At 38.1% G+C, this 144,179-nt stretch overlaps 1 protein-coding gene across 1 annotated transcript; it reads right to left on the reverse strand.

Annotated features, from left to right (window-relative positions):
* Nucleotides 1-5,646: 5,646 nt before the first annotated feature.
* LOC139116706 (short transient receptor potential channel 5-like) lies at nt 5,647-108,294 on the reverse strand. Its single transcript, XM_070679304.1, has 17 exons — nt 108,197-108,294; nt 70,604-71,000; nt 68,581-68,687; nt 67,775-67,872; nt 66,901-66,976; nt 66,429-66,591; nt 64,732-64,898; nt 63,737-63,922; nt 35,320-36,026; nt 34,060-34,309; nt 28,298-28,429; nt 27,879-27,935; nt 17,678-17,734; nt 11,736-11,792; nt 10,002-10,058; nt 9,164-9,205; nt 5,647-8,189 (listed from the first exon to the last, which is right to left on the reverse strand). Exons 2-17 carry the CDS (start codon nt 70,983-70,985, stop codon nt 8,109-8,111), a joined length of 2,619 nt encoding a protein of 872 aa, XP_070535405.1. The 5' UTR covers nt 70,986-71,000; nt 108,197-108,294; the 3' UTR covers nt 5,647-8,108.
* Between the last annotated feature and the right edge of the window lie 35,885 nt (nt 108,295-144,179).

A 144,179-nucleotide genomic window follows, 5' to 3' on the forward strand; every position in this document is an offset into this window, starting at 1 on the left:
TACATTAAACATACAGGGGAGAAATATATGTGCAAAAGGCCAGCTGCAAAAACTCTCCGTGGTGTAACGAAAGTTGTTTTATTACAAAATAAAACATCGTGGAATATCGGAAATTAGACGATTTAACTCAGGTAATAATTATTCCTACATGTGAATGTGGAAGTCGATGGTTCAATATTCATCTTTCAGGCAGCACGGAGTTTCAAGTCAGTTTTGGGTTGAAAGAAAAACGAACGATTCTCAAGTTTCGCCACTAGAGGCGATGCCTTGGACTCTCATGATGACCAAAAGAAAGCTATTATACTGCATGCATGTTAATGGAAATACTGGTTAGACTACATCATAAATTATCAATTTTCCTTGACTAAAATTGATTCTTATGAGCCAAGATAGATGCCTTTTTAAGACTTTAACGTTCTTGTGTGTGTGATGCAGCCAAAGGGCTGGAAAACCCAAACATGCTCTATCTTATCCAAATGAAAATTCGGGAAAACACTGCCATAGGTGCGATATACACACTATACCGAGGTTATGACCCCCTACCCCTCCCTGTTCGCCTGGTACACACTTTCGATAAAGAAAATTGATAGAAGTATAGATCGTGCCCCCCGCACGAATTTTGCCCGTTCTATTAGAAACTATCGGATTCTAGCAATGTTTTGGGGACAAATGTAATAAAATATAGAGGGTTAATCCAAATCTAAGTAAAATTACATCCTATTCGACCCTACATCACATGCCCTCACAAGTCATGAAATGCAAAGAACGATGATAGCTTGGGCTCGATATAACAGAGCGAAGCTCAAAACTCCCGGACATAACTATTTCGCGAAATATGCAATTGTCACATCATCAGCGGTGCATGTGCTACTGACAAAATATCCTTCGCCAACATTATTCGACAGTTAAGAATGGGAGAAAATCAGAGAAAACCAAAATCAGTCGATACGCTTATAATACTTTGTGATATACTTAGATCACCACATCTACATTTTGATAATGACCTTTGTGCAGACGCAGGACCTCAAGAATAATATTCAACATGGAGGAAAATTCCCTAACTCACGATTGTGACTTTTAATAGGGTGATACAGTCTTTATCAATAAATATCTGCAAAGACATACTGAAATTCACAAAACAATACCCATTATGAGTGTATTTATCTTGAATATGATAAGAAATAAAAGAGCTAGCTTGTAAAATTGACCAATTTTCCTGGTTAAGTGCTTTCATGTGATATCATAGTAGGTTGTGTGGCTCCTTCAAAACATTTCATCAATTTGTGTCTTTTGCCAAGGATATTTCTAATACTGTTGAGCGGACGTCCACGGAATACAGGTCCTATGTCTCGAAGTCAGCTGTAGATTTATACCTGGTCAAGTGAGTGCCTCGTTACTCTTTGATATTTAGTGTTATGACGAATTTACATAAAGTGATACGAACAAGAATTTTAAATACGAAACCAACAGGGGATCAATGTAGATAACAAATCTCGTTACGGAAATGTGTCATCAAACAGCAAGTTCAAAGCTCTTTGCAAGATCATCACAGTTCCTTTTCAATGATTGGCACCAAGTGATCTGTCAGAAATGCAGTTGAAAATCAATGAAATGATTCAATGATTTATTTTCTTTGTGTAACAAAACAATTTTACATATACTGTCTTTGAGTTTTATAACTCTGTCAGTGTAGGAGAAACTGAATATTCTGTTTAATCTGTTCTGTCCACTTATGTTACAAACAATTCACAAAACTAAAGAAACTCTTTTTTATTTTAAGTTAAAGTGTTAAAATCAAACATTTTTAAATAATGACTTTGCCCTTTCACCAATTTTCATATGCAACATCCATACTCACTATCAAGCGTAACGTGATTGGGCAAAATCATGGTGGTGAAAGAAGTAGTGGTTCCAGATATTATGTTCCTTGGTTTCAACAGGTGATTTCTAAGCAAGAAGCGCCCTCTACAGACATGATACTATAACTTTTGATTTGAAATCGATATCACTATACAATGTATACTGCTATTATACATTGTGATGCCTCGCTTACATGTTCTTACAAAGGACATTTTTTAGCTTCCTTGGTAGATTTTGATAAAAATATAAGCAGGATATGTTTAGAATAAAGGTCCTGAAACATGCTTAAGGTGAAGGGCGACGAATTCGGACGCGCACGCGGTTTAGAACGTTTCTGCGCAGATTTAACTCCAGCCTGCCGCAAATGGGTATTTTGTTGCGCATGTGTTTAACATCACCTGTCATTGTTGAAATTGCACTTTTACCTAATTTTTTGACCCAGTGTCTTAGAAATACATGTGACCTATAACCTTGTCATATTTTGACCCCTAGGAAGCTGGTTTTTATTCAATATGAAAAATTAACATTTCTCTCCCATTTACATGGCGCATATTACCCATTCACGTGGAGATATTGTAAAAAGTAGCGTGGTGACACCCTTTTATTAAAAGTTTAAACTAAATGGTATTATGTCAGGATTTTATTCGCCAAGTTTGGTCAAAATGACACCATTCAAAGCGACAGGAAGAAAGTTCGAAAATTATGTAGTGATTTAATTTCGATATCGTCATTTTGTAATCGATACTTATGTTAAAATTTCTTTACAAACATCATGAAAATTATACATTCGATAGATATGGATCTTAAGTCTAGGTATTTACTAAAATTAACTCATTTAATAAGCGTTTTATAATTGCTTTCTTTAGTTTAAGTGAATTATATCATTTTTATTTATTTCTAACAACGCCATTTTAACGTCCGTTTCCATGGAAACGAGCTTGGTGACCCCCATTTTTTATTTCATTTTTGTACTTGCCAAACTTCCATGAATATTTGTGCAAAGTTTCAAGAAAATGACACCACAACCTAATTTTGACGTAATTCGTAGTACTTCACCTTAGTAAGAAAAGAAATACGAACAGCTGTGCACAAAAATATTGATTCCAACGTTGTGAGTCTTCTCTAAAAAAGAAATGTCTGCAATAAGCCATGATGTCGACGAAAATTGTCAAGATGTTCAATCATAGTGCGTAGAATAGCCGATAACAGATTACACCGCAGATGACATACATTTGAGAAGAGTTACGAATGACTTGCAGTTAAGCCATCTCAGCAGTTTGACCCACGACATCTTTTATGTCTGTTTTGATGTGCTCTTATCGCCCTTTTCAGCTTCCACGTTCGAAATTCGCAAACACCATCTTGTATCACACCAAACTTATGTTAAAGTAACCTTCCTAATATAAATTGTTTGCACAGTTACCCTAAATGATATTTACTCTGTCTATCTTTTCGCGTTTTTATCTCCACGAATTATTACTTTGCTCTTTATAGCCTTTGAATTACCCTTCAGAAAATCCTCTCAAAATGAAAGTCACTGATGGTATTTCCATCGCAAATGTGAACAGTAATGCAGAAACAACCAATGATTTTTAGTGACTTTCGAGATATTTGCCATATTTCTTTGAATATGAAATACATTCTATTTGAACTTTTTGGATAACTCTACCTACATTTAACAAACTTGGGAAAGTAGTCTATATTTTGCCTTTTAGAAAAAGTTTCGTACAGAATGCATCATTTCCGTCAATAAATCACGATTTCATTTTTATTGGAAATATTATTTTTTAAATGTTAAATTTTTTTTCATGTGAAGTATGTATATTTAATTGGTATCCTTGATTGAATCCATTCTAAGCTTTATGACACGGTATCATTGTGAGGCGTTTCAAACATTCAAAAATACTGACTTGCACTGGATCAAATCTTCTGCCTTATACGATATGCGGACCACAGCTATAGAGGATAAATAGACGTTGTAGGAAGGACTCTAGGAATAGTTTATTGTTACTTTAATTAACGGCAACTGCTACGAGGAAAATGATATTTCAGTCTAAACGACTTTTTTGAGCATTATTTTGAAATACTTATTGCAAAGCAAAGAGATAGTCGTTGATACACCAACTCCTCGATCTTACATGAGGAGTTTTAGTTTTCATGTCTCTATCAGTCTTGACGTCGATAACCGAACTCAAAACTAATTAATGAATGATATTGTTTTGAAGAGACGAAAGCCCTTCAATGTTTAACGGGGCATGAACTAGGGATTCGGAGTTACTGTAATAGTAGACGAAAACATTGATCGCTTCTGCAGAATATCAGACGCTTCGAATCCATTAGTGTGTTACAATTTTACTCAAATCTGTAAATAGTAAACCAAAGACACCTCATGTTAGCTGTACATGGCAAAATACATTACATAACGCATCAGAGATATAGACGACAAACATCTCGATATCTCGATCCTTACGTTGCGTTGGAAGTCTTATTTGCAATTTGTAAATCACAAAAAGGTGAGGATGTTGTCGATGGTTTCTGACGTTATTATCCCATTCATCTTTATTTATTGTGTGCTGTAAATCGAAGGTTAAGTTGTTATGAAAGGGATCAGCCGTGGGAGGTCTTTCAGACATGGTATGGAATTTCACATTGAAACCCATGGGTTCCAAGTTATGATGAACCCTTTTCGTCGGTTTCAATTCACACTTCAAGATTTACGATAGGGTTCATATTCTTTAAACAGGCATTTGGAACGAAATTCCCTCAACGTATTTACGAGTAAGTAGACACCAAACAGGCAACACGCGGGCACAAGCTCCAGAAAATGCCATTTTATACTTTTTTTCCGCCCGTAAAAACGCAGACAGACTGCCAAGCGGCCAGCGCGAAGTTGCCGCCGATCGAACTCTGTGGTTATATTCACGAGTCATGTATGGGTCTACGCCAACTCTGTGGTTATATAAGACGATTTTTTAGGAAATTAGAGCGTTGGTTGTTGGCGATTTGAACCGACCGTAAATCAAACGCTTGTATAAACTATGTTTGCAGAATTAGCAAGAGGTGACAAAAGGTTGAGATCAGTTTTTGTAACTAATGTTATAAAAATCAAATATCATAATTGCCAGGTGTTTGACCGGGAGGAGAACTCCACTAATTCAAAAAACTGGGATTGAAAATTGGGGCTTTAAACTTCATTTTCCTGTCCGAGAAGCCTATTGTGTCCGGTACGTAAGGACTGTGCATCATTTCTTGAGTTCCCGGTGAGTATTACCTACCCATCGGCTTCAGCTAGCGCTTTCGTTTGGAGTTAGCGTAGACCCATACACGACTTAATTTTTTAGTCTAACGATTTTGTCTAGAGGAGAAATTCTTAGAAATACTAAATACACATTTTCCGTTAACGTTTGTGTAGCATGAACGTCGATATTTAATGTTTTGGCTAATGATACTAATAATCATGCGAAACTACACTTCTTTGCACTGAACGTGATTATTACCAAAATAATTTATATTTATAGCGCATCACTTCGCTCAAGTATATAGCTCGTGTCAACTTTGCCGATGTTAACTCGCCATGTATGCAACCCCGAAATTTCGGGGTTGGTTTATATGCTAAGCCGGTCGGAAGGTGTGAATCACGTACACATCGATAATACCAAAATCAAACTACTCGAACAGCGTTTGCATGCAAGGCAGTGTGTGGAAACAGCGACTATTTCCCCTGTAAAGTTTGATTGAATATTAGTTTCGTCACAGTCCCAGTGAACACAGTGAACTCAGCAGTTTCCTTTGAAACGAAATTTATCATAAAAATAAAACTTATCACTAAGTCAAGGGATAGAATACAAACTGTAAAAGTGTACAGGCTACTTATCTCAGTTGGGACGGCACTAAGACTCCAGTCAGACAATGAGAGAGACCGATGCACTCCTTGGATTGCAGGCTTGAGGTTGCACAAAGTCCACAGAATAAATCTAGCATTGCTGTGAAGGTTTTGAAAAGTTTTGAAATTAATACTGCTGGAATTTCCAAAGTCTTGAAGTAACACGTCTGAGACACGATCCCAAATGTCTGACTGCAAGCCTGCTGTCCGAGTATTTTCACTCATGTGGTTATATAAGAGAATATAAGAAAAATCTAGAACTTCTTTTGATATGCTAATTGCTGTGCCAAAATATCTCCGCTCACAGTAAACACATGACTAATGGAATCTCCAGAACATTTCAAACACGACTAATTGAATTCAACGTCATAAATGACAGTGACATTGAGAATGTTCTAGACTAATTAATCTCAGGTCATGAGTGTGGGGGAAAATGACCTACATAACAGCCACCATTGTTTACATAACTATCACGTGAAAGATAATTTGCATAACATTTCAAAAATAGGTTTTCCCTATGTTTTGTCTCAATACTTCAAAATATCTGACTCAAACTTTCTGGAATGCAAGCTGTCACAACGTTCTTCCGAAGCGTGTCTCAGATTTATATATCTTTCCCGGTTTTTTTAGAGCACAATTTTAAAGAAATCAACTAGGGTTAAATTCACCGCATAAAATTATTTAAGAAGGTTAAAAAAATTCTGAGACACTCTTAGGAAGATCCTCAGGACAGCTTGCACTCACACAAATTTCAGCCACATATATATCTTAAAGCATCGAAGCGAAACATAGGGAAACCCGATTTTTGAAAGGTTATGCAAATAACCTGTCACTTGATATTATATAAACAATGATAACACTATGGTAACCAAAAACTCCCCTTTATCTGATAGTAATATAAACAATGATAACACTATGGTAACCAAAACACTCCCCTATATCTAGGCTTATCGAAAATGTATATGTACAGGGATTTTGAGCTTATTGACCACTAGAGAATTAATAGCTTAAGAAGGTCAAAATTATTATCATTTAATTTACCAATACATTCATCTGACTCTTCTGTTTAAAAAATGTTTACCTATATCTCTGCAAGTCTTCCAATGATAAAATTAACACAAATACGAAAGCAATTACGTAAATTTCGTAGAAGGCAAAGTGATATGAAAGTACATGTCATTGAAAACTACAAATACTGTAAAGACAAAATGTCTGAAAAACGACTGAATGTAATTTGCAATGACGATTCTTGTAATTGCAACTACAGGAAATTATTTAAACAGATTGTCTTAAACGTCGGTAAAATATTTATTTATGTCGTCATCTGATCTTCTATCGCCGAATATCACCTGTATACATGCGAGTGTGTTACGGACAAATTCACCATTCATATTTACATAATTAATAGTGTAGACAAAACAATAATGACATTCATCACGGTAACTTTTCCAATGATAAACTGAAAATATGAAATCTAAAATCTGAAAAACTACCAAAAGCATGGGTCACTTACAGCAGGAGGGGATTCTAGGGTACATATCTCACTCCTTTTTACTCCTAGATTATTTGTACATCGATATATTGATTTCTATATTTTGGACTATAATGGGAAGAATAATGTAGATTTTCACCACTCTGACTCGCCGGATTTTTCTTCAGGCCTTTCTAGAAATCATGGTAAGAAACTTTAAATCTGTATGAAAAGAGCTTTCAAAAATGTTTCGTGGCTGTAAAGAATATGGTTACCTGTTAGTTGTTATGGAAATTACGAAAATGATGATTGCCAAGCCACATAATTTTAAGCATATTTTAAAGTAAAAATAACCCTCGCCTTATCTACATCACAGCGCTTATTCAATTTCTCTTTTCGTTACATACTAAAATAAAACTACATTTTTAGAATTCCAAGAAATAGAGTCAGTCCAATTGTGTCAAAGATATGACATTGGTGACATTATTTTTTCATTCAACTAACAAAAAAGTCAGTGTGAGTGATTGCGTTCATAGCGTTGCAAATGGAAAGTTCACGCCTACCCGTTTCCACTGTAAGTCAAAAATACCCATAATTTTAATGAGGCTATACAAAGTGTGAGATCCAATTGTAAAGTCACATCAACTCATGGCGTTTCCCTTACTTGCCTATAGTAAGCTTATTAGATATTCCCTCCGTCTAATGATTTTTCAACTTTTTGATTCATGATTTTAAATCTAAATCCAAAATATAAAACTGTTAGGAGTTTAATCACTTTACATTTAAATTTGCATAACTATTAACTCATTTCAATCCACCCGTCAATGGTACGAAGTCTTAATAATGGTTTATTTCATCATTACATTTCTTCGTATTTATACATTACAGTCCTGTTTAACCTTCACCTGGACCGTGTATTTTGCAGTCGTTGCAACCATAAGCTTTGTAGTACCGAGCCTTGAGAACAGTCATCAACTATTTGATGGAAAAAAGAAATAACATTCATTCTACAAGATAAAATTTTAAGCAATGGTTCTTGCAATGCTGTAACGTAGGGAATTGCAGAAATGTCCGTCCTTAGGGGTAGGGGCGGGTTAGGGTGTTGTGATCTCACCACAGGGTTCTTCCTGCTATGGTTTATTTTATTTTAATACGCTTGACTATGACATATATTGTCGATACATAATACTGCCAACCTTTGGTGTATTATGTTATTACTGTTTTTTTAACAATTTCTTTTTCTCCTTCGCTTTTTCACGTGTTTGCCCTTTGACATTCCATGGACGTAAAAAGATACGCGAAGTTTTTCTACTGTATTGCGTCTATTATCTAATGCGTTTGATTGCCTAATGCGCAAAAGCACGCAAGGGTAAATTACTAATCTATGGACGCTGTCACCAGATTATCAATACTTCGACAAAGTCAACAACGAACGCACCAGTAAGGTATAACAGAAGAAAGGGCACAGACTCTCAAAAGCTGTGTCCATAGAAACCTACTTTATGATAAAACTGTGAAGACACATTGGAAGCACGGCCATATATACCCAACGAAGTCGATCTGTGAGATGTTATGGAAATTATAAAATCGATGATTTACAGACTTTTTTAAAATAAGGCCGGAAATTAAAAGATTGTTCTGTTATTCGGCAAATCGCACAGTGACGTAGTCTTTTTGAATTATACTTCTTTTCACTACCTACAGCGGTTCCTAATACAATTCGTCGAAACACCTATCGCAAAATGCAAGTTAACAGTTGAGCGTCTACTGTAAGTTGCAAACAGCAAACGATCGGTAAAATGAATTTTGTCGATCCATTCGTCGGTTACCGTTGGGTAATTCTGTTGCTGGCTAGAGCCAGCTCGGTCTTCAAAGCGTTGAGTGGCACTTAAACGACAGAAGATTATGGACTACTTTACGATTATTAGTATAAAAGTTGTATTACTAACCTGCTCGTAAGACAGTGGGCAATTTTCTTGTCTGCCATTTTTCTGTAGTGAATCGAAAAAAGGTCACAAACAAACGAATGTCAAATTACGGTGAAATTTACACTAATGTACCATAGAAGCACCGGCATGAAAAACATGGAAGATGGACCGCGCCACTTTCTAATTTGCAAATGCAGCATAATGAATGCCAATCCACAGTATCACATTTCTACAGATGCAAAATGATGTTCTTCATTCAAGACTTGTCTGTGACTTTTCTATGACTTTTTCCCAAGGTGTAAGCAATTTTTTTAGGTTTCAGAAACAAAGAGACTCGCAGGCGACGTCATTATCGGCCTCGTATCGCCTTTGAATTTCAAATTGCCCAAGATTGCAGACAATTTGTTAGACGCACATCTTACTGTCAAAGTATAAACGTCTGAGAATCGTTGGAACTGTAGCACATTCGCAGTGTGGCAGATTCAAGTTCAGCTCTTCGTGTCACCGCAAAGAATATCTCTCTATGACAATAGATGGGAGGACACTTGTAAATTGATAGCTCAGTCTTTTTGACCTTCTTTTATTTTGCATTGAAAATGATATTCCAAGTTAGAAGAATTTTTCATAATGGCAACGCAAAGGGCAATTACTGCCGTTCACAAATAAATGTGGATTATTTTGCAAGCCACAATTGCATAACATAATGATTCCATATCATCAAAAATTTACATATTTTGGATGCAAATATATAAACAGTGCTCGTCTTCAGTAAAGATAAAACCCTTGGGTTTTCTGTGAGATTATAATATAAATCTCACATATGGTACTGTTTCCAATGTCATTTAAGCAGAGTACACACCTGACAACTTCCAACGTCATCGGCTTGGGTGTTCCTTTCCTCCATAGAATAACTATCCTGCAATATAAAGTCACATACTTTATATCAAGACTTAGCAGCAATATAGAAGTGTGACATTGCTTAAAGAGAAAAGGTTATAACATATTGATGTTCAGTTTCGGCTACGATGACTTTTGGATGACTTTTGTTGTATACAGTGCGTGATTTCAAGTAATTACTCTTCGCAAAAATGGCAGTAAATTCATTTGCACCAAAGAGTTGTGCATTCCAATTAGGATAACAGTTCATCCGACTAACTCGGGATCACCAATCAAGTCATAAGTAAAATTGAATCACTGTGCGAAAATGCTTAGTCGTCGCCAGATATTGCAAAAACATGTACAATGTTGATGGGTATCAACTGCATAATGTTGTAATAACATTTACTAATTATGTTCGATAAAATGATGAACACGTTAAGTCAGGTCATTCGTTGAAACACTTGTTGTTAAGGGAATTTTACGGAAGAACGCCTTCTCTAAATTAAAAAATGATCGGTGAAATGGATTTTTTCGATCTATTTGTACGTTAACTTGGTAAAGTTCTTTTTTCAGGCAAAAGCCTGCTAACTCCTTCAAAGCGTTGACTCGTCATTAAACTGCACAGTATGAACTACTTGATAAATCTATCAATTTTAATGTGTATCAACACTGTACTACCAAGTTGATCATGAGATAATTGGCGATTTTTTGTCTAGAATTTTACTGCAGTAAATCGAAAAAGAACAAAAAGTGTCAAATTACTGTGACAGTTTGTGCTAATGTACCCAAGACACTTAAGCAGCAGCGCGCAAAATAGTGGATAGCAGTCACATAATGTATACCACTCCAGGTTCACAGCATCACCTTCCTACCGAATCTGATGTTAAATGATTTTGGTCGTTAAATATTTGTCTATATTTTTTTTTCAAGATGTAATAATTTTGTTGGGTTTAGAAACAAAGAGACTCGTCCTTGCCGGCCTCGTATCACCATCAGATTTCAAATTGTGAAAGATTATAGAGACAAAGAGCACAAATCTGAGAATCGTCAGAACTACAGCGCAAGAGCAGTGCAGTAGATTCAAGAATGTCTTCTCGAATCATCGCAAATAATTTCTAGGAATTACAATAAATGAGGGGACACTTGAATATTAAATGATCAGTCTTTTTGACCTGCTTTTTTGCATTAAAGATGATATTCCAGTTTACAAGAATTCTATAGAACGGCAACGCAAAGGAAAATTATTGCTGGTCACCAACATGTGTACATTCTGTCACAATGGCATGACATAATTATGATAATAAATCATAATTTCAATAATAAAACTGCTGAGACAGGGTTTTGGTGAAAAGTGCGGAGCATTCATCTAAAAAGTGCAAACTTTCCCAACGAACCTCCGGGAGGATGTTAGAAAAAAGACAACACTACGCAAATTGTCAAATTGTCAATTGTGATTAACGGGCCCATGTAGCAGGGCAGACCCAGATGTATTGCAGAGAGCACTCATGCAACTTTCAAATCGTACATAATTTACAGTTTTTAACAGGGATCAAAACAGTAACATTTCCATATTAGCAAAACTTGTATATTATAGATGCAAATATGTAACAGGTGCTCTTCAGTTACGATAAAACCCTTGGTTTTCTGTGAGATTATAATATAAATCTAACAGATGATACTATTTCAACTTCTTTGGTTAAAGTAGAGTACACACCTGACAACGTTCAACGTCATCGGCCTGGTTGTTCCTTTCCTCAGCAGAACAACTATCCTGCAATATAAAGTCATGCATTTTAGATCAAGATTTGTTAGCGATACAGAAGTGTGACATTGCAAAAAGAGAAAAGGTCATACACATGGATGTTCTGTTTCGGCTACGATGACTTTTTGATGACTTTTGTTGCATACAGTGCATGGGTTTCCATCATGACCACATAATCCTCAGTTTCCTTGAAAATACAATTTACTGTATATTTATTGCATATGTAAGTTACAGGTTGCCTTTAAATTCATCTGCACCAAAGAGTCGTTTAATGCAAATTTGGATAAAAGTTCATGCTACTAGCTTGGATTATCCATCAAGCCATTGGTACAATTAAAGATCTCACGAAAGTAATGTTTAGTCATCTTATAATATTTCTAGTACAGTGTTGATGTGTGTCAATAGCGATTGTAATAGCAAATACTAATTATGTTCGATAGAACTCATGAACAATTGCAGCTAGCTCCTTCGTCAAGATACTTGTGAAAGGGAATTTTACGGGGACAGTGTCTGATCGAAGCAGCAATCGACGAACGATCGTTAAAATGGCTATTATCGATATATTTGTAGGTACACTTGGTAAAGTTCAATTTTCTTCAAAGTTCTTTAAAGCATTGACTTGCAATTTTACTGTACAGTATGATCTACTTGATGATTCTATTATTTTAATGAGTATTAAAGTAGTACGCTTATCACTAGATAGTTTGTGATTTTTTTGTCTGGCATTATTTCTGCAGCAAATCGAAAAAGGACACTAACAAAATTATGTCAATTTACAGTGAAATGTTGTACTAATGTACCCAGGACAGTTAAGCACGGGCGCGCCAAAGTATGGATAGTTATCCACCCCAAAGTATGTAGCCAAAGCAATTTGCAACATGATGTACCTCTCAACAGCATCACCTTTCTACCAATGCATGAAGATGTTCTTCGCTCAGTACTTGGCTGTGACCATTTTTTCAAGGTTGAAGCAATTTGTAAGGTTTGAGAAATAATGAGACTCGGCCTTATCGACCTCGTATCTTCTGAGAATTTCAAAGAATTCAGAGATTTGTAAAACACTCCTCTTACTATAAAGTCTGAGAATCGTCCTGCAAACGCACAGTGCTGCAGATTGGAGTTTGCCTAGTCGCCGTTAAGAATATATTGGAATGACTGTGAATGAGAAGATACTTGCAAAATACTTGATCAGTCTTTTTGAACTATTTTATTTTGCTGTAAGGTTCAAAATTAGAAGATTTTTAAAAACGGTAACGCAAAGGCCAATAATAACGGGTGTTCACCATTATATGTTGATTATTATATCAGTCACAATTGCATGAGGTAATTAGGACAATAAGTCATGTTTTGTTTAATATAAAAAAAAAGTATAGTTTGGATGCAAATATGCAAAAATTGCTCTTTTACCGTAAAAACGATAACAGCCTGTTTTCTGTAAGAATTGTGATATTTTTTTCTGTATGTGAGCGCCATGAATATAACTCTCTTATGAGTGAATCGGTCGCTCTGAAAATGTGTTAATAAATAAAATTAATAAATCAATATAAAGTTCACGGATTATACTGTTTTAAAATCCTTGTTAACCACTCTACACACCTCTCGACGCCCTAAAAAATCCCACAATATAATTTAGTAACTCAGTTCAGATCCAGATTTCTTAGTGATACAGATGTGTGACATTGCTCAAAGAGAAAAGGTCATAACATTTAGATTTTTATTTCGGCTACGATGACATGGATGGCATTGGTTGCATGCAGTGCATAATTTCAGACATGGTTGGATAATCTACAGTTTCCATATTGATGCAATTTACTGTTCGCATATGTAAATGGCAGGTTGCCTTTAAATTCATCTGCAACCAAAGCGTCATCCATTGCAAATTTGGATAAAAGTTCATTTGGCTAACTGGGATCATCTATTCAGCTATTGGTAAAATTAAAGTTCCCATGAGAGTAATGTCAAGTCGTCGCAAGATATTAAAAGTGCAGCGTTGATGTGTATCAAATGCGGTTGTAATAGCATATACTAATTATATTCAATAGAAATTATGTACAACTTCAGTTAGCTCGTTCGTCGAAACACATTTCGTGAAAGGGAATAGTAAGGGAATAGTGTCTACGCTAAGTTGCAATTGACGAACGATCGGTTAAATGGTTATTGTCGATACATTTGTATGTTAATTTGGTAAAGTTCTGTATTCTGGCAAGAGCTTGCTATAGTACAGTATGAACTACTTAATGATTCTATTATTTTTAATGAGTGTAAAAATTCTAAAATTTAGCTGATCATGAGGTAGTAAACGATTTTTTCTGCAGAGAATCGAAAGAGGACATAAACAAAAGAATATCAAATTACAGTGATATTGTGTACTAATGAGCCCCAGACAGTCATATGTGTATATTCACTTTGTTTTGATATACTGTCAAAATAAAGCCAAGTGTGGCGTACTTGATTGCTTGCCATGGAAGGATATGCCTGTGTAAAGCGAACTTATTTGTAGCAAACTTTTCGCGATCACAGTTGATGAAAAAATAATGCATTAGGAATGTCGACTTTAGATCTATTTATGCAAGGGGGGCTTTTCTACTGTAGTCGTGTTTGGGTTACATGGGATTTAGCGATATAGTGGTACTATTTTATTTAGTTTGGAAGAACACACTAGAGTAAACGCACGATCAGCATGGTGACCCGGTGGCGGCTAGATAGCTGGCTGTACGATGACTCCCTATGAGAATTATTGGTTGAATAGTTTCGGCTTTTTTATAATCTCTTTATTGATTTCACTTATTTTCATATTTCTTAAATTAATAATATCTCAGAAAAACTGTCATAGATAAAAACTACATATGCACTGTAAAATTAAATTTTAAGCTGATGAGTGCTACCGTTTCAGGGAAAACAGGCAGCAGATGACGGACGTTGAACAGCTAGTACGAACCCTTGTACCTTCTTCTGCAATATTTGTACCTGGCAAGTTAACGCGGCAAACAAGTATTTTCGATGTAGTTTTAGATAAAACCATTAGCTGATGTAAACGTAAGCTTGCAAGATACTAATTTAAGACTTTTTCCAACAAGCCCAGGTACGGCAGCAATTTTCAACTGTTAACAGACAGACAAATAAGCCTGCAAGACACGTTCCTCAAATGTAATACAACTGCATGTCAAGACAATAAAGCTTGCAAATATAGCAATACTGGTTCTTTTTTTGAAATTTGCACAAATGTAATCAATGACAGAATGTAAGACAAAAACGATGAGTTACATGCAGCATCCTTACATTTATCATATTTGATTGCCCAAGACTATGAATTTAATGGACGTTTGTACGACTGTAAACATGATTAAGATTGATTATTATTTTGTTTGTAAAGATGTATACAAAGACGTGACTATTTGATGCATACGTATGTGAATAAATACGAGTACTTATAATTTTATGGAGATGTTTCATCTTTTGGCATATTGCACGTTTTCGTTGTTTTACTGCAAAACAGGTGTATATGTATTTTCCCAATTTGTTTAACATCTGCCTGTCCGTCATTGGTGGTGCATTCTCGTTATCAGTGTATGAGTAAATTGCAAATGAAATGTGTTGAAGAGCAGATTCCTGATGTTTGTGATGTATTAAATAAATTTGTATCATTTTCCCTTGCTGGTCATGACAAAGATGTCATTTTTTAATACGCAGTTTATTTTGATGATTTCATCCTCTTTAATCACTGCCATGGTGCAAAAATACAATAATATCACTTTCAAAAGCTACGCTCATTTTTGTCATCACAAACCTTGATGAAACTATTAGTGTTTTCCGATAAATGTATGTTTCATTGAAAATGGCCTACCTGAAAATAATAGGGCATCGATACCGGATACCTTATTTATGTATTTGCTGTCGGAAGGCTATCTGTTTAATGAAGTCTTAATTGCTGTGATAATATTTGCGAGCGACGTTAGTGTGCAAGTGAGTATGCGGCCATTTTGTTATGTTTTTTGACATGTACGGAGCCATATCTCAAGCACATCTCAACCGATTTTACTTTAAGTTGGTACAAGGACATCAACCTTTGTCATACATATGCACGTCGATTTGTTTCACGATATGATTCAATATGGCTGCGTTGCGGCCATTTTGTTACGATTTTTCATATACGGAGCCATAACTCTGGCACATCTCAACCTATTTTATTGTAAGTTGGTACAAGGACATTATATTACGAGTTTTACGAGTTTTGCATGTCTGCAGCCATAATGCAGACATGTATCAACCGATCGTATTCAAAGTTGATACAATGACATTGATGTATTGTCATATTATGTAATAGATTATGCATTTCAATTGGTTTCACAATCCGATGCAATATGGCTGCCTGGTGGCCATGTATTTACGTTGTTTTATGTACAGAGCCATAACTCAGACATATTCGCACTAATATTATTCAAATTTGGTACAAGGACATAAATACATATGCACATCAATTTGTTTCACGATATGAAGCAGTATCATGTCAATGATTGAATTTTCGTAATTAGACTGATGTGTCAAGAAATACTGCATGAAATTTGACGAAATTTGGTACAGATGTTGATCTTATTGTGTTGTAAATACAATCCAATGACACTTAGAAATGTGTTTAAATTATTCCTAAGTTGCATTTACATGATGAATTTGTTGTTTTTAGGGTGAATGTCCTGAAGCACTGCATCACACTTTATAAAATATGGTACCGGCGATAATCTATCAGTGTTATGATAGGATGCGAAAATGTTTGGCAACATCCTGTACATTATTTACTAATTGACTCATTGAATAACATTTGTAATTAGGATGGCCTCCTAAATTGGTTTTATATTTTCACCACCATGGAAATTATTCTCAGCCATTAAGCCTCAGCTGTATCGCAGTATTTAAAATCACACACCTAATGAATGAAGAGGACCCTATCCTCTCTGAGGACTTATAATTAAAGAACACATTAACAAGTTGGGACTGTGTCATCAACGCTGATTTGTTCTTCAAAGCATTATCTACTTATTAAACTGTACAGTATGAACTACTTGATAAATTTGACATTTTATTGGGTGCAAAAATCGTACGACTAAGCTGATCATGAGACGGAGATTTTCTTGTCTAGCATTTTTTCAGCAGTGAATTGAAGGAGGATCCGAACAAAAAATGGCAAATTGCAGTAAAAGTTTGTTCTAAATGTTCGCCAAACATTTAAGAGGTGGCGCGCCAAACAGTAAATAGTTTCAGTATAATGTATACCACTCCACAGCATCACTTTTCAACCTATGTAAAATGATTTTCTTCCTTCAATATTTATCTGTGGCTTTTCTTTCAAGGTGTAACCGATTTCGTTTGGTTTTAGAAACAAAGCGATTCGTCATTGATGGCCTCGTTACGCCATTGGATTTCAAATTGAGAAAGATTGCAGTGACGCAAATCTTACTATCAAACTAAAAAAGTCTGCGAATCGTCGGAACTATAGCCATGCGCAGTGCAACAGATTCAAGTTCGCCTCTTCGAGACACCGAAAAGAATATCATGGCATGACAGTGAATAAGAGGACATTTGCTAATTAATAGATCAGTCTTTTTCATCAACGTTTATTTTGCTTGAAATATGATATTCCAAGTAAGAATTCCTTTGAACGGCAACACAAAGGCCAATTACTGCTGCTCTCTAATATATGAAGATTATTTTGCCAGCCACAATGGCGTGACATCATTATGATCTTGATTTCCATATCACCAAGACTTGCATAGTTTAGATGCAAATATGTAAAAAGTGCTCTTTTCAGTAACTATAAAACGCTTGGTTTTCTGTGAGATTGTAATATAATCATACGGATGATACTGTTTCAAGGTTTTTGGTTTAAGCAGAGTACACACCTGACAACTTTCCAAGTCATAGGCCTTGTTGTTCCTTTCCTCCACAGTACAACTATCCTGCAATATAAAGTCACGCATTTTAGATCAAGATTACTTAGCCATACAGGAGTGTGACATTGAACAAAGAGAAAAGGCTATAACATAGTTTATTACACCTCACTCATTCAGCGTGCACTGCCATTGGTTAAACGCGACTCACGTGACATGTAAAAGAACGTGATGATACCCTCTGCGAACGTGATGATGCCCTCTGCATTTGATATTACATGGAGGACGTCATTTTACTTACTGTGCGTGCTTAGCTGCGCTTAACAAATTGTCGTTCGCTTGTACTTACAGTCGGCAACTATGGCTGCAAAACGTAATGCAGAGCTGTCTATACAATGCAAGATCCGAGGTACATGAATATTCCACATTAAGGGTCATTAGCATAGAATTTTAATACCGAAAAAAATGCTCATTAATGTAATCTGCATATTTTATATCATTATACCTAGCATCTTGCACTAATAGGAGCTGTTACCGGCACAGTTAGACGATATTTTGATGCAAGTAAACAGCAAACGAATGAAAATAACAACAAAGAATGCAATTTCTGTGTTCATCGACTATGCAAGCAACAAATTTAGATACGCCACCGAGGAGATCGGCAAACTTTCAGCGGCAACGCTAGACTCGGCACTGACAACATTTTACTCTGAGGTCCGGACTCAGAGAGGCGAATCTCTTCGCTATGGCACCCAGCGGTATTTCAACGAGCCACCGAGGCGCCGTGAATATGATCTTCTTACCGGCGAAGAATTTGCTAGTAGTCGTCACATGTTCGCTGCCGTATGTAAAAAAACCCAAACAACGGAAAAGGAAACGTTGTTCACAAGCCAGCGATTCTACCTGGGGACCTCGATAAGTTTTCGACGTGCTTCCAGGGAGCGTACAAAAATCCTACAGTGCTGTTGCACCGAGTATGGTTCGCAGTGATGCTATAGTTTTGTTGCCGTGGAGGAGAAAGGCAACGAGAGCTGCAAGTTGACAATTTCTAAGTAAAGATAAATGACCGTGGCTTGAAATACGTAGTCCAAGTCGGTAGCGATGTGACAAAGAATCACCAAGTTGACGACGACGGCGTGACAGGTGGGATAATGTACGCGAATGACTCTAACCCATTCGAGTGTCCCGTGCGGGCTTTTGAGCTTTACGCATCTAAAACCCACAAAGGGTGTAACGCACTATTTGAAAGGCCTCGTAATAACTGTGTTAACAGTGACAATTGCTCGTGTGAGAAAAAGCCACTGGGGAAAACACCTTATCTGAAATGATGTCGACAATTTCCAAAGCCGCAGAACTAAGTCAACGGTATACAAACCACAGCATTCACGCAACATCAATCACTATCTTGAGTGAAGCGGGCTTCAACAATCGACATATTATGAGTGTCAGTCGCCACAAAAATGAAGGTAGTTTGAGCAGCTATGTCAGAGACACTTTAATAACGCAGAAAAAGGAAATGGCAGAGACCTTGGCTTCTGCAGCTGCGATCACAACTTCAAATACACGCACTCCGCTGTCACCCGTAGTATGTCATCGGCAGTTGAATATTGTTGTTAGTACCAGTGCTAGTTCGGGCTGTGTGTTACCTAATGAAACCCCTCGACCACAAATGTCAATGTTGAAATGACTAAATCAGCTGCAGCTTCACTGTTCTCGAATGCCACTACCTCAGGAGGAACTTTTAATATCATTTTTGGACAGAAACAGTATAACTATTAATACATTATACACATATTGACTGGCCATGAGGGCAACAGTATACGTCTGTACCCCGAGGGACTGTGAGTCACCCCAAAAAACAGACTGTTTCCCGAGGCTGTAGGCCGAGGGAAACAGTCTGTTTTTGGGGGTGACTCACAGGCCCGAGGGGTTAGAGACGTATGTTGTCGCCCGCATGGCCAGTCATTATGTGTTTTATAACACACCTCATCCGTAGCCATGCATAAGAACGTACTATACACAAAACTTGTCGCATGAATGATGTAATATGTTGAAGTGGTTCGGCAAAAAAAGTTTTTCCCGACAGGGTCGCAATAGCCAATACTTCTGCAAAAACGTTCAATGCACCTTTGATTATAGTTTTCGTTCGTTTCGAGTCCTTGTTGGAAATCAGAGTATTCAGTTATTCTTCAGAAAGTAGGATAAACCGAGAAATTTCTCGACTATCGCTTCGCTCGGCCGCAGACGACATCTTTGTTTACATTCCAGTTCGCGCATGCGCCAATCTTTTTTGACGTCAGTGGGCATCATTTTTCGGAACTGATGCCTGGCAGGCAACAGTTCCGACAAATAATGCCTGATGACGTCGTTTACGTGGATCAGCACAAAAAGAACGCATCCCACGTGACTATCAATTGGCGAATCAGAACACAGACTGCGGATGAGGAGTGTTATAATAGTCCGTGGGCTAGAGGGGGTCTACGTGCACCCCCGCCACAGGATAACAAACCTGTATTTTTCAGAACCCTTGGGATCCCTAGAATACGAAATGGAATTTTAACAGAAAAAATATAGGGATGGAATAGCTGTTATGGTCATGTTTTGAAGGGTACCGCAAAATCACGATTTTTCAAGCCAAATGCATTTTCGTCAAATCTGTCTTCTTGTAAGTCATGTGCTGAGCTCATTTTTTAACATAACATCACTTGTTTGGTATCATTAGAAAGGGAATTTATTCTTCTTTAAGATGACATATTGCACTATGCAATATCTTCTACAGTTTTTGTCAAATATAACCAAAACTTACCCCTTACCCCAAAATTGAACATTGCAAATTACAGTAAATCTCAAATTCTACCAATATTTAGCTAGGCATAATAAAAAATGCAATGTTTTGTCTGAAATCTGTTTTATTTGATACAAGAACATGTCAGAAATATGAAATAGACTTTTAACAGAAAAAATATTGGGAATCTACAGCTGTAACAGTCATATTTTGAAGGGTACTATAAAATAACAGTGTTGCAGATTTGCATGCATTTTTGTTAAAACTGTCTTCTTATAAGTTATCTGCTGAGCTTGTTTTTGAATATAACCTGGTTGTTAGGTATCATTAGAAAGATAATTCACTAATCTTGAGAATGATATATTGTAACATGCAATATCTTCTATAGTTTTCATGATATATAACCAAAACTTACCCCTTACCCCAAAGTTTACATTGAAAATTTCAGTCATAGCTAAAACCAAATTCTACAATCTGTTTAGCTTGACACAAATATCTGGCCGTTTTGCTATTAACTCTGTTTTATTTGGTACAGGGACATATCAGAAATATCAAATAGACTTTTAACAGAAAAAATATTAGGAATCTACAGCTGTAACAGTCATATTTTGAAGGGTACCGCAAAATAACAGTGTTGCAGATTTGCATGCATTTTTGTTAAAACTCTTCCTGTAAGTCATCTGTTGAGTCTGTTTTTGAATATAACCTGGCTTGTTAGGTATCATTAGAAAGATAATGTACTAGTCTTCAGAATGACATATTGTAACATGCAATATCTTCTATAGTTTTCATGATATATAACCAAAACCTACCCCTTCCCCAAAGTTTACATTGAAAATTTCAGTCATAGCTAAAACCAAATTCTACAATTTTTTTAGCTAGAAACAAAAACTCTGGCCGTTTTTGCTATTAACTCTGTTTTATTTGGTACAGGGACATGTGAGAAATATGAAATAGACTTTTAACGGAAAAAATATTAGGACTCTACAACTGTAGCGGTCATATTTTGAAGGGTACCGCAAAATAACAGTGTTGCAGATTTGCATGCATTTTTGTTAAAACTCTTCCTGTAAGTCATCTGTTGAGTCTGTTTTTGAATATAACCTGGTTTGTTAGGTATCATTAGAAAGATAATTAACTAATCTTTAAAATGACATATTGTAACATGTAGTATCTTGCATAGTTTTCATGAAATATGACCAAAACTTACCCCATACCCCAAAATTTACATTGAAAATTGCAGTCATAGCTAAAATCAAATTCTACCATTTTCTTTACCTAGACATATAAAATTAGGCATTTATTTGTATGAAATCTATTTCATTCGGTAATGGGTCATGTCAAAAATATAAAATAGACTTTTAACAGAAAAAAGATTGGAATTCTGTAGTTGTAACAGTCAGATTTTGAAGGGTACAGCAAAATCTCAGTATTCCTGACTTGCGTGCATTTTTGTTGAATCTATCGTCTTGTAAGTCATCTGCTGAGCTTCTTATAGAATATAATTTAAGTTGTTAGGTATCATTAGTAAGATTATTTACTAGTCTTTAAAATGACATATTGTAACATGCAATATCTTGTACAGATTTTTATGAAATATGACCAAAACTTACCCCATACCCCAAAATTTACATCGAAAACTACTGTCATAGCTAATGTCAAATTCAAGCAATTTTTTACGCAGACATAAAAAATTAGGCAATTTTTTGTATGAAATCTGTTTTATTTTGTACTTGGCCATATCAGAAATATGAAATGAACTTTTAACAGAAAAAATATTGGGATTCTATAGCTGTAACAGCTGTATTTTAAGGGTACTGCAAAATCTAAGTATTCCTGATTTGCATGCGTTTTTGTTAAATCTGTCATCTTATAAGTCATCCACTGAGCTCGTTGTTGATTATAACCGGGTTTGTTTAGTATCATCGGAAAGGTAATTAACTGGTATTTACAATGAAATATTGTAACAGGCAATATCTTGTATAGTTTTCATGGAATATGACCAAAACGTACCCCATACCCCAAGGTTTATATTGAAAGTACTGTCATAGATAACGTGATAAATTTCCGTGAATTTTTAGCTAGACATGATAAAAATAGCTCTGTTTCGGTATTAAATCTGTTGTATATGGTACTGGGTCATGTAAGAAATGTGAAATAGACTTTTAACAGAAAAAATATTTGGACTGTATAGTTGTAACAGCCATATTTTGAAGGGAAATGCAAAATCGCAGTACCGCAAACTGGCACCTTTTTTGTTAAATTCTTCTTCTTGTAAGTCATCTGCTGAACTTATTTTGTGACACAACCTGGCTTGTGAGGTATCATTAGTAGGGCAATTTATTCTTCTTTAAGATGACATATTGTAATATACAATGTCATTCATAGTTTTCCTGGAATATGGTCAAACTTTACCCCATACCCAAAAAGTTCAAATCGCAAATTACGGCTCATCTTAAATTCTACCATTTTTTGCTGCACATAATACAAAAGGCAATTCTTATAAAATCTGACTTATTTTTTACAAAAGTATGTCACAAGTATAAAATTAACTTTTAACGGGAAGATAATACAATTTAGTAGCCACTTGGATCATTTTTGGAGGGGGAACCCATATATTGCAAATGTATGTGTTTCGGCAAATTTGCCCTGATACCTGGGTACCCTTCCAAATATGATCCAAAAGGCTACAAAATCATATTATGTTCCTGTTAAAAGTTAATTTCATATGTGTAACATACTTTTTTAACAAAAACACAGATTTCATAGATTGCATACCAGCATTGCCTTTGGTATGTAAAGTTAACAAATTGTAAAAAAGGGTAGAGTTTCAGATTTGCAGTAATTTGCTGTGTAAACCTTGGGGTATGGGGTAAGCTTTGGTCCTATTTCATGAAACCTAAACAAAACATTCCATATTACAATATGTCATTTTAAAGACTAGTAAATTACCTTTCTATTGATACCTAACAAGCCAGGTTATGTCAAAAATCAAGCTCAGCAGATGACTTATAAGAAGACAGATTTAACAAAAAAGCAAGCGAGTTTTCAATACTGTGATTTTGCGAGACCCTTCAAAATATGACTGTTACAGCTGTAGAGTCCCAATATATTTTCTGTTAAAAGTCTATTTCATATTTTTGACATTCCCCAGTACCAAATAAAAAGATTTTATATAAAGCATTGGCTTATTTGTTATGTCTAGCTAGAAAATTGGTAGAAGTTGACGATAGCTACGAAAGTAATTTTCGATACAAACTTTGTGGTATGGGTAAGTTTTCGTCATATTCCATGAAAACTATATAAGATATGGCATATAACAATATGTCATTTTAAAAAGTAGTAAATTAGCTTTTCAATGGTACCAAATAAACATGGTTATGTTATAAAATAAGCGCAGCAGATGACCTACAATGGGACAAAGTTAACAAAAACACATATGAGTCTGCACTGCTGTGATTTTGCAGTACTCCACAGAATATGCCTGTTACAGCCATAGAATCCCAATATTCTTTCTGTTAAAAGTCTATTTCATATTTCTGACATGTTCCTGTACCAAATAAAACAGATTTAATAGCAAAAACGGGCAGATTTTATATGTCTACGTAAAAAAATGGTAGAATTTGGTTTTAGCTATGACTGAAATTTTTAATGTAAACTTTGGGGTATGGGGTAAGTTTGGTTATATTTGACAAAAACTGTAGAAGATATTGCATAGTGCAATATGTCATTTTAAAGATTAGTTAATTATCTTTCTAATGATACCTAACAAGCCAGGTTATATTCAAAAACAAGCTCAGCAGATAACTTATAAGAAGACAAATTAACAAAAATGCATGCAAATCTGCAATACTGTTATTTTGCGGTACCCTTCAAAATATGACTGTTACAGCTGTAGATTCCCAATATTTTTCTGTTAAAAGTCTATTTCATATTTCTGACATGTCCCTGTACCAAATAAAACAGAGTTAATAGCAAAAACGGCCAGATTTTTTGTGTCAAGTTAAAAAAATTGTAGAATTTGGTTTTAGCTTTGACTGCAATTTTCAATGTAAACTTTGGGGTATGGGGTAAGTTTTGGTTATATATCATGAAAACTATAGAAGATATTGCATGTTACAATATGTCATTCTAAAGATTAGTGAATTATCTTTCTAATGATACCTAACAAGCCAGGTTATATTCAAAAACAAGCTCAGCAGATAACTTATAGGAAGACAGTTTTAACAAAAATGCATGCAAATCTGCAACACTGTTATTTTGCGGTACCCTTCAAAATATGACTGTTACAACTGTAGATTCCCAATATTTTTTCTGTTAAAAGTCTATTTCATATTTCTGACATGTTCTTGTACCAAATAAAATAGATTTAATAGCAAAAACGGCCAGATTTTTGTGTCAAGTTAAAAAAATTATAGAATTTGGTTTTAGCTTTGACTGCAATTTTCAATGTAAACTTTGGGGTATGGGGTAAGTTTTGGTTATATATCATGAAAACTATAGAAGATATTGCATGTTACAATATGTCATTCTAAAGATTAGTAAATTATCTTTCTAATGATACCTAACAAGCCAGGTTATATTCAAAAACAAGCTCAGCAGATAACTTATAGGAAGACAGTTTTAACAAAAATGCATGCAAATCTGCAACACTGTGATTTTGCGGTACCCTTCAAAATATGACTGTTATAGCTGTAGATTCCCAATATTTTTTCTGTTAAAAGTCTATTTCATATTTCTGACATGTTCTTGTATCAAATAAAACAGATTTCAGACAAAACATTGCATTTTTTATTATGCCTAGCTAAAAAATTGGTAGAATTTGAGACTTACTATAATTTGCAATGTTCAATTTTGGGGTAAGGGGTAAGTTTTGGTTATATTTGACAAAAACTGTAGAAGATATTGCATAGTGCAATATGTCATCTTAAAGAAGAATAAATTCCCTTTCTAATGATACCAAACAAGTGATGTTATGTTAAAAAATGAGCTCAGCACATGACTTACAAGAAGACAGATTTGACGAAAATGCATTTGGCTTGAAAAATCATGATTTGCGGTACCCTCAAAACATGACCATAACAGCTATTCCATCCCTATATTTTTTCTGTTAAAATTCCATTTCGTATTCTAGGGATCCCAAGGGTTCTGAAAAATACAGGTTTGTTATCCTGTGGCGGGGTGCACGTAGACCCCCTCTAGCCCACGGCCTATAATGTATTATGATGCATTTTTAGCTTCGACTTCTGTGAAGACCTAGACTTGTACCAATTTCAAGAAGTTGTGAGTTACACATTGAATGTATATACCAGGAACAAATTGTGATTTTGTGTCTTTGCATGTTTGCTTGTTCAGTGTAATAAAAATAATAACACATGAGAGTGAGGGCAGTATCACGATTTTTGCATTCCCTCAGGCTGGTGGTCATGATCGAAATACTGATGATGCCCTCGACTACGGCTCGGGCATCATCAATATTTCGATCATGACCACCATCCCTTGAGCAGGCAATAAATAGTGATATTGCCCTTGCTCTCATGTGTTATTATTTAAATGTTCTATTTTGGCTACGGTGGCATTTTGGATGACTATGGTTGCATACAATGCGAGGTTTTAAATATGATGGGATAATCATCAGTTTTTTTGTTAATATAAAAATAATGGGCGACGCGCTGACCAGTAACGTTTATTTATGGGCAAGGTTGCGAGGAAAGCCAAAACTTGACTTTCCTCGAGCCCGCGCCCATAAATAAGCGTTAATGGTCAGCGCGTCGCCCGTTATTTCCATTGTATTATCAACGAATCCAAGAAAACCGTCAAAATTTGCGAAAATTTTCCAAGCGAACGACAACTGGTCCCAAGAACTGAGCAATACGCGACGCACTTACACGCGCACTGTAAAAATCTTAATATTCATATTCACGGTCATATAAACAAACCATTACTGTGTATTTGTGGTCAGTCACGTGGTTCAGCTCGACCAATCAAAATGCAACAGGCAGGTAATATAATGCAATATACTCTTCGCATATGTAAATGATAGGTAGCCTTTAAATTCTTCTGTACCGAAGAGTCGTCCATTGGAAATTTGAATAAAAGTTCATCTGACTAACTTGGGTCATGCATCAAGCCATTAGTGCAATTAAAGTCTCCACGAAAGTAATGTTTAGCCGTCGCAAGATATTACTAGTACAGCGTTGATGTGTATCAACTGCGTTTGTAATTGCATTTACTATGTATGTTCGATATAAATTAGGTATAACTTAAGATAGCTCCTTCGTCAACACACTTGTCGTGTAAGGGAATTTTACGGGGATAGTGTCTGTTTGAAGTTGCAATGACGGACGATCGGTAAAATGGTTATTTTCTATCCATGTTCCATTTGTAGTTGAACTTAGTAAGTTTCTGTTTTCTGGCAAGAGCCTCCTACGTTTTTCAAAGCGTGGAGTCGTCATTCAACCGTACAGTATGATCTACTTGATGAAGCTAACATTGTTATACTAAACTGATCATAATATAATTGGGGATTTTCTTGTCTATCATTTTTTCTGCAGTGAATCAAAAGGGACACAAACAAAATTAAATAATGTCAAATTAAAGTAAAAGTTTATGCTTATGTACGCACAGGTGCACCCAAGCATGCATAGTTAACAACCTCACTGTCTGTGGCTAAAGCAATGTGTGACATAATGCATCCGTGACACCATAGCATCACCTTTTTACGATACATAATGATTCTTCGTTCAATATTTGTCTGTTACTTTTTCTTTCAAGGTTAAAGCAATTTTGTTAAAGCAATTTTGTTAGGTTTTAGAAACAAAGAAACTCCTCGCATCTGCTTTGAGTTTCAAATTGTTAAAGATTACAGAAAATTTGTAAACTTGTCATCTGACTTTGAAAGTACACAAGTCTGAGAATCGTCGATACTACTGCTCACGCGCAGTGCAGTAGATTCAAGTTTGCCTTTTCGAGTGGCAGTTAAGAAAACTCCGGAATGACAGTTAACGAGAGGACATTTGGAAGTTAATTGATTAGTCCTTTCACATTCCACGTTAAAAGGTTTTTGAAAAGTAACACAAAGGCCCATAATAACTTGTGTTCACCAGCATATCTTGATTATCATACCAGTCACAAGTGCATGATGTTATCATGACAATTAGTCATGTTTTACATGTTTTTAAAATTACTATAATTTGGATACAAATAATATGCAAACGCTGTTTATTGTCCAGTAACGATAAAACCCTCGTTTTACCATGACAATAGTGATATTTTTTCTGTATGTTAGCGCCGTGAATATAAATTAACTTGTTAGTAAGGTGGTCACTGCCGAAAGTGTGAATAAGTAAATAAATAAATAAATAAATAGAAATAAAGTTCACCGATAACAATGTTTCATAATCATTGTTAAACCACTACTGTACTCACCTGACAATTTTCAGCGTCTTCTGCCTGTTTGTTTCTTTTCTTCGCAGAACAGTAATCCTAGAATATGTAGTTATGCATTGTAGTCACGATTTCGCAACGATACAAAAGTTTGACAATGCTCAAAGAGAAAATGTCATAACACATGGTTGTTCAATTTTGGCTATGGTGACTTATTTATTCGATGAGTTTATTAACAATTTTAGAAGACTCAGTGCTGCATCGAGTGTGCAACATTTAATGTTCAATCTTTATATATAATTTTGGCAATATATTTTAACTTTTGTTTGAATGTTCGTCAATGATACACGGTAAAAGCAACTCGGGTTTGCAGATTTGAATATCAGAATTTTACATTACCGGGACATATAGCATACTGACAACAAATCTTCCAAACAAAAAACACAAAATAAGCCATTTACCTGTTTGGCGTCTATAAGTTTTCTGACGAAAATTTCTAACAGGTTGTACGGCGGTGGAAATATTATCTTCTGTCTGATATAATACAGGCAGATTTCAGATTGCTTCACATACCATACCTTTAGAATGTTTTCCTGTGAGTTATTAAAATAAAACTTATAAAGCGATCATAGGTGGGGAAGCATACATGTAAAATAAACCGGAATAAATATTTTCTACAAATCATGGAATTCAATTAGAATGAGCAGTTCTTCGAGTTTTTGAGGGAAATGGTTATGCTGCTTTATCAGCTGCCAATGCAACTAATTGAAAGTTGCCAGCTTTTGACTCCTGTCAAACATTCCGCTTTCATTCTTCTATATGTTTTGAATGACCTTTCAACAAATATTGCCAGTGCTCTTCAGGAAACGGTCGTTTTTTCTAGCAGAAACGAAGGATCTCAGTGCATCCCCAGAATGTGATTGGTTCATAAATACGGTAATTGTGCATCCGTTTGTCTTTTTTAAAATATGCCTTTACGTGGATGACCGCATGAAATGCTAAATGAGGTGAACGCGATAACTCCACTCAACCACTTTCAAAGGTAGTTATATTCTCAGTTTTGCATCAAGTCTACCAAAGGCTATATAGTTCTAACATACGTTATTATTATCCTCAAAGTGTTCATTGACGAACATTTTATGTTCCAGTTCTGGAATATTGAGCCATAGGGTCGATTTTGCGATCCCCTTGATGGCTATGTCGAGTTAATTCCCCATGAAGACCAATAATGGGCTTTCAGCTAGATATCGTACAGAGACAAGTGACGCAATAAAGGTAAAATCAAGTGGTGTCCGACAGTTTGACTTTTCCTGTCATGATCACACCAGTACTATCCCGAGGATCACATCTAATATATTGCCCCTTGTTTGTCTGCATTTTGCATCAGATATCTAGCTTTCATAAATTTTAGTCTTCCCCTTTTATAAAACCTGATCTGAAGTAATCTTGAATGGGTAAAAATATCGACCATTGTACAGCACGTCTAGTTTTTTTTTTCAACAGTGATCGAGGCATCGAATATAACATAGACATGGCACATTAGGTAGATCATGTTATTGATTTATATAATTTGAATATTTCCAATTTACTTCCACGTTTTATGTTAACGACCTCATAATATTTGGTATACAAATCGATTACGAAAGTAGATGAATGGTAAAAAAAATTAGTAATAATTCTCCAAAAAGACGCTCTCATCAATGAAGGGCTTGCAGTTTTCCTTCCTTCCATACAAATTGACAATACTGGGAGGTTAAAATATTCCTTAAATAAACCTTTTCATCTCTAAAAGTTTGAGTGTAATAATGGCAAATCTGTAGAAAATAAATAATTTCATTCAGACACACATTTTTTGTTTAAATTGAAGTCTTTACTGTTCAAAGTTTTACTTCTGTGTTATTTTACGATGAAAATGTAAATTAGAAAACGGAGCATGGTGACTCATTTTCCTTTAATATTTGATTATTCTCATATGCCAGAATTCAAAAATCGTTGATAACTTTCAAGTTTCCTGGTCTTCAATATCATGTGTTGCTTTCTGGGCTGATTGTATGATATTTCGCTGTCATGAGCATCATTTGAACGAATCTCTTCTTCAACTACATCAGAGTTAGAACAATCTCTGTTACTGCCGATATGCAGTGAAAGTGACATGCGGTAGCAAGGCAGAAGCTGTTACAGGTATTAATTTTGATTATTTTGACAATATTTTTTCTATTCTTGTTTTACTCCTTTCAGCATGTTAAAATTTCCAGTATTCAGCTTGCCAACACAGCCTGTGTATGTGTACTGAGGATTTGTAAAATTGACAAATGACTTTCAGTCTTGACTCTAACAGGTTTTGACGAAAAACGGAATATTGAGTGTTTCAGCACGCTGTAGGAAGACAGTAAGTAACTGTATTTGATATATTTCATGGAAATAATTGAAAAAATATCAAGAGTTGCAGCTTCTACCCCTTTACCTGGCCAACTTGTTTGGCTTTCCTTCGAAAAACATTTATATTGTCGAATTGCTACTACTAAACTGTATATATTCAATATTACACAGAAAACAAACATCAACTAGAAACTGAAAAAAAGATTCACAACAAAAGAGTGAATGTATCACAAATGTTTTCATACCATAAATGACACATGACAGCTTTTCCCCACACAGATTTAGACGTGGTGGATATAGCCTATTTGGGACAAATCGGCCATACCCACCACGTCTATTAAAATTAATGAGTTTACTTTTCTTGTTAAGCGCACACTTATATCTATTGGAAATCAGACACTTATATCTATTGGAAATCTGGGAATGGCTATTGCATCAGGTTGACAATCCCCGCATGTGGGCAATGAATCAAGATTACTATTTGTCAGACAGTTAAATGTGTTTCGTTCACAAATTTCCCTTCAAGTACAACACTAATGTTCATCAAACAAGGAAAACTATGCAGACCTAGCATAACCGTTTCAAGCGAAATTCAAAACAAAGAGAGCATGTAATGGTCAAGGTATTCCACAATGCTTGCCGTATAACATGTAGGTGGCTAACCATGGAGGTAGAAGAGAACTCCATGGACTAACGTTTGCGTGGGCGTAAAATAAAACCGCGGAGGTTACTATTCGTATTTACCTAAAGCAATTTTCTGTAAGGGTACCGATGCACGCTGGTAAGCTATTAGCCCTACGGCTGGTATGAGTCAAAAGTACTCGGCTATGACTTCACCGTAGCCACATTACAGCCCAACCACACACAGTGGACTATCCTGCGTGCAGAGGCCAGATTACCCATAGAGGACTTTCTTTTATTGACCTCTGTTTCCCTCCATTGTGGTGGAGGGTAACGTAGTGAACGGAACATTTACACGGAGGTCCACTCAACATCGTACCTATGGTGCATTAGCTACGTTTACAGTAGCTAATGGTAACTGAAAAAGACCATGGGTGGCCCAGCCTGAACTGTCTTACGTAACCTTTTCTTCTTTTTCTGAAGTGTACTGGAGCGAAAATCTTCTTTAAGAAAATATATTCTTACTCACTCATTCTACAAATGTACGTGCATGAGGAGCTCATACCAAGATATCCGGCCTAAGATATCCCATGAAATACTGAAACTAATCTTTCCGAAACAAATGACAATCGCATACAAACGAAACAAACACATGAAAGACACATTAGTGAAGGCAAGACTAAAAACAAACAAACGAAAGCAAAGACGTGCATGGTAACAGCGTCTTCAACAAAGTTTCAACAAATCAAAACATATATTCTAACAACACTGTTTGTAGAGCAAAGATCGATCTAGAACCAAAAAAAACCCATAAATTTTAGCGAATGATAAAGTGAACTACTCTTGGGTTCCAAAACGAAAGCGTCAAAAGGATCATAGTGTCTCAGATATAACCGATAGGGCTTCGTTTCGCCATGGCTAATTTCTAACACCAAAAAGCTGACCCATAACACAGTTTATAGCATCAATATACTTACAGAAAATGATATACTACACTTAAAATGTGACTGCTAATGTGACTTTTAATTACTATGTTTCTTTACAAGTCACCAACCCTACCAATTTTAAGAGGTTGTAAAGACGGCCAGAACAGCCAATTTTGACCAATCAACTTCAAGAATGTGGGAAAGGTGCTAAAAAAGTATGCGATGAATATATTGACGAGGTAAACATCGAGAACAGAAGGATGACAGTGAATGGCTTTGAAGCATTGGCATTAGACGAGCTAGACATATTGTCTAAATCGAGGTGTTGCCAACACTGTCAGCTGCAGGTGAAATTAACTGCTAAGCGGTAATATGAGACGATCATAAAGAAATCAACTCTGCAAATGTTGAAACATTGTCTAGTGGTAGGCCGGACGTAGTTAAAACAACACCAAACATATCAACGTACTGCACACCCCGCGAACTACTCAGGACGTATGCTGTCAGCTGTATAACGCCTTTCGCATTTACAAATTTTTAAATGGATGTGTATGGATCGTGTGTCGGTTAAAATTTGTAATGCTGTAATGTAATTGTAATTCGTCGAAGAATTATATTTTGTTGAACTAGGCAACATCAAGTGACTGTGTTCTAAGCAGACGTGATGTGTGGATTGGGTGTTGTTGCTTTGACTATGTCTGACCTCCCGCTAGAAAATGTTTCAACTTTTGAAGATTTGATTTCTTTGTGATCGACTAATATTATCGCTTAGCTGTTAATCGCATACACCTGACAGTGATTGCAACAACTCGATTTAGACAATATGTCCAGTAAGTATAATGCCAATGCTTCAAAGAAATTCACTGTAAGAGAGGTGTGACTGGTCCAACCTGTTCAGTTTCTGTGTTGGGAAAAGTTGGAATGTGTGGCTGTGATCACTAGGGATTCCCTATACATAAGCAAAAGTCCATTAAATACGTGTAGATCTTTGAGGAATAGTCACGAAAATCACGCAACTAAAATTATAATAAAAGATGTGGGACCTCTTTTAATATCAAATAACATTTCCCCTGATTACTTCAGGATTCTTAAATTTCCTACTTCATTAGAATATTTGTAAATGGGAAGACGGCCACTTTACGGTAATTTTGATTATAAAGTATGACTTATTTCGCGTTTTCACAGATTTTATACATTAAATTTGCGCTTACTATTTTCGAAACACCTGACATAACTTCTTGGCCTTTTGGCCAGAGGTCCATATTATCTTTCTTTCATGGATTTGACTTTGTTTGTATATTGTCTATTTACTGTCTGTTCTGTGCTGTTTTGTGTCTATGTTAACAACTATTGTCTTACGAAATCTGACCTAGTGTTATTGGATTATGGACTGGTATGGTTGCGATTACTTTGTTTTAATTCTTCATATTAAAGTCACGACGAAAAATTGAGCCACTAGTGCTTAAGACATACTAATTATTGTTTTTCATAAATATCCCAGAGGGCCGCCAAGGTTGGTAATACTCACTGACTTTCATCAAAAGTCAATGACGAGCTACGGAGAAAAATCCCAATCACAGGGGCAAATTATTTCTCTCTATTAGTAGATAACTTATCTACGATATTTTAAATGTACAGTATGGTGCTTTTGTGCTTCTTTTACGCAATAAGCTTGTTTTTATAACCAAAACAACCATCAGAATGAATTTTTAAACCCACGTTATGCAATGATAATGGGTTTCTACTCTGTACGACGTCAACAGCATAAGATATGCCAAATTTAGTTTTACACGAGATTGACTTAACACAGGATAATACTTCGCGATCGAAACATAAGAACACTCTGAGGATAACTAACATGTAAGTTAAAAATGCCATCGGGTACGCCATTGAGTGCGCGGGGACCCTGTGTTATAACTAATTTGCGCTAACAGCTGCCATAGTGGTCATCATAACTGTAAACAAAAAAACCCGAATATAACCATGTTTACATTTAAGGTTTTCTTCGTTTTAAGTATTGATTGAATGCATTTTTGAATTTGCTATCTGTATGATAATGTGACTGTTTAATTTTGGTCATGGTATAAAATAAAACCTCAGATTTGTCGTAAGGTATTGCCGATCATGATTGTCATGGGGCGTGTACGCTAGCAAAACACCCCGATCGTGTCAGTTGAACACCCCGTAGTTTCGATTTTAGCAAATTCTTAACCAATCTCTCACAGTTTGTCGAGGCATTTGAACGCTATTGTAACACAATAAAACGACTGTTATAAGTTATAATTGATTCAACAAACCTCCAATTTTCGATACTTATTTGTCATCATTGCTACACACAATGTTAGCAGGATAAGATAAGACATCGTCAAGAATATTATGTACAACGCGAACCCAAAGAAGTCATAGATACCACTGGCGTCGATTGTAGAAGTTCCGTTGCGCTTTGCACCACCTAGGGTGTTGTTCTGAGTCATCAGTGGCATGTAGTCTATTTTCCTTGTTTCGGAAAACACTTTCATCAGTAGATGTAGCAAGGTAAGTTCAAACCTGTGTAGAATAAGGGAAAAAATCTACTTTGTAATAAGACTTACGACGATTGTACCTCACAACTTGGTAATAAATCGACAGGAGGTGGCACATTAATTAAGGGCATAACAACATCGACTTACGTTTCTGCTGTATTTGAGACTATAGTTCTTCTCCAAAAATATGTGTCGCTGCTTATTAGGAGTTGTTAAATTTATTTGCTCTTCAGTTGTATGAAGTAGATAAAACTTGAACGTTTGAACACATAATTTAAAATGACCTTGTTACTGTACAAAATTTCCTACGGTGAAAGCGCCTCGAGGACGATATGTACGGGTTTTCAATGTTTTGTAATATTATGATCAACCACTTGTTAAAGCTGGTCAAGAAATTCATTAAAAACTGTTCCACAAATCCTGGTCATTCAATTATCACTGATAAAGTTAATACGGGGATGGCGGCTGTTCAAAATATAAAGAGTCGGTAAACATCGGGTAATTTGTTTCTGTAATTTAACATTTTGCAGGTTGACTCGGATTTTTATACTTGCTTTCAAATGGGAATGACGTAAAATTCCCATACAAACTTTTGTAGCTAAAGTTTAAATCTTTCAAATTCGAGGCATTATGACTTAACCTTGTTATATAATACAATATCTGATATTTTACCCTGTAACTATTCGTAGATATCGCGAGAAACTATGTAAAACCGATTTTGTCAAAGAAGGATGCATTTTGGCCTAATGATTTGATGAGATCCCAAGATCAATTTTACTTGCTTCCTGTATCAATCAGCTGGTTGTATTACACTTCCAAATTGGAAACAGCTGTGAGACTTTAGGCTCAGTCTCGCGTTCCCAAACCATCTTTTTTCTCAATTTCTCGTAACCATAAAATGTTACAAAATAGGCAATTTACCTGTGTTCCTTTCTGTATGTGGCTAGTTTATAATTGCAATACCATAGTCAAATATTATTTCACCCAGATCTGTCGCTTGTTAGGCGATATGAAAAGTTATTAAGTTTTACTTACGTTGAAAATGGTGTGAAGATCCCGTTGTTCACATCGTAGTAGAGCAAATAAAATGAACAAGCAAACGCGAGTACCACAAATGCGAAAATGGCAAGAAATCGAAAAACCTCAGTCTTAATTTCTACGAATATCAGGAACATTTTACCGAGTAATTCTGACAGATAAAGATTGTTCATTCCGCGAAGCATGACACAGACCAAAGTTATTGCCGGCAATTTTTGAAGATATAGGAAGGAACTCCCTAGCATGAAATAGTCCCTCACTAGAACACCAGCAGCAAATGTAATTATAACCAGCACATCTAAAATATTCCATACATCACTGAAGTAAAACACGGGACCCGTGTTTATGATTTGTATTGTTTCACAAACAAGAGATCCAACAATCCAACAGACCAGAAAACTGAATACGATGGGATGACGGTAATCAAAAATCTCATAGGCGAAAAGTGCGATGGCAAAAAGCAGGGCGGAAGCTTGTTCAGCAAGGAGTTTGCCCTTAGGACAAGATATTAATTTGCGTAAATATGGACAGGGAATCACATAGACCAAAGGGAGGACCGGGTGTAATAGTCCGTAGAACACAAAGCAACAAAAACAATAGAAAAAAAGCCAGAGCCAACTATTTCCCCTTTTTCTACACCACTGAGGCTCTCCGTAAAGCCATTGCCGCCGTAGTTCGAGTTGAGTCTTGCGATGTGCAACAAGCTGTCAAAGATAAGGAAACGAGAAAGTTAAATGATTTCAGACATATAAACAGGTAGACAGACACATACACGCAAACTGATAGACAGACAGAGAGACTAAAAGACAGGCAGCCAGCCAGACAGACAGACAGACAGAGCAAAGACAGGGAAAGTTGCATACGTTTTGTAGAATAGACCATGTGAAAGGCATCCATATGTATGTATGTATGAGCAGCAGGCAGGAGGTGATCGGACCACTTGTATAGGCAAATGAAGGCTCCCAGCCCCCTACCCCCTCAAAAATGCGTCCCACCTTGAGCGTGTTGTTTTAACGCGTTTTGAAGCCCCCATGGCCCGCATGCATAAGGAGAGCCCTAAGGACGGTCCACCAGCCTCACCAGCCTTGGTTTTCCTAATGCGTGCAGCCCACACATTCATATTAGACATTTACCCTCAGGGCCATATCTGGTAAGATGTGTGAGAATAATGGGGTGGGAGCTCTGCCACTGGTACAAGGACTTCCATGATCACACTCCCTATACCTGCCGCAGCTTGTTGGCCTGCAAGTACAAAATGAACGAACGCATGTGACATTTGATGTAGATTCCCGAGCTCTGCCTGCGCAGTAGTTACAGATGGCCCTGTTTGGGTACGTGCGATATAATTGAGCCGGCTATTGAACCACTCTTTTTTGGGAGTGGAGATTTAGCCGAGCGGCTCTCTCTGTGGCCTCTCCACTAGGCGACTGATGCCGTATGTTGTGGGTTCGAACCCGATTGAAAACTAGCCGTATTGAACCACCTCGGCCAAGAGGACATTATTGGCCTATAGTAACATTCTTCGATGTTGATTGCTGCATTGGCCGCATGGTAATAAGAGGTACCGGGATTATCACAAAGCCTTGTCAGAAAGTTCATCGCCGTGGTTAAGAAGGATGTTTTTCAATGCACTATTTTTCAAGTTTGATAAAGCCGTAAATAGGTAAGGACAACTTCAGTTGCGTACCTTGCACTGAGACAGCAAGTTCTGGCAAAGAAACAACTCGTATATAAACCCCCTACCACCATTAAGCCCCTGATTCCTGATCTCTCTCTCTCACGCCACAGTCCTGAATGTCTCCTGAATGTTGCAGTCATACTTGTGGCATCAGCTTGGTTTTTTTTTCAAGAAGAGGCACTGCAGTATTATTTTTATCATCCGCAGTATCAACAGTCATAAAAGCGACCGCATCATCCCCAGTTGCTCTCATCGTGGCTCGTCTTTTGATCGTCTTTGATGTCAGAGAGAGAAAAATCCAATGTTGTCTCCATGCCAGCTCCTAAGTGTGAAGGCAGAAAACAGAAACAGAACAGAAAACGCGACAACCACTGACGCAAAGGGAGGGAAGGGCAATATCCCCTCTTTTAGAGACTTGTCACAAGGCCACATCCCATATTAGAGTTGCTTTTACCGGGATGGTTGGTCAATGAGTCATGGTAGTTTTCGAGCATGTTTTGTACGAAATTAAGTCTAAGAGGGATGTCCAGCAGGACTCGTTCACAATTGCGGTTATTTTTGATCTGCATGGCTAAAATGATGTCATCATCCTTCTGCCCGAGGGATGCTGAAATAGCCTTGAAATGACTTATTAGGCATGCGCCGATGGTTGGAGAGCTACAAGGTCGAGGCGTGGGCTATAAACTTATACTAATTTGCAGGGAACTCGCATCAACGTAGAAAACAAAATAGACTTCGTCATACGTTGTTTTCCCTGTAGTCATTCAGAACCTTCAAATCAAGGAACGGTTTGTTAACCTCTACTGTTATGCCTTCAGGGACAAGGATATCCCAATATCCCTTACAAAAGTTTTAGGCTTAAAGCGCATAGGTTTGGTAATGTCTCTGCAATTGCCTACTATGTTTACTGCAATAAGTTGTGGTATATTTACGCACAGTACATATTTTTACATGTTAATGACCTTTTCGGTGCACCTATTATGGTATAGTCAACACGACACTCAGGCACGTTGTATTATCTTTTGTCAAAATAGTTTAGGCTTTCAAGTAAATTTTTGTGGTGTACTTGCCACCAATAGAGGTCTCTTGGTATATATACTGATACTGAATCATACCTAACGACCGCCCCTTCCCCAGCAGCATACACTGGGCAACATGATTGATATACAACATTGTCATATACGCATGCCCATATTGCTACATCCTAGTGACGTTCAACCTAAAATATCAGCCGTGATATTTCACGGTAAACGTCGAGATATGGACGATGAACGTCATCAGTTTTAGAGTTTTCCCGAACTACATTAGCAGTTTGTTGGTAAACAACGTAAACAACAAAATGGCTGCCGCTCCCCGCCTGCGAAGCGATGTCGCCGACGTAAAAACTTGAAGGGCTTCGAGGAACACGGGTATTTCTGGTTGCAAAATACGGAAATATCACGTTGAGTCTTGAAATGTTTTCCCATGGTATTTTTTTGGTCAAGTTCTAGCAAACATTCTGACGTTCGCACGGCGCCGGCACTGTGCACGGTCTCCACCAAACAGGTAGTGAGCGCGTGGCGTGACAGCGATGTCGCGCACGCGACGACTGTTGACATGGCAACTCTAAAGGTAAACTAACAAAATGGTGTCCCCTCTCCGCGCGAGCTCCGTGCCGTACGACGATCGAAATCAGGATAGATTTAAATATTAATTGTTAGTGATCGGTTACAGTTGTAATAGCATATTGCACCTTAAAATGTTCCTTCTGTATGACGATTTTTGTATCCCGGTGTCTTTCTTCTTGGGTTTCATTGAGATATAGACGACTTGCAGCGATGTCACGCGTGATGTTGACATCTTCGTCGTATACTTTATGAATGAAGCCTGTTCACATAAACATTCTGATATTTATGCGCAAGGCATAAGAAAGTAAAGCCTCAAAATTAAAGGTTTTTCGTTCTATTAGTAAAAATTCCCTAAAATTATGGGGCATGGGTATATGATAAATCGGTTATTACCCCATATCGCCCATTCCTCGTGTCGTATCAGCATTCGCGTCATTTGTGTTGCATCAGACACTCGACTTCATCTCGTGTCTGACGCAGCACAAATGACACTCATGGTGATACGACACAGGAACAGGTGATATTGGGTAATAACCTCGAACTACATATACTGATTTTGTACATATGTCAAATACGTTTAGTATACATGTACGTATACTTTTAAAATGTATAAGTACAGTGTACACTTGTTGTGCAAAGATCTGCATTATGTATAATATTGCTTTGCGTAGATATGCGCTAAGATATTAACGTATTGAAATGTTCCATATACAAAGATATGCGAATACAATTAATATTGTGTTCCATATACGTCAATATACGTAAATATACAGAACGTATGTCAAGCATTTTGTCTAGTGATACCCCTATACCCCAGGGCATTAACACTCACTCACCAGCACCGCACTGGAGATGGAAGACGTAGGGAATATTGGTGAGTGGCCTGTTCCGCTTTGCCATGGACGTGTGTACATGTGCCTGAGAAGACATGTGTGCACACGTCTATGGGGCGCATAGACATGGAGCAGAGTAGACCTCATGTGACTGTATTGTGTAAAAATCAGCAAGATCCTAGGGCGTATAACAAATCGATAAGAAACTGCACAACATTCCAGCAACAGTAAATGTTGTGAACAACGTACATAACAGGATACAGTATAGGCCAAACAAGTATCACAATACCAAATAGTCTAGTCGAAAGGTAGGGTTCCCATGCACCCCATGGATGTATTTTTTTAATCTACATTTTTGTAATCCTTAGGGTCTATATTTAATGAATTGTGATATTCCCAAAATCAAATAGTGTCCCATGGGGTTCATTCGGCACCATCTTTGCCACAATCTTGGATTTCAACAATGGGGTAGGGGTCACGGATTTACCGCTCGACGGAAACAGAAACAATAAAATACCATAACCGTTACATTTTTTGAAAGCCAAGATCATGGCCTTTTCATTGATATATAACTTAATAGGGATAAATTAATATTCGAACGTCGATTAGACTTTATATCGGCCATTGACCGTAAATCGTAAAATTTGCTAAATTTCACACCCAATAATTAAGTTCCCGTTCCTCCAAACAATTTTTCATAAAGTATTTATATACTTTTTGAGGAAACTCAGTGCAATTAACAAGAAAAACAACATTAAAAGTATGTGTCTTGAGATTTAGTGGGTGGATGAGCTTGTTTTCTTATTACGCGGTATGCCATATATCCGTGTGTAACATAAAGGGTAGGGGTAATGTTTCCCTTTCTGTTTCGAATCTTGAATGATGAAACCATAAAACTGTTACATTTTTTGAAAGTGCTGCATCAGAACTTTCTAAAAATATATAGATTTAAGGGGAAAAATTGCATATTTAAAAGTTACAAAGCTTAAACCGTTCAGTTTGTGTCGATTTTAAGTATATTTTTAAGAACGAAATTAAAATATAAGGGGTAGGGGCAATGTTTCCCGTTCTGCCTTGAACCAATAATTATGAAACAATATAAATGTTATACTGTTTGAAAGCTCTGAAATAGACGTTTCCAAACATGTATAGTTTAAATGGGAAAAATTGCATATTTGAAATTTACAAAGCTTAAGCCTTTCAGTTTGTGTCAATTTTAAGTGATTTTTTTTGAACAATATGCACAAAAGTTAATCCGTTGGCCAGGTATCGAAATCATCCCCTCTAAGGCATTTTACCAACTATGATTTTCTGTTAGCTAGAATTCTCAGCTGTCATAATCTGCTTATTTTCCATTTAACTGTTATTTTGTAGGGGGCTGTCACGCCCTCACTAGTAAAATAGGAATTGGTAAGGGGTAACATATTTACCGCTAGTCGGAAACAAAAACAACAAAGTACCATAAACAATACATTCTTAGAAAGCCGAGATAATCCCTTTACCATTGGTATACAACTAAATAGGGATAAATCGATATTCAAACATCGATTAGATTTTATATCGTCCATGAAATGTAAATTGTAAAATTTGCTTAATTTCAAACCCAATAATTTAGTTCTTGTTCCTCCAAACAATTTTTACAAGGTATTTATATATTATTTGAAAGAACTTAATGCAAAAGAGAAGTAAAAAAACACATTAAAAGTGTGTATCTTGAGATTTATGGGGTGCTTCGATTGTTTTCCTAATATATGGTATGCCGTACATCCCTCTATAGTATACATTTAAGGGATAGGGGTATGGGTAATGTTTCCTTTCCTACGAAACGCAGCGAATAAGGAAGCCACATAAATATCATATCTCTGAAACACTAACGCAGTTGTTTTTCCAACAAGATATAGCTTGATGGGGTAAACTCAAAAATTATGCAGTGACAATGCCTAAACTCAAAAGTTTGTGTTACGTTACTGACATTTACTTGTTAAAATGAACATAGAAAAATACTCTATAGGGCATTAAATAGCACTAAAAAGTTAAAATGGTGGTAAATAAAAGACGTTTTACTCATTTCAATAACTCAAACTATGGAAAGAAAGTTAACAGCTATAAGTTATCAAAAATTATATATTTCAAACCCACAAACACTAAATTGGATGTCATAGTCGCCATGCTAAGTTGATATGACAGCAGCAACAATCACTCCCTTTTCTTTAATTGTATCGCCAGAGATACATTATAAGCATTAAAGCACCACTTGGAAAGGATATCACACGGTTTCGACCGGTAAACAACATATACGCACGAACTTCACTCGTGTGTATAAGGAGTGAAATGGTCAAAACCGAGCTCGAGTGGTGTACCCAACTTATAGGGGTTGTTTATCGCTATATTATATCAGTATATTGAAACTTGTGATGAAAATAAAAATAATGTGAAAGAAACCAATTTTGGAGATAGGAATGGCCAACTTTACAGTATATCGTAAATATATGCTCAGTCACGTGCCCGTCTGGGCAAATCAGAGCTCACTATTAATAGTGTTACTTTTAATACTACACGGGAACACGAGAGAATCTTTTATCGCTCAAAACCAATCACCATTAATCCAAAATATAGCTTCTCCATACTTATATGAGATGGATCGACAACACTTTACCTTCCTTACCAGAAAACAAGAGATCATAACCAATTTTTCGAAATTATTTTACAACGCAGAACACTATATACTCCCAATAAGGATTACATTTTCGACTGGACACTAAAATTCAATAGCAAAATAATTCTGGAACTAAAACCCGAAAAGTCAAATGTCACAGAACGCATTCAAATTACGCAACTAAATAGTAAACAGAAGGCGAACAAACACTCTCTACACCAAGAAATAAGAAGGCGAGACAAACCTCAGAAAATGACTAAAAAGGCTTATGTTCCCATTGACACCTCAATGTTTAAAATGCCTTGTTAGTGAATTAATCTATCATTTGTTTCTTATCATGAATGACATTTAACCAATGTTAGACCCTGACGTCTTTGAAGCAAATACCCTAAAAACGGATGTTTTAGGGTCAATGCTTGAAGATACCATTTCCACCAGCATGATCGAATCAGAGAGACTAGATTGATCTTACTTTCGAGTTAGATCAGCCACCAACAGCTTAGAAAAAAATAAGTCAACATAATCATCAGAGTCAAGCGAGCTAGACAACGGCTTCACACATTATACTCCACAGAGAGGACATTCTTACACAATTCACAAAAAGCGTTCAAAAGCTTCGTTAAAGGCATTGTTCGCGATCCCAGGGACGGGCATGGCTGGTTGCGTGGCAAATGCAAAATATTAGTCGTGCTGAATCAAGGTGTAATCAAGTAATAGCTTATTTATAGATTGGGAAAATCCTAATCCTGATAGTAATGATGGAATATAATATTTGTGAAAAATTGAGAAAATTTGCCACTTCTTTGATTTGTATTATTTACATTCCATGCTGTACAGTACTACCAGTACTATACATGAACAGTTCATACCTTGGGCAAGTATTCTGTGCTGTTCTTTCATAGTTAGGTCCCCGCAGTCAGAGAAAAGTCTTTCTATAGTGTCAACCATTCTCTTCGATTACTGTAATCTACTCCAATAAATTCCCATTTAACTCATTTGTATGATTACAGGGAAGCCTAAGCCTATCTCTTACAATCTAAGATTTGAGATATTTGACAATAACATGTATGCAATTTTCATATTTTTCATAGGCCTAAATAACACACAGAAGAAAGTCATACTCAATGTTTTGTCCAATTGGAAGTTAAATTTTCACCGAAACAAGTAAAGGTGGCCATCTGTAAGCCAAACGAGAATTAATATTAGCAAAGATGGATATAAATTAAGCATTTTTCATTTTCGATCCCAGTTACTACGGGGTATAAGCGAAAGCCAAGAGTATCGAATGTATTGAAGCCTAAGTGGCCCCTATTCAGTTCCACGTAGCCTACAGGTACACCTTAAAGAATACTTACCAGGCCAAAATACCGAGTGTTGAATTCCTTCAAAAGTGGCAACACCTGGAAAGACACTGCGGCAACCAATTTATCACCCTGATCTCTAACTATTTACCTCTACACCAAATAAAGCTCCGGGACTCAAGACAGTTGTACAACACAAACTTAAGAGAGCGATCGAAGACACTCGCTACACAGAACGCAGGATGGAAGGCTGCAAAGACGAATCTTCAAATAGGCAAAAAAGAGGCTAGAAACAACACAAACATTACCAGCAACGACGATAGGTCGGGTTTTCTTCCTATACTACGGTACAAAACCAAACCAAAGGGTCTTTCAAAGGCCACCGCACTTCCCTTAAAGCCCGGCTCGAAATGGACTGGGATCATGATTAGTGCCAAGTTTGGTTGGGCGTTTTGGGGCATGGCTCTGCATAATAAGTCTGTTGGTAACGGTTGCGATCGTTCGCATTATCTGCGGATCTGTTTGCTCTCAGATCACGCTCAGGCTCGGATTAATATAGAATAGTACAGCCTTCGTTTCGTGGTTCGTTCCAGTTATGCCATGGCAAATACTCGAAATAAGAAAGAAAGGAAAACTATCAACTTCAAACAAGAGTTTGCTTGAATGAATTTACCGAAGTTTCAGGCCACATCAACATTCATTTTATGTGAATGATTCGGCTACTGACCGCCATGTACATACGGAATATTGGCGCCGTCTAAAGTCTAATAATTATCAAAGAAGTAAAACACTTATAGAAAAATTACAAATAACCCGAAATTGGCAATTTTGTATGGTAAATTACCGATGAATGTTGACTAAACTGTATCCACCTGAGCATGGAAGGAGGAGCATGTCAGGAAAATGGTAGGAAATAAGTAGATGGCGACGTCATGACCGATCGCCATTAAAATCAGAAAATAAAGGAAGTTCACAACATTACGTACGGGTCGATACTTCCTTGAATCTCTTGTACCACGATACCTGCAATAGCGATAACGGTCGGCTGTTTGGTTGCTTGGCGGGTGACATCGACAACTCATCACGAGTTATGTTTATTTTCGTAGCAATTTGTATTTAAAACCTTGCCAGCTTTCCGGACATGACATGTCACTTCCACGTGTAAACACGACCGTTTTCACTGCCAGCATATACATCCAAACCAACTGTTCGGTTCCGTCAATTTCGACTGTAGATTTGAAAGTTGTTAAATACGTGGATCTCTTCGACTGACTACAATTAAATTGATCATGGAGGCTACCATCATGATTTGAAGGTTGTTTTTGATGTAGCTCTCGGTACAAACTACAGACGCTGCCTACAGTTTTGTTTTAAAAAGTTCAATAGAAAACATGCCGCCAGGAATTGTCTGGTTTCGCAGGCTCGTTATGTATTCAACTATATTGCATAAAATCAGCATAATGAGGCGTTAGCTGATGACGTAGGACTTGCAAGTATGGTTTCCCTAGATTAGTCGGAGGAGAACTTCGATGAGGTGCTAAATGGCCCTCGTTAATTGGGATTAGCTAATGAACAAAAGCGGGCTCCAGATCCATGACGTTTTTTTGTACTCTTTGTATAAACACCAACTGCTACTTCAGTCGACCGAACGACGGTAAAATTGTAGTTCTTATTCCATTATTCTCTGTGACAGCGAATTCTCGAGTTCAAAGTTTATGCTGTATAAGAATAAACAAAAATCGTAAACACAACAAAAAAGAAATACAACATTAAAAACCAAAAACTAAATGATAAAACACCGTAACAGACAAAATGGCCGTGGAAATAAATCAGCCATCTTCCAAAGAAAAGCCGACAACAACATAAAATTCATCAAGAACCTTCCATCTCTCAAACTAACAAACACCGAAATAATAGCACTAGGCAAAGGCCTAAAATTCATTCCGACACCAACAAAACCAAGCAGAATAAAACTGCTTCAGGATTTCAGAAAATATGGTCACAAAGTGAGACTGCGCTACATCATGAGACATAAACAATCGCAACAACACCCATTCAAGGAACAATCAAGCTACACTCCCCGAACAACAAAAAAACACAGAACTTGAAAGCTATCTGAAGCTGCTGAACTTGCACTTCTAGAGATATCCTTTCAAACAAGGAAACAAGAAACGTCGCGTGCCCAAAGAATCGCGATAAACCAGCTTGCAAACAATAGACAAATTACCATAAAAACCCTTCGACAAGGGTCGAGATATCGTCATTGTCAACACAAAGGATTACGTACACGAATGCGAAAAGCAATTACGCAACACTCAGTATTACACTCAACTAGATAGTGACGACACAGAACAAACAGAACAAACAAAGTACACAAACTGTTTAACAAAATGTACGACAAGAAACACATCAACCGTGGTACTTATAAGTATCTTGATCAAAAAAAACATAAAAATCCGTACCCTGCAGTGGTACTTATTGCCTAAAAGTTCACAAACTGCCGCAAAAAATCTAAAAGACACACTAGTCTAAACAAAATTTACAAATGCAAAGAAACATAGAACAAACAAACCGATCCGACAAAAGGACTCACAACGAGACCCAAACAGTAATATACTTGCCTCGCTACTCGAAGAGCAAGACCACTAAAATGCATTAAAATACATTTTCACAAACAAAAACTAAGGAAAGAATCTACACTGCGACTGATGAGAAACCACACTCGGGTTTCGAAATGCAAGCGTCAAAGGGCCACTCTATCAACATTGTAACACCATAGGCCCGGCTGCGTCTCGCCATAAGCTTTCCCAACACAAACAAAACATTACCGTACACACTTATCCAAGCTTCCCTACAAATATCCAAAGCGAAACAAAGATTTCATTAACACACACAATCGGATAAGAATGTTGGAACACATTTTCGAAACGAATCAAACACAAACTCGACACAAAAAACATTTTGGATAGTTAGGTTGGGAGCCTCTTTCACATTTTTACATACGAAAGATTTGGATTTTTTGTTTCACTCAAGGATTGACACTGATACTTGACTTCTTTCTCACCAAAGTAAACAATCACTGTCTTGAGTGACATCTTACGCTCTGCATATATGCATAGAAAATGAACACGTCATGCTTAATCCATGCATAAATGCATGTCAAGTAATTGGTTTTCCCGTGATTTTCACGGCTTGAAGCGGTTTGAAACCGGACACTTCCTGGCGGCAGTACTTGGCATGTTTACGCGCTTTTTGCAAGAACACATCGTACAACCAGTATAGTCCTCTTGCTAAGTCACGTCTGAAAATAGTTCACTTTTGTGGTGCCATTCACCATAAATGCTAGCAAAGGAGTTTATGACAATTTACACAAAGTTTTCGTCCTTTGCCCGCTGATATAACTCTAAGCATACTTATGGTTTGTTTACATCGTAATAGTTCTCGTATGCCATGCACAGCAAATGTTTGACCAGTTTACACCTCTGCGCGTCACCGAATGATTGACAGTTGTTTGAATCATGGAACAACTGCCTTTTGAGGGCCATCCCTTTGTTCAGAAGCGATTTCTCCCCAAGTCGTCGTAGTTTTAAAAAACTTTGTGAAACTGTGCGGATACCTGTATGGCCTAGGTGTTTGCTAATAATTTTTGTTTGAGAATCGTTTAGGCTGATTTAAAGGGAGCGGTTTACCTAGCTATTGCCAGTGTCACTCAAGCGTCATTATGAATTTCAATGAGTTGGGGCCTTTTATATCCCATACACCGGTTTAAATAGCACTACCGAAACACAATGGAAAACATGATCACACACGTAATTGTGTTTAAATCTCAGAAACAGAAAGCGTAATAAAACTAAAAAAGCAAAAATAAATGCACAAAATGACAAACAAAATATCTCAAACACACATTAGAACATACCAAACATAAACGAAACACAATGACAAACAAAAAAAAAAATATAAATAAGAATCTTTTTTCACAGAAATCAAACAATAATAGAAATGAACGCTCTTTGCAAAGGCTTGAAATTAATTCCAACATCAAAAGGTCCAAAAAGAGTCAATCTCCAAGAAGACACGAATAAAATCAGACTGAGAATGAGACTCCGATACATAATACGACGAAAAAACTCAGAAAAATAAATTCAAACACAAGTCCACAGAGATCTCCACAAACAATCACAAGATACAAAAATTAGTTAGAAGCTACGGTTTACTCTTGTTAGGATTCTCGTCCTCAACGCATAGCAAACCATAAGTCTATTACAGAGATGTATGTGACATACTACATATTCTGCATGCTCCTAAATCAAGGATACACACTTTCAACATTGTTTTTCTTCTTTATTGCATTAAAGTTTTTTAAAACAATATATAAATACCTTGTAAAATTGTTTGGAGGAACAAGAACTTAATTATTGGGTTTGAAATTAAGCAAATTTTACAATTTACATTTCATGGACGATAAAAAACCTAATCGATGTTTGAATATTGATTTATCCCCATTAAGTTGTATACCAATGGTAAGGGGATTATCTCGGCTTTCTAAGAATGTATTGTTTATGGTACTTTGTTGTTTTTGTTTCCGACTAGCGGTAAATATGTTACCCCTAACCCATTCCTATTTTACTAGTGAGGGCGTGACAGCCTTCTACAAAATAAGTCGTTACACTCTTACACACCATCAGTTAAATGGAAACAAGCAGATTATGACAGCTGAGAATACTAGCTAACAGAAAATCATAGTTGGTAAAATGCCTTGGAGGGGATGATTTCGATACCTGGCCTACGGAAACATTACCCCTACCCCTTATGTTACACACGGATATATGGCATACCGCGTAATAAGAAAACAAGCTTATCAACCACACACTTTTAATGTTGTTTTTCTTGTTTATTGCACTGAGTTCTTCTAAAATATATAAATACCTTATGAAACATTGTTTGGAGGAACGGGAACTTAATTATTGGGTGTGAAATTTTGCAAATTTTACGATTTACAGTTAATGGCCAATATAAAGTCTAATCGACGTTCGAATATTAATTTATCCCTCGTAAGTTATATATCAATGAATAGGCCATGATCTTGGCTTTCTAAAAATGTAACGTTTATAGTATGTTTGTTATTGTTTCTGTTTCCGTCGAGCGGTAAATACGTGACCCCTAACCCATCGTTGAAATCCAAGATGGCAGCAAAGATGGCGCCAAATGAACCCCATGGGACACTATTTGATTTTGGGAACATCAAAATTCATTAAATATAGACCCTAAGGATTACAAAAATGTAGGTTAAAAAATACATCCATGGTGTGCATGGAAACCCTACCTTTCCACCCTACTAAAACGGCCTTTTTAACGTCGGTCAACACATACTCAAAAGGGAGAGTTGCCGTCTCAACACTCCATGCCTCAACATCAAAAATGTACGCTAAAATTACACATAAAATTATAAAATAATTACCGGAGGTAACATCATAAGGTGGCACAGAAACAGAGAACAAAATATGAATATAACTTCAACAAATATGTCGAATCACACAAGCACAAACAAAAATGAACATCGATACACATAGCAGCCTCGAATTCATCTGAACTTCCTCTTCCAAAACATAGAATACATCTCATGTCAAAGACATGTCATAAAGAACACTATCAGAAAACGGCGAGATACCAATCAAACCGATACATAAAGGAAGCAAAATGATGTTTTATACAATAAGGAAGCGTCAAAAATAACTCGCCGACCAATGGTTTCAAACAAAATTTACAACTGACAAGTTACAACACAAGAAAACTACAACACTTTGACAGAAACGCAAAACATTAAACGTGTTGACGACCTCATCTATCTATCTATCTATCTATCTATCTATCTATCTATCTATCTATCTTCTATCTCACAATCTAGTAAACACAATACGAACACTACCTTGAACACAACTAAACAAATTTCGACATCCTAGCTTCCAGAATGAAAGAATAAACGTCCAATGGGACAATATAGGAATACATACAATCTTCCAATATACCACACATTTTATCCAATGAAGATGAACTTGAGGTGACTGATGAAGAAAATCAGGCAAACTTTCGAAACATAGCGTTCAAGGATCGCAGTTGCGTACGCAGTCTGTCCACTCTGGAGCACAGACTGCACTGGCATGCAGATTACAGCTGTGTCTCGCCGTGCCTAATCGGTTCTTTACACAAGACAGTGAAACAAAAAATACACACTATACTATACATTAAACACAAATCACTAATGTATGAACGATGTGTGGAGTTGCTTTCTCTTTACTAACCTGTTATAATACATTATTGTGCTCATATAATTTTTCAGAATGTAGCAATAGGTAGGACCTCTCTTACATATCCATATACAAATTGTGTATGTGTACATAAAACTAGTTCACTGATAATATATCTGTGAATAAGAACTACTGCAGCCGACATAGCATACTTTGCTCAAAAATCAAATTTTTGCACATATTCATCAAATTTTCATTAATTTGTTAAAAATCAAAGCTTAAAATATGGGTTGGGTTCACCTTTTATTTTGTCAAGTAGTCGTAAGTTGCATGAGAAAGAAGTGTTGATTAATGCAAATGTCTACCAATCAGCCAATTTCCCGGATTTTTTCTCTCCCTATTTCAAGATTTCAAAAGAATTTGACTCAAAAATGGCTTGGTCAAAGTTTCTGAAATTTTCACTTTATTTTCTGTAAATGCTTTGTCTGGCAATAAAGTTCTCACATTTTGAATAACCGGCAATTTTCATTTTGTTAATCATGTTTTAATCACTTTTTGAGCGTCAGTCTTTCAACCCATACTTTTTAGAAGGAGGATAGATAATGCAAATTAAAATACCCTGTTTTTTTCTACATATACTCTCCTGTCGAGTGAAATATTATATTTTAGAAAATAGTGTCAAGTTCTTGACTTAAATTAATTTTTATCATAAATGTCAAAGTGGAATTTTTATCAAAAATATACACCTCTTCATTTTTCGAGTAAACTATGGCTACCATACTGAACTTTAGATTCTCTGCTATTTAAGAATATATAGTATGAGGGGGTTTCCTTGACATCGTAGAAGAGATTAATTCCTTTGCAATAAAACTGTGTTGGTAACGCGCTGCTCAACCTGAAGTAAAGCTTCGTCAAAATGAGAGTGAACAATCATCGATAATTAACTCAGAAACTCAAAGGGTCGAAACTGCCCTAATGTCAACAGATTTGCAGCTCTCAGATTTGGCCTATGACATTTTACCAATCTAGCCGATCATAACGAAGTCTTCATATGGTCTATGGCGTCACAAGGACTAGTACTACTTCCTGTATAAAGACCTCACGACTACGATCGTCGTACATGGCTTGAATAAAGCAGAATTAAAAGCTTTTAAAAATTGAAGGTATAGAGAATTCATCAAAAAACCCTACGTTTTATTTCTTTGTATGAAATAAGACAGCAGTCAGACCCAGTTTGAACTTTTCACGGTTGCATTTATTTTATAAAAAGTGGAGCAATCCCGAGCCTGAGTGTTTTGATTCAATGCATTGCATGTTGTAGCTGCAGTACAGTTTTTTTTGGATGACCTCAGTTTTGGGACATCCAATCACATGCTGTTCGTCGGACTCACTTCGCTCCATAATGATGGCATTTTACAAGTTGTCTGGCCTCATAATAAGTGATCGAAGTGATATTGCTGTCCCGTCTTGGACAGTTTGTAAAGTAGAAGCTATTTCAGTCTATACAAATTTGGCAAAGTTAGCCAGACCATATGATACACGATAAAAGGTGCTGAAAGCAAAACACAGAGACAGACCATATGTCCGTTAGGTAAGCGCCAAACACGTCAAAATATGGTTATGTCGTCTATTAAACGTAAATAATTATCACAAAACATTTATATTCAGTTTTTTAAACACATCGAAAATGATAATCGGGGTTTGCAGTTTCAAAGTATCAACATTTAGCCCCTAATCACTTTCCAAATACGAAGTTCGATTACTGCGAGCACTCAACACGGGGTCAAAAATTTTGCAAATTAACCCCTGAAATACCACTTCTGTCGTGTTAACAGTTTGAGGATAAACACAAAAAAAGTTTCAAGGTATGGTAATAAGAATTCGTAGTGCTCGACATTTATGAAACGGCTTTTGGCGAAATTCACTACCCTTTCCGACAACTATCACTCTGAGCGTAGCTGTGTTGGACGTCGACCTTTGACAAAACTATCATTTCCTTGGAGCACAAGACAACAGGTGCAGTCGACCCATGTTTCAGGGAATTTTTTCAGAGCAAACGAATCCTGCAAAAAGTGATGTGTTAGGCCTATATTGTACATGTTTTGATGAAGAAAATCAAAGAAAGCTTGTTGCCGCATTGTCGGGTTGCCATTTTGAATCGCCGTCTTTACCATTAACAATTGTGTAGAGACGGGAAGCTTCCTGCTGCACAAATGTTTCCCGATGAATGAGAATGAGACATCGACTGTCATCCTTCTTGCAATGTTTATTTCCCGTATTTGGCACAAAAGCATAGTACATCTAATCAGATAACCTGACAAGTCATTTTAATTTCAGTCATTTTAATTTACTCGATCGGCGAGGCGATCGGCCTTATGTGACATGTAATCGTTGGTGATCTCCAGAAAAGACCATGTCACTGTAGCAAACTAAAAACTAAGCTTACAATGTTCTCTCATAGACAGTAGAGGGTCTTCCCCCTTACATCTATGGCTCTCTCCTGCGTTGCGCGCTGGCTGTACGTTCTGGGCAAAGGAAGCCCTTGCCTCACACCCTTACGGACATGAGATTGTGGAGGTGTGAAAGACTGTTTGCCCGTATGAAGATAAGTCGTCGGCTCAACTTTGAGAAGCCGAAAAAAATCGAACGAGCTGAGCTAGGGGTACACGCCCACCTATAACTTTTACTTTTTCTGGACAAGGGGGGCGATACGCAATGCAAGACAGTGACGTTAGCTAACTTCAAGACCAAAAGAGTGATTTTACGTTCGGTTGCAATGGGTAAGTCATAGGCCCTTTAATAGATTTCGTACCATTTATCAGCTTAATATATATTGCTTTTCTGGATTAAATACACCATTATTTATTCATCAATAATTAGATGTGCAGTGCCATCACAATCTACCAACAACATATCTTTTTTCATCTCAATCATATGTCCAGTTTATTCATTAGCATGGAATGTTCGTCGGTTGACCCTGTTACTTGGTTAACTGAGGCTCTGCTTCTACTGTTTCTATCTTTTTCCCTTTTACGACACGTCTTGACAGTGTGGGAAGAGTTTCGGCAAAAACTTCATCGCTTACTAAATTTCTTTTCACTTTTCCGAGCCATATGGCCCTGTTGACCACATCGAAAACATGTTATATCTTTTGTAAGATGGCGTTTGATATGCAGACTTGTTAGACGCTTTCATGATTGTATCATTAAGTGCAGCGGAAGATCTTGGACGTTCAGTATCCTCAAAACTTCTCAAAGTATCTTATTAGTCCTGAGAATGTCTGAGCCTTTTTCACTTTGGGTGACAACATCCAAAGGCTTGCAGCTGTCTGGCAACCCTTTCAATATTACAGCAATCAGCAGGCTGTCTGTAACAGTTTCTCCCCATCTCTGAGTGCTGCTGCAGAAGTCTCAGCTCGAATGACATAATCTGTGGCTTTTCGTTTGCTTGCATGACCAAAGATATCAGTTTTGCATACAGTAAATGATTCAAGGCTTGCCTACCCAGCATTATGTTCTTTCAGTATCTTAAACGCTTTACGGGTGTCATTCCTACATATCTCACGACTAAAGGCAGACTTTCATCATCAACGAACTTAATTAATTCTGCATAAACTTCTTCATTTTTATGCATCTACCTCCGTTCATCGGTTTCCTCTAAAATCATGACAATGTCCTTGAGTTTCTGTTGTTTGAAATACCCTAGAAACTTTAACTTCCATCGCTCAAATTTTCACTCATCTCCATCGAAAATTATCTCCCATATCGTCCATAATCAGCTTTACTGGGCCCATAACCTCTTTGGTTGGCGGCATCACTCACGATATAGGAATAAAATGACGGATTGAGAAACACAGAACACCAGAATAGCCTTCACACCTAAACCAGGGGGCAGAATGATATCCGAGTAATTTATTTACAAAACTGCACATCATGAGGACATTATACTCATACATTGGTACCATAAGTTTCTTATAGTTGCTGGGATGAAATTACAAGGAATGGATATTATAACATGCTACCAGAAGCCTTCCCCTCTGACAGGGGAAGGAGGACCCAACAAAAAAATTAGATGTCACCTGCTGTGAGTGCACGTTGTTTGCCAGAGTAATGGTTTCCTTGGCAAGCCTTTTACCCTAGAGACCATCAAAAAATGAAACCAGAACTAATCTAATCAGCAGGGGCCCTCCTCATAATCCCTCTGTACCTGATCCACAGCATTCTCTTTTACAAAGTGGGATTACTTATGGCTACCATTCCACCTTTTAATTTTCATATTTACATATTATGACACGATGGACACCAAGACCCTCATCACCATTCTTTGCGACAGGTTTGGTGGCATGGCTGACTATTTTCTACTCAATGGGCATGGAAATAATACTAAAGAGAAAGAGTTGAGACTCAGGTAAACCCAAGGATGCTCATATCCACATACATGAGGTGGCTGAGGATGAGCCGCCACTTGTGGAGCTGAACTGTTGCAAGGTCATTATTGAATATGTTTGCCCTTGTGAAATCAGCACTTGCCAGCAGACGCCAAAGCTTGACCTCCTCATGAGCATGCACAATCCGAATGTTAACCCAATTACAGAGGTTCTCCATGGTCGTCCCAAAGGCGGAATTGTTCATCAGCTTGTAGATGTCCTTTTAAAATGCAGTAGTTAAAAGCTCCCAGTGCTCTGTGTTGATCCAGATGTAGGGCTCGATCCAGGGGGACTGTGCAAACTGCAGGGCACAATTGATTGTCAGCTGCAGCCCCTGGGAGAGGTACAGCTGCAGGGTTTGGTAGTGGAGGATGTAGCACTCCTTGCCACAAAGGCCAGGACTAGCCTTTAAACCTCAGAGGGGGGCTCCTTCCACCAAAAATTACTGGTTGGTGCAGCAACAGCCGATCTCCCTGAATCACCCTGCACTCTGGGCCAAAAGGGTAATCATTATGAGCCTAGTGTTGCTCGACAGGATAGTCGAGGTCCACCTTGAGGGTGTAGCCATCAGGCTTGCCCTCCGGGAGGGTGGCAATGTTCGCCTCGAGCTTTCCAAAATCCATCAACCCATTGGAAGTCCCGGTGGGCGGTAAAAAGCTCATCACCCAGCCGTAGACGTTGTTTGCATCCAACTAGAGGATGTAGCTATTTAGCATAGATGGATCATAGCCATCCACTATTGGGCTGTTGGCCTTTGCCTATCTTTTAATCACCATTGAGATCCCTCCTTGCAGCCCTTTCTTGATGGAGAGGTGCATGTTGTAGTTGGTTAGCAGATCTAGTACGACCAAAGTCCTGGTGCTATTGAAATGGTATGGTTGATGCAGGCTTGATGGTTGGTCCAGGCTTGTCTCCCTGAAGCTCTCAAACATGTCTACCAGGAGGAGGACGTCTCTGCAGTTGTACAGGTTGTGATAGTCTTCCAAGTTATGGCAGCTGGAGGTCTTGCAGACTTCTCTTGCGAGGGCATAGTCACTTTCCTCAATGACCAAGCCAGAGAGCTTGCCGTAGAAGGCCTTCTGTGACAAGAGCTGGGGCTCAGTGAAATGCTCCAAGCTGTTCATGTACCCATGGGGGTAGATGCCTTTGTGACATAAAAGGTGTCGCTCATGTCACAGTTAGTACTTCACTGTTAAACAGAAGGCTCATGGCAGGTTTGCAGCTGCGTGCTTGTCTAGGGAGGTTAACAGGAACTTGGAACTGCCGATGAAGCAAAGCTGTCCAAGAGAAAGGGAGATATATTCTTTCAGTGTTATTGGGGAGGCAGTTGATCTTGCCCTCTACTTTCAAAATGGCCTGCATCTGGAGAGGGTTTTTGGGCTCAGCTGCAGATTGAGGATCAAAGCATTGTGGGCTGCCAAGAGGTACTGCCAAGTGATGTGCCAGTGCTGGAAAACAGTGTCCATATCAAGTGGCTTCTGGTATACATGGCATAGTCTAGTCGGAAGGTAGGGTTCCCATGCACCCCATGGATGTATTTTTTAACATACATTTTTGTAATCCTTAGGGTCTATATTTAATGAATTTTGATGTTCCCAAAATCAAATCGTGTCCCATGGGGTTCATTTGGTGCCATCTTTGCCGCCATCTTGGCCGCCATCTTGGATTTCAACAATGGGGTAGGGGTCACGTATCTACCGCTCGACGGAAACAGAAACAATAAAATACTATAAACGTTACATTTTTTGAAAGCCAAGATCATGGCCTTTTCATTGATATATAACTTAATAGGGATTAATTAATATTCGAACGTCGATTAGACTTTATATCGGCCATTGACCGGAAATCGTAAAATTTGCTAAATTTCAAAGCCAATAATTAAGTTCCCGTTCCTCAAAACAATTTTTCATAAGCTACTTATATATATAGCTTTGTGCAATAAACACGAAAAACAACATTAAAAGTATGTGTCTTGAGATTTAGTGGGTGCATAAGCTTGTTTCTAAATACGTGGTATGCAATATATCCGTGTGTAATGTAAGGGGTAGGGGTAATGTTTCCCTTTCTGTTTCGAATCATGAATGATGAAACCATAAAAATGTTACATTTTTTGAAAGTGCTGCATCAGACCTTTCTAAAAATATATAGATTTATGGGGAAAAATTGCATATTCGAAAGTTACAAAGCTTAAACCTTTCGGTTTGTGTCGATTTTAAGTGATTTTTTAAGAACGAAATTACAACATATGGGGTAGGGGTAATGTTTCCCTTTCTTCCTCGAACCATGAATTACGAAACCATATAAATGTTATACTGTTTAAAAGCTCTGAAATGGGCCTTTCCAAACATGTATAGTTTTATTGGGAAAAGTCCATATTTTAAACTTACAAAGCTTATGCCTTTCAGTTTGTGTAAATTTTAAGTGATTTTTTTAAGGACGAAATTACAACATATGGGGTAGGGGTAATGTTTCCCTTTCTGCCTCGAACCATGAATTACGAAACCATATAAATGTTATACCGTTTGAAAGCTCTGAAAATGGGCCTTTCCAAACATGTATAGTTTTATTGGAAAAATCCATATTTGAAAGTTACAAAGCTTAAACCTTTCAGTTTGTGTCAATTTTAAGTGATTTTTTTTCAACAAAATTTTAATATAAGGGGTAGGGGTAATGTTTCCCGTTCTGCCTTGAACCATGAATTATGAAACCATATAAATGTTATACCGTTTGAAAGCTCTGAAATGGGCCTTCCCAAACATGTATAGTTTTATTGGGAAAAGTCCATATTTGAAAGTTACAAAGCTTAAGCTTTTCAGTTTGTGTCAATTTTAAGTGATTTTTTAAACAAAATTATAATATAAGGGGTACGGGTAATGTTTCCCGTTCTGCCTCGAACCATAAATTACGAAACCATATAAATGTTATACTGTTTGAAAGCTCTGAAATGGGCCTTTCCAAACATGTATAGTTTTATTGGCGAAAGTTGCATATTTGAAAGTTACAAAGCTTAAGCCTTTCAGTTTGTGTCAATTTTAAGTGATTTTTTTAAGGACGAAATTACAACATATGGGGTAGGGGTAATGTTTCCCTTTCTGCCTCAAACCATGAATTATGAAACCATATAAATGTTATACTGTTTGAAAGCTCTGAAATGGCCTTTCCAAACATGTATAGTTTTATTGGAAAAAGTCCATATTTGAAAGTTACAAAGCTTTAACCTTTCAGTTTGTGTCAATTTTAAGTCATTTTTAAGAACGAAATTACAACATATGGGGTAGGGGTACTGTTTTTCTTTCTGCCTCGAATTATGAATTATGAAACCATATAAATGTTACACTGTTTGAAAGCTCTGAAATGGGCATTTCCAAACATGTATAGTCTTATTGGGAAAAGTCCATATTTTAAAGTTACAAAGCTTATGCCTTTCAGTTTGTGTCAATTTTAAGTGATTTTTAAACAAAATTATAATATAAGGGGTAGGGGTAATGTTTCCCGTTCTGCCTTGTACCATGAATTATGAAACCATATAAATGTTATACCGTTTGAAAGCTCTGAAATGGGCCTTTCCAAACATGTATAGTTTCATTTGGGAAAGTTGCATATTTGAAAGTTACAAAGCTTAAGCCTTTCAGTTTGTGTCAATTTTAAGTGATTTTTTGAACAAAATTATAATATAAGGGGTAGGGGTAATGTTTCCCGTTCTGCCTTGTACCATGAATTATGAAACCATAAATGTTATACTGTTTGAAAGCTCTGAAATGGGCCTTTCCAACATGTATAGTTTCATTTGGGATAGTTGCATATTTGAAAGTTACAAAGCTTAAGCTTTCAGTTTGTGTCAATTTTAAGTGATTTTTTGAACAATATGCACAAAACAGTTAGTCCGTTGGCCAGGTATCGAAATCATCCCCTCTAAGGCATTTTACCCACTATGATTTTCTGTTAGCTAGTATTCTCAGCTGTCATAATCTGCTTATTTTCCATTTAACTGATGGTGTGTGAGAGTGTAACGACTTGTTTGTGAAGGGCTGTCACGCCCTCAGTAGTAAAATAGGAATGGGTTAGGGGTAACATATTTACCGCTAGTCGGAAACAAAAACAAAAAAAAACCATAAACAATACATTCTTAGAAAGCCCAGATAATCCCCTTACCATTGGTATACAACTAAATGGGGATAAATCGATATTCAAACATCGATTAGATTTTATATCGGACATGAAATGTAAATTGTAAATTTGCTTAATTTCAAACCCAATAATTAAGTTCATGTTCCTCCAAACAATTTTTACAAGGTATTTATATATCAGTTGAAAGAACTTAATGCAATAGAGAAGTAAAAAACATTAAAGGAGTGTATCTTCTTGAGACTTATGGGGTGCGTCGATTGTTTACCTAATATATGGTATGCCGTACATCCCTCTATAATATACATTTAGGGATAGGGGTATGGATAATGTTTCCTCTCTTACAAAACGCAGCGAATAAGGAAGCCACATAAATATCATATCTCTGAAACACTAACGCAGCTGTTTTTCCAACAAGATATGGCTTGATGGGGTAAACTCAAAAATGATGCAGTGACAATGCCTAAACTCAAAAGTTTGTGTTACTTTACTGACATTTACTTGTTAAAAGGAACACAGAAAAATACTCTATAGGCATTAAATAGCAATAAAAAGCTAAAATGGTGGTTAATAAAAGACGTTTTACTCATTTCAATAACTCAAATTAGGGAAAGAAAGTTAACAGCTATAATATGTCAAAAATTATATATATTCCAAACCCACAAACACTAAATTGGATGTCATAGTCGTCACGCAAAGTTGATATGACAGCAGCAACAATCAATCCCTTTTCTTTAATTGTATCGCAAGAGATATATATTAAGCAATAAAGCACCACTTTGAAAGGATAGCACACGGTTTCGACCGGTAAACAACATATACGCACGAACTTCACTCGTGTGTATAAGGAGTGAAATGGTCAAAACCGAGCTCGAGTGGTGTACCCAACTTATAGGGGTTGTTTATCGCTATATTATATCAGTATATTGAAACTTGTGATGAAAATACAAACAATGTGAAAGAAACCCACTTTGGAGATAGGAATGGCAAACTTTACTGTATATCGTAAATACATGCACAGTCACGTGACCGTCTGGGCAAATCAGAGCTCACTATTAATAGTGTTACTTTTAATACCACACGGGAACACGAGAGAATCTTTTATCGCTGAAAACCAATCACCATTAATCCACAATATAGCTTCTCCATAATAAGATAATATGGATCGACAACACTTTACCTTCCTTACCAGAAAACAAGAGATCATAACCAATTTGTCGAAATTATTTTACAACGCAGAACACTATATACTCCCAATGAGGATTACATTTTCGACTGGGTACTAAAATTCAATAGCAAAATAATTCTGGAACTAAAACCCGAAAAGCCAAATGTCACAGAACGCATTCAAATTACGCAACTAAATAGTAAACAGAAGGCGAACAAACACTCTCTACACCAAGCAATAAGAAGGCGAGACAAACCTCAGAAAATGACTAAAAGGCTTATATTCCCATTGACACCTCAATGTTTAAAATGCCTTGTGAGTGAATCTATCATTAGTTTCTTATCATGGATGACATTTACCCAATGTTAGACCCTGACGTCTTTGAAGCAAAGACCCTACAAACGGACGTTTTAGGGTCAATGCTTGAAGATACCACTTCCCACCAGCATGATCGAATCAGAGAAGCTAGATTGATCTAACTTTCGAGCTAGATCAGCCACCAGCAGCTGAGAAAAAATAAGTCAACATAATCATCAGAGTCAAGCGAGCTAGACAACGGCTTCACACATTATACACCACAAAGAGGACATTCTTACACAATTCACAAAAAGCGTTCAAAAGCTTCGTTAAAGGCATTGTTCGCGATCCCAGGGACGGGCATGGCTGGTTGCGTGGCAAATGCAAAATGTTAGTCACGCTGAATCAAGGTGTAATCAAGTAATAGCTTATTTATAGATTGGGAAAATCCTAATCCTGATAGTAATGATGTAATATAAACTTTGCCACTTCTTTGATTTGTATGTTTTACATTCCATGTTGTACTAGCCTGTACTGTACATGAACAGTCAATACATCCGGCAAGTATTCCGTGCTGTTCTTTTATAGTTAGGTCCCCGCAATCCGAGATAAGTCTTTCTATAGTGTGAACCATTCTCTTCGATTACTGTAATCTACTCCAATAAATTCCCATTTAACTCATTTGTATGATTACAGGGAAGCCTAAGCCTATCTCTTACAATCTAAGATTTGAGATATTTGACAACAATATGTATGCAATTTTCATATTTTTCATAGGCCTAAATAACACACAGAAGAAAGTCATACTCAATGTTTTGTCCAATTGAAAGTCAAATTTTCACCGAAACAAGTAGAGGTGGCAATCTGTAAGCCAAACGAGAATTAATATTAGCAAAGATGGATATTAACTAAGCCTTTCCCATTTCCGATCCCAGTTACTCATACAACGGGGTATAAGCGAAAGCCAAGAGTATCGAATTTGTTGAAACCTAAGTGCCCCTATTCAGTACCACGTAGCCTACAGGTACACCTTAAAGAATACTTACCAGGCCATAATACCGAGTGTTGAATTCCTTTAAAAGTGGCAACACCTGGAAAGACACTGCGGCAACCAATATACACCCTGATCTCTAAATATTTACCTCTACACCCAATAAAGCACCGGGACTCAAGACAGTTGTACATCACAAACTTAAGAGAGCGATCGAAGACACTCGCTACACAGAACGCAGGATGGAAGGCTGCAAAGACGATTCTTCAAATAGGCAAAAAAAGAGGCTAAAAACAACACAAACATTCACAGCAACGACGACAGGTCGGGTTTTCTTCCTATACTACGGTACAAAACCAAACCAAAGGGTCTTTCAAAGGCCACCGCACTTTCCTTAAAGCCCGGCTCGAAATGGACTGGGATCATGATTAGTGCCAAGTTTGGTTGGGCGTTTTGGGGCATGGCTCTGCATAATGAGTCTGTTGGTAACGGTTGCGATCGTTCGCATTATCTGCGGATCTGTTTGCTCTCAGATCACGCTCAGGCTCGGACTAATATAGATACGTACAGCCTTCGTTTCAAGGTTCGTTTCAGTCATGCCATGGTAAATACTCGAAATAAAAAGAAAGGAAAACTATCAACTTAATCAAACAAGAGTTTGCTTGAATGAATTTACCGAAGTTTCAGGCCATATCAACGTTCGTTATGTGAATGATTCAGCTGCTGACCGCCACGTACGTACGGAATATTGGCGCCATCTAAAGTCGAATAATTATCAAAAAAGTAAAAAGCTTATATCTGGGCTTTCTAAGAATGTATTGTTTATGGTACTTTTTTGTTTTTGTTTCCGACTAGCGGTAAATATGTTACCCCTAGCCCATTCCTATTTTACTACCGAGGGCGTGACAGCCCTTCACAAACAAGTCGTTACACTCTCACACACCATCATGACAGCTGAGAATACTAGCTAACAGAAAATCATAGTGGGTAAAATGCCTTAGAGGGGATGATTTCGATACCTGGTCAACGGACTAACTGTTTTGTGCATATTGTTCAAAAAATCACTTAAAATTGACACAAACTGAAAGGCTTAAGCTTTGTAACTTTCAAATATGCAACTTTCGCCAATAAAACTATACATGTTTGGAAAGGCCCATTTCAGAGCTTTCAAACAGTATAACATTTATATGGTTTCATAATTCATGGTTCAAGGCAGAACGGGAAACATTACCCGTACCCCTTATATTATAATTTTGTTTAAAAAATCACTTAAAATTGACACAAACTGAAAGGCATAAGCTTTGTAACTTTCAAATATGGACTTTTCCCAATAAAACTATACATGTTTGGAAAGGCCCATTTCAGAGCTTTCAAACGGTATAACATTTATATGGTTTCATAATTCATGGTTCAAGGCAGAACGGGAAACATTACCCCTACCCCTTATATTAAAATTTTGTTGAAAAAAAATCACTTAAAATTGACACAAACTGAAAGGTTTAAGCTTTGTAACTTTTAAATATGGACTTTTTCCAATAAAACTATACATGTTTGGAAAGGCCCATTTCAGAGCTTTTAAACAGTATAACATTTATATGGTTTCGTAATTCATGGTTCGAGGCAGAAAGGGAAACATTACCCCTACCCCATATGTTGTAATTTCGTCCTTAAAAAATCACTTAAAATTGACACAAACTGAAAGGCATAAGCTTTGTAAGTTTAAAATATGGACTTTTCCCAATAAAACTATACATGTTTGGTAAGGCCTATTTCAGAGCTTTTATACAGTATAACATTTATATGGTTTCGTAATTTATGGTTCGAGGAAGAAAGGGAAACATTACCCCTACCCCATATGTTGTAATTTCGTTCTTAAAAAATCACTTAAAATCGACACAAACCGAAAGGTTTAAGCTTTGTAACTTTTGAATATGCAATTTTTCCCCATAAATCTATATATTTTTAGAAAGGTCTGATGCAGCACTTTCAAAAAATGTAACATTTTTATGGTTTCATCATTCATGATTCGAAACAGAAAGGGAAACATTACCCCTACCCCTTATGTTACACACGGATATGTGGCATACCGCGTAATAAGAAAACAAGCTCATGCACCCACTAAATCTCAAGACACATACTTTTAATCTTGTTTTTCTTGTTTATTGCACTGAGTTCTTCCAAAAAATATGTAAATACCTTATGAAAAATTGTTTTGAGGAACGGGAACTTAATTATTGGGTGTGAAATTTAGCAAATTTTACGATTTACGGCCAATGGCCGATATAAAGTCTAATCGACGTTCGAATATTAATTAATCCCTATTAAGTTATATATCAATGAAAAGGCCATGATCTTGGCTTTCTAAAATGTAACGTTTATAGTATTTTATTGTTTCTGTTTCCGTCGAGCGGTAGATACGTGACCCCTACCCCATCGTTGAAATCCAAGATGGCGGCCAAGATGGCGGCAAAGATGGCGCCAAATGAACCCCATGGGACACGATTTGATTTTGGGAACATCAAAATTCATTAAATATAGACCCTAAGGATTACAAAAATGTATGTTAAAAAAATACATCCATGGGGTGCATGGGAACCCTACCTTCCGACCCGACTAGCAGGTTGTGGTAGAGCGGTGGGCCTGCCAGTCCTTTAGGTTTGGGCCATCTGCAAGGCTTGCCAGGTAGCCAGGAATGACTTTATCTAAGTGCTCCTCATGCATGCATACATGCATGTACGCATGCAGGCATGTATGTATGTATATATGTATGTATGTATGTATGTATGTATGTATGTATGTACGTACGTACGTACGTATGTATGTACGTACGTACGTACGTACGTATGTATGTACGTACGTACGTATGTACGTAGTAACGTACGTACTTACATACGTATGTACGTATGGTGCTTTTTGTATTGTGCGATTGCAGGTAAGTAGTTAAATAGGCCTGTACGTATTGCGTTCCATGATACACTGAGTACTTTGCTTGAATGTGAGTCTTCAGCGAGTAAAAAACAATATTTTATCGATGATAATTTTTTCTGCCAAATAAAAACTGTTTTGATAAAAGTCACGATTACCTACCCCTTCCTGTCTCTTGTGGACTGCAAAGGTGACCAATTTTAATTTTTTATGAAGGAACACCGCACCGCGTTCCTCGTGGCTAGCATTGCCGTTCAGCAGTATTCTCGTTTCTGAATCATTTACGCAACAGTTGAGAAGCCTTTCTGTGAAAAGTGTCACTTGTCGACTGCCAAACAAATATTTTCCCTAAATAAAACAATATTAGGACAGAAAAATGTTAATGCATGTAGCTGCGAGATTTATTTATATGAAAAATTGAGAATTATCCTTAATTTAAAGAAACATGCGTCGATCAAACTAGAATTTGTGCAACGTCCGATTGTGTTTCCGACTACTGAAGTATAGGTTTGACCAAAGTTTTACACAGTGTGTTATGTTGCAAGGATCTATTAAATCCTTGAGGGGCGAATAATAAGAATGGTCATTTTACAGCCAACAACAGGCATATAAAGTCTTCCTTACACTAATATTATCATTACATAATATTTTGGAATAACAGCAACGTTATTGTAAGAGAAGAACAGCTTTGCTGAAGAAGAGAAACAGGATAAGCCCTATAATTCTAGGTGGAGGGAGAGCATAATCTTTGGGTTTTACGGTCATTTTCATCAATTTTTGCTTCTTCTTTTAAGTTATTTATGATCCTTGAAGGCCGACGATTGCTAGTTGAACGGTTGAAAATACCAAAGCCCTTCTGTTAAATACATCGTTTTAATTCATAGCAGATTTAAAGGCTGTGATATACGCTAAGTATTACGTCTATGACATGTTTTTGAAGACTTAGCAGTTTACCATTTACGATATGACCTCTGCTATGAAATATTGTTATCAAGATGGCAGCGCTCACAGTGATACTCATTACTCACCTCAATGTGAAACATTGACACCTTTACCCCAGTAAACAAATTTAATCAAGCAATATATAGTTGAGGAGACTTGATAAGAACTACCTAAGAGATAAAGTATGGGGAAATAGGTAGTATAAAAAAGCACACCTGTAGTATTTGTAATGTGTTCGCAAGCCCGAAGACTTTCTTGAATTCTGATGGCCACTTTAGAGCTGATTTAACGGGATCATCCTCTTTCAAACATAAGTATGCAGGGTTTGCTTTAGCAACCATCTCAGCTGACGTCTTCGAAATTTTAGCCCCAAAGTCAGATGCTGTAGAATAATGATTTATAGACGATTGTTACAATGATAATAATATCAATGTACAGGTCTTTTAAGTTGATCGTTTACACTTGAATTTCATTACACACGTTTTCTTCTAATGTACACATAGAATTTGTTGATAAGCCAGACATTAACGTTGCCGACTCATTTAATCATAGTGTGTGAGTGGTCATTTTGTATTTGTATCTGCAGTCAATTGCCTTTCTTTTTACGTGAAAGAGGTCATAGACTGGCTCCTTGTGTTCTGGAAATGTGTTCCATCTCTGCCAAGACCATATAATCCCTGGTATGTTTTGCTTGCAACTTACAGATACCTCTTTCGTAAGATCCCAGAGACATCATGTTCTTCTAACCAGTGATTGTATGAGTGGGCAACTTTAATGTCTGGCTTATCAACACATTGTGTGTGCACTTTAAAAGAAAACGTGTATCAAGAGCATGCAAGTGTAAATGGTCATCCCGAAAGACCTGTATAAAGCTCGTACAGATTACTTCAACAGGTCTACCTATTCTGTTTTATTTCAAGATAGTGACATTTCGAATACAAGTATACAATTCCCCCTCCCCATCCTCTGAATTACCCCAAAACATGAAACGCTTTTGGGATTTAACCTTGTTTTTTTAAAAATAAAACCACAGTGAACAGCGGACAGGCCGTCCCGGGTAATGGGTCTGCACCGTGGTTGTCTTATTCTAAGTAAGGGATTTTGTTGCTATTGGTTATTTTATTTTACTAATCTTGACTGTAGTATTCCTAAAAGGAATTATGCTGTTGATCTTGGGCATCTATGTATGTGCACTTGTTATGTAACTATTTCTTCTTTTCCCTCTACAATACGGGCTCTATCACCGTATTAACGTGCGCACAGTAAGAGTATGACAGAAGAAACACTTGCTGATCCGTCCGTGGTTCACTTTGTGAAAGTTAATCTGGTGATAACGGCCACAAACTAATAACTTACCCCTGCTTGCCGACGCATTAGAAAATCTCGCTAATCAGATTGTAGAATCGGTATAGTGATAAAACTTAGCTTACAGTTATCACAGGACAAATTCATGACACAATTAAGGAGAAATAGAAATTTTAACAAAAGCAGTCATACGACAAAGACGCCAAAGATTAGTAGTTTATACTATATAAGGAATATCAAGGTCACAATCATTAAAATCAAATAAATAAAAGCAATAAAATTCCTTGGCTAGACGAAGACACTTCCACAACCGACCTGTTCCAAATGATCATTTATATTTTCGGTTGTTAGACAGACTAATGTCACAAGCGAAGAATTCTCAACCACTCTACTTTATAACCTTTTATGGTAACATAAGTGACTCGTGATACACTCTCTCTTTCCGTAGCTATACATCCCTCTTTACGTAGGTATACTAAGTGTAAGGCTCATCTTCTTACCATGTTTACGCAAGTGCATCGGCACCAAGTATTATTTTCATGATATATTCAACTCTAGGCTTTTAGTTTTCTAAATTACTTATAATATATGCTGAGAGATCACTTACCGGAAATGTCCGTTATATTGTTTACAGTTATATTTTGGGCTTTCTTTAGTAAGTGAACCATTTGAAAACATCCCTTTTCCGAGGCTATTTGCAAAGGAGTCTTCTCCATTCCCCTTACTTTAAATTTACGCTCACTTAAATCGTGGAATTCATCGTAATTTTGCTGGGGGAGGGGGAGAAAGGATTCAGTATTAATAACATATTTGAGCTCTCTTTTTGTACGACGATATAGTTATTTTTCGAAGCAACTATTACGATAATTAACAGACCATGAACTCGTTTAGTTAGATACCCTACTAAATATTATTTTATGTAGACGATTCTTAATGATTTACATCTGTTTCATTTGTATTTAAAGGCAAATATCTGTTCTATTGGTAGAATATTTTGTTAAGCGAATCTTATTTAGCAGACCACAAACATAATCATCACTTTGGCGCAATATTTATAACAGTAAGACTGAATTACTGACCGACTGCATCTCTCTGATCTTTTCAACGTTCCCTTGCTCAACAAGCAGGATAAATTTGTCCTCTTCAACTTCTTTTCTGTTATCATTATCGAGACATTTCGAGTTTGTATCATTCTCCTCATAAAACATTCTTTTGATATCAGCCCCATATGTGTATAGCAGAAATGTACAAAATAAAGTATAATACTTTACAACGTATAATATAAATTATACAACTTCACAACAATTCACATAATATTGTGATTTTTTTAAAATTTGTCAGAAAGTAGCATACAACATGAATCAAAGTCGAAGAGGTTTTTAAAAATTAGTATGGTCGGAAAAACCCGCAAAGCGTTTTTTCCGACCTCATAATGTAGTCTACATTGTATTTTTTTATAATTAATTTCTAACGCGGTGGCGGATTAACATACGTAAAAACATACGTCACGTCTCTAACCGCACAAATAATTTGTCATTAGTAACTTGAGATGTCGTTACTGTTGTAATTATGTCATCATTAATTGCATTACCTAATCGCATTAACTGGAGATAACAGAGTGAGAATACTGCATTAGAGACCTTCGAACAAGCGCAATTGTACGGCAGTCGTCAACAATGAGTATCAGATTATTTTCTTCACAGACAGTAAGAACTTTATTTATTCCACTCGAAAACTATTTAAAACAAGGTAATGACAACATGTGGAATCTGTACATATAAATTGCAATAGTTACCATTATGCAATCCTAAAAATGTAGATAATGCACGGCCTGTCCTGTGTTGTTAGATATTGTCCCGGCAAAACACCACAACCATCCTAATTCTCAGATGTGAACGGGAAAGTATATGGTGCTTGAAACTTTACTGTTTTTATTTGTCATGCATGTCTTACCTATCAGAGCTGTATCCGTCCTCTACAGCTGAGCCATTAGGAGCATCTTGTACTTCAAGGAACTTATCATCAGTCACATAGGATTGAGTTGATACATTCTAAAGCAAAAGATGGTATCTTACGTCTTGAAGTTTGATGTAATGGTCATTTTGACCAAAATCAAACTTGTAATAATAGTAAAGAAACGCAAAACCAAATAAATACTGTGTTTTGAAATGATCCCTTGTAATTTGTTTGATATACACCCTTGGTTCGGTTGACTCTTTTATTTTTTTTTATAAAATAATCGCAATCATAACAATCCATAATCCAATGACAGTAGGTCAGAACTCGTAAGACAATAGTTATAAACATAGACACAAAACAGCACAGAACAGACAGTAAATAGACGGTTAACAAACAAAGTCATATTCATGATTTCAAAGAAAATATATTGAAGACCAAGATAAGTCTTGGCAAATTGATTCATGAATTAGGTCCTGGTACAAAACTAAATATTGGTAACAGGTTACGATCAGAGGATAAAATATTGTCCCCAGATTGAATCCTATGTATAATAACGTCCCCTTGCTCTTACTCGAGCAAAATTTCGACTCTCATCGCTGTGCAAAATAGTGGTAATTTGAATTTGTTAACCTTATAGTAGTATTAAAAATGTGACATGACATGCCTTAACTTGCATTACCATTAAGATGTAGGCGTAAATTTATTGAAATCTACAAAGGTTAGCTTTCAGAGCTTACATAGGCATTTGAACATTTTTAAAAAATGTTCTTTATATTTAAAACACGGAACATTACACTTACCATGGATGGATAGTCTCCATATAAATCTTCTGCCGTATTATCTAGGCCGCTCTTGTCAACATGAAGAGTTTTAATCATACGGCTCACTTCTAATGACAAAGATCGGTCTGTGAAATAAGGTGTAAGCGAAAAAGTCAATTTCTCTGCAAAGTTTGTTCCAAAGCAGATAAAATCAGAAAACAAACTTAAACTTCATTTTATTCATAACGTTCGTACTCTGTCACCAAACGGTATTAATAAAAAGGAAGCTGGTAAAAAAGTATTCCATATTATCATAGATCAACACATCCGTTTCACATACAAATACGTAGTCACGTATAATCTTCACGTACGTAAGTTATTTTTCTGAGAGCCCTCCCTTTGTTTTGTTTTGTCACACCATTTGCTTCGTATGATCCGGCCTGTCAATATCGCTACCGTTAGCCTGGGCTCCTGTAAGTTCATTTTTATTCCATTTTCACACAATGTGTTGTTAGATCTCGATTTCCTTTTATCGACCAGCATTTTAGTAATTTCAGTGTATTATACGTTTTTATGCCATTGCTTTTTGCTGATTTTTTTAGATTCCTGTTGAAGATTCCCTTTGTGGAATCCAAAGGTCAAAGTTTTATAAATAAACTATATTTTGGAACAGTTTTTTTTCCAGTCTGAAAACTTTAGTTAGAAGACAAGCAATACAATCGTACTTATTATTTACCACTTTTCGAAAAAATCGTTATGAAAAGATAACGACAACTTCTGGCCTAGGAATTTTCGTGTTCTTGTACCGCCTACAATATGCTGCTGATTCGTGCTACTCAGTTTAAGTGACATTTACTGGCAATACATTAGCCAAAATGTTAACTGTTGTGGAAATATATCAACTTACTTCTCCAATATTAGTTTTACCTCTTACCTGGCGGTCGTCTAGTTGATATTGACGTAATGCCACTTACACACAATACCAAAAGGCCGTAAGTTAATTTAAAGTCGATTTGCACACAAACAGAAATTATCCACACAGATAATAATTGTGCTGATCATGGCCCCAGAGTAACTATGTTTTACGACATTGTTTCAAACAAGACTATATGAATGAACATGAAAGTTCCACGTAACACGATTGGAACTAATTTGAGATAATTAGATTTTCATCTTTCTCAAATTTCTCAATCGTGTTAGGTGCCGTACAGCTGAATGTTGCAAAATCGTAAATTACTCATAAAAACAAGTGTGTAATATAAAAAGAAAAGCAGATGAGCTTACATTTGTAGATTAAATCGACATTACTTCACCTTCCAATTATCCCAAACTAGTTCCAATCGTGTTACGGGAAGATTTTGTAACATGTCCGTTATGAATAAATAATAGTGTAAACTGTAGCTCGTATGATTATGTAAATATCCATAATCGTCGGTGTTTTGAATGGAGAAGAGCTAGCAGTGCAGTCTTCGACCAGTGCAGTCTTAGGTTGAGAGGTCGTGAACCCTCTTTTGAATGTCTTCGAAATTCGGACGGAGCTAAATGGACCCGAACAGGGCGACATGGATGCAAATGAGACCAAAACGACCCAAATAAACGGTCCTAACTATAGACTCTCTAGGCCAAAATGTAAGTAATACATCACAGAGCCAAAGTGACAATAAGCCGATGCGGGTTGTACACCTTTAGGTAGCCGTCGACATGAGTAGAGGATAGTTCCGGGAAATGGTCACTCAAAATGATTGGCAGTTGGGGACTGCTCAAACAGGCAAAACGCAAAACTTTCGTATGTGATAGTCGTTCTGGGTATCACCAAATGCCATTTTAGATAGTAAGTGCCTTCATTGTGAACAGTTTAAGCTTTAGATCACACTTTCCCCTACATAACTTTCAATCGTTAGCTTAATTGAGTGGCAAGCCACTTATTGTGTTCGCTGCATCGGCAATGACATGCTTTGCAGATAGGTAAAATTCTGGTTTACTTGTTATTTTAACTAGTGTTAGAGTGGATTGAGGATGTTAAAACGTCAAGAAAACTTGACAACATTAGATGTTATCTTACCAGAACACTTTTGCGTTTCCAATCTGTTTTTCCTTACAAATGTTGAAATGCAGCGGTTTTGTTTGTACATTTCCGCTTGGTAATCGCTTGAAACTTCATTTTCCTCGTTCAAGTGTGCCTCATCGGTCAGTTCGAGGATTTTTATTTCTAGGTAATTGATTTGACAGATCTTGCCTGAAAGTTGATCGTTCAACCCTTCAAGCTGGTCAAGCAAAGCCAGCTCATGTTTACCAGGCTTTTTCATAAGAGAGTCAGCCTCGTTGAATAATCTTTTAACTTGTGCCCGTTGAACTTCTCGCAATCTCTTCAATTTCAATAACGCTGAGGTTTTCTGACCTTCGTTGTTTTGCCAATCTGGTGTGATGTTTTGTCGTTCTGACATCCTGCTTTTGACACCCTGGGGGAAGAATGTGATCATGGTAACTATACTCCCTTGATGGTATAAAAGTTACATCGGAACAGAAGCAACTGACTCAGTTATGTGTAAAACTACATGATAATGATAATATGAATCAAACTTATACAGTAACTAGTAGCACCAGAGTACCAAGGCTTTTAAACCATCTCATGCAAGCATAAAAGCCTTGCAACTCAGTTGCATTTCATATCGTGAATAATAAGACGGTGAATGGTGAAGAAAATATATAAATAGGGCGGCAAAGTAAATCGAGCGGGGAACATATACTGAACTCTAATCGGACAAAATATAACTAATTTATTGGCTGAGACTTTCTATCTCAGAATTATATTTTCTTTAATGATATTAACGTCTTTTTGGAGTCTTTCCATACTTTGAAAAAGGTCTCAAAGTCAAACGATAAAATCTTTCTCAAGAAAAGTTCCATTGTTTCATTTTAAATACAGGATAACAGAGTCGGTCTCGTTTATCGACTTCTCATTGATTCAATTTTGACAAAATCGTTTACATGGATATTATTAGTTAAAACACCAAAAGTTCATTATAACTCGATTTCCGCTGACTATATAAGCGTTTATGTCAGATGAAAAATATTTTTAGGGAGAAATTACATCCGTAACATCACGACATGAAATTTGTAGTACATTTCTCTGATTGATTTTTAATGTGTGACCTTCAAGTGGTCTTATTTAGTTTTTTTTTCTTACTTGAGAAGGTCTTGTGTTAATTTAACTCTAAGGATTCGGAAATGAAGACCCTTTAAACATAACTGTCCTTCACTTTAAGTATAATAATTTGTTACATCTCTTGTTGAATTATTCATCAGCTGGATTAAAGCAGGGTTGGAGGTGGGTATAGTAATAATAAAGTAAAGGACGGACATTGTCTACATCTAATATCAATAGATAAAATAACATAGATGGGATGGTCACTTGTTGGAGCTATGCGAGTTTGTAAACCATCAGTTCCTGAAAATCAAAAGGTTCGATTGAAAACAAGCAAAGATTTATTGAAAGTGAACTTACTGGAAATTATCGATACAAAAAAAAATCAAAACCGATATTAAGTACAAAGTTACAAATACGCAAATAATTAGGATGATTGCAGGCTTACTGTTAGCTGTGGATTCATAGCCGTGCAGGCGGCTTTCCCGTGGGTTTGTCTTTTACTTCTGCAAAGTTTCGCAACAACACCAAAGCTTTGGAATACTACAGCAGACGAGCAGCCGAACGTGTGTGTTACCTGCTGTGCGTACGATTTGTTGACCTCTATGCACAAAATATACAATTTTCACTAAGAGTGCAACTGCCAGACAAGGTTCTGTGCATTCAGGGTACTATTGTCACGTGAGCGATATATTCTGGTATATGGTAAACATACACATGGGATATATGGTAAATTATTTTAAACGGACTCGCGATTGATTTTTTCTTAACTGAGATCGCAAAACAGACTGTAGGACTTTATGATGGTTGTAAATACATTTGATAAATGTATTACCGTGGTCACTTTTACTCTCTGAGAACACGAACATTCTGAGTAATAAAACGGTCGTAAGGAAAGGAATTGAACCAAAACAGAAAGAAGCTTTTGTTTCTTCGTCACCATAGTATTCTACACAGAGCGCAGTGGCTGCATCGTACTCATCCTAGTCTGGCAGAGACCCTGTGATTCGCGTTCTTCCCTGTTGGAACACGCGCGCGCCCTTCAGAGACGCGACGCGAATCCCAGGGTCTGGACGTTCTTGCAAGCGACCGGTCGGATTTCTGCCTGATCCGGGTACTTTATAGAACTCCACACATCCGTTAATCAAAACAAAAATGACAGGTAGCATAGCCAAATAAAATTAAAAATGAAAAATAAAAAACATACCGCGTATATAGGTCTACCAGCTACTAGTATATATTCTCTCCGCCCAGTTAGATAGGTGTTTCTTTTGACGTCACTACCCTTATGAATATTCATATACTTGCAAGAACCGACAGTCGCTGTGTCTGGCAGCGCGTGCTCACAGCTGCACAGCCTTCGAATGCAGGCCCATCGCGGCGCGCACAAAACAAGGCACAGCGACTGTGGAGAGTCTATACTCATCCCTGTGCTATTTTCCTGCTAGGGACGTAGCCTCTTCTGTGAATGGACACTCGACAGGGCGATTGAGAAGCTGATCGTATGTGACGTACTCTGAAACAATTTTCAAGATTTCGGATGTGGACAAGAATACTACCGGACGTCAGTCACCTTTCCAAGTCGAGCAGCGAGACCCTGCCATCGAAACCCATCGAACTCTATGTAGTATTTAAGAGAAAATGTTCATGTATCTAAGTCGCAGCCAAAACTACTGCAACACTCACAAATTAGTGTTTCCTTATGTTAACGGCAGTTATTTGGCAGGACCCATAATAATTCAAATTCAAGTTTCATGTTGAAGCAACAGCTTCAAGCTACAAAAAGTAAAATATAAATAGAAGAGAATACAAACACAATTCCATTTCGATTTGCAACACTCTTAAACAGAGTAAACATAGTGTTTTGGCAGTACGATATGCTTGGTATATCTTTAATGGTTTATAGCGTTATTATTATTATTATTATTATTATTATTATTATTATTATTATTACAAGTTTAGGGGCTATAAGTATTATACAGAAATCTAATAACAGTTCATTGAAGCTGTGGGAATTCTAAGAAAGAGGTGTTGTTTATTTTAATTTTGTCAATAGGGGTGACTTGTCGTACGTGCAGTGCCGAATTATGCATCATACTGTACAGAGAGAGGGGATATCATTAAACCAAGGGGTAATGCATGTCGGGAAAGTGACACTAAGCAGTTTAAGCGATACCAGCAGGTATTGACGCGACGCGAATCGCGACGCGATTCCCGGGGTCTGGAGGTACTTGCAAGCGACCGGTCGGATTTCAGCCTTATCAGGGTACTTTATAGAAATGCACACATCCGTAAATCAAAAAGAAATGACAGTACCATAGCCAAATAAAATTAAAATGAAAAATAAAAACATACCGTGTATACTATAGGTCTACCAGCTAGTACATATTCTCTCAGCCCAGTTAGATAGGTGTTTCTTTTGACGTCACTACCCTTATGAATATTCATATCTGGCAAAAACTGACAGTCGCTGTGTCTGGCAGCGCGTGCTCACATGCACAGCGTAGCCTTCGAATGCAGGCCCACCGTGGGCGCGCACAAAACAAGGCACAGCGCTAGCGACTGTGGAGAGTCTATGCCAGTGCAGCTGACAATATGAGCATGCGCAATTGAGTCTCCGTGCGCGTGAACGTTCAGTCTGGAACTTCTTCGTCTCGTGCGTGTCGTTGAGCTTTTAAAATGATGTGCAAGTTGACAGAAACTGGAATTACTGCAGAGAATACTTTTCAGGACAACATATGTGAGTCTCTAACGTAACAAGTAGGACGTGTAGGAAATCCTTTCAGAAAGTTCACGCCGCCTGTGGCCATTTTTTGGAGTATAAGATACGTACCTGGAGCGTTTATTGTATTTCTAATGTACATATTGCCGGATAATATGCGAGGGAATTTTTGCGTTTCATGTCGTTCCGCCACCCTTCTCCAAACTTTAAAAAAACAGGGTGACAGACTTTGGAATGCTAACTCTTGTATAACAATGACGTAATTTAATGAGAAGACATTTGTATTCGAGCACGGCGACAGTTTTTGATTCGAGAACTCTCATCATGGCCGATTCACTGAAAAAGCAATCGAGACGGTTAGTCGAACTTTTTCGTAAGGATAATGTCCATGTAGTACTTATGCAAAAATATACGAATCCACAGGCCTTTGGCGAATCAATAAATGCGTTTTTTCACCAAGCTGAAAGGTGGAAATATTAATTATTAGTTTGATATGACTATCGCCTTTTACAATAATACTGGCTATTCCGTTGTGCTATAGGCCCCAGGTTGATACACATGTGTAGAGATTTTTATAGAAACTGTTTATAGCTATTTACATTTCTTTATCACCTTTTGCGGTTTTGCAGTTTCCTGTTTTTGTTAGCCGATTAGCTGGCACACGCCAAAACGACTAGTCTTTGCAGTTTTCTATAAGTGAGTTGGCACACGCCAAAATGATCAGTCTATTGCGCTCGTATTTCTGGGCACTTTTAGTCTCACTGTTTACCTCCGGTTGGTTAGCAACCGCACTTTAATTGACAGCCGATTCTTTATATTTCTTAAATTGTTGCAATGAGTGTTTCCTACGTTCGCACAAGTGAGAAATACGGTAAAATTCATTGAGAGTTGGTGTTTATAATTTGATTTGATTTGCAAGTAGGACTGTATTAAACACGAAACATTGAACTTGTAATATTTCCCCCATGTCTTGGCCTGCTGGGTTTAAAAAAAAGTGTTTAAAGGTATACGGGCACCATGTTCAAATTTAGCCGTTGCTACCATGGAAAGGGGAGATCTAGCTAATTAAAGACTTTATGGGGTCATGCCAGGTCAAACAAGTGATAATGCACTTTACTTTAGTTAAACAATCAGAAATAATTTGTCTTCATTGTTCTTCCTTGAATGAGGCAAAGAAATCAAAATAAATTATTTTATTAATACGTTGTTAATTATAAATCCATAAAATAAATAAGTACCAGTGAATCATGCTTTAAATAAAAAAAACTGTGCGCTACTGTTACTGCTTGTGATAAATAATGGTACATTGGGTGCGAAGGGGAATTGGGTTCATAAACTTAATTTGAGATACTAGTAGAATTAATTTTAGCACATAAAATTAATTTGAAGGCATAAACTTAATTCAATGAATGCATAATAAGTTAGAACTATACTATATAACACTGATTTTGGATGACCGCATGAAACAAAATTGAAAATGCTTAAAAAATTATTTTTGGTGTATATAAAATTAATTCTAACACACTAAAATTAACGGAAAACATAATTTTGACCAGAACGGCCCAAATTTACATTATCTTTATTATTCATCCTAGCTGGAGGCAAAGGAATTACAATTATTATTATTATAGAACAAATGTTAAAGTTGATACTTAGAAATCAATAAAATAAATAAAAATTGAATTATGTTTTAAATGGTTACCATGGCAACACAAAACAAAAATGAACATGGAGTTCATGCTCTGATAAATACACTTAGGATAGCATTTGCATAGTAACTGGGATTACTTATAACGGAATTTGTAAAACAAATTGAAATTTTAAAACGCAAATAGGTTACTATGGAAACACTGGGCAGTAAAAACAGATATCATATTTTGTCTTCCTAAGTCAAAATAACCCTTAGGTATAATATTCTGTGGATTACTGGATTTTTACACTTGATATTTGGTCTTTCTAACCCAAAATATCCCTTTGACATAACACATTCTGTTGATCACTGGATTTTAGGGGGAATCTTTGAAAAACTTGTAATTTTTACTCCTGAATGGTTGCTATGGAAACATCTCAAATTAAAATGAGTGTGATTTTTTTGGTGTGCTAACCAGAAAAACCCTTATGATCATTTTTTTACATCAATCAATAGTTCTTTAATAGGAATTAGGGAAAAAGTAACATTTTTTATCCCAAAATAGTTACCATGGCAACTAGAAACATTAAAATATGTCTGTTTTTTGGGTTCTCTGACACGAACTCCCCCACTAGATAATTTTCATATCAATCAAAGTAACTTTTCATGGGATATTAGAAAAATTGACATTTTCAACCACTAAAATGGTTACCATGGAAACATGGGGCCGTGAAATCGATGTCATATTTGGTCTTTTCGACCCAAAATACCCTTATGGTGAAATTTTACACGGAAATTTAACTTATTATTATTCGCGTTATTGTTTCTATATAATACTTATATTAATTATTATTATTTAAACTCTATAGCTCCATAGGTGAAACATCTCTTTTCATGCAGGTGGAATAGGCGAAAGAAAATCATATAACAGCACCAACTTGAAAACTAAAAAAAACACAGAAGTACAAATATTAAAAAAACTACGAAGAGGCATTAGACAAGTAAATAGAATACAGAAAGTTGTTACAAGATTTCTTAAACAAGTCAGTGACTCAGAGTTCCTGATTGATTTGGGAGATTGTTATATTCATCCACATCCGCAACAGACAAGGTCTTTTGATAAAAAAGTGTACGTGCTTTGGGAACTTTAAGGAGGTTCTGATTGGAAGAACGAAGTGATCTTGAAGGGATATAATAATTGAACATACTGGTTATGTAATCAGGGGTTAGATTGTTAGATGCTCTGTAAATTTGGGACATACGGTTAAAACGGAGTTTCAAGTTAATGGGCAGCCAATGAAGCTGAGTATACATTTGATTAGTGGAAAGAAGCGGAACAGTGTCAAGAATAAGTCTCAAACTAAAGTGCTAAGTGGGTACTTGTACCGATTGACCGTAACAAACGAGCTTTATAGGTCATTTTTGTCAAACGATGTCATAATTTTGAGGCCGGCCAGGTCATCATCAATTGAGATTGAATCACGGTCGTTAGGCTGTGGTTTTCATAATCTGTATTTTTTCACTTTATCACATGCACAAGCCAAGTTTGTCGTCTCCGAACAAAAAATACGGGATTTATGCTCTGGTCGCACTACGTCACGACAACCCACGTCTATGTCATCAGTTTTGTGCTTCGGACCTTTTTTGCGTCGATCTTCGGTGTGCTCGTCAATGTAAACAAACAACATTGCGGCCGGTATTTTTCCCACGATCAAAATGTGTCTGACGTGAAAATGTCGTAAACATTAGTCATGATTATTAGAGTCTGACAAAATACATCAACTAGGCAAATTTTGAGCCCTCTTGTTTTAGTTTTGTCGCCAATATGCATTGGGGTTCGTATTCGTATAGACCCCGCCGACGCCTGAACTGTCGACGCACTGTGTACGGTTTCCACTACATCAACAAGGGGGTCAAGTGCGGTGTCCAGGCCTCCAGAAGTCATGTAATAAAATCAATATTTTCACAGACTACGACAATAATAATAATCCGAACAATATAAACACTTGAGTGTATCGCCTGTGTATTCCGAAAGAATTACGTGAATAATTTGCCGAAACAACGAACTCGAAGCTGGTTGCGTTACCGTGAGTTCCTTAGGGGCTTAAGGAGGAACGCTACCATTCCAAAAAATGTTGTCACAATCTTAAAGTTGACTTTTCCGAAATAATCTGTATGTGTACATTGCAAAGATATGAAAAAAGTATGGGGTACCCATGCAAAATTTTTGAAAAAACACATGCCAAAATTGACAGAAAACCACTAAATCTCCCATTTTGCGAATATTTGCACTTACCAGCAGAATCATTATTTTATCGCAAACGATTAACAGATCCCGGTGTGCATACCACATTTTTGCATTGCCAGGACAGCTGAATTAGGACAATCAACTAAAATTTGTGATGTCTTGTCTTAAAAATTAAATATTAGACCCTAAAGTTTTTTTTTTAAATATAAACTTCATATAAATGCACAAAATAATTTTCAAAATGTTAAAAAGTACAGCAATATCTATCAAAAAGACAGTGTTCTTTGATTAAGAAGCAAAAAATGTTGGTGTCACCATGCAAATTTTCTTAATAAACAGCAAAAAGTGACGAAAAAAGGTGAATTTTGTTAGACCTGAGATTTGACCCTCTAGCTTACTGATACTATGCCAGAGCTACAATTGTTAATTATTCTCTACTGATCTTTCAAAATAAAAATAACTGTCGATTTTCAGTGCAAAAATATAATTTCGGTTGTTTTGATTCATAAAAACTTCTGAAAGAAATATTATAAGGTCACTAGCATGATTTTTTGCCATTTTGTCCTGTTATTCACGCTCACCAGGTTAGGTAGTCTAAAAGGAACATGTACATCTTCTGCAGTTTTTGCTTTGTAAACCGTTTCAAAGGTAATTGAATAAATAAATAAATAAATAAATCTTCTGGACAAAAGAGGGCGCTCTCCTATATAGAATGGTAGCGCACTACCTTAAGCATTCATTGCAACCAGGGTCAGGCGCGACGTTTACAGTGTTGCGCCGTCGAGATTCAGTCGATGTTTGTTCCCGAAAAATAGAGTCTCTTCATATGAGGTAAATTTCTAGGCCGATACTCTCTTTGAAATATTGTATAACTTTGTGGAAGGTACGTGTAGACCGAGAGGTCGGCTGGCATTTGCTCCATACACGAGCGAACGTGAAGGCCGTGTTCCTCGCTCACGCGACGGACGACTGGAAATGATTGACAACTTGCGCACGGCGTATTGATATTATTCTCAAAATAGTTCTAAAGTTTAAACGCGGAATCGTCATGGAAAATGTCTTTTACTTTGCAAAAAAACCCCGAATTCTTGGCTTTTGCATGTGATAAGTATCGGCATAATTCCCTAATATTTTTCTTCGTTCAGCTCGGAAAATACTCGTGAAGTAATGACCATGTCACCACTCGTCTTCGACTCGTGGTGACACGGTCATTACGTCACTTGTATTTTCCTTCGCTGAACGAAGAAAAATATCAGGGAATAATATCTAATTATTCAGTATTTTTATCATTACTATTGTGTGGGCATACGTTTGTTCGACCAAATACATTAAATATGAGGCAAAGAATGTTCTGAATACGTGTAACTTTTTTTAATGCCAACGGCGTGGATGTTCATTTTCTGCTAGACAACGGACTTTGTCATTCACTGTCACTCCGCCGTAAATATGTAACTTTATCGATAGCGATTTACAACCTTCACCACTAAGATGTCTAATACAACCACCCATTGTATTTCAGATTCATAAAGAATTGTCGCAATCTCTGAGATTTATTGGCGTGTCCAAAAATATACTTGTATTATATTGTCTACTGCTCACAAAATTAGTTCAATAAACTCCCCCATTTTTGTGTTTAATCTTGAGAGCGACAACGAGTTTCTGAATTCATTAAACTGGGGTCAACAATTATGTCCCTTCAGTAGAGCTTGTCACCCTCTACCTGCTATGTCGGTGTTAAGGTATTGTATTTTAAGCCATATTGACACTAGTCGTACTGTAATGCGACGGAGAGCAATTAACATCCTTATGTGGTGCAGAAAAGTCACAATCTCATGATATTTATATATAATTACAAGATGTACAGCTCAACGAAAAAATATGATGTCGTCAAACAGAGAAAGATTTCATTTGATTATATATTAATCACAAAATATTGTCGCAATCCAGGTTTTATTTCCCGGGATTAATTTCATTGGATTAGTAAAATGGCCCATCGCTGTTGAGAAGTGCAAATATTTAATTGGTACTTTCATTCATAATTCCGATCAAGTTGAAATTTTCAAACATCGGATACCATCTTAACCAATCAGACATATGGATTCGGTCGTTAGACAGGTTTGGCTACACGTTTTACCTGAACGTGAACGCATAGAATCCATGTTTGCATTGGTGTACATGTTAAAAGTGTACTGTCACCTGTTCCAATTTAGCCACAGTTACCATGGAAAGAAAAATCTGACCAATCACAGATTTAAGCGGGTGGTCGCTTTTTAAAAACAGCGCCCTCACATGGGCATTTTGAATACCAAGGAACTCCCCTTTGACCATATATGGCTATATTTAGATTACAGGTGACTGTATACCTTTAGCGTGCGACAATCCGTTTGGCTATGCGTTACGTCTTCCGTTCGTTTGGCACGCGCAGGAAATGATTCGGCTCGGCTTGGGTCCCTGTCGTCTGTTTACTCATCACACGGATAGGCGCAATGGTTATCTGGTATACCGCGAACCGACGAAGAAAGTGCACATAAAAATAACGAAAATACATGAATATCCTTGAGGATGTCCTATCATATATCAAACAAAAATCATACATCAATTCACAGTTTATATCATGTTTTTTTACCTAAAAATGAGAATAAATGTACACGTTTACAAATTACATGGAAAAGAGCTATCTCCACATAATACCCGACGCCGACTCTGTGTACGCGAAGAACGTACGCGCAAGTCGATGCATCATCGCAGAAATTCGTGACGTTACGCGTTCACGTTCATGTAAACCGTGTAGCCAAACCTGTCTATTGGATAACGCTGTCCCGACGCCAAAGAAAGTCTGCCACACGCTGGCAAAGGGGCTTCACCTTGCTTCTGCCTAACAGCCTCAATACTATAACCCGAGTTATTTTGAATATTTTAAATTACATTTATAAAGGGAAGGCGACAACAAGATCGAACTGTTATTTCTTATTTTAGGATGTGTCGTGGCTGTCAAAATATCACGAGCTTACGATCTTGGCGAGTCCGAAAATTTTAGTTCGATGGCACTCTCTGTGACCCAGAATAAGGATGTGGCCACAACGGGCCCTCGCCATAACTCGTCAATCCCGATACAAATCATCAAAGTTTATGTCTTACGAATTTTGATGTTTGCAGTGACACTAATCTCTCAGGCAGATACCTTCAAATAGTGTCACTTGACGGTAGCTCTGAATCTGTTGTCAGACAACTTTCGACAATACATCCATACCGCTACAGTGCAGAGTTCAGACTACAACTGACATAGCTGTTTCGACACAGCTACTCTGCACATTCGATTCCGATCCAGAATTTACTTAATTGTTATGTCATGAATGAAATTTATATAGTTGTTCGTCAAATGATTTGATGTTTTTTACCTTCTATGTCGTTTTGGAAGATTATAGGTACTTATTTATTCATTTGAACTTACGTTGAGGTAATAGCTTTCGGGTTTATCTCCAGGCTCAACCATGGACGTACCAACTTTTGCGGTACGTCAATGGTTAAGCATTCCACTTTGAGCTGTCCGTAAGACTAGACTAGAGCGTCCACCGCGACGGCACCCCGTTCTATTCTTTGGAATAGCTACAGAAGCTTTAGCGACTCGAAATTTACTTGGACACGCCTCCCATGTTTCCATGTCTGAATTTATTGCATAAGGCCATTTAAAGAAAATTCTTTGTTTGCCGTCCTGGGATATTTGAAAAATCTACCAGCCAGGCAGTCAGGCAAAAATTGACAAACAAGCACAGATAAAAAACACAAATGTATGGGGTTTTTTGAAAATATTTTTTTATTTCTAATAGTGTTAACATTGTGTTTATTTTCTTAATTTGCTCTGAAAACCTAACAGTACGCTGACGGCAAACAAAGAATTGTATGTAAGCGCCTTACCTCTTTGTAAAAATGTCATGAGATCACGGCATCGATCGCGACACATCGGTCTATGCCCGAAAGCGTCAGGGCAAAGTGCGGAAAACAAGCTTAAGTTCCGGTTGATGACGTAAACAGGGGTAATTCGGATACCTTATCCGTCCCGTTCTACATCACACAGCTGGCGATTCGGGCTAGTTCATGTGATAAACGTTGAAAGTTTAAGTTCTTTAGAAATACTGGCGCTTTGTGCTATCGCGTTATTTCAGTCTGATTGGTGGCCGTCAGCAGAACCAATAGCATTGTCAAAGATTGACATGTCAATGATTCGTTTAGTTTCTATTTGTGTTTGTTCTTGATGCGTTCGTTTTCAATACTCCTTTTGTGAAAGTATATACCAATCAGTTCTCTCTTTTATATATGAAGAGAGATTTTGTTCCACTAGATGACCACAAACAATGTTTTGGACGCATCGTTGCTTATTAAAACGATTCTTCTGTTTACGAATATTCAACAGGTTTCCGATGAATGATTTAGCGAGCTACAGAATGACTACCCGAAAAAGTATACTGCAACTGAACTTTACGTTATTGCAGAGTCAGGGAGCTAGATGGAATGGTAGCCAAAAGAATTTGAAAATACAAAATAACACTTTCAAAGTATCTAATACTTCGCGCCTGCTTTCCTTTGACTCTATAATCTAGTAGCTATTGCCCCACCTTGTGAACTTTCGACAAAAGATCTATTCATTACTGACTGACCCTTTCAGTATACAGACGCTCACAAACATCGCTGAGATGTTTTCGTGTTTTTGTTCTGTCTTTTTGTTGGTTATTTTTAGGGGGTTTGAAACTCTGTTTGTAACGACATCTTTCCTATAGCCCGTAAAAATCATTCGAAGGTTTCCGGGATGTCAAGTGTGACGAACCCTACCTACAAACAATACTTGATACTGGTTCAAGAAAGATCAACCAACATTTTTGTAGCTTTATGTTTATGCAAGGACTTTTACGTTTTAGCAGTGTAAGACGAGCTACTCATACAGCCTTTTTCAAATAATACTTGTTGTTGCGTTGGTTTGAAGAAAGCGACCAACAGCCTGAGTTGATGCACATGTTGATTTAAATAGTCCCATGGAAACGGATCATTAACATAAATTTTAATTGCATTACTAATGTTTATCCGAACCTTTGTGTCTTCCTATTAACCAAAAGTTTCATTGATTTGATCATTGAATAAAGGCCAGTCGGTGATGATTGTGCAAAAGTAAACAGCATAGAAGGGCTAGGGCACGCGCAAATAAAAGAGCGTATGCAACAGGACTAGGGCTTGTCGTGGTAAAATATTATAGGAAGGCTAGGGCATGCGCACTCAACCTTTCAGCAAATAACGCATATAGCGATAATCCAGGCCAAAATCCACACCTAATATTTGAGCCAACCTCAATGCAACTCTCACGACTCTCCATGCAACTCGCACGAACCTCCATGCAACCCTCACCAGCCTCCATGCAACTCTCACCACCCTCCATGCAATTCTAATCAACCTCCATGCAACTCTCATGAAACGCATTTGCTTTGAGCCAACCTAAATCAAACTTGCGCGAATCTCAATGCAACTCTTGTGAAATGCATTCATGCATTCGCTTTGAGCACTAAGCTTAAACTAGTATATGAAATTTCAAAATCAACTGTTGAGCGACAATGGAAATATAGATAGCTTGTGAAATGGAGGAATGCAACCATGCAGTGGTCATGCAGAGTGTGGTCACGCCTCCTATTACAGAAACTTGAAACTTTAGCTATTGAAATGGTGTAATTTTGTGGCAATTTTGGGGTTAATTTTAGATTTGAACAAACAATTATACCTAAAATAAAGTCAGTGTGGACTCTGTATTTCCAAATGCAGCTACTGACGTTTTCATAGAGGCAATGACACAGGCAATGTAGCGAATATCATGAAATATATTTTATTGAAAATAAAATATATCATGGATGTGTTAGACAAATATGTCCGCATTATTCATGTGTTAGAGAAATATATCCACGTCCTGAACAAATATTGAAAAAGTTCAAAGTCCAATGTTATCAATGTCTTTATCCAACTAAGAAACTAACTGAAGCAAGGGTTTTCCGTATTTGGAAAAAAAAAACAACTGACACTAAACACACAAAACTTTTAACGAGAATGGGCAAGAAAATGTCAGGAAGTTTGTAGTCTTTGGGATTTATTTTAAGATAGATTGATTGATTGATAAAGTTACTTATTTACTTACTGATTTGTTCATTTTTTTGCAATTTATGGAATGTATGTGTATTGTTCCTTTCCGAGTTTTGCAAAGTGTATTGTTCCCGTCCGAGTTTTGCAAAGTGTATGTACTAATACGCTACGATGGATGGGTGCAAACAGAATCACGGTTCTGACATCAGAACATGAGTAGAGGACAAAGCTTTCCTCAGGGGACTCGACGTAGTTGTGTAGACGAGGCAACTTGTCCACGCGACAGGTGAATCTTCGTTTGCGTAAAAACTTGTCATGCCGGTTTTTTATGCGTCATCGCCTGGCCTAATCGAGCGACAGGACGGGGCAGTGCCACGGGCAAATGTAACTCCACGCCTAAATGCGTTGCTCTTTGTACTGGACTTTCGGGTCTTTTTTAGATCCCCAGGCTCACTGACAGGAAACACCTGAATATATTAGAAACGTCATATGACGTTGATTTGCCGCGTTGTGATGTCTCTGGGCAAAGTTAATCACTTTAATGACGGGTTGGTTTATTGTAAACCGCATTCTGGCACAGATAATTTGAAGTAGAATCAGATCTAAATTAAATAAGATAGAATCCGATTCACACAAATTAAGCAAATGCAGTGGACTCCAATTCAACATCTGGACAAAGGAAATGGATTAAGAATTCAAAGCAAAAGACAAAGTTACAATTTGTTTTCGAAAATTTACATGACAACAATAGTCATCGCTTTTTCGGCATATCTCAAATGTGCTGCTATGAGATTTCTTTCACCATCGACCTCAAATTATTTTCACCAAGAGGTGAGTTACAGACCCATATTGTATCTCTGAATCGACATTCGGACTTTGGTCTTTGAAACAAAGCAGGCAGTTTCGGATTAAATTCAGGTAGATACGTTCAAATGCATTGACTTGGCACTACCATTAGTGTACATAGCTGACCATATTACCTGTGAACATTGCGTCTATGACTTTCATTAGCTTTTTTGTAGGCAAATAACTTTATTAGTTTCGTCATCTGAAAGAACCACAAAGCAGAATTTTTGTAGCTTATTTATACTGTAACACTACTTGTCAAATAACAGTGGCATATCAAAGATCATTTCCTATCACCTAGCTAGGAGTTGGAGCTTCCGTTGTTGAAAGTTTACAACAAATACAGTAGGAGTTAATCAGAGTTCTGTAGAGTTCACTTTAGACACAGAATCGTTTGGTTCTGGTTTAGTCTCGCATGCCAAACCTCGAACCTGCTTGCGGCGTGAGTGGCCAAGCCGCAAGGTGCGAGTAACGTACCGTATATACTGTCTAGTAGAATATTCGGCAATCGGCTAGATGGGAGAGCACATCAATTGCTTATTATATTATATCATGCTACCATGCGCCATTCTGATTGGACGAGAGCTAATGCCACCGATGCTAAAATAGTGTTTTAGCACTGATAGCGGCGGGGGGGGGGGGGGGGGGGGGGGTTAAAACGGGCCCCTAAACCAGCATTTTCGAAATTGCCCGGTCGGTGCATTTGAACGTACCTATCTAAACCATACACCCTCGAGAAAAACCGAAAGAGTCCACTTTGTTTCTGTTGTTTCAAAGACCAAAGATCGAATTTTGATACACAGATAAAGTTTGGGTCTGTAACTCACCTCTTGGTGTAAATAAGTTGGATACATGATGAAATACATATCTTAAGCAGCACATTTGGGTGCGATATCCCGATGCACATAGGGCGACATAGCGCACCGTGAACTTTGCTTGATATAGCGGGAGTCGAGACGCGATATATCCTACCGTTCTTTAAAACGAAATAGTATTCGATCATACACAAATAAATTGACACTTCCTCACAGTAATGGTATGTCAGATGTTCTTTACCAAAGTTTGGGCTGTAATAGACCGGGGTGTTCTAACGATGTAGACCAAGAAGTTTAAAATAACAACGGGATGACTCCTGGCGACTGCGACGAAATTCAACGAGCAGTGTCAGCGTTCAGCTCTCCCTGCATCGATTCGGGCATGCAACACACTCTGCACAATTGTTCATCACAGTTGCAATCATGGCAAGTCTAGATTATTTCAAAACTGCTGGTTTTCTGGTACAATTAACGTCCAAATTATCCATCAAAATAGATCGCTGCAACTTCACTGTGCCACCTCTGAATATCGCGACGGTCGACGTATACCGTACTGCCAAAAGCCAGGACTATTGTTCTTATGTACATTTACGAAAAAAATTGTTACTTTTTTCTTTTGATTTGAACTCTTGACCCATTTTCTGTGTGATTGCAGTAGGTATTTTTGGACAAGTATAGTGTTCGTGTTGCATGCGAATAAAATGCAATGTCGATATGAACGTAATGCGTATTTATCGTAGGATACTGTGTGCCTGTACGTAATCCCAACTTATAAAAATGCTCGGTCTCGGGCGCAGAATTTTCGACATTCGATCTCTCAGACGTCCGTTTTCTGCATTTGGGGCTTTAGAGTGATGAAAATACCCAAGTAAGACAACAAAGACACGCAAGTTGATATAATATAATAGCAATAACCCCCTTCGCAGTCGGGTATACACTCGATTTTGGTACAATTCGCTCCATATAGCACTCGCCTATCGGCTCGTGCTATATGTCGCACATTGTACCAAAATCTCGTGCATACCCTCCTGCGTTGTGGGTTATTGCTTAATTCATATTGTAGGCGGAGGGTCTAAAATAGCCTTTTGAACTCGAGTGAATGATTGTGTCGAGTCATTCATCCAGAAATGTTCCATTTGAAGTAAACTGCCCGGCATGCCCTTCGTTGACCTCAGTACAACTTCATGAAGTCACGGTTACTCTATCCCCAGCAACCATGATGAAAATGAAAACAAATGTGATGAATTGAAACAAAATGTACAAAAACGTTAAATTCAATTGAAGAAAGTAGTGATTAACAGCCTGACACTGAAGCAGGAGGTATTCATGACATATTATGTGGAAGGCAACGTTTCCAACGTTTCCATGAATTTGCCGACATAATATGGCAAATCTCTCATTTTTTATCGCTCCAGGCATTGCTTAAATGCTTGCCATTGTCGATAATCGGATCGTTGACATCATCTTCCATGGAGTTTACTTTCTCCTTTTGCTCTGTTCCAAGGTAGCTCAGACTTTCGGCCCAATTCGACTGCCGATGAGTTAGTTACTGTAGTAAATGGCCGCCCTCACAAATAAATTCTCGCCGTAGATTTTTACTGGAATGTTTGGTCGGCGAGAGTATATGGAACATGGTGGGCACATACTGTGAAATTGCGTTATGGTCATCTGTACGCGGTGATCCAAAATTATACTTATTAGCATAGGAAAGACATCCCACAATGACGTCATTACATTCCCGAGCAGTTGGTTCTAGCCAGACCTCGTAACCTGCGGTTATCGTAGCTCACGGCTTGACCGCTCGCTGTGCATGCAGATTCGAGGTCTGGCATGCGAGACTAGTTCTCGTTCTCAGTGTTTCTTTGTCATTAATTGTCATTTTCTAAATGCCTGATAATCTTCTAGTCGACAGAGATGTGTCAGGTACCAGACAATATGCACCGGGTTGTGTTTATGTCAAATAGTGCCATGACTTTTCAGCACATTAAATCATTATTGGCGAAGCCACACAGGTTATTAAGTTCCGATCATCAATAATCAGTTGATTTATGACACATTTAACCAGATATGAACTGAATATGCTCACGTGTGTTTTACAACAGGTTCATTAATAGTAGTACGCTTCATAACACAATAAGATATATGTTATCACTAAATGAAGCAGGTTTTTTTTCAACATCGCACAGTACTCTCACATTTTAATCACTTATTACAAAACTTTATTTGATATGCGAATGAGCTGTTAATTAACTTGACACTGCTCAATGCTTCATGGGACAATTAGATATCCATCAGATCAACATTTGTAGCACGTTTTATTTAATTTAATTCAATAATTTTAGAGTAATGTCACTAATTACAAAGTTCATTAAATATGCAAATAATCCCTATATTAACTTGACCCTGTTCAATGATTCATAGCACAATTAAATATTTATCAAAGCAATATCTGTAGCACGTTTCACAAAATTTGTTGCCGTAATTTCAGAGTTATATACCTAATTACAAAGTTTATTAAATATGCAAATGAACCCTTAATTAACTTTACACTACTAAATGCTTTACAACACAGTTAGATATCTGTCAGATCAGTATATGCAGCAGTTTTCATCACTTGATGAAGTTATTTCGGAGTTATATGACTACTTATAAAACTTCATGAAATATGCAAATGAGCTAATTATTAACTTGACACTGTTCAATGCTTCTCAGTGCAATTGGATATGGATACATCTGTAGCAAGTGTCATCAAATTTAATGCTGTAATTTTGGAGTAATATCACTAATTACAAAGTTCATTAAATATGCAAATAAACCCTTAATTAACTTCACACAAGTAAATGCTCTACACCACAATTAGATATCTGTCGGATCAGTATCTGCAGCAGATTTCATAACATTTGGTGCAGTTATTTTGGAGTTATATCACTAATTACAAAACTTAATAAAATATGCAAATGACCTATTTGTTAACTTGACATTGCCAAATGCTTCTCAGTACAATTAGATATTTATCAAAACAATATCTGTACCAAATTTCAAAGACTTGGGTGCCGTAATTTCAGAGTTATATACCTAATTACAAAGTTCATTAAATATGCAAATGAACCCTTAATTAATTTCACACTACTAAATGCTTTACACTACAGTTAGATATCAGTCGGATCAGTCTCTGCAGCAGATTTCATCACATTGGTGAAGTTATATCTAAGTTATATGACTAATTACAAAACTTCATAAAATATGCAAATGACCTATTTATTAACTTGACACTGTCCAATGCTTCTAAGTATAATTAGATATATATCAGATCAATATTTGTTGCAAGTATCATCAAGTTTGGTGCAGGAATTTTAGAGTTATCTCACTAATTACAAAAGTTCATTAGTAGTATAGTAAACGTGGACAACTGGATGAAGTAAGAATTTTACACCCCATTTTATTCATTTATCTACATGAAGCGAAGGAAAAATTAACCATCCATGTAACTAAAGTATGACCCTGACCTATATACGAACTCACGCATGCGCAACAGTGCATTGTCCTGAACTAAGCAGGGAAATTCCCTTCTGAGCATGTTTATACACGTTCCGAAGGTGGGAAGGTGGGAAATTCCGTGTGAGTCATCACCATCAAACTAGCCTATATAAAGGACCCCCGTTGTCAGTCCGGCCGGCCGGTCGCGGAGTCTAGCTGATGTTGAACACGAGAGTTCCTATCGGTACGAACTAACTTTCATATCCATTCAATCCATAATATCGTAGATATCGCTCCAGCGGCGGACTAAATCCTTCTTGTTTTTGAATTTCTAGCGCCTGATGAAATATGTCCTGAATAAGTTCTGACCCCGGAGCCTCCTCGTTCCGAAGGGTTGCGCCTTTTTCTTGTATTTGTGTAAGCAGCTGTTTATATTGAACATAATAATGTTTATATTTCTCTCGCCTCTTTGATACTCCCGTTTTCCTTGTATTACATCAATAACGACGCCAGGTATAGGAGTTAAGGCTAACAGTACCGGAACTGTTGGAATTGCTGCTATTACAGCAGAACTTACAAGAATTCCCTTAGTAATATTGAGAGCCATATCAATTCGACCCATTAATTTATAACTTCGTCGATATGCAGCACTTGTTCTTTCTATGTAATCAGCCAATTGTTCAACGCTTTCAACAACTGAGATGTGCATTTTTACTGTATATGTAAGGGATGATAAAAAATAATTGTAGTAATATAGAAATACAATATGGCAGAAGGAGGAGAAGATATACCATTCCAGGATTTCGTTGATGCAAATGTAAATGATGACGATGTTACTGCTGAAACATCTTTTACCGATGATACTTTTGCAGAAGCCGGTCCTTCCCAGGCTGGCTCACGCGATAGCCCGCAGGTGGATCGTGTGATTGGACAGAGAGTAGAACTTGAAATAGATATGGCTGAAGAATTCTTAGATGAGAATAATATTACTGATGAATCAGCACGAAACGAATTAATTTTGAATGCAAAGATTAGGGATGGAAAGCTGTATTATAAAAACCTCAGGCTATCAAATAAACAGGACGTGGATTTAGATCACTCGAGACAGTAAAAAGAGAAGCGGGAGGATATGAATTTGTAAGTAAAGTATACAGTTTGAGGGGGAGCAGCGCAGAGCCCGAAAATGTGAGTCATACATCGCATTCTAAAGATGTGATAGCTGATAAAATACCGGCTGAGAAGATGACGCCAGAAGACATGGGTATATACAAAGATAAACTGACAGAGTTACGGCAAGATGCTTCCGGTAATGCAGATAAAATACAAGATTTTGAAAATAAAATCGAACAATGGAACAATCTAAACCCAGAATATATAGCTATTAATGATGAATTAAGGATTGCGAATATGCATCTTGGCGAGCTTAACAACGAAAAAGTTAAAATAAGGCTATTGAAAAGAGAAGCTGAAAAACAGTTAAAGGAAATTCCTGAAGATCACACCCAAGGAAAAGAAAAAGCCAAGAAACTACTAGCTGAACTCATAACAAGAGAAGCTAAAGTTGACAATCGAATTGAATAGAACATGGTAAGATCAGTGGGGCACATGAAAGACTGGCTACGACTAGGTCCTCTTCGTGATGTAATTTCCGATCCAGAATTGTCACTCAGGCTGAAGCTGACAGAGTTATTTAAACGAAATGGTATTACAATAGCTGCAATACTGACTGCCCTTGGAATGACAATATCAACAATTGCCCTGGCTGTGACTAAAGGAGGGGGAGGAGGGGGAGCAGGGGGAGGAGGAGCAAACACAGGAGGTTCAGGTCCGCCCAAAGTATATACAAAAGCGAAAGAAATTGTAAAGCAATTTGGCGAATGGTTAAAAACCTTGGCCGCAAAAAGTGCTGCTGCAATACCAGGTTTAATCGGTTCCCTCGTCAGTTTTCTATTAAAAACAGCAGGATCGGTGGTCGGATTTGTTGGAGAACAGCTATGGATATTTTTAACTGGATTAACATTAGTCATTATAAATAAAATTATGTATTAATATGGCATCAACATGTTTGGTGAAAAGAATATTGCAAAGTTTCTTTCTAAAAATAAAGACCTGTTTGGTTTCTCTGTCGAATTGGAATGGTGCAAACTCCGGCGGGTAAATCGACATATCCTTCGAGCAAATCCAGGTGTCCGACTAAAGGATGATAATCTGTATCATAACATATTAGCTTTCGTGAAGGAATGTCAAAAAGACTAACTTCTTTAAGCGACTAGAATTCATAAACGTCTTTCAGGAGATTGACAATGATGATATGGAAGTCCAACATTTACAAGAATATTGGGTCCTTCGATTGATTCGCGACACAGGCAATCGATTTATCTTTCAGGCAGACGGAAATATTTATGTAAAGAGTGATTTTTCTTCTAAGTTATTATATACACGAGTGAAATGTAAGATGTGATTTATTTTCTTTTTTTCTTCTACTATATACATTACACGAAAATGGGGTACGATAGAACATTATCACCGACTTTCACCAACCGAATACCGAATGGAACGAAGTCAGAAAGAACTCATCATGTGATTGCTAATAATCCAAGTGAGGCAGATCCAGGCCAGACACTTATCATACGATGTCCAAAGTAGAAAGCGGAGTACTCTTAGTTCCAGATACTTTCGACCTGGTTTTTGATCTCGAAGTAATGGGAGGTGGAACTACCCGTGTAGTACAAAATGTTGCAAAAAATTTGGTGGAGAGTATGAAACTCACATTTGAGGGCCAGGCACTTTCCGATTTGAGTAAATATAACCTCATTGAATGCTATCGTGATCTCTTCAAACATAAAAAGGAGAGATCGAACATGACACTGTACGGAATTCAGAACGAAAATCTAAGAAAATTGAGAAGTGGCGCGGCCGATGCAGATGCCGCCGTCGTGGGCGATAATTTACTTTTTGACACATATAAAACAAAATATGCTATTCGTCTCACTCATCCCCTCATAACAGGCCATGGAGTTGCATATCCATCAGCGTTAGGGAGTCATATCGAATGGGAAATTACGTTGGCACCCGCCCCCCAATTACTTGTTAGTAATAAACTGATTACAACCAATTATAAATTAAAAAACATTCAAATGGAATACGAAACAATTTCTGACCTCAATCTCGCGAGGTCAACTGCTGGTTATTACAACGGTGGAAAAAGTTACCTTTACGAGCATATACATTATTTTAGAAAAATCCCATTCAAAGAATCGGACACGGTTATCAATGAAAATATAAATGTACCACGACGTAGCATTAGAGGTATCGCTATACTCTTCACTAAAAATCAGAATCAGTCAGAACTGAACAGTGAACTTTTCTTTAACCCATCCATTGAATCTGTGTCTGTAATGATTGAAGGCATTGCAAATAAAGTGTACGCTCAGAAGATGATACCAAGACAATTTTGGCGAGAGGTGCGACGGTATTTTGCTGAAGATAAAGATTGGTGTGAATTGATATAGATGAGGCCGATTATTTGAAGAATAAATTCTGTCTGTTTATCGATCTGCGTAGCTTTAAAGATATTGAGTTTCATGGAAATGGTTTAAAAGTAATGAACACAAAGGACGGAATTCAACTTGAGATCCTGAAGAAAGATACCGCGTGGTGGCGATTACGCTCACAATGATAATATATTTGCCCACATTTATGTTATCAGTGATGCCCAGGTCTCTATTGAAAATAGTAGATTAAAGTCTTTACAATTTTAACCATGACCCGTCGCCCGTCCTATCGGCCATGTTTCTGCCAGCCATTCGCCCGTGTCTGGATTGTATAACTGCACGCGTTTGATATCATTTGGCGCCATCATGATTTTACTACGCTTTTCACTACGGATTTCTCCAGCCTTTTTCCGTACAAACTGTACAAATTGTGCCGGCTCCGGCTTCTTCCCAGTTTCAAATAGATCTTTATAATCTTCAAAGTTTAAATGTTTTCTAACACAAACATCTTTCACCCCTTTATTTTTTTTTCGTCTCCCGAAGTTGGAGTTCGAAAAGCATACACTTTCGAGCGTATGCCGACAAAATCAAGAATAGGTTCACCATTCAACTCATCTTAAATTTACCTATCACTTTTTTATTAATCTTCGGAAAGTTGGGTCCGCTCATCCCACTAGTATCATATATAGACTTCTCACCATTCTTTTCAACATCTTCTCGGACTATATCATTGAAAGTTACATCCGGGTCCGGGGAGGGTATTGGTACACTGTAAACAAAACTGTCAGTATCCATGTAGGCTAATCGTATTCCAGGGAACTTGACCCGAAAGTAATTGTAATGCGTCTCATACATAAGCAGCTTAGAAAGTTCCAGTACTGCGGCGCCGATGAAAACTGGTTTTACATATCTATGCTCATCCGTTTTCAGTTCCAGTAGGGCACTGTCGCAGGAATCACCATCCTCTTCGGAAGTTATGAAAGTTATATGTTTCATCTTTGGATTATACTTCTGAATCTTTTTACGTCCACTATCCGTGCCCTATCGGAACGGTTCCAGTCCGAAACAAATTTAAAGTCTCTGTACTTTCGAACATCTTCTATTGTCTTACCGAACATTGCATTATTCATCAGCTTATAGAAATTCTTTTCGAAATCTGTCCTCCCCTTTGCCCTCATTTTAGTGTTAAAGTCAATATATTCCGCGAGACATGGAGCTTCATCGAAAGCAAGCACCCGATAAATCTTTTTCAATCTCATTCCCATCCGAAGATAGAATTCCAGCAACTTGTAGTGTAAGACATAGGACTCTCTATCCATCACACTTGTAATCAGTCGACCGCCCTGCCTCGGAAATTCATAGTGATGCGGTGCTAATGGCAAATCGCTGTGTTCTTCATGTAATTCGGCTGGGTATTCTAAGTCTACTTCTAGAAAACTTGGTGGAAAGGTGGAACCAGGTCCCCACGCTCCGCCAGCTCGGGCCCCCGCTCCGTCTCGGCCCCCTTCTTCCCATTCCTCCCACTCTTCCATCGTCATCCAATGAAGTCCGCCCGTAGGCATTGCCTGACTCATTGCCCAGCCGTAGAGATTGTTTGCATCGAGATATTTTATTTCGGTCACCGGCTTCTCTGGATCGTAACTAACGTAAGTATTCCCGCCGGCGGGCCAGCGTAAGCAGGATGATTTGTCTGTAAATAATGAATATTACACTGGCTGATACCACCTCTAATTCCCCTCTGAATGAAATTCATCTGCTCATCATCTTGAATGAGTTTAAACTTATTACCCGTGTAAAGTAACATAGCATCCCATGTCAAGCCAGGCGCTGACATATAGTGGGCTGGATCTAACTTGTACGCTTCTAAACATGTGTCACGGAAATTTTCGAATATATTTGCAAGAAGTAGAACGTCAGTCTCACAATAGAATTCCATATAATCACGAATCGTCTTACATCCAACTTCGTCCCATACTCGTAATGCATGTTCGTAATCGGACTCTGAAATCCCCTCTTCCGTCAATTCGCTATAAAATTCCTCCCTCTCCGGGAGCTCCTCCTCTCCCAGTCTGTCAACCGAGTCTAAATATTCGTAGGGGAAGAAACCTTTCGCTCTTTGAATGTCCGGGTACGAAAGTGGGGCCGCCGTCCACCCGTGGGTCTCCGGCACAGTTTTTGCCAACTTCGCCAATGACCCCATCATCAACTGAGCACTGTCCATAAACTTTATAGAAAAGAAACGTCTCTTTATCTCCCTCTTCCCTCCGGCAACAACAATTGAGGCGTGAAAAATAAATGTTTTCGAGAGACTCATAATTCCTCCATTGCTCGTCTTAGCTATAATTTTAGGCTCTGGTCCCCCTCCGGCGTCGATTTCATGTAATTCTTTCAAAATAAAAGAACCATCGTATCCCTTGAGGTTGTGAAAGTAGATAGGAATGGTTCTCGACGGCCGGCATCCTTCGCAATAGAAGGTCGCCTCCTCCTTCACTACTCGGTATCCTGCCGGCTCTCCACATGCAATACAGACTGGATCACATCCGTCGCGCCGGTAATTAGAAGGATCCCTCATCGGTATTATTTTCCAATAATACGATTTAGAATAATACTCGGCCCGTTCTTTCATATCCTTTAGAAAGTCTGTAACACAGGAGAGACCTGTGAATGTTCTTTTACCATAAACAGTGGGTCGGCCGGGCCCCGTTCCACCATAACATACGAAAGACAAATTGGAATGTGTCGACCGGTCCCCTTCTCAATAATTGCCTCAGTATCTGCATAGACGACGTAGGGGCGGGGACCTTCTTCCGATGTCCTTCGAATTGACACACTTCCTTAGGAAAACTGGCTGGGCGTCGTCTGTTCCACAGTATACCTGATGTTTTTCTAATTCTTCTGTTGACTTAAAACCTCTTTTACAAACCGGGCAAATACACTTCCGTCTGCGCTCATTCTTTCGATTAGTACGAGAATTACGAAGGCGATTTTCCGCAGTAATTGGTACGAAGTGAGAACGGCCGCCGTCTTCGCCAACTATCAGTAAGATATTTGCTATTTGATTCCTATCACCTTCGGAACGGGCTCCGCCTTCGGAACGGGCTTCACCTTCCCTATCGGAACGGTTCCGTCAGGGGCTCCGCCAGGGGCACTATATAACACAGTTATGTCGGACGGGGAGTGGGATCATTTTCGTAGATCTGAAATACTTGAAGTTTGATGCCTGGATTTTGCTGCTCGAAGCGCCTGAATACAGTCAGATCGGCGGGCGTGGGCGTGGGAATACCTTCCCAACAGTAGTCAGCCATAAATGGAGCGTACGTATTCCATTTTCTCCTTACCTGACCACATTTCTTTCACGAAACTCGGGGTCGGCAACTTTAAACTTGCTACGATGGCGTATTGAAAACAGTTCTCGCTGCCCGAAGGTAGCACCAGATCGCTCACACAATGCTTATTTTTTAACCATCTGGGAAGTTGGACTGCGCCAGCCCCGAGTAAAACTTCTACTAGAATTACTTCAAAATTAAGTATCTCCTCGAGAACGAGACCAGAACCCTCAACATTTTCAATTGTATCAAGCATAAGGTCGTAGCGATCTATTAATTGTTGCCCACATCCGATCCCGATCCTCTTACATCTTTTGTGTATGTATCATTTAATTTAACATACAATGAACGCGATTGTGTATTACCAGTTTTCGGATCCGATAATTTGACTTCCATTTCGGTATAAACAGAGTACATCTTTCGTTCCGTTTCTTTGACCATACCTTCAATATCCACCAGCTCCCCGATATCCTTGACTCGCTTGACTTCAGGAAATTTTTTTTGTAAAACTGCTCCCTTGAATGCTGTATGTAAACTGGCCATCTTTATGATATATACTATCCTAAAATTTTTTAAAAATGAAAAATAATTATTCTATGATAGGTCATCAAAATCCACTATAATAATTTTGTCAGCATTTATTTGTTTATATATCTCACCTAATCTTTCTAAGTCGACTATTTCTTCCGCATCTTGAATTTCTGGTTTATTAGGCGCAGCACAAATATTAATCTCTCAACAGTGAAAGAAAGGCCACGCTTACTTAAGCGCGGTTTAAATGCTAAGAATTCTATCTTACTACCTTTTCGGATATTACGAGGTACAATAGCAGGATTTTCTCGGACTGGTAGTAACGGACTCACTGTTTTAAAAACCGCAGTCAATTTCTTGAACCATATCAATACATGTAGCGAAATCGTGATTTCTCCCTCTCCCTCTCCCTCTTTTAAACTGAAATTTAAAATACCTCATGCCCGGCTGCGCCTCGCTCCCTCGCTTCTGATACACTTTAGATGGATTGTAAAATCCAGTAGTATTCTTGGAGTGAGCGGCCAGGCTTAGAGCATAACTTTTAGCAGTAGATGCATCGAAACTTTCACCTAGGGTACGGAATACTATTAAATCGGTAAACTTTGAAGACTTTGTTGCCAACGGACACACACCCCATCGCATGTAGCTGGATCTCCTCCCGAACCGTACTTAGGTCCGATATTGAAAACCACTTCTAGCTCACTGTCTACATATATAATAGGATCTACATATTCACCAAATACTAATTTGCCTCCATCATCAATTTTGATGTTTTCTCCGGTTTCAAGTATTTTTATTGCATCTGAAATAGAAAGGATTGTCATTGTCTTATCGTATATATCTTAATAAAAAAAATTTTTTTAAAAAATTTCTATGATATAGTATCCCCAAAATGTCATACATATTCATAAATGGACCAACTGGAAGTGGTAAGAGTTACGATGCAATAAATTTGGATCCGTATCACGTACCAGAATTTGACACTAGTTTTTCCAGCAACATTGCCGACTTTTATAATGAGCGCCACGTTTCGATTGCCGATTTTCAGAATCAGTTTATAGAACATACTCTTAGTTTACAATGTCGGGCTGGGAGGACCTCTCCTTCGGAACGCTACATTATTTGTGACTCTTCCATAATTCAAATCTAACTTTTTCTCGAATCCGGGACGTTTCCACGGAGTGGGAAGAAAAAAGATTGTTTCTAGAGCATTTGACCATTTGCATAGTTTCATTATCATATTCAAAGATATGCCTTGGGATTATTGCAGGCGGAATGTGTTGACTCGAGCCAGGTCGTACGAAATCAACCGCCTTAAAAGAATTAGAAGAGATTCACAACAAGTTCAAACAGACTTTCTTAGAAATTTGCCACGACTACAGGCTTCCATGTTTGGTAATTAGTCAGCCCCTTACGCCTGAAGTTCTCAAGAATATACTTAATCCAACGATTGATACAGAGACAGTCGGACCAGTAGATTTTCCACAAGCTTTTGACTTTGGAATTGCATGGGGCAGCCCTTCGGCACGCGATAGCGGCAGCCAGGGATTTTTAATAGACGGTTTCGAGGAGGAGGAACTTGAAAAAGCTTATTATCCACCTGGTCAAGAACAACTAGAACAACGTCGAGTCTCACTCAAGAACCTACACAAACTTCTTAATGCTTGTGAAACAGTGTGTGCTTATAATGCTCCGTTTGACTTACGAGCACTTGATATGATGAAAAGGGTGGACTTTGGAGTTACTTGTCTATGGTTCATGTCAGTTGTGTACATTATACTTCAGCCAGAACTTATCGATAAAGCTGAAAAAGGGGCGCTCGAAAGAACGGACCGTGGCAACATGAGAAGTCGCTTTGAAGATCTTGCAAACTTAATATGTGCCTCCGGAGGAACTGAGGTACCACCTCATCCACATACTGCCGAAAAAGATGCAATAAGTGAACATTACTTACGACAGTACATGATAAATACTTGGCCAGGTGGGTGGAAGCGAGGTGGTAAACTGACACTTTCTTCTTTCAAGAAATTAAGACTTTTTCCATGGTACTTATTGAATAACTTTCGTAAATACTTACGTTAGTACTTGACAAGTACCAGCACAGGAACTTACGTAGTACTTGACAAGAACCAGCACAGGAACTTACGAAGTACTTACGAAGTTCTAATAACATTTTCCTCTGGCTCCCAACTATTGAAACTTTCCGGATAACCGCGCCATTTTATCAGATAATATTTCTTTCCTCTAATTTTTTTCGTCTTCAAAATTCGTTCTACTCTGTACAGCTCGTCAGCACCACGTTCTGAAGGTGCGCTCTGAAGTTCATCAGAATAGAAAGTGCCGAGTATTTCCTCTCCATTCAGATCTTTTATTTTGTAAACTGGTGGTGTTCCCAAGCCAGCTGCGTACACAACTTTTGAAACTACGAAAATCTCCTCTGTCCAATTTGGTAAATATCCTTTCTTAAAAGTGGTCTTGTATTTTGTAATTCGGACCCGTTCTCCCGGCTTGAATTCAGGGTTGGCTCCCCCGGCTGCCAACTCAGGACCGAATAGTGTATAAAATGCCTGCCAATCGTTGTCCTCCGTTACGTCCCTGGGTTTCATTTTGATACTTCCGTGAACGGTGTTGTTGTAATTCTCAAGAAGGTGGGGTAGAATGGGGAGCCAGGAACGTGTCTGTTTATATGTAAAGTATTTCCACATCATCGTCTTAAGCGTCCGATTAAAACGTTCAACGACGCTAGCTTTTTTGTCACTGTAGGTGTGAAACCAGTGAATGCCTGACTCCTCCAACCACCCCTGCATTTTTCGATTAGTAAATTCCCGCCCCTCATCTGTCTGAAGTTTGTCGGGCCTTCTCCCGGATTTCTTAATCACGTCTTGTAGCGCCTGTAACGTATCATCAGCTGTTTTTGACTGTATCGGCCTGGCCCATGCGTATTTACTGAGCACATCGATTACTGTTAGCATGTATCGAATGTTACGGTTCTCTTTTGCGAATGATGAAGGGAATTCCACGAGATCAGCTTCCCACTGAGCGTCTATCGATGTTACGAAAACGCGCCGGCCCCTTCGGAACGCGCCACGAGTACGAGGGACCGGTTTATGAAGATTATAAGTTAGCTGAGTTTTTAACCAGTCCTGTACCTCTTTCTTAGTAACGTGGAGTCCACTGGCGCGTGCTGCGTCATATAATTTTTGTACACCTCCAAAACCAGTTTTCGGGTTGTAATATAATTCTCTAAGAGTACCTTCGGGGGTGCCTTCGGCTTCAGCTTCCATAATTGCTATATTATACGAAAAATTTTATGTCGTACGGATGCCGTAAATGAAATACTAGTTTACTGAATGGCCTACTTTTCAATTGTCTGACCAGGTCCGTGGCCTCCCATTCTGACACCTCCATTCCATATTCTTTAATAATAGTTTTGTTGTCTGTCTTGCTCGGTGTGTAAAAAAGTACTAACATCTGTATGTTTTCCCTAAATGGTTTACTAATACTAGTATATTGCTGAGTCAGAACCCAGACAGATAGTCCGTCGTGTCTTGCGCTGAAACCAAGTTTGACTAAAACGTCACTGCGCTTCTTCATATCTTTGGACGCGGCGCAGTCGTCGAGTACTATTAAAGTGTTTGTACCGACCCATTCGTTCCGTACGAAGGCTAGTGTATCATCCACAGCATCGAGTCCGACTGGAAACACAACACATTGTCATCGGTGAAAATGAATCTTTTATTATACGTTTTATTGTTCATGAATGTCGGACAAATGAAAACTATATATTCGAATTTTCCTAGGTACGGACCGGTGAGGAGATCCATTACATATTCCGTTTTGCCAGAATTTGTCGGTCCAGTTACAATCATGTTGAATGGTACAGTTGCATACATCGGATCTATATACTGTACATTAATGTAATGAATATTGCTAAAGATAACAAACCAATTTTACCATATTCATGAATAGGGTCTGCGCCGGTCACTGCTGCTGCCCGTTCCGAAGCGTTCCGAAGGGCCTTCGGGGACCGAGTCGTGTCATTGTGAGGTGGTGGTCCTCCGGGCTCGTCCTGCCACTTCACAGGATCCTCCCTCCCTTCCATCTCGTGTATAGCACTTTCTCGAACTTCCGTGTTTATATCACCATTTACCCCGAAGACCATAGATTCTGTTGCGTATTGTAATTCATTATTATAACCTGAGATTACTGGGCCCGAAAGAATAACCATCTCAGACGGTAAGAGAAGTAAATTTGGTGAGACTGCCATATCAAGTTTGACGCCAGTATTCATTATTGTGTCTTGATATCGCCTATAACTAATTACTTTGTCGGTATTACGAATTTCATCTTCGAGGAGAACACCGAATTCTTTTCTTACTTGCACTGCACTGCCAGTATCGCCCACAATGGTACTGCGAATATTTGCTTGTGCGCCGAGTATGCAATATACGTAGGCTTCAAGGCTTTCATTGAGGCGGGCGAGACCGGCCTTTGTTAGTCCCGAGTCTCCCTTCAGAGGAATGAAACTATTGTATTGTCCCTCCGATCCATCATTTCGGAAGAAATAATAGTGTGGTCTGTCTTTGTCGGGCAGTACATGTTTTTTCTTTCCAAAAATGGTATGTGTATAGAAAACGCCTCCGTCGGCGGAGAGGAAAAAGTCATGACCGTTGTATATCGCTTTTGGCTGTCGAACGGGACCACGATTAGTGTAATATTCATAACCATAACCAAGACCTTTATTTTGACCTTTTCGATAACGAAAGTCGGACTTCGTTGGGCTTATATTTCCAAATTCTGTACAGAGAAGTTCATATTGGACGAGATTGTACGGATTGTCGCCCGCTTTGAAGGTGGGGGTATCGTCTGGAAGTGCAACCTGCATTTCGTGAAGGATACGACGTATTGTAAAATATACATGGAAACGGCAGAATGATCGTATTTGGGGCGGAAATTTCCCTTCGGAACCGAAGAGATGGGCGAATGATATACCACAACCAGTAGTGCTGCACCATACGGCGAAATTTAATTGCTGGTCCCAGTATTTCATGTTTGGTCTGCCCAGCCAGACATTACTTTCTTTAGCTGATCGATGAGTGATTACGTTATCTTTAAATATATCCCGTGGATGAAAAGTAAATTTATCTGTCGGCGTTACATATATTTCTAAGTTCATGAGAATAGGTTTTATTTCCCCATTCGGTTTGGAAGGGGGGGTATCAGCATGCTGTACTGTCGGTACGCTCGTCTTATTCAATTGAAAAGCAACTGGGAATAGGTCTGTACTCATTATTCGTGTTTCTATATACATATAGATTTAAATGGAGGAGAATTTTCCCGGAATCCCTGTCGGAATCCCTATCGGTACGGTTCTGTTAGGGTTACTAACATTCCAGACCATGTTAATACTTTATTTCGGATTCAGGTTTAAACGAATTTTTTATTTTTTACTAAGAATAGATAACATACTGCAAACAATGGAGAATTTAATAAAGTCATCGGCAGCAGCAAATACGCGTTCCGAAGGGTCTTCGGTGCCTTCGGACGCTCGATCCATAATAGAGACGAAACGTGAAAAAATACTCTGTGTCATCGCAAGTGGTCAAAGCAAGTTATTTTTTGGTAAGGAGATTACAGTTGTTGACGTAGAAAAATGGAGAGATGAAACGGTGGATAAAGCCTTCAAAATGTACGAAGCGAAATACAGTTCTCTTATAGTGATACCATCACTCAAAGTTTCATAGATCTAGGAGCCAGCGCAATAAGTCAGTAGTTCCGATCAATGACCGAGATAACTATGCCACTGATCTTAAAAAGGATTTTATTCTAAACAGTGAAATAAAACGATTATCAGGACGGATAGCGTACACGTGGGGCCCCTGATTGCTCTAATTTCCACCGGTTTAATTACGGGTAAACATTTAAATTTTAAAAAAATCGGGTTTAATATAGTACCTGAAATAAATGGATTCAACTTCGCCGACTCAGCAAACGACTCCGTCAGAGGCTCCGCCGACGACCTCCACACCGCAAACGACTCCGTCAGGGACGACCTTCCCGACTCCGTCACAGCGCAACATAGAGAAAGTTACAATGCCGCCGAAGCATCCAGGGAGAGTTGCTGCGGGCAAGCGATTAGCGGAATGGAACAGGCAAAACAAGGAGAAGAAACGCCAAGCAATGGTGGGGAATGGGGGGAGCGATGCGGTAGCGGCAGACCTACCGCCTACAATGAAAGAACAGTGTGATAGCTCACGCGATAGCTCACACTGGTATAATAAATGTTATCTTGTTTTAGGAATTGTGGGAGTTTCATTGACTGCATTAGGGCTATATTGGGGGCGTGCTCGATATACCCCCTGTTCCCTCCGGAAAGATCCTCCACAGAAAGCGAAAAAAACAGAGCACGTAGCAGCTCCATCCGGAACAGTTCCGACAGGGGTTCCGAGGGGAGGGGAGGGGGAGGGGGAGGGGGAGGGGGGTGTTCCCAGCTCCTCTACATTGTATGAGATGGATTAACTCCCCATATTTTTTATTTTTATTTTTTATTTTATATACTAGTCAGCAATCATGGATATTAAAACAGTTGTAAACACAATGTACGATGGTATTGTAATCGCAGGACTTGCGATGGGATATCTTATGATCTCCAGCAAATTTCTGAAAATAGAGGTTGGCGATCCAAGTCGACCAAATTTACTCGATTGGCAAAATTAGGCGGTGCAAAATTAGGCGGTGCGACTGCTGCCGCGGTAGCAACCAAAGATCTCCTTGAACAGAAAATATTATTCCTGCTGAACCTTATACTTCGTAATAATAATATTCATCGAACATTTATACTTAGTAATATATACATACAACGTACAACGATGATCATTTGGATTGAAAGTAAACAGGTGAACCTGTTACTGTTAATTTTTACCCTTGTATTGACACGACACAGTTTACGAAGATAAGACTGCTAGAGTGCGGACTATATAATTCATGGCATAACATAACATCGACGAATAATGTAATAAAATATCAAGAAGGTGACCAACCGAAGAAGACTAAATCAATACGTCCAGGTAACTACAATATCGATACGTTAAACAAAGCAATCGGGTTGAAGCAAAAAATTAATTTTGAAAACATCTGCCGACAAACCACGTTCTTCTAACTTTGGCTAAAGATGTTAAAGTTTATTTCAATGCTACAGGTAGCTTTGCCAACGTAGTTGGTTTTTCAGATAAACCTGAGGACAACCCAGTTATAAAAAGTACTATGAGTCCGAAGAAAGTGGATTTCTTAACAGTCACTAAATATATAGTTCATTCAGATGTAGTCGATGTTACTGGAAATTATGTTTCATTTGGTTCGGGTGCCTCCGGAGGATACATACAGGGGAAAGTATCGAACTGTTTACAAATACTTCCCATCCGGGATACGAGAGAAATAAGTGAAAAGGTTACTTACGATTTTAAAAACGGAGCAATTTCTATGCCATTGAGAAAGGGGGAGATTACATGAATTCAATGCGTATCTGGATAACAGATCAGGATGGGAACATGATCGATTTCAATAACTGGCCAATTAGCTTTTGTATTGAATTATTGTAGTCCCGAAGCTGGCCCCTACCGGTGTAACCCTATCGGAAGATAAACCATCCCACGACCAATCCTCCAGCAATATAGATCATCTCATATTTCTTTTGCTCAGGACTGGGTTGATAATAATCTGAGAATTGAACTGCCCCTTCGGAACCGTTCCGAAAGGGGCCTGACGTAGAGTTGCTTTGCACCGCTTCTGCTTCTTCCAGGATTTCTGCATCTGTATCTCTTAATTCTGCCGCAGCATGTGCGTCCTTTGCCTGATTTTCTCTTTCCCAGTCAGCCTGTAGTAATCTTTTTTCTGACCAGACGTTGCGATCATGTTCAAATTTTTCTAATGCTTTATCATGTCGGACTTTCTCTTCAATAAGAGCCTCACCATTCCCAGAAAGCTTTTGTCCGATAATATTTCCTCCTGTGAATGCCGTTGCATTTAATACAGCACCGAGAACTGTCATTCCTATAGCTGAAGCCATGACTGTGTATTGTATATTACAAGGTATTATTTTAATTTTCATTGTATATAGGTCCCTACGGAGTATGTCTGATCCAAGTGGCTTCGGTCTAGGTACAATTCGTATGCAAAATCTTGAGCTTGAAGATCTGAGTGATGTTAAAGTTAACAATAATACTAAGATGGCTGCTAATCATAATAAGGATTACGTCCTTCGTTATAAAGACCGCGAAAAATATTTCGTTTAGCCAATGCCGCGGCGCCACCCCACGAGCATGCTGTAGAATTTTCCGAACTTAAAGACATTGATGAAACTGTAATTGACGCCACAAGGCTTCGAATGATTCTACTCCTTTTGCTCTGACATGGGATTCGGCTAGTCAGAAATTCATGCCTTATAATGTGCCGCGTAACATCTTAGATATATTGGATAGTGAAATTGCAGGAGGTGTTGCTGAACCACCAGGAACTCCGAATGTGATTTATTTTGATAGCAATGTAAACAAATATAAATTGTTAGATTTTCGTAGTTGGCTTACTCCTACGAATCCATACATTGCATTCTTGGTATAACCGATTCACCTTAAAATTAGTCCTCTTAATACAATAATGAAGGCAGATAATACACTAAGAAGGTGGATAAACGAGGGGGAGAATTATTGCTCGTATACAGCTAGCGGAGTTCCAGTTAGATTTTTTGGGACACAACTTTAAAGAAACTGGGTCTTAAAAGTGTCGGTGATGAGGCAGCTGTTCTCACTTTACAGACTGTAAATCAACAGATGACTGATAATATGAAAATACTTCAACATGGTACAGTTCTCATTAGATGTGTAAAGTTAGCTACGGGAGACGATTTGACGATTTGGTTGGATATTATGCTATGAAACAGATAACAGAACAACTTGTGATATTATCATAAGTATTGATAAAGATCGGGGAGGGGAAATGAGTATTGAACGTTTTGTTGGTGGGAATAGAATAGAGAACGACTTAGGAACTACATTTGTACGTAAAGATAAAAGAGTGAACACTTTAGATATCAGTACCATTCATCTGAAACGACTCATTTTGTTTGAAGTAATGGTCTTTCGTCATATTTTAAGTTCAGAGGAAATTACTAAAATTTTATCTATCGGGTGAACAAGTTCGTACCGATAGGAACTCTCGTGTTCACATCAGCTAGACTCCGCGACCGGCCGGCCGGACTGACAACGGGGGTCCTTTATATAGGCTAGTTTGATGGTGATGACTCACACGGAATTTCCCACCTTCCCACCTTCGGAACGTGTATAAACATGCTCAGAAGGGAATTTCCCTGCTTAGTTCAGGACAATGCACTGTTGCGCATGCGTGAGTTCGTATATAGGTCAGGGTCATACTTTAGTTACATGGATGGTTAATTTTTCCTTCGCTTCATGTAGATAAATGAATAAAATGGGGTGTAAAATTCTTACTTCATCCCAGTTGTCCACGTTTACTATACTACTTTCATTAAATATGCAAATGAGAAGGCAATTGATATGACACACAGTATCATCATAATGTTCTGAGATTGTCATCTGTGAAAAGTTTCATGAAATTTTGTGCAGTATTTCTTGATATATGTCTACACTGTTATTACCGTCTCCATAGGGAAACCATTGTACGGAAAAAAAAACGATATATTGCATAACTTCATTAATATGCAAGCCACACTAACCAAAATCTAATCAGTTCTTGCAAGTAGCATATGGTACCTGTGTACCAAATCTGACTTGAATCCGTTCAGGCGTTTTTGAGTTATCGTGTAAACAGACAGACAGACAGACAGACAGACAGACACACACACACACTAACACACACAAACACACACACACACACGGAGAGACAGACAGAAATCGCTATGACAATAGCCCAAATGTTTACACACGTGAGCTAAAAACGATGTATTCTTGCTTTTGTGTTGGCGCGAGTTTGCTCCATCTAATGGGACGAATAATAGTGCATGGTATACAAACAAGGCTTTCTACGGCCAGAATTCTTGATTCCCTGATTGTTTAAGGTTACCACAAATCAGCTTTCTGTACATTATCTGTCATCTCTTTTGTTTGTGTCTAATAAGCACTTTTTGCTAAAAAATAAACAGTGCTATGCTTTTGAAAGATGTTCGATTGTATCACATGCTAAGCTACTTTAACTTGAGTTACTTTAAGGTTCCAAGACAAGAAATTGACCATTTTAAACTAACAATTCTCTAGTGTTTAATAAGCTCAGAACCCCCGTAAATTGTATATTTTTGGAAAACCTAGATATAGGGTAACATTTTGATTGCAATAGTGTCACCATTGTTTACATAACTATCACGTGACAGGTAATTTGCATAACCTTTAAAAAATCGGTTTTCCTTATGTTTTGTTTCAATGCTTTGAGATATGTGGCTGAAATTTGTGTGACTGCAAGCTGTCCTAAGGGTCTTCAAAAAAGTGTCTCAGAATTATTTTAAACCTCCTTGAACGGTTTTTTATGCCCGAAAAACTTCCAGAGAAGTGAATTTAACCGTAGTTGATTTCTTTAAAATTGTGCTCCAAAAAACTAAGCAAGACTGCAGTACAACTACGCCTTCAATGTTAATGACGTTTGATCTTTGCAACAGCTACGAAAGAAGTAACACATATCAAACTTCAAAACGCTAACATCAAATGAACAGTGACTCTAAGGAGGAAATGCTGATAGCGTAGCCACGATGCAGATGTCACATTGACCGCGACGTATGAGGTTTTTTTCTAGGCTATTTGATTAACGTAAGTAGATATCACCTCAAGGCTGTAATAAATGTTAGTTTGCAGTTTCACATTTCTGTGAGTTAGATAGTTGATGTAAGAGCCGATTCCGCCCTTTGTTTCGCTATTGAGCTATTTTTAGCTGCCATTGTTGTGTGAATATTGTAGTGCCAACAAATTTTCACTGAAATTATGTTTAAAACGCATGGTAGTTGCTGTTTGAGCTGCCAAGAGCTGCACGCCCCTGAATTTCGTCTTTTAGAAATACATTGTCTGCAGCAGACATTGTAAGCTAAAACTATTCTGCATGAACTTTCCAATTGTGAACTGTTTCCGCTCTGAAACCAATCCCCGATAGCTAAATACAGTTAGGAGCGGTCGTGGAGTTTGCTTGGGCCTAGTGTGAATTATACATTTTTACTCTCTTAATCAACACTAAAAAACAACTGCATGAAACTATGTTTACCATAAATCACAATTTACAGAGGAAACTTTAACTTACTTTGTCTTACAGCTGAGCAAAGAAGACGGGTGGAATTCGTTGACAAAAACTCACGCTCTCTATTTGTTCTATTGGTTTTCAGTCGAGTTACTAAGATTGCGTCTCTTTCGGATTGTTCGGGCCTTTTATGAGGAAGAAAGCGTACTCACACAATGCGTGTTTTTCATGCATAACGACTTTGAGATAGAAGGGAACCATCATGTGACACGGAGGTCAGATAGTAAACTGAGGATGTGACCTGATCCTTGCAAGGAGACGGTCCTCCAGGCGAGACTGCTATTTCGGCAGCTTGACCTCATATGAACTTTAACAACGCCCTCCTCCTCCCCTTTCCACCATATTTTATCATGTAAGGATTTATGTTTGGGCCCCATAAGATTGGGGCAAAATTAAATGAGTTAACTATGTAGGTGAATTCTTTGTTAGACTGGTAATTGATCACCCAATTTGTCGCCCACTTTATGTATTTCACAGTTATGAGCATGTTAATCATTGCAGGGAAATTTGTTTGTGTGTCAGTTTATTGGTAACCAATTTTGTGGCCTAATTGATGTATCTCACCTTTACAACTTTATCACACGTACAAGTAGATTAGTTATTGTAAGGTCACACATTTTGTACTATGTTTGTGAGTCATCAATTAGTGGCCTGTTTGGTGTATTTTACAGCTACAGTTTTTCATTAAATGGTCACCCATCTGGTGGCCCATTTCACCCACAAAGACATGAGTTGGGTATTCCTTCATTTTGCCGGTGTTGTAGCTGGTCAGGCCCGGTGGCCAAGGCACAACATCAGTACCAATGATGCAGGGCCTTGTCCAGCATTGACAGCGTTTGCGGGGATAAAAGGTGATATTTTCACAATAACCTTCTTCAGTTACAAGGATGGTAGTGACGTCTTATATTTTATTCATTCAGTTGTTGTTACTGTATGTTTCTAAGACATTGTACCTTTCTATTGTTTGTAGATTTTGTGTACACGTATATACTTATTTGGCTTCAGTAAACGGACAGGCATATAGTTAAAATTCTGAAATATCAGGATTAGAGTACAGTATTAGTAACCTATGAACACTTTTTGATGCCATGAAATATTAAGTGTTTTTATTTTTCCTCATATTCAAACAAAATTGGCAACCATTGGTACAAAAGTTTACAACTTCGCTGATAAAACGATGGATATGAACACCTTACCTCCGTCAGAATTCCTATGTCTTCTAATTCGGAAAAATCTCCAATACAGTCAGTTTTAGTTACCATAGGAGCGAAAACAATTCAAGCCAACCTTTTCATCCCTGATGCTGTGTGCTTGTGTCTTATTAAGATATTATTTCTAATACAATAATTTTATTTTTGGGAGCTCTATATTTGGTGAAGTTCCAGCCGTATTCTTTTGAAAATTGATCCCTGACCGCTAACGTTCATGGTAATCTGCTAAGTGTCTAGTTGAGTGGAGCTCCAGTAAACGGACAGACATATGGTTGAAATTCTGAAATATCAGGATTAGAGTACAGTATTAGTAAACCTAAGAACACTTTTTGATCCCATGAAATATTAGGTGTTTTTATTTATTCACATATTCAAACAAAATTGGCAACCATTGTACAAAAGTGTGCAACTTCGCTGATAAAACGATGGATATGAACACCTTACCTCCGTCAGAATTCCTATGTCTTCTAATTCGGAAATATCTCCAATACAGTCATTTTAGTTACCATAGGAGCGAAAACAATTCAAGCAAACCTTTTCATCCCTGATGCTGTGTGCTTGTGTCTTATTAAGATATTATTTCTAATACAATAATTTTATTTTTGGGAGCTCTATATTTTGGTGAAGTTCCAGCCGTATTCTTTTGAAAATTATCCCTGACCGCTAACGTTCATGGTAATCTGCTAAGTGTCTAGTTGAGTGGAGCTCCAACGTTTTTTCCATAAAGTTAAAACCTATATGTACCTATGTTGCATATTATATTATTGTACATATACTAAAACCAGTTCTATGCCAACTTTCTTGGCTAGCTCCTTTTTAACACTTAGTCTAGTATACGACACTACATTATGTTATTAGGCTTGTAGAAGTATACTGTACATTCGTGTGCTCTCTTTTGTAATGCCTTGAATGTGTTTTGCATTGAATTGCATTGCGAACTAAAACTCTCGTGAGTTTTGCACTGGTTGGAACATTGGTGTAATTTATCCAACAATTCATCATGCAGAATGGATCGTGTAGATTGGGACAACTCCTTGAAGTCTAGTCATTGATTTTAATTTCAAGGTTTGTAGATGATAATTGTGACAATTTTATTGACATTTTATGGATATTCTGAATTATTCTGTGACACAAATCATCGAAAATAACCTAATCCTAAATTCTACAGTTTCTCAAAATCTTCAAATTTTAAAGTTTATATATTCCGTCTAGCGAGAAAAGAACTCGACCCTTCCAATTTCTTTTCCGGAAAAAAAGCCATTGTCATCTGTCCGTAGCCTTTGATAATCAGACAGCCGCATGCTTTACCGAGTCACAGTCCATACTTTGATGCGTTTCACGATGCAGGTCACATCATTTAATGCCGCCGAAACACTGTGGCAACTTTCTACGGTTGCCTTAATACGTCCGTAAGGTAAAACATAACAAACCTACAAAAACTCTGTAAACGGATTGTAGACGAAACCGCAATACATATGTATTTTGGGCTGCGATTCATCTGGCCGCGTCAAAGTCCTGGATCATCTCAATTGATTTTAAATGTGAGTGAATTTGGTTGAAGTGTGCCCTCTACGATAGGAAATGTATACACATTATCTGCTGTGATTTAGCACCAGAAGATGGCGAAAGTAATTTAACATCTAGAGCTATCATTCAATACACCTTAATATCCCTTATTTCGGGATCGGATATGAATGAAACTTTCGTAATCTTGTAAAGGTTGTACATTTCACCGATGCATGTCACTGTTGCATGTCTGTTTACAGAGATGTCGTGTTCTCTCAGCCTGAGATACCCAAAGACATCTGAGCACAAGATATTTTAAAATCGAAAGCAGACTGATAATCATTTTGCTTTTTCAATCACTTTGTCATCAGACGTATTATCAAGGCTTAATATACGTGAACTGTTACGAACGCCAGCATTGCACATACGAGGTAATGATGTTGCCCGGTCATAAACGACTATCAAACTTCAAATTTGAAATTAAATACCGTAAAACAACAAATAGATTGCTTTTAATGGATTAAAATTCTCAATTACGACACAACGAAGTCTATTTTCGCACTTTAAACCGAATATTTCTTCACATTACGACTTTACCGAACACCTTAAATTAAAATTAAGTTACTATCCAAATAAAGTAGTAAACATCAAGTGGGTCAGTCCAACCACAGTCCGTATGTTGAATTTGCAGCGGGTAATTGTAGATAAGCTTAACGGATACATGAGGTGTGAAAAATAGTTGACAAGACCCATCTGCTACTCTAATCATTTATGTTTTTTCTTCGTAACGATTCGGACGTACAGGGCGACTTTCATCAGAGGCTATGCAGACACAATGGGAGAAAAGACGAAAATTACATTGTGTTTTACACGGTTACGTAATATGATAATAAATACGTGGACATTTAGCGTATATGAGACAATGCAGCGACGGTTTGGTAGAATGTGAAGTCTATAGTAGAAATGTGACTACTGAAGATAGCTGAAAACGACAATAAAGTTGAATAGGGAAATTAATTATGCAGCGTTTTGGAAGGAGGATACTGAAATTCCTAAAGAAACTATTACAAAACTTACAATTTTGTGGAACATGTCTGTTCGGTTTAAGCTGTAACAGTGAACAAAGAAAAAATGGCCTCCCTAGGTTTCAGATGAATGGTGAGGTCATTCTACCAGTCTTTTTTGTTAATTCCTATATGATGGATGGTGCCCAGATTATAATCTATTGTAATTTCTTTTGTTTTCTGATTTTTATTTACGTTCAAACTGTCCTATTTACAAGTTCTTTTGTTTAAAAGTGTCTGATTCAGTAGCAAATCGGACAGTTCTTTTGTTAAAAACTGTCAGGTTTACTAGTAAATCGGACACTTTTAAACAAAAGAACTTGTAAAATGGACACTTTTTAAACAAAAGAAAGTCACGTGGCGACGAGTAAAAAAAACAAATGCGAGACATTAACCAGAAGAAATGTATTTCACCATCAAGTAGGCCTACAGAGTAAAGACACTTTAAAAGAATCACCGGACTGAATTAATTTTGCACGACTGTACATCTCAAAATCAATTACAGGTCACCGTGAAATAACGGTATTGATTGCAAATATCACTTCTGTGTTAAGGTTATTGTTATCACGATCATTCGAAGCTGAAATTTAAGACTTCAAATTTAAGTCAGTTGTCAAACACTGAATGTGGAGATTTCAGTCGCCTTTGGTAAAGTTAAATCTAGCTACAGGCAAACACACACGCAGTACCACAGTCATTGTGGATCTAGACATATTGTTTTTTTTTTGTACTTGCAGTTTCTGTTGCGCCTTTCTCTGACGTGTAGCTTGGTCTTCCGATTGTGGCCGTTAGCACTGGCGTGACAGGGGGACTTTTCTTTTCCATCTTTGGCTTTGGTAGTTGAAGTGCACCGGATACAGCTTTCATTTGTACTTCATCCGCCATATCGAAATACGTAGAGCGACTCGGCAATTGCGTGTATGCTGCTCAAAGTTTTCGACCCAAATGAGCAAAGCGTGACTCTAACGTCGATCTGCAAACACCTTTTCACTTCATTCATCAACCGATCAATCAAGCATAATTCATACAATTCAAATCAAACCAGGTGCTCAACCGTGTCATCACACTACAATAGCAACACATGTCAACTTTGTTTTATCCAATCATGGGTTATTTTTTATATACATTTTTATATACATTGCCGGCACTAAGCGTGCACTAGCTTCAACCATTCCGGAATTGGATCCTGTTGAGTTACCTGATATCTTTGCTAAGTTTTTTCATTCGAAGATTGAGCAGATTCGTGAGAAGATGTCATTTGTTCCACCATCTGACATTTCTGTTGACTCTAGACTCAGTTTATGTTCCTTTGAACCAGTATCCATTGAGTTTGTTGAGAAATTAATCAGTTCATTACCTTCCAAATCCTCAAGTCTAGATCCAGTACCAACAGTTCTGATAAAGCAGTGTATACACCAGGTATCGCCAATAATTATGCATATAATTAATACCTCATTCAGATCTAGATCCAGTACCAACAGTTCTGATAAAGCAGTGTATACACCAGGTATCGCCAATAATTATGCATATAATTAATACCTCATTCATATCAGGTGAATTTCCACAGTTGTGTAAATCAGCCATTGTACGTCCTTTATTGAAGAAACCGGGTCTTGACAAGAATGTTTTGAAAAACTACAGACCAGTTTCGAACTTACCATACATATCTAAGTTGATCGAAAAATCTGCTTTAACTCAAATCAATTCACATCTGGCCAACAATAATTTATTTGCGAAATGTCAGTCAGCCTACCGAGAAGGTCATAGTACCGAAACCGCTCTCATTAGGGTCCAAAATGACGTATTGAGGGCTCTTGAAAGCGGGATAATGTTATTTTAGTTCTTCTTGATTTGTCAGCCGCTTTTGACACCATCGACCATAAATTTTGATACATAGACTTCGTCACAGATTTGGTTTTAATGGCACAGTTCTTAAATGGATTGAATCATATTTACAAGACAGAACGATGAAAGTGAGTGTTGGGTCGGTGGTGTCAGGAGTACAATCACTTGATTGTGGTGTCCCCCAGGGTTCCGTACTTGGACCCGTGTTATTCACTTTATACACAGCACCTCTTGAGGACATTATAATAAACACAAGCTGGAAACTATGTGCTATGCTGATGACACCCAGTTGTATGTCGTCTGCTCACGTGATAATTTCCCTGTGATCAGGTTGAAAGTTGTATTCGGGAAATTCGTCTGTGGATGAGCAATAACATGCTTGCTCTCAATGAAGGTAAAACTGAGGTTATCAGATTTTCCTCTAAGTTTGTGAAGGGGAATCAACCACGGATGTGCGACATTCAAGTTGGTGATGTCGTCGTCCAGTCTTCACCTACAGTCCGTGATCTTGGCGTATTATTTGATTCATGTATGTCTATGAAACCACACATTTCCAATTTATGTAATCAGCGTCATTTGCTTTGTGGAGAATAAGTAAAATCCGACATCTTTTAGATCAAGACTCGACAGAAAAATTAGTCCATGCCTTTGTAACATCTAGGCTTGACTATTGTAATAGTCTTCTTTATGGTCTGCCTTGCAATCTACTCAATAAGATTCAGTTAATCCAGAACTCGGCAGCACGTGTAGTTTCCAGAACAAAGAAATCAATCACATTACCCCTGTGTTGAGTAGATTACATTGGTTACCCCTACAGAAACGTATTGAATTGAAGATTCTCTGTATTGTATACAAGATTTTACATGACATGGCCCCTGTATATCTTCAGGAACTACTAACCATTTGCTCTTCTGGTCATGCCTTACGTTCTTCCGTTCATGGTACAAATATGCTCTATCAACCCATTTGTACTACAGCTTTTTACGGTGACAGGGCTTTTGCCGTTTGTGCTCCACGTTTGTGAAATAGGCTGCCATTTTTATTGCGTTCATGTTGCTCTTTTAGCAGTTTTAAAGCTAATCTTAAAACACATCTTTTTAAACAGTATTTTTAGATCTTTTTAGAACAGTTTTGTACTGCGCTTGAGATGTTTTTACATGTAAAGCGTTTTTTTAAAGTAATAAATATTATTGTACTTGGGCCTCAGCCCAAGTACATTTGTTTTCATTCCGTGGGAAAAAACTCTGTAAGGTTTAACCATTTCTGGCTGAGACCAGGGAGGGCAAAATGTCTTGGCTTCATCTTTCTTGGCATAATAAATGGCGTAATGATGTTAACTGAATGGAAGTGCTGCTCTCAGCCAGTCTTGAATAAGTGAGATGTGAATATAAATGCTTCTCTATCTGAGTTTTTGCCACAAAATCTTCTGAATATAATCAAAATGTGCATCGAAATGCAACAATTAATGCACCCTCCGTTTCCTAGGCGATGGCACGACCCTTGCTACACCCACTGGACGAGCCAAAGTGGGAGGGGTAATTTCGGTTTGGTCGAACAGGAGGCTCGAGACCAGAATTTAACATTTAAACTTGAAACATGTTTAATCACTGACAAGATGTGGATTAGTGTTAATCAAAGAGAAAGTTTGAAAAGGAAAGGTTTTATATCCCGGACACAATGAAAAACATTACGACTGGAAACTGTACCCCGGTTGAGAATAGTAATGCCCACAGCGATGGAGAACACTTATCCTTGAGCTGAGAAAACCAGACCATCATTTCCAAATAGAGCTGCAGATTCGAGAAGCTCGTTCAAAATAGCTAGGTACACCCCAAAGGGGTGGTTTCGAGTCTTGAGGGCAAATTTCGCCTCCTTCATTTAGAAATCGTACGTTTGTTTTTCCAGGGGAACACATCATTTGACACAAAATTTGCATGAAAAGGGGTCGCCAGTAAGCACGTGGTCAAATCTGGCATAAGAAACAATATGAAATGTTGGGTAAAGCCAGTCCAAAATAAACTGATTTGAACTTTTGTGTTTTGTAATTTATACCACTGCAGTAACATGACTTTTTTTGAAACATCACACAATGTAATACGTTTTGAAACTGAATACTCCGACGTATTCTGTGTCCCCTTTGCTAAAAAATACGGTATGCCGATTACCATTTAAGGAGATGATGACGTCAAGACAGATTTGTAGTGCGTTTGGTCTTGGATGGTGCACCAAGTTTTGTCGAGGTAGCTTGTGTATTTATTTCCCAAATGGGAGATATTAGGGTCGATCTAAAAGAAGGCCGAAAAATGTTATGATACTCTAAGCGAGCTGAACTCCAATGCGAATGGTTGGATAATTTGGAGGATGTCTAGACTGATCTTGTCTCATTAAGATTATTTGGCGGTCAGTATTGAATTTCAACTGCGTCACAAGTTTGCGTCGAACGGTCAACGAACGATATTTTAGAAATCTGGAGACATGGCACATCGCAGTTTTATTTTAGTATTATATATTTTACAAAAGATGTAAGAAGCATGATTTTGTTGAAAATTCTGAAAAAAATATAGGAAGATTTGATCGCGAACACATTTTCACTTGGGGTCAACTAGCCCTGCGTACGATGCTGTGTGTTCCGCTACAGCTAACCGCCCCGCTCACCACAGCCCTGCAAAGACCCGTACGTTGGGTCGGTGACTTCAAATCCATTTTGAAACTTGACGTAAAAAGCCAAATTACTGCCGAAATTCAGCGTTCTTGGGCCCAAGTCGTATCCCAGCCTACCTCAGCTACTCGATCGCTTCCAAAAATGACAGTCTTTTATTCACTTCTCGTAAATAACCGTCGATGTCGGCAACTCTCTCGCTTATGGCCCTGCGTACGATGCTGTGTGTTAGCTGTAGCACATAGCATCGTACGCAGGGCTAGGGGTCAACATGGGGTCGCAGCCATGTTGCCTCAAAACTTATTTCTGTCTGCACTCAAAACTCAAAAATGTCGCATATGAACCTGAAAAATCGATGTAATTTTGTCAAACTTCGGCGAAATTTCAGCCTATAGACAAAATTTCATCTAGGTAAGGTAAATTTATTGAAATTTGATCGACAAATAATCCTGAGCTTGAACGTGACAGCTCGCCTTCTCCGGGAAGTCATGCATCCGGCCAGCTGCCCATATGGCCGGGTGCATGAGATTGTTTTCAAGCGACGGCGGCAGACCGTACGGGGCTCTGGATATGAACCTACCGCCGGTGTAGCTGTAATAACTGTTGCGTTGCTTTTTAATCACCACAGACGAAGTCCGAGGGGACTTATAGATTTGGTCATGTCCGTGCGTCCGTCCGTCCGTTCACGCCTAGTACCCAACCCCATACAGATGCACGTCGATTTGTTTCACAATGCTATCAAATTTGGCCGTGTTAGAGGACTTTTTAGTTTACACCTCCATAGACTCCCATGTATAAGGCAGTTCTCCATAGACTCGCATGTATGATGCCAAGAAAAATAAAATTTAGTTTCTCATTGTATTCATATTGCCTAAAGGATGCAGTGACACAGTTTTTTTGTCCCCACGGATAAAGTCCAGGGGGCTTATAGATTGGCTCATATCCGTCCGTGAGTCCATCAGTGAGTCCATCGGTTCACGCAGATATCTCAGACATTTTGACAAAATATCATGTGACCATGGTGACCTTTGACCTCAAATATACATTATTGTCCATAACTCAGTAACCACAAGTGCTAAACCTTTCATATTTTGGTATGATGGGACACCTTATGACGCCACATATTGTACCTCATTAATTATGTGCATATCTTATTTTGAGCGAGCCAATAGAGCTAGAGGTCTGATTTTTGGTATATAGGAATAACTTAGCAATACAATTATTATGACAAAATGTGACGTGACCTCAATGACCTTTGACCTCAAATATATATATTTGTCCACAACTCAGTAACCACAAGCGCTACATCCTTCATATTTGGTATGATAAGACACCTTATGACACCACATATTGTACCTCATTAATTATGCGCATATATAATTTTGAGCGCGCCAATAGAGCTGGAGGTCTGATTTTTGGTATATAGGAATAACTTAGCAATACAATTATTTTGACAAAATGTCACGTGACCTCGATGACCTTTGACCTCAAATATAATATTTGTCCACAACTCAGTAACCACAAGTGCTACACCCTTCATAAATGGTATGATGGGACACCTTATGACACCACATATTGTACCTCATTAATTATGCGCATATCTAATTCTGAGCAAGCCAATAGAGCTGGATGTCCGATTTTGGTATATAGGGATAATTATAGGGTAGAAATCTAAATATGCCCATCTAAATATTAGACATCTACCATCGAGAACAAAAGAAATTTGCTGTAATTTGAATATTTAAGGAATTAAGCTAAGCAATTCCCGCTATAAATAAAGAACCCCTGCCTCAAACTCCACAAAAGTTGCTAGACATATTTTGCCGTTGTCATGCCATTGCTTCGTTTAATAACCAGTTAATCAAATGCCTAATTGACAGGAGGAAATTCAAGACCATATAAGAATAGTAGTATATATTGTCCTCAAAATTACTCTATCTCGGCCCAAGTACTCATTGCCTTCAGCAATACTGCCTTGTTAGGGGCCCAAGCCGACCGGCTGGGACCCTATTGTTATTGCTCAAGTTCTACTACTTCCTCTTCTTTAGGGGCCCAAGCCGACCGGCTGGGACCCTATTGTTATTGCTCAAGTTCTACTACTTCCTCTTCTTCCTCTTTTTCTTCTTCTTCTTCTGCCGATTCTTTGTCGACCTAGATCTCTTAAACGGCTGAATGAAAACTTCTCAAATTTGCAGAGCTAGTAGGTGTTAATTAGTACTCGTGCACCTGACCCTTGAAATTTTGATTGGTCACGTGACTTGGCGACCATATTGGATTTTCCAAAAACCTAAAGATGGCTTCTCCAGAAGACCTAGGGGTCTAGTCGATTTGAATTTTTTTGTATAGCAAGCATGACCTAAGGTCTTCATAATTTGCACATAAAATCGCATGCAGTCACGTGACCTTGGCCGCCATATTGAATTTTCTAAAATACTCATTTAATCTTTAAAAATCTTCTTCTCCAGAACCAAACACCGATTAAGCTCAAATTTTACTCATGTCATCCTTTGAACGATCTCTTTCAAGTTTGCAAAAATCATTTTGATCGGTCACGTGGTTTGGTCGCCATATTTGATTTTGTGAAATCACAATTTAATCTCTAAAAGCTTCTTCTCCAGAACAAATTCACCGATTCAACTAAAATTCCACATATATCATCTTAAGTGTGATCTCTTTCAAATTTGCAAAAGGCGTTTGGATCGGTCACGTGGTTTGGCCGCCATATTGGATTTTGCAAAAATCGTAATTAATCTTTAAAAATCTTCTTCTCTAGAACCAAAACACCGATTAAGCTCAAATTTACTCAAGTCATCCTTAGGGTGATCTCTTTCAAGTTTGCAAAAAACATTTCGATCGGTCACGTGGTTTGGCCGCCATATTGGATTTTGTGAAATCGTAATGCAATTTTTAAAAATCTTCTCCTCCAGAACAAATACACCAATTGAACTAAAATTTCACATTTATTTTCCTTAGTGGTAGTCCTTTTAAGTTTCAGAAAACATTTTGATCAGTCACGTAATTTGGCCGCCATATTGGATTTTATGTACATCGCAGTTTAATCCTTAGCAATCTTCTTCTCCAGAACCAATGTACAGATTGAACTAAAATTTTACACTCATTATCCCTAGTGGCAGTTCTTTTACATTTTCGAAAGGCATTGGATCGGTCATGTGCTTTGGCCGCTATATTGGATTTTGTGAAAAATTGCAATTTCATCTTTAAAACTATTCTTTCCAGAACCAACGCACCGATCCAACTGAAATTTTACTTCTGTCACCCTTAGTGTGAGCACTTTCAAGTTTGTGAAAGGCGTTGGGGTCGGTCAAGTGGTTTGTTTGCCATATTGGATATAGCGACAATCGCAATTTCATCATTAAAACTCTTCTTCTCAAAAACCAACACACAGATTCAACTGAAATTTTACTCATATCTTTCTTAGTGCGAGCACTTTCAAGTTTGCGAAAGGCATTTGGATCGGTTAAGTCGCCACAATGTGCATAAGGCTGCAGTGTAAAACCTCGTCAGTCAGAAGATCGATCAGTGATGTATGTTATATTGTACACTTGAAAGTCAAAGACGGCACAACAGACTGCAATGCCCGCTGTCAAATTCAGCTAGCAGTCACACGAACCCTAATATCGGCGCCTTGTTAAGGCAACTTTGGCGACCAGCTTTTGTACGCCAGGTGACTTTGTCGAGTATACTGCCACGGAAGTACTTAGAGGAGTGTGCCAGTAGCTTTACGGGGTGGCCGACTGCTGTGATTGACTGAATAAGAGACAAGGTCCCGCCAGGGCACAATTACTGGGGTCTACGCACAGCTGATATGTGAGTGTCAACAGTCCGGGTTATGTCCATATAGAGGATAGTAGGGAAGAGCCAATGGCGTACCGTATATGTAATGAAATTAAGGCAAGAACCAATCACGTACTGTATATGTAACAAGGGTCAAAGGTTACGTTGGTTCACTTTGTTCAGATCGCGATATGACCTGACAGATCCACCGATCGAGTGAGACTGTTGGCTACCCGGAAGTATCTTAGCTCCAGTCGATTGGCGACGTTCTACCGTGTTAAAAATTGTAAGATTTCTTCAAGAATAGTTTTCTGAGTTTCTTAACCCTTGACCATATTCGACAAAGAGTTATTGGACGTTTTTCGTTCTCTTTTCCAGCTTTTGGTTAACTTCTCGGCGATTGATCCGGCGCGCGTTTTTCTGAGCGAAGGGTCAATCGTACCGGGCAACGCATGGTGATCGAAAAAATCGTGCTCCATCATGCTCCGATGACCGACTAAAACAGTTGACCCATCTTTGCAAAGCTTGAAACATTCTCCATACTGCAGATGGCAAGGTTAAATTGAAATTTGACCAAAAGTAGGCGATATTTGGCGACAAATAACTTACTGTAGATTTACAAGGGTCAAATGCTGATTTCTAGGAGCCGTACCCGGCCAGGAAATTCATCCAAATAAGTAATTTTCAATGTACTAACCACTTGTGTCGGTCACAATCTCGGCCGCACTGAACATTGTGCGTAACGTCTACATCTAAAAACTACCCAGTGCTAAAAATAAAGGGCGAAATCAAGCCGAAAAGTTCCAAACTCGTTGCAGTGTACGAGCCAAGGTTTGCATGGTTAATTATTCATGACGTTGGCGGCGGCAGGTTCGCTGATTGGTCAATCGTAATATCCTCTCTATGGACATAACCCGGACTGGTTAATGACTATAGATGAAGCTATTTGGGTAATTTTATATGTAGGTGTCTCAATACACGCTCACTTGTTCATCACTAATAAAAAAGAAAGATACATGACATTGCAAGGTGTGGTGATTTGTTTATGTTTCTCTATCTGACATGCATGGAGTGGCCCTGGTGTGTTGTGTAACTGAGAGCATGTGCCTAATTAAAAATGTAAACAAGACCACATCAAGCCCAGCTGTAAATGTCATAAAAATCGCTGATACACATCTATTAAAACAACACCTTGTTTAATGAAGTTCTGCAGCTTGATCTAACTTCACTGTAATTGCACGTGCCATTGCACGCCCGGTCTGTGACCGCCGAAATGTACCCTTTATTTATCAGTGATTCTGGGGCTCTAATATCGATACTAGACAATAGTAGAATGACTTGCCCTATGCATCGGTACGCCAGATCTGTGAAATCGTCGATATATTTACTGCATGTTTATCGGGAATTTGGGGACTCTAATATAAATAGCACACAATACTAGAATGACCTGCCCTGTGCCTCGGCACACAAGGTCTGTGAAATTGCCGATATTTACCAATATTTATCAGCGATTTGAGGACTCCAATATTGATACTAGACGATACTAGATTCTGTCAAATCCCGGGTAAATATCCGATATATATCGAAGAATACACCACCTTGCAGTTCTGGTCAAACCCGACTTCCAAGGACTGACTGTAAATTCGATACTGAACGATACTGGATTCTGTCAAATCGAGGGTAAATATCCGATATCGGAGATTTCACTACCTTACAGTTTTGGTCAAACCCGACTTTCAATGACTGACTCTAGCTTCGATACTAGACTATATACTTTCTGTTAAATCGCGGGTAAATATCCGGTATATATCGGAGATTTCACCACATTACAGGTTTTGCCAAACCCGACTTCAAAGGACTGACTCTAGCTTCTATAAGATTTTCTCAAATCGCGGGTAAATGTCCGATATATATCAAGAATACACCACCTTACATGCAGTTCTGGTCGAACCCGACTTCCAAGGACTGACTCTAGCTTCGTTACTAGACGATACTAGATTTTCTCAAATCGCCAGTAAATGTTCGATATATATCGGAGATTTCACCACCTTACACTTCTTGTCAAACCCGACTTCCAAGGACTGACTCCAGCTTCGATACTTAACGATACCAGATTCTGTCATAACGCAGGTAAATATCCGATATGTATATCGGACATTTCACCACCTTACACTTCTTGTCAAACCCGACTTCCCAGGACTGACTCTAGCTTCGATACTAGACGATACCAGATTCTGTCAAATCGCAGGTAAATATCCGACATATATATCGGAGATTTCACCACCTTACAGGTTTTCACAAATCCGACTTCCAAGGACTGACTCTAACTTCGATACTAAGCGATACTAGATTCTGTCAAATCGCGGGTAAATATCATATATATATATATATATATATATATATATATATATATATATATATATATATATATATATATATATATATATATATATATATATATATATATCGGACATTTCATCACCTTACCTTACAAACCCGACTGCGAAGGACCGACTGTAACTTCGATACCAGGCGATACTAGATTCTGTCAAATCGAGGGTGAATATCCGATATAGATTGGAGATTTCACCATCTTATAGATCTAGTCGAGCCAATCTAACTTCGGTATTGTATAGTCTAATAGCCGTAAATATCGGATATCATATCAAAGTGCAATGTCGCGGTGTCCTCGGGATTCCGGGATATTATCTAGCACTCACCCCGCCTATCGCGTTCACCACACTCAGGTGCCTCACATCGCCTTCACCCACTAAAATATTCACAAATCACAGTCTACGATGCGGCTAGCAGGCGGCCGCAATTACCAACTACAAATAGTTTATTGATTGTTGTCAGTTGGGAAGGAAACTAGGTTAAAATGGCTGCTGTTACTCACAGCCTGTCGTAAAATTGCTATTCAAAGCTGGACGCTCTTGCCATAGTTCTAGGTCTAAATAGGTGTGACCATTTCAGTTGATAGTGTAGCTGTTCAGAAGAATTGTTTGCACAACTTATTACAGTGGGAACACTCAGTAAACATGTACTTCCTTAATTTGTGAAGTTTATTAGTGCAAAAGTAGCCCTGCGTTCAGGTGTGTTTGTTCCCGGCAACGGTCTGTGGTTAACTTAAGTCTCTGCGGCGAGATTCACAATGGCCATCTCCATGGGTAAATTTAAACGGCCAAAGCATACTGCTTTTTTAACAAGTAGAGCGAGTAAGGCACTCCTGAACGGCGAAAATGTTGATGGTGTATAGCTGCCAATAAGCAAATATCCTTACTGATGTTAGAAACTTATGTGAATTGGCTTCCTTGAAGATGAATTCGCAAGATTTTTCAGCTATTGTGACGTTATATCGGAAACAGATTTCAGAGAAGGCGCCCGCTCGTCCGCCGAGTACAGTCGACGTACTTCCGCATTCATATTGTGCAAATCCGCAAGTCTTGTCGCGATATTTGAGCATTTAACTTGATCGTCAGTGAAACAAAAAGATGTTTCTCCATATCAAAACATTATGTGTTTTATATTTTAGGGTTCTGTTTAAACCGGTAACTCTCGGTAGGGCCCTACCGAGAAAAATCGATAAAAATGGGCGGAGCAAAACATAACTAATATGGTATCTTTGTGAACAAAAAGTAGCAAATTAAAACAGCTGGTTGAACACCTCCAAAAATAGAACGTGCACGCCACATAATGTAAACATTGACTGCACGGTGACTTTACGTATACTATTTTCACCCAATTTTACGGTTTACTTTCCATACGATACATCCACTCATTTCCCCCATAGGTTTGTCTTGAACATAGACTTTTTCGAAGTCTTACTGGAGCAGAGGTTCGGCGCGGCGTCGCCTCGGATTTGTACAAACCGTGATGACGTTGCCAGGCGATCGATCGACACTCCTTAGATCTCATGCGTCATGGTATACGTTTCTCGTCCGAAAACGAAGCGTTTGTCATTGTATTCTGCGCGTTTTTGAATGATTCAACGTAATGCTATCATGGCAGGTGGCAATAGCTATCCGCATCTTTGTATACGGGTAAACGATGCAGAAATCCAACGAGTAGTTTTTCTTCCACGGGATCTATTATCATTATCGGAGTTTTCCTCGGCTCTGAGTCAGTCATAGTGTACATCACTCTTGCAGGGAGTCTTGATTGCAGTCGTATTTGCCTTGATAATGAAGCACCGTTTTGTCCAAACGCCGTCCTAGAAATGCCGCATTTCAGGAAAGAACGGGAAAAATCAAAACAGTTCTGAAAGAACAGCAAATTCGCCTACTAGATGTCCAAATTTATAGAGTGTGGTTATTTCAATGGACGACATTGGACATTTACCACAATGCTCTACGGCCGAGTCGTCTACCAAATTTTGTAGAGCTTTTGTCTCACAAACAATCCTTTCCTCATTCTACCTTAGTTTAGCGAGGCAGGGCTGTGTCTCCATTATAAAATGTAGTTTTCCACAGTTCTTGGATGGTAGTTGTAGTTTCCTTTTCAAAATTTCGTTGTCTCATGAACTCGGCGCTGTCGGATGGGAGGGTACCGACGACTATTCCCCGGCTTCGATTACAAGTTTTATGGTGACCGAAATGAAATGTGGTGTCGATTTGTTGTCTTATGATTATTTCAAAAAGCTTCTGAAAAATACTTCTTTTAGAAATCAAACCTGTTAATATTTAATCACCTAAAATAAAATCAGAATAAAGTGATCGCATGATCTCTCGGAGTATTTATTTCAATGTTCATCCCTCCTTATAAAATGGTGAGTTCTAGTATTTCGCTACTTTGAACGATCCCGCCAAAATCGAGCGCACTTGCACTTCTACACTCTCACGCAGTCGCGATACTAGTTCATTACAAACGCGTGGTAGTCAGAGTCAGACTAATCACACTATGTCAACTGGCTTTATGAAGATAGCGGTCACTGATGAGTACTAGAGGTAGCCTCGGGAATTTTCTTTGCCAGGAATGAATTGGAGCTAGCTGTGATGGGGATCGAGCGCGGACATTAAAGTGCAACTTATGGGACTGATTGATACGGTGACCTCAGCTGCCGCCGGCGACGTTTGTCAACTCGACGTCTGATCAGCATATTAGTGACCCAGCAGTGACGACCGAATATGCCGAAGGCGATAGCAGGCGTCAAAAAAAACCCAGGTTTTGTCAGCACATTGGATTCTGGAGGCTACTTGTTTTGTGTTACATAGGCATGCACGGCTTTAGATCGGGAAAGAAAATGTATATCACTTTTGGAAACAGCTAAGCGTAAGCGATAGTTACGCATATCGCATTGCGATGATTGCGCTTTCAACAGTACGTTGACTCGAGGGTAAAACTTGAAATTTGAAAAGAAGACAGAAGATATACAGACAGTGTAGCTGTGTAGACAAAGTGAGAGATCATGCCAGAATTTGTGCTGGTACTTGTCCGTGGTCTCAACCCGAACATACCAGACGTTCTTTATGTCGGGCATTTTTGACAGTATAGGCCTTCCTGTCTATGTCTGTAAAATGTACGGCTCAGGTAGGCCAACATAAATGAAAACGGTCCTTTTCAGGACCAACAAATTTTCCAAAAAGAGAACTACCTAATCAAATGTGTTTGCATGTATTTATTATACACAGTGTGTGTGCGTTTGTATCTTTCGGTACGCTCCGAGTATTTGGTGTTTTTTCCCCGCGTTGAACAATCAACGCTACGTACGTAAAAAGTAAACAACGTATCGCTCATGACTCATTTGCAATTTGCATATCATGTCAATCATGCAGATTCAAACTGAACATCGAACGTTATACCGGCGATATTACCGGCAAATATTTTATCCTTTTCCTGGTTCCAGACGTCATTTCAAACTTAATTTCGTCAGAAACCAAGTATATTGTGCTCCAAATACTTATACACATATCCCTCAATTTCAAGAAAAAATTAATCGGTAGATTTCTAAATTGACGGTTTTCATTGACGACGTCCAGAGCGTACCGAGTACGTTTGAATATCCCACCATTATGACCACTCTCGTAGGTTCTCGCGCTTTTATACGGGAGTTGGGGCTTTAAGTAATAGACATGAACATTTGGATTTATGATCCGTGATTTCCGCGATCCGTCAGGTGCAGCCAACGAACAATGCACTTTTAAAAAGGTCCTTACTATGATAAGATATATTGTGCATGACAAATAATGTGAACTGACTAATTTTAAATCAAGAGGGTAATTAATTGGCTGTTCATAATTTGCCCTCCCACAGAAAATTTTTCGACTTACCCTCCCACACTCAAACTTCATTTTACCCACTCCCCACTTATTTTTGCCCGTTTCCCTCCCCACTGTGAATTTTGGAAGCTCCCTTGCCCTGTGGCGAAAAAAAACTTGCCAATTTCCCTGCCCTGGAAACAATTCCCCTCAAAAAGTTTTTCGCCAAGCCCTGTCCCCAGGACAATCAACCGATATCCGCCCTGCCGCCCTACAAAAAAACTAAAATTTGCTCCCCTACCACCTAAAAACATGTCCCCTGCCCTAGCAAATTAAAATTTCCCCTGCCCTCAACAATTGCTCCTGGAATAGCTTTTTCGATGAATAGCTCCGTTGGCTGCACCTGATCCGTGGCATGATTCAACCTGGCCGTGGATACGCACTGACTTTTTGGTGATGACCCCTGACCCAAGTGTCATCGATACGCTGTGCGCTGTCCGAGCATCGCTTGCTAAATTCAGGGAGCTACCAAAGCTCCATGCTAATTCAAGCGTAAAGCAAATGTATCGAAAGTCTAACATGCACAAATTTGTCAAGTCTTTGAGTATTTTACTTTTGAACTGCTATGAAAATGGATATCTACGTATAATTCGTTTGAAAAACTGGTATGCTGAAACAGGTTTCGTGCCGTTATAGTGCGATATGTACAGTACAGCAGTGATAGCGATTGCAGGTTTTTTACAAAGGCTGCGTTCACAAAAAAGGTGGGGGGCTGGAGGTATTCATTCAGGAAGGGGAAATCGAAAATTTTGGGGGGTAGTAGAGGGGGACTTGAAAATTTTGCTCTACCTGCAGGGGGCACTTGAAAATTTATTGGTTCCCTTTTATGTTTTACATTTTCTGCTTCCAAGTTTTTTTGTAGGTAATCTAATGAAGTGAATACCATTTTAATGTCATTCAAATGTTGTTATGTTAGTAATAATTTAACAGAATCTAGAACCATTTTGTCACATTCCATGACTTATATCTCGAAAAAATCTAAACATGTGTGATTGTCGAAAAAAATCTAACTTGAGCCTAGTAACAGGGCAGAAGCTGCAACCGTTGATGATTTTTGCAATCTATCAAATATATCAACTACAGTTTCCTGCTGTCTCCCTACAGCATGCTCAAACACACAATGTTCAGTTTGTCGACAAAACCTGTATATATAAATATGTATTTAGGTGATAGTTTGATTAGAGTCCAGACTGACAGTCAGTTGTCAGCACTGATACGTGGTACACATACACAGGCTGTGCTAGCAAGCTGAATACTGGACAGTTCAACATGCTGTAGAGAGTAGAACAAGAACGCAGTTGTATGATAAACTGAACAAAAATAGTGTCAAAATTATCAAATACGGATAGTTTTCAATCGGATTCGAACCCACAACATACGGCATCAGTCGCCTAGCTGAGAGGCCTGAGACAGAACCAGTCGGCTAAATCTCCACTCCCAAAAAAGAGTGGTTCAATAGCCGGCTAAGTTGTTACATTTTTCTGACTGAGACCTTTCAACACGTTGTAGAGTTCGTGAAGCACTCACGCACGCATGCTCACTATCATACATCGCACATACACACTTTATCGAAGCGAAGAAACGAATTTCATCGCTTTTCATCAAAGTTAATACAACTTCTTCCTATGGGCAACTGTCACTATCAGATACCGCCCTGCTTCTGTAGTATATACGTGAGCAGTGACAGAGATAGCTCTGACTCCGATATACATTGTAGTTGAAGAAGAGTTTGTGTCTCATGACAGTAAAACATTACCTACACAAGATCAGGCCAGAAGCAACACAAGGAAGAACACATGAAATTTTTGCATTCTAGCATATGAGAATAATCAAATATTAAAGAAAAAAGAGGGGTCACCATGCTGATTTTCTGAATTTTCACAGTTTTGTCAAAACATTATACAAAAGTAAAACTTTAAACAGTAAAGATGAAATGAAAAAATATATGACTAATTATTTATTTTTTTAACCAAATTTGCAATTATTACGCCAAAAATTTCAGAGATTAATACATTTATTTGATGGAATATTTTAACCTTCCCGTATTGTAAATTTTGAGTAGTATCTAAATCATATATGTCTTGTACTTTTGAAACAAATTTTTGGTAGGTCACCGTGCTCAGTTTAAGACGCCATATTTGATTTCTTGAAAATCGCAATTTATCTCTACAAATCTTCTTCTCCTGAACCAAAACACTGATGGAAGTGAAATTCCACTTTTGTCATTCTTAGTGAGAGCTCTTTCAGGTTTGTGAAAGGCAATTAGATCGCTCACATGTTTTTGCCGCCATATTGTATTTTGCATGGAACAGATAAATGTGAGATGATGTTCAAAATTCTTCTTTACAAGAACTTGACTGTTTTCAAGCTAAAATTTTGCACATAATATAATCAGTGGAAGATTTGGAAACCAGGTTAATCGCTTGGGCCCCGCCAACGCTGCTTGCAGCTTTAATTAGGGGCCCAAGCCGACCGGCTGGGACCCTATTGTTATTGCTCAAGTTCTACTGACTTCCTCTTCTTCTTCTTCTGCCGTTTCTTTGCTCACCTAGATCTCTCGAACGGCTGAACGAAAACTTCTCAAACTTGCAGGGCTAATAGGAGCCAATAAGTACTCGTGCACCTGACCCTTGAAATTTTGATTGGTCACGTGACCTGGCGGCCATATTGGATTTTCCAAAAACCTAAAAATGGCTTCTCCAGAAGACGTAGGGTCTAGTCGATTTGAAATTTTTTGTATAGCAAGCATGACCTAAGGTCTTTAGAATTTGCAAATAAAATCGCATGCGGTCACATGACCTTGGCCGCCATATTGGATATTCTAAAATACTCATTTAATCTTTAAAAATCTTCTTCTCCAGAACCAAAACACCGATTGAGCTCAAATTTTACTCATGTCATCCTTACAGTGATCTCTTTCAAGTTTGCAAAAAGCATTTTGATCGGTCACGTGGTTTGGCCGCCATATTGGATTTTGTGAAATCACAATTTAATCTTTAAAAATCTTCTTCTCATGCACCGATTCACCGATTGAACTAAAATTTTACATCTATCATTTGAAGTGTGATCTCTTTCAAGGTTTTGAAAGGCGATTGGATCGGTCACGTGGTTTGGCCGCCATATTGGATTTTGCAAAAGATCGTAATTTAATCTTTAAAAATCTTCTCCTCCAGAACCAAAACACCGATTAAGCTCAAATTTTACTCATGTCATCCTAACAGTGATCTCTTTCAAGTTTGCAAAAAACATTTTGATCGGTCTCGTGGTTTGGCCGCCATATTGGATTTTGTGAAATCACAATTTAATCTTTAAAAATCTTCTTCTCCTGAACCGATTCACCGATTGAACTAAAATTTTACATCTATCATCTAAAGTGTGATCTCTTTCAAGTTTTGAAAAGGCGTTTGGATCGGTAACGTGGTTTGGCCGCCATATTGGATTTTGCAAAAAATCGTTCTTTAATCTTTAAAAATCTTCTTCTCCAGAACCGATTCACCGATTGAACTAAAATTTTACATATATCATCTAAAGTGTGATCTCTTTCAAGTTTGCGAAAGGCGTTTTGATCGGTCACTCGGTTTGGCCGCCATATTGGATTTTGCGAAAATCGTAATTTCATCTTTAAAAATCTTCTTCTGTAGAACAAACATACCGAATCAACAGAAATTGTACATGCATCATCTATAGTGTTATCTCTTTCAAGTTTGTGAAAGGCATTTGGATAGGTCACCTGGTTTTGCCGCCATATTGAATTTTGCAAAAATCGTAACTTACTCTTAAAAATCGTCTACTCCAGAACAAATACGCAGATTCATTGAAATTTATGTATATCATCTAAAGTGTGATCTCTTTCAAGTTTGCGAAAGGCGTTTGGATCGGTCACATGGTTTGGCTGCCGTATATGGTTTTGCAAAACTCGTAATTTAATCTTTAAAAACATTCTCCTCCAGAACCAATACACAGATTGAACTAAAATTGTACACTCATAATACCTAGTGGTAGTTCTTTTTAATTTCCGAAAGGCGTTTGGGTCAGTCAGAAGGTTTGTTCGCCGTATTGGATATAGCGAAAATCGCAATTTAATCATTAAAAATCTTCTTCTCAAAAACAACACACACAGATTCAACTGACATTTTACTCATGTCTTTCTTAGTACGAGCACTTTCAAGTTTGCGAAGGCATTTGGATCGGTTAAGTCGCCTCATTGTTCATAAGGCAGCAGTTTAAAACCTCGTCAGTCAGAAGATCGATCAGTGATGTATGTTATATTGTACACTTGAAAGTTAAAGCAGGTTAAAGACGGCACAACAGACTGCAATGCCCGCTGTCAAATTCAGCTAGCAGTCACGCGAACCCTAATCTCGGTCCCTTACTGTAAGGCAACTTTGGCGACCAGCTTTTGTACGCCAGGTGACGTTGTCAAGTATACCGCCACGGAAGTACTTAGAGGGGTGGCCGACTGGTGTGATTGACTGAATAAGAGTGGGACAAGGTCCCGCCAGGGCACAATTACTTGGGTCTACGCACAGCTGATATGTGAGTGTCAAGGATCATAAATGAAGCTACTGGGTAATTTTATATGAAGGTGTCTGAATGCACGCTCACTTATTCATCACGAATAAAAAAGAAAGATACATGTTGCAAGGTGTGGTGATTTGTTTATGATTATCTATCAGACATGCATGGAGTGGCCCTTGTGCGTTATGTAACTGAGAGCATGTAGCTGATTAAAGATGTAAACAAGACCACATCAAGCCCAGTGTGTTTATGTCGTAAAAATCGCTGATACACATCGATAAAACAACACCTTGTTTTATGAAGTTCTGTAGCTTGATCGTATTCACTGTAATTGCTTTCTGCCATTGCACGCCCGGTCTGTGAAATTGCCGAAATTTACCCGATATTTATCAGCGATTTGGGGACTCTAATATCGATACTAGACGATACTAGAATGACTTGCCCTGCACGCCTCGGTACGCCGGATCTCTGAAATCTGTGATATTTACACGATATTTATCGGCGATTTGGGGACTCTAATATCGATACTAGACGATAGTAGAATGACTTGCCCTGTGCTTCGGTACGCCAGATCTGTGAAATCGCCGATATTTACTCCATGGTTATAGGCAATTTGGGGACTCTATATCGATAGTAGACGACACTAGAATGACTTGCCCTGTGCCTCGGCACGCAAGGTTTGTGAAATCGCCGATATTTACCAGATATTTATCGGTGATTTGGGGACTCTAATATCGACACTAGACGATACTAGATTCTGTCAAATCATGGGTAAATATCCGATATATATCGGAGAACACCACCTTACAGTTCTGGTCAAACCCGACTTCCAAGGACTTACTCTAACTTCGATACTGGACGATACCGGTACTAGATTTTGTCAAATTACGGGTAAATATCCGATATATATCGAAGATTTCACCACCTTACTGTTCTGGTCAAACCCGCGACTCCCAAGGACTGACTCTGACTTCGACACTAGGCGATACTAGATTCTGTCTAATCACCGGTAAATATCCTATATAGGAGATTTCACCACCTAATAGATCTAGCCGAGCCAATCTATTCGATATTGTATAGTCTATTAGCCGTAACTATCGGATATCATATAAAAGTGCAATGTCGCTGTGTCCTCCCCCTAACAGCCGGTGATAGACCAGTGCGAATATGCACCAGAGTTGTCGACAACATAAAAAGTCAAGTTTTACTAAAGGTGGCAGCCAAGGAAACACGAAATCATAAGAAAACTTCTTGATGACAATGTATCAGTGCAACGGGTGTCGATCATTCCGATGTGATCGTTGACCCACCAAACGGTTGGAGTCACTGAACTGTTTCGAAGAGGCTGGTCAAGTTACGGATAAGTTTGGAAATCCGTGTTTAGCTGTAGGTGCCTGTGTGATTATGGATAATTGCGGTTTCCACCACGCGAGATATATTGAACAAATCTCCAACGACTATTGCGGAAAGTCTACCGTGAATTTGGAAAGTTAGGTCACGGCAAAAGCATACGGCTTTTTTTACAACGTAGAGCGAGTAAGGCACTCCTGAACGGCGAAATGTTGGTGGTGTATTGCTGCGAACAAGCAAATATCCCTACTGACGTTAGAAACTTGTGTGAATTGGCTTCCTTAATGATGAATTCGCAAGAATTTTCAGTGTACTGTGACGTGATATCGTAAACAGGTTTTCAGAGAAGGCGCTCGGCTCATCTGCCGAGTCGACGTACTTCCGCATTCATGTCGTGCAAATGCGCAAGTCTTGTCGCGATATTTGAGCATTTAACTTGATCGTCAGTGAAACAAAAAGATGTTATTCCATATCAAAACATTATGTGTTTTATATTTTAGGGTTCTGTTTACGTAATAGACATGAACATTTGGATTTATGATCGTGAATACGCACTGACGTTTTTGGTCATGACCCCTGCCCCAAGTGTCATCGATACGCTGTGCGCTGTCTGAGCATCGCTTGCTAAATTCATGGAGCTTGAAAATTTTGCTCTACCTGTAGGGGGGCACTTGAAAATTTAGTGGTCCTTTTATGTTTTACATTTTCCGATTCCAAGTTTTTTGTAGGTAATTTAATGAAAAATGAATACCATCTTTATGTCATTCAAATGTTGTAATGTTAGTAATAATTTAACAGAATCTACAACCATTTTGTCACATTCCATGACTTTTATCTCGAAAAAATCTAAACATGTGTGATTGTCGTAAAAAATCAAACTTGAGCCTAGTAACAGGGCAGAAGCTGCAACCGTTGATGATTTTTGCAATCTCTATCCAATATATCAACTACAGTTTCTTGCGCGTCTCCCTTCAGCAGCTCAAACACACAATGTTCAGTTTGTCGACAAAGCCTGTATATATAATATGTATTAGGTGATAGTTTAATTAGAGTCCAGATTGACAGTCAGTTGTCAGCACTGATGCATGGTACACATACACAGCTGCAGGCTGTGCTAGCAAGCTGAATACTGGACAGTTTAACATTGCTGTTGAGAGTAGAACAAGAACACAGTTGTATAATAAACTGAACAAAATATTGTCAAAATTATCAAAGTTAATACAGCTACTGCCTATTGGTCAACTGTCACTATCAGATACCGCCCTGCTACGGTAGTCACGTATCACTGTTACTGCATACGTGAGCAGTGACAGAGATAGCTCTGACTCTGATATACATGGTAGTTGAAGAAGAGTTTGTGTCAAATGACGCTCATGATAGTGAAACATTACCTAAACAAGATCAGGCCAGAGAGCAACACAAGGAAGAACACATGGAAATTTTTGAATTCTGGCATATGAGAATAATCAAATATTAAAGACAAAAGATGGGGTCACCATGCTTGATTTTCTAAATTTTCACAGTCTTGTCATAAAATTATACAAAAGTAAAACTTTGAACAGTAAAGATGAAATGAAAAAATGTATGACTAAATGGAATTATTTATTTTTTAACCAAATTTGCAATTATTACGGCTAAATTTCAGAGATGAATACATTCATTTGATGGAATATTTTAACCTTCCAGTATTGTCAATTTTGAGTAGCATCTAATTCATATATGTCATGTACTTTTGAAACAAATTTTTGGTAGGTCACCGTGCTCAGTTTAAGACGCCATATTTGATTTCGCTAAAATCGCAATTTATCTTAAAAATCTTCTTCTCCAGAACCAAAACACTGATGGAAGTGAAATTCCACTTTTGTCATTCTTAGTGAGAGCTCTTTCAAGTTTGTGAAAGGCAATTGGATCGGTCACATGGTTTTGTCCCCATATCGTATTTTGCATGAAACAGACAAATATGAGATGATGTTCAAAATTCTTCTTTACAAGAACTTGACTGTTTTCAAGCTAAAATTTTGCACATAATATAATCAGTGCAAGAATTGGACACCATGTTAATCGCTTGGGCCCCGCCAACGCTGCTTGCAGCTTTAATTAGGGGCCCAAGCCGACCGGCTGGGACCCTATTGTTATTGCTCAAGTTCTACTGACTTCCTCTTCTTCTTCTTCTGCCGTTTCTTTGCTCACCTAGATCTCTCGAACGGCTGAACGAAAACTTCTCAAACTTGCAGGGGTAACAGGTGATGGGTAGTACTCGTGCACCTGACCCTTGAATTTTTAATTAGTCATGTGACCTGGCTACAATTTTGAAATGAAAATGTTTTTTACTGTCCCATTTCCATAAAATTTGACCGATCCAAAATCTTTTCGCAAACTTTATAGGCAATACTACCTAGATGCTATATATGAAATTTCAAGGAAATTGACCCGGGCGGTTTTTGAGAAGAAGATTTTTAAAGTATTATTTTTCTGATTTTTCAATGAACTTTGACCTCCCCTATACTTCTGCAGCTAAGCTATATCAATGGCTTATTCTGGCCTATGTAAGAGTCATATCTAATTCTGGGCAATCCAATAGAGCCAGAGGTCTGATTTTTGGTATATAGGGATAACCACGGAAAACAATTTTTTAATAAAATGTCACATGACTCCATGACCTTTGACCTCAAACATACATATATGTCCATAACTAAGTAACCACAAGTGCTACAGCCTTCATATTTGGTATGATGGGAGACCTTATGACACTCATCTTGTACCTCATTAATTATTCGCATATCTAATTCTGAGCCAGCTAATAGAGCTAGAGGTCTGATTTTTTGTATATAGGCATAACTTAGCAATACAATTTTTTTGACAAAATGTCATGTGACCTTCATGAACTTTGACCTTGATATACGTATATGTCCATAACACAGTAACCACAAGTGCTACACCCTTCATATTTGGTATGATGGAGACCTTATGACACCACATCCTGTACCTCATTAATTATGCGCATATCTAATTCTGAGCCAGCCAATAGAGCTAGAGGTCTGATTTTTGGTATATAGGGATAACTTAGCAATACAATTTTTTTGACAAAATGTCACGTGACCTCGATGACCTTTGACCTTGAATATACGTATATGTCCATAACTCAGTAACCACAAGTGCTACACCCTTCATATTTGGGATGATGGGAGACCTTATGACACCACATCCTGTACCTCATTAATTATGCGCATATCTAATTTTGAGCCAGTCAATAGAGCTAGAGGTCTGATTTTTTGTATATAGGCATAACTTAGCAATACAATTTTTTTGACAAAATATCACGTGACCTCGATGACCTTTGACCTCAAACATACGTATATGTCCATAACAAGTAACCACAAGTGCTACAGCCTTCATATTTGGTATGATGGGAGACCTTATGACACCCATCCTGTACCTCATTAATTATGCGCATATCTAATTCTGAGCCAGCCAATAGAGCTAGAGGTCTGATTTTTGGTATATAGGGATAACTTAGCAATACAATTTTTTTGACAAAATGTCATGTGACCTCGATGACCTTTGACCTTAAATATGAGTATATGTCCATAACTCAGTAACCACAAGTGCTACACCCTTCATATTTAGTATGATGGGAGACCTTATGACACCACATCCTGTACCTCATTAATTATGCGCATATCTAATTCTCAGCCAGTCAATAGAGCTAAAGGTCTGATTTTTGGTATATAGGGATAACTTAGCAATACAATTTTTTTGACAAAATGTCACGTGACCTTCATGACCTTTGACCTTGAATATACGTATATGTCCATAACTCAGTAACCACAAGTGCTACACCCTTCATATTTGGTATGATTGGAGACCTTATGACACCACATCCTGTACCTCATTAATTATGCGCATATCTAATTCTGAGCCAGCCAATAGAGCTAGAGGTCTGATTTTTGGTATATAGGGATAACTTAGCATTACAATTTTTTTGACAAAATATCACGTGACCTCGATGACCTTTGCCCTTAAATATGAGTATATGTCAATATTCACAAACCACAAGTGCTACACCCTTCATATTTGGCCGCCATATTGGATTTTACGTAAAACATGCAATTCCCACTGACACGTACAGTAACTATGAGATGATGTTCAAAATCATACTTTTCCAAGATCGAATTTTGCACATAATATCATTAGTACAAGATCTTTCAACCATGTTATCCGCTTGGGCCCCGCCAACGCTGCTTGCAGCTTTAATCCTCTTTTTCTTCTTCTTCTGCCGATTCTTTGTCGACCTAGATCTCTTAAACGGCTGAACGAAAACTTCTCAAACTTGCAGGGCTAATAGGTGTTAATTAGTACTCGTGCACCTGACCCTTGAAATTTTGATTGGTCACGTGACCTAGCGGCCATATTGGATTTTCCAAAAACCTAAAAATGGCTTCTCCAGAAGACCTAGGGGTCTAGTCGATTTGAATTTTTTTGTATAGTAAGCATGACCTAAGGTCTTTAGAATTTGCAAATAAAATCGCATGCGGTCACGTGACCTTGGCCGCCATATTGGATTTTCTAAAATAGTCATTTAATCTTTAAAAATCTTCTTCTCCAGAACCGAAACATCGATTAAGCTCAAATTTTACTCATGTCATTCTTACAGTGATCTCTTTTAAGTTTGCAAAAGACATTTTGATCGGTCACGTGGTCTGGCCGCCATATTGGATTTTGTGAAATCACAATTTAATCTTTAAAAATCTTCTTCTCCAGAACCAATTCACCAATTGAACTAAAATTTAATAAATGTCATCTACAGTGTGATCTATTTCAAGTTTGCGAAAACCGTTTCGATTGGTCACGTGGTTTGGCCGCCATATTGGATTGCGCAAAAAATCGTAATTTAATCTTTAAAAATCTTCTTCTCCAGAACCAAAACACTGATCAAGCTGAAATTTTACTCATGTCATAATTACAGTGATCTCTTTCAAGTTTGCAAAAGGCATTTCGATCGGTCACATGGTTTGGCCGCCATATTGGATTTTGTGAAATCACAATTTAATCTTTAGAAATCTTCTTCTCCAGAACTAACACACCGATTGAACTAAAATTTTACATCTATCATCTAAAGTGTGATCTCTTTCAAGTTTGCGAAAGGCGTTTGGATCGGTCATGTGGTTTGGCCGCCATATTGAATTTTGCAAAAAATCGTAATTTAATCTTTAAAAATCTTCTTCTCCAGAACCAAAACACTGATTAATATGAAATTTTACTCATGTCACCCTTACAGTGATATCTTTCAAGTTTGCAAAAAGCTTCTACATCTATCATCGAAAGTGTGATCTCTTTCAAGTGTGCCAAAGGCATTTGGATCGGTCTTGTGGTTTCGCCGCCATATTGGATTTTGTGAAAAATCGTAATGTAATCTTTAAAAATCTTCTCCTCCAGAACAAATACACCTATTGAACTAAAATTTCACACTTATTTTCCCTAGTGGTAGTCCTTTTAAAGTTTGCGAAAGGCATTTTGATCAGTCACGTAATTTGGCCGCCATATTGGATTTTGTTTAAATCACAATTTAATCTTTAAAAATCTTCTTCTCCAGAACCAATACACACATTCAACTGAAATTTTACTCATATCTTTTATAGTGCGAGCAGTTTCAAGTTTGCGAAAGGCATTTGGATCGGTTAAGTCGCCCCAATGTTCATAAGGCTGCAGTTTAAAACCTCGTCAGTCAGAAGAGCGATCAGTGATGTATGTTATATTGTACACTGAAAGTCAAAGACAGCACGACAGACTGTGTGCCGCAATGCCCGCTGTCAAATTCAGCTAGCAATCACACGAACCCTAATCTCGGCCCCTTGTGTAAGGCAACTTTTGCGACCAGCTTTTGTACGCCAGGTGACGTTGTCGAGTATACTGCGACGGAAGTACTTAGAGGAGTGTGCCACTAACTTTAAGGGGTGGCCGACCGGTGTGATCGACTGAATAGAGACAAGGTCCTGCCAGGGCACAATTACTGGGGTCTACGCACAGCTGATATTGAGTGTCAAGGACCATAAATGAAGCTATTCGGTATTTTTATATGTAGGTGTCTGAATGCACGCTCACTTGTTCATCATGATAAAAAAGACGGATACATGACATTGCAAGGTGTGGTGATTTGTTTATGTTTCTCTATCTGACATGCATGGAGTGGCCCTGGTGTGTTGTGTACTAGGAGCATGTAGCTGATTAAAAATGTAAACAAGACCACATCAAGTCCAGCTGTTAATGTCGTAAAAATCGCTGATACATATCCATTGAAACAGCACCTTGTTAAATGAAGTTCTGCAGCTTGATCGAATTTCACTGTAATTGCTTAGGCAGTTGCATGCCCGTCTATTAGGCCAAAAAAAATAATAGTTTGTTTCTCATCCCCGCGCGCGTCAATGTAGACCCGCCGCGCCAACCTTTTTTTTTGCATCTCAAGAGGGAACGAAAAAAAAAAACAAAAACAAAAACAAACTAAGAACAAATTAAACCGTTCAGATCATACCAAAGCAACACAAAAATTTTTTGATATACAAAACTGAACTAGACAGAACATTGACATCACACCAGTGCTGTAACATTCCATTGAGAACTGTACACTATGTCATTGAAAGCTATCAAAATTGCATTCTGCACTAATAGTCAAAAAGCAGCACTGTTGATATGCTAAAATTTGCTGTGCATTTATCTCTGCATGCATCTATGTTCTCATGTTGTAAGCGCGTTGTTGTGATGGTTGAATAAAAAAAAGTAGCAGCAAAAAAAAACCCCGCGTCACCGCATCATTTTTGCAAGATGCCTAGGATGAGAAACAAACTATTTTTTTTTCTGGCCTTGAGATCGCCGAAATTTACCCGATATTTATCAGGGTTTGGGGACTCTGATATCGATACTAGACAATAGTAGAATGACTTGCCCTGTGCTTCGGTACGCCAGATCTGTGAAATCGTCGATATTTACATGTAATTGGATGTTTATCAGCAATTTGGGGACTCTGATATCGATAGTACACAATACTAGAATGACTTGCCCTGTGCCTCGGCACGCACGGTCTGTGAAGTCGCCGATATTTACCAGATATTTATTGGCGATTTGGGGACTCAAATATCGATACTAGACGATACTAGATTCTGTCAAATCCCGGTTAAATATCCGATATATATCGTGACCTTGCATTTCTGGTCAAACCCGACTTCCAAGGACTGACTCTAACTTCGATACTGAACGATACTAGCTAGATTCTGTCGAATCGCGGTTTTATATCCAATATCGGAGAAGTTGGACGCTCTTGCCATAGTTTTAGGTCTAAATAGGTGCGACCTGGCATCTTATGTTTGTTTGCAAAACTTATTATAGTGGAAACACTCAGTAAACATCCACTTCCTTCGGCGTCTTTGCTTGCTTTGTTTTGTGCGCGACTTCCGCACTGTCAGTAACTTTACCAGGGCAGACAATGGCTCGGAAATGCGCGATTTGCGCAATCGCGCAGGCGAGAGAAAACTATGTCCTCCATCGTTAATTGTGCCGGTTCCATCACTGTTACTAATGAATCAAAAATAATCCTTATATCAGCCATATAATCGACATATTTTGTCATTTAATTGTCTACTCTTTGAAGAAAATAATTTGTCGCTTTGTCGTACGTCGGCCGATGACTGACGGCAGACTTCTTTGGCATACAACCAACAGTGAGTTGATAGCGTTGGAATTTTACAAAAGCTTAAATGAGCATGCGCGAAAAAGTTTCAAGATCCCCCCGTTTTTATAGTCGGTCATTGTACGCTTTCGGTAGTTTCGAGACATCCAAACAATGCAAATGCATAACAAATGCACGGTACGATGCACCTAGAGTTGATTGAAGTCGGTGAAATGTTAAAAATTGAAAATAATTTTTAAAATGGTAGTTTCTTTTGTGTCTCTCCTACATCCATACGAACCTATTTGGAATTAAACAGTGCGGGCTAGGTTTCCTAGCAACTGAATGCGTTATCTGAGTCTGTGCAGTAGTGAGTTAGTGTCGGTCGGGGATTCGATATATATCGGACATTTCACCACCTTACATGTACATGTTTTCATAAAACCGACTTCATGGACTGACTGTAACTTCGATACTAAACGATACTAGATTTTGTCAAATCGCGGGTAATATCCGATATATATCGAAATTTCACCGCCTTAATGTTCTGGTAAAACCCGCTATTCCGCATGCTATTTTTACATCCATGATTCCAGGGACTGACTCTAACCTTGATACTATGCGATACTGAATTCTGTCAAATTACGGGTAAATATCCGATATATATCGGATATTTCACCACCTTATAGATCTAGCCGAGCCAATCTAACTTCGATATTGTATAATCTAGTAGCCGTAAATATTGGATATCATATAAAAAGCGCAATGTCGCGGTGTCCTCGAGATTCCGGGATAAACTCCTTTGTGTAATCATGGATGTAATGGTGTAATGCTCACCCCGCCCGCTATCGCGTTCACCACACTCAGGCGTCTCACATCGCCTTCACCCCACTAAAGCATTCACAAATCACAGTTTACGATGCAGCTAGAAGGCAGCTACAATTACCAACTACAAATTGTTTATTGATTGTTGTCAGTTGGGAAGGAAACTAGGTTTAAAATGACTGCTCACTCACAGCCTGTCGGTAAAATGGCTAATCAAAGCTGGACGCTCTTATAATAGTTCTAGGTCTAAATAGGTGTGACCATTTCAGTTGTTAGTGTAGCTGTTCAGAACGTTTCTTTGCACAACTTATTACAGTGGGAACACTCAGTAAACATGCACTTCGTGAGGTTTATTAGTGTAAAAGTAGTCCTGCGTTCAGGTGTGTGTTCCGGGCGTTATACGGCCTCCACCACAGCCCTGCAACGGTCTGTAGAGATAACTTGGGTCTCTTCGGCGAGATTCACAATGGCTAGCCTAGATTCCTTTTCCGTCCGCTTGCCTCCGTACCTCCGTCCCAAACGCTTGCCTCCGTACCTCCGTCCCTACTAGTGGGGACGGAGGTACGGAGGCAAGCGGACGGAAAAGGAATCTAGGCTACACAATGGCGATCTACATGGGTAAATTTAAATAACTTGTCGAGTACGTTATGTTTCAGAATGCAGAGCGGTTTTGGACGTTAGAAGAAGTTAATCGCAACTTTTCTGCGGTAGGTTAGGAGGTAAAAGCAGATCTAGATAGGGAAAGGATATTGCCTCTTTTTTTTTACATCCATGCCCCAATAGAGAAGAATTTCGGCCAAACGACCGTATTTTCGTTGCGGTCTGGATCTGTACCGGACCGCAGAGACACCAGTTACTTCCATACGATCAACCTCCCTTATCAGTGCAACGGGTGTCGATCATTCCGATGTGATCGTTGGCCCATCAAACGGGTTTAAGTTACTGAACCTTTTCAGAGGGGCTGTTCAAGTTACGGAATAAGTTTGGAAATAGGTGACTGTGTGATTATGGATAATTGCGGTTTCCACCACGCGCGATATATTGAACAAAATCTCCAACTACTATTGCGGAAAGTCTACCGTGAATTTGGAAAATTAGGTCACGGCAAAGCATACGACTTATTTTACAAAGTAGAGCGAGTAAGGCACTCCTGAACGGCGAAAATGTTGGTGGTGTATTGCTGGCAACAAGACAATATCTTTACTGACGTTAGGAACTTGTGTTAATTGGCTTCCGTAGAGATGAATTCGCGAGATTTTTCAGTGTATTGTGACGTGATATCGGAAACAGATTTTCAGAGAAGGCGCTCGCTCGTCTGCCGAGTCATCGTACTTCCGCATTCATATCGTACAAATGCGCAATTCTTGTCGCGATATTTGAGCATTAAACTTGATCGTCAGTGAAACAAAAAGATGGTTCTCAATATCAAAACATTATGTATTTTATATTTTAGGGTTCTGTTTAAGTAATAGACATGAACATTTGGATTTATGATCCATGATTTCCGTGATCCGTGACATGATTCAAGCTGATTTTTTTTGTGATGACTCCTGACCCAAGTGTCATCGATTCGTTGTGCGCGCTGTCCGAGCATCGCTTGCTAAAATTCATGGAGCTACCAAAGCTCCATGCTAAATTCAATCGTAAAGCAAATGTATCGAAAGTCTAACATGCACAAATATCTCAAGTCTATGAGTATTTTACTTTTGAACTGCTATGAAAATGGATATCTAATTCGTTTGAAAAACTGGTGTGCTGAAGCAGGTTTCGTGCTGTTAAAGCGCGACATGTACAGTACAGCACTGATAGCGATTGCAGGTTTATTACCAAGGCTGCGTTCACAAAAAAAACGGTTAGGGGGGCTGGAGAAATTCAGGAACGGTGATTCGAAAATTTGATGGTAGTAGAGAGGGAACTTGAAATATTGCCCCACCTGTAGGGGGCACTTGAAAATGTTTTGGTTTCCTTTTATGTTTACATTTTCCGATTCCAAGTTTTTGTAGGTAATTTAATGAACAATGAATACCATTTTTATGTCATTCAAATGTTGTAATGTTAGTAATAATTTAACAGAATCTACAACCATTTTGTCACATTCCATGACTTTTATCTCGACAAAAATCTAAACATGTGTGATTTGTCGTAAAAAATCAGACTTGAGCCTAGTAACAGGGCACAAGCTCCAACCGTTGATGATTTTTGCAATATTTCGATCCAATATATCAACTACAGTTTCTTGCTGTCTCCCTACAGCATGCTCAAACACACAATGTTCAGTTTCTCGACAAAGCCAGTATAAATATGTATTAGGTGATAGTTTATTTAGAGTCCAGACTGACAGTCAGTTGTCAGCATTGATGCATGGTACACAAACACTGGCTGTGCTAGCAAGCTGAATACTGGACAGTTCAACATGCTGTAGAGAGTAGAACACAAACGCAGTTGTATAAACTGAACATAAATATTGTCAAAATTATCAAAGATAATACCGCTACTGCCTATGGGCAACTGTCACTATCAGATACTGCCCTGTTACTGGTACAGTAGTGTCACTGTTACTGCATACGTGAGCAGTGACAGAGAGAGCTCTGACTCTGATGCACATGGTTGTTGAAGAATAGTGTGTGTCAAATGACGCTCATGACAGTGAAACATTATACCTAAACAAGATCAGGCCAGAAAGCAATACAAGGAAGAACACATGGAAAATTTTGAATTCTGGCATATGAGAATAATAAAATATTGCAAACAAAAGATGGGGTCACCATGCTTGATTTTCTAAATTTTCACATTCTTGTCATAAAAATTATACAAAAGTAAAACTTTGAACACTAAAGATGAAATGAAAAAATATATGACTAAATGGAATTACAACCAAATTTGCAATTATTACACTCAAAATTTCAGAGATGAATACATTAATTTAATGGAATATTTCAGCCTTCCAGTATCGTCAATTTTGAGTGGCATCTAATTCATATATGTCTTGTACTTTTGAAAGACATTTTTGGTAGCTACACGTGCTCAGTTTCAGAATCCACATTTGATTTTGCAAAAATCGCAATTTATCTCTAAAATCTTATTCTCCAGAAGCAAAACACTGATGGAAGTGAAATTCCACTTTTGTCATTCTTAGTGAGAGCTCTTTCAAGTTTGTTAAAGGCAATTTGATCGGTCACGTGGTTTTGCCGCCATATTGTATTTTGCATAAAACATACGATTACGATTGAAACAGACAGTAAATATGAGATGATGTTCAAAATTCTTCTTTACAAGGACTTGACTGTTTTCAAGCTGAA

Source organism: Ptychodera flava, chromosome 18 (assembly GCF_041260155.1).
Source record: "Ptychodera flava strain L36383 chromosome 18, AS_Pfla_20210202, whole genome shotgun sequence".
In the NCBI taxonomy this organism is placed as follows: domain Eukaryota; kingdom Metazoa; phylum Hemichordata; class Enteropneusta; family Ptychoderidae; genus Ptychodera; species Ptychodera flava.

Bases quoted from the DNA above. Each gene is read 5' to 3' on its own strand.
- LOC139116706 (XM_070679304.1), bottom strand. From the start codon at position 70,985: ATGTCAGAACGACAAAACATCACACCAGATTGGCAAAACAACGAAGGT. The intron at 34,310-35,319 runs GTAAGTAAAACT...TATTCTACACAG, and splicing joins ATCTTCACACCATTTTCAAC to GTTTGAACTTACCTTGCTAC. The intron at 27,936-28,297 runs GTAAATGGCTTA...TACATATTCTAG, and splicing joins AACTTATAGACGCCAAACAG to GATTACTGTTCTGCGAAGAA.